This window comes from Bidens hawaiensis, unplaced genomic scaffold (assembly GCF_021521415.1).
Source record: "Bidens hawaiensis isolate Kalapana, Puna unplaced genomic scaffold, B.hawaiensis_p1.1 tig00021834_1, whole genome shotgun sequence".
Classification (NCBI taxonomy): domain Eukaryota; kingdom Viridiplantae; phylum Streptophyta; class Magnoliopsida; order Asterales; family Asteraceae; genus Bidens; species Bidens hawaiensis.
Window position 1 is genome coordinate 79,167 of NW_027493389.1, and position 125,632 is coordinate 204,798.

General features: G+C 37.0%; 11 protein-coding genes and 2 pseudogenes across 17 annotated transcripts; 6 read left to right on the forward strand and 7 right to left on the reverse strand.

Moving 5' to 3' along the window:
• The first annotated feature begins 8,406 nt into the window (after positions 1–8,406).
• Positions 8,407–14,391, forward strand: LOC143564219 (ATP-dependent RNA helicase DEAH13-like; annotated as a pseudogene). The gene is made up of 10 exons (XR_013140815.1): positions 8,407–8,524; positions 8,810–8,911; positions 9,022–9,096; positions 9,161–9,210; positions 9,281–9,730; positions 10,505–10,720; positions 10,802–11,032; positions 11,099–11,212; positions 11,625–12,765; positions 12,874–14,391. The product of XR_013140815.1 is annotated as an ATP-dependent RNA helicase DEAH13-like (transcript).
• An 8,207-nt stretch (positions 14,392–22,598) lies between these two features.
• LOC143564217 (large ribosomal subunit protein eL19x-like) lies at positions 22,599–24,275 on the reverse strand. The gene is made up of 5 exons (XM_077051563.1): positions 24,116–24,275; positions 23,458–23,580; positions 23,050–23,363; positions 22,893–22,957; positions 22,599–22,790 (listed from the first exon to the last, which is right to left on the reverse strand). Exons 1-5 carry the CDS (start codon positions 24,225–24,227, stop codon positions 22,766–22,768), a joined length of 639 nt encoding a protein of 212 aa, XP_076907678.1. The 5' UTR covers positions 24,228–24,275; the 3' UTR covers positions 22,599–22,765.
• A 13,583-nt stretch (positions 24,276–37,858) lies between these two features.
• Positions 37,859–38,383, reverse strand: LOC143564209 (uncharacterized). Its single transcript, XM_077051558.1, has one exon. The coding sequence runs from the start codon at positions 38,381–38,383 to the stop codon at positions 37,859–37,861; it is 525 nt and encodes a 174-aa protein (XP_076907673.1).
• A 1,876-nt stretch (positions 38,384–40,259) lies between these two features.
• LOC143564201 (uncharacterized) lies at positions 40,260–41,433 on the forward strand. The gene is made up of 3 exons (XM_077051552.1): positions 40,260–40,703; positions 40,790–40,838; positions 40,919–41,433. Exons 1-3 carry the CDS (start codon positions 40,288–40,290, stop codon positions 41,210–41,212), a joined length of 759 nt encoding a protein of 252 aa, XP_076907667.1. The 5' UTR covers positions 40,260–40,287; the 3' UTR covers positions 41,213–41,433.
• Positions 41,434–44,853: 3,420 nt separating this feature from the next.
• On the reverse strand, positions 44,854–46,654 carry LOC143564202 (large ribosomal subunit protein eL18y-like). Its single transcript, XM_077051553.1, has 4 exons — positions 46,526–46,654; positions 46,312–46,440; positions 45,266–45,448; positions 44,854–45,165 (listed from the first exon to the last, which is right to left on the reverse strand). Exons 2-4 carry the CDS (start codon positions 46,372–46,374, stop codon positions 45,010–45,012), a joined length of 402 nt encoding a protein of 133 aa, XP_076907668.1. The 5' UTR covers positions 46,375–46,440; positions 46,526–46,654; the 3' UTR covers positions 44,854–45,009.
• A 4,920-nt stretch (positions 46,655–51,574) lies between these two features.
• LOC143564218 (blue-light photoreceptor PHR2-like) lies at positions 51,575–53,923 on the forward strand (annotated as a pseudogene). Its single transcript, XR_013140814.1, has 4 exons — positions 51,575–52,472; positions 53,182–53,402; positions 53,523–53,612; positions 53,705–53,923. The product of XR_013140814.1 is annotated as a blue-light photoreceptor PHR2-like (transcript).
• A 1,018-nt stretch (positions 53,924–54,941) lies between these two features.
• LOC143564210 (uncharacterized) lies at positions 54,942–55,947 on the reverse strand. Its single transcript, XM_077051559.1, has 5 exons — positions 55,943–55,947; positions 55,813–55,840; positions 55,445–55,519; positions 55,199–55,303; positions 54,942–55,123 (listed from the first exon to the last, which is right to left on the reverse strand). Exons 1-5 carry the CDS (start codon positions 55,945–55,947, stop codon positions 54,992–54,994), a joined length of 345 nt encoding a protein of 114 aa, XP_076907674.1. The 3' UTR covers positions 54,942–54,991.
• Positions 55,948–70,047: 14,100 nt separating this feature from the next.
• Positions 70,048–73,494, reverse strand: LOC143564220 (UDP-glucuronic acid decarboxylase 2-like). The gene is made up of 7 exons (XM_077051564.1): positions 72,812–73,494; positions 72,555–72,697; positions 72,391–72,470; positions 72,213–72,296; positions 72,051–72,125; positions 71,311–71,403; positions 70,048–70,544 (listed from the first exon to the last, which is right to left on the reverse strand). Exons 1-7 carry the CDS (start codon positions 73,420–73,422, stop codon positions 70,329–70,331), a joined length of 1,302 nt encoding a protein of 433 aa, XP_076907679.1. The 5' UTR covers positions 73,423–73,494; the 3' UTR covers positions 70,048–70,328.
• A 5,499-nt stretch (positions 73,495–78,993) lies between these two features.
• Positions 78,994–83,114, forward strand: LOC143564221 (serine/arginine-rich splicing factor SR34B-like). Of its 5 annotated transcripts, none has more exons than XR_013140817.1 (15): positions 78,994–79,128; positions 79,362–79,450; positions 79,761–79,826; positions 79,903–79,977; positions 80,074–80,215; positions 80,309–80,355; positions 80,813–80,870; positions 80,974–81,023; positions 81,099–81,155; positions 81,254–81,333; positions 81,423–81,518; positions 82,002–82,245; positions 82,367–82,481; positions 82,628–82,728; positions 82,802–83,114. XR_013140817.1 is itself a non-coding variant. In XM_077051565.1 (14 exons), exons 2-14 carry the CDS (start codon positions 79,367–79,369, stop codon positions 82,803–82,805), a joined length of 894 nt encoding a protein of 297 aa, XP_076907680.1. In that variant the 5' UTR covers positions 79,018–79,128; positions 79,359–79,366; the 3' UTR covers positions 82,806–83,100. The 5 variants fall into 5 exon arrangements, 1 of the variants encoding a protein (XP_076907680.1); XR_013140816.1 differs by having other exon boundaries at positions 79,016–79,128; positions 79,359–79,450; XR_013140818.1 differs by having other exon boundaries at positions 79,019–79,128; positions 79,359–79,450; positions 82,080–82,245; positions 82,802–83,111.
• A 981-nt stretch (positions 83,115–84,095) lies between these two features.
• Positions 84,096–87,782, reverse strand: LOC143564211 (sm-like protein LSM4). The gene is made up of 8 exons (XM_077051560.1): positions 87,716–87,782; positions 86,467–86,498; positions 86,099–86,139; positions 84,746–84,845; positions 84,580–84,657; positions 84,430–84,466; positions 84,245–84,349; positions 84,096–84,118 (listed from the first exon to the last, which is right to left on the reverse strand). Exons 1-8 carry the CDS (start codon positions 87,780–87,782, stop codon positions 84,096–84,098), a joined length of 483 nt encoding a protein of 160 aa, XP_076907675.1.
• Positions 87,783–88,109: 327 nt separating this feature from the next.
• On the forward strand, positions 88,110–92,228 carry LOC143564203 (dol-P-Man:Man(5)GlcNAc(2)-PP-Dol alpha-1,3-mannosyltransferase-like). The gene is made up of 13 exons (XM_077051554.1): positions 88,110–88,295; positions 88,386–88,420; positions 88,512–88,649; positions 89,321–89,389; positions 89,497–89,654; positions 89,737–89,803; positions 89,894–89,947; positions 90,778–90,866; positions 90,963–91,079; positions 91,159–91,250; positions 91,334–91,412; positions 91,777–91,833; positions 91,931–92,228. Exons 1-13 carry the CDS (start codon positions 88,139–88,141, stop codon positions 92,100–92,102), a joined length of 1,284 nt encoding a protein of 427 aa, XP_076907669.1. The 5' UTR covers positions 88,110–88,138; the 3' UTR covers positions 92,103–92,228.
• A 753-nt stretch (positions 92,229–92,981) lies between these two features.
• Positions 92,982–95,523, reverse strand: LOC143564205 (uncharacterized). The gene is made up of 2 exons (XM_077051555.1): positions 95,192–95,523; positions 92,982–94,450 (listed from the first exon to the last, which is right to left on the reverse strand). Exons 1-2 carry the CDS (start codon positions 95,513–95,515, stop codon positions 93,290–93,292), a joined length of 1,485 nt encoding a protein of 494 aa, XP_076907670.1. The 5' UTR covers positions 95,516–95,523; the 3' UTR covers positions 92,982–93,289.
• A 22,612-nt stretch (positions 95,524–118,135) lies between these two features.
• Positions 118,136–119,426, forward strand: LOC143564212 (uncharacterized). The gene is made up of 4 exons (XM_077051561.1): positions 118,136–118,143; positions 118,281–118,323; positions 118,432–118,473; positions 119,088–119,426. Exons 1-4 carry the CDS (start codon positions 118,136–118,138, stop codon positions 119,415–119,417), a joined length of 423 nt encoding a protein of 140 aa, XP_076907676.1. The 3' UTR covers positions 119,418–119,426.
• Positions 119,427–125,632: the final 6,206 nt, after the last annotated feature.

Sequence of the window (125,632 nt, forward strand, 5' to 3'; positions counted from 1 at the left end):
CAGTGACGCTTTTGGTGAGTGGCGTCCATCTGGAGTTTCGGTGCGGCTGTACATTATCCCTTCCGCCCACTCGATGTTGCAAGCCGGATGAGGTGTCAAAGTTTACCCTTGACTGCCAAATGCCTAGCTTTCGCTTTTTATTTAGTCTGGCGGTGAGGACGTTGTCTTCTCTCGTCTTCTGAGTGTAGAGGTTTGTGCTCTGTGGGAGATCTCTACCCAGTTGCTTCTCCGTTTCCGCATAGCGTTTTGCTGCTGTCATGATGCCATCCCATGTGGATGGCATGCCATCTTTACCCGTTAGGGTGCGGATGAGCTCTGGGTCATGTGCGCCCTGGATGAAGGCAACGCGAACAAGATCTTCGCTGATATTGCCCAAACTTAGCTTCTTTGAGTTGAAGCGAGTGATGAAGTTTGGCAGAGATTCATCTTCCTCTCGTATGCATTTGAGGATTGTCCATTGCTCCTCGGTATACTTCCGTTGCTGGCTGAAGTGTTGGCTAAACTTCTGTTGGAAGTCTGCCCAGTCGTAGATGTGGTTGACCGGTAGACGATCAAACCAAGCTCTAGCAGCCCCCACCAGCGTCATTTGGAACATGTAACACCACGTGGGTTCCGTCCAATTGCTGACGGTTGCCCCCGCTATGAACCTGTTCAAATGATCGTCTGGATCAGATATACCGTCATATGTGCCTATGTTGGGCATTTGTTTGGCACTCTTTGGGGCGATTGCCTCAGCAATGTCCCTTGCAAATTTGGACGTTCCTGCATTTGCAACGTTTGGTCTGAACGTTTTAGAGAAGTCTCGTGGACTTACACCTGTGCTTTTTGGTTTGAAGGCTTGTCCAAAATGCCTTTTCGGTTGGGATTCCGTTTCCTTACGCTTCCCTTTTGCCCTATGGCGAGGGTTCGCGTCGGAGTCGGATTCCTCCGAGTCATCCTCCCAGTACTCGAATTCGTCGGCCTGTTGCACGGAACGCAAGCGTTCGTCCAACTCAGCCTGGAATTCCTTTTGTCGTGCCTCCGCCCATGCCTTAACTTCATCGAGAGTCTGGCGGGGGAGTCTTCGTTTCTCAAACTGGGTATCGGTGGTTCCCAGTAGGCGATCATTTACTGCACTTGCCCCAGCTTTGGTAAGTGGGGTAGTGTTCGTAAAATTTACTTCACTTGCCCCTGCTTGGGTAACCGGGGTAGTGTTTGTAAAAACTGTGTTGCCGGTATTCCCCGCAGTAGCTGGGGTTGTGGTTACCGGCATCTCTCTAACCATCTTTGTAGAAGTTTGAAAAAACTGGAGAAAAATAAAGTTCTAGCTTTATGCACGGATGGCGCCAATGAAGAAACACTAACCGGACCCCGGACAGATTACTGGTAACCTGGGGGTTGGATAGCTGTTTCCCACGAGGGGTTAGACCCTTGGAAGATGGTTCTTCTGATAACCTGCAAAACAGACACCGTGAGCTCGTCACTGAGAAGGGGGGGGGGGGTTCCTCCTTGTGACCACCCTCCGGCGTGAGAATCAGACTAGATTGCTCTTTAAATATAAACGTATATTAAGAGATTGCTAGAGCAGATATCAGGTATAATATGATGATAATGTAGTAAGATGATCATACAAGGTAAGATGAGATGGTCATACCATTTGTGGTATTTATAGCCGAAGGTAGGTTTCCAAAGAGGTATGGCCGGCTGCAACAGTGTTCCTGTTCCACCAACAGTAGCCTACGCACGTGCCCTGCTGGTAGTTGGTGGGTAGGTAGCGGCTGATAGTGACCAGGCCTGCTGTATACTATTCCTGTTCCACCAACTGACGGCTACGCACGTGGTATGGCAGTAGTTGGTGAGTAGGCAGCGGCTAATAGTGATACAGTACAGGAGCATGCTGCTCGCCATACTGTATCAGTGAGCTGTCGTATCTCTGATCAGATCTTTCGCCCATACCTCGTCAGGTACAGTAAAAGATCCTTCAGTATACGGACTGGCTTATTTGGGCGGGAGTATTCCCCCTCCCGCCTCTGTGCGGGATTGCTCCCGGCTTGGCTCATTCCTTCAGGTGACACTGAATGATCGAGAGCTAAGTGCCTTGTGCGTGTAGCCATGCTGCGCGGGTGGCCTTCCCTAATGGCTTGTATCCGAGGCTGCGGGGACAGGCGGAGTCCTTCACCATTGGGAGGCATTTCCTGCGGGACCAGCTTGCGTACTGCGTGTAAGGACGTCACGTCTCTGAGCATGGTTGGTCCTGCGGATCCAGTTGGTCTCTGCGCAGACGTCCCTGTTTAAGGTGTCTTGCGGGTCCAACTGGGCTCTGCTGGGACCTACCTCTTCAACAATGGACATTGAAGCTTGGGAATTTGTGGGAGTAAACTCTTTTTACTTGATGTTGGATGAATATCATGTGTGTTTTAAGTTGTTTTACATATCTAGCTTGATGTGTTATATAAATTAAAAGTGTGTACATTACTTGTTACACACACTTGAATTTTGAAACTATTTACTTCTTATGAACCTAATATCTCAACAAAAACAAGATCATGTGTTTTAACCCAAATAGAATCTGGTTGGGCGTCAACCCGACACAATGGAGATCGTATGATCCAAGATCAAGCGAAGAAACAAAAGGTAAATTATACTACTAGAAAACAGTTATATTTCCCACAAAAGTTTCCGACAAATTACCGGCAAACGAAGATTTCCACAATCTAACCACAAGTTTATGACAAAAATAAAAACAAAAAAAAACCATAAATTCTCCTTCAAATTTCCAACAAAATTTTGACAAAATTTTATTTGTAGCTATTTTGTGGCTAACTTTAAGCAACTTCCAAAAATCTACCTACAAGTTTCCCACAAATGTAAATTTTTGTTTTATAATTCGATTAATATAAAAACCATAATTCAATGCAGGACAATGAAGCAGCCGCCCAACAAAGGTCTGTATATAAAAAATGAAACACAAATCATTAAATATTAACCTAGACTCAAAGTTTGACCAATAATAATAACTACAAATCAATAGCAGTAGAAATAAGTTCATGTAAAACCAATTTTCTTTTCGAAAGAAATATTGGAAAATTAATTAAACAAACAAAACTATAGCAAGGTTAGGATATTACTAGTGCCCGCCTGGTGCTTGATAGGTGTGATCGTATTACCGCATTTCTCCCTCCAGTTTAGATAGCTGGGTAGTGAGGACATAGCTGGCACAGAAAGCATTATCACATCAAAATATTGATAGATTCAATATTTATTCTTATATTACTTGTATACACGTACAGTTTCCTTTTTTTGTACCAATATGGTTAGTTATTATATATAGTTCAAAAATAACTTAATGTTACTCCTTATCACCCCCAAAAATAGCTAGGTTAATAATTAAAATTCTAACTTAATGGCTGCAACTGCAACTTTGAGTTGCAATTCAAAAAGACAGAATATCAAAGGACAAGAAGTGAAGAAAGAACATCAATCAAGCTTCTTTCTTTCTTTCTTTCTTTCTTATTTTGATGTAAAACCCTAATAGCAGCATTTAATAAAACTTACCTAGTTGAATCTTCGGGTTCCAGGAGGAGAACGGAATAGCAGGAATCGTGTAGTCATCCAATGGTGTGCAACAGTCACAGGAGGTACTGCTATTAATGTAATTATTATTTTTATTATTGTTTAGGAATTAAAGTATACTATTTTGGTCATATTTTAGGCTTAGTTACTGGGTTTGGAGGACCAGTTTTGAGTATTATCGTTTTCATGTTTCATTACATAGTTTGTTTAGGTATTGTTGTTGAGTTAGGACCGGTTTTGGAAATCATGTTAATATGTTTCAATGCATATATGTGTATGTAAATATGTGTTATTTGGAGTGTTGATCGGGCATGTTAAGTAGGTTTTAAACTATTTGATTTTTTTGAATATGGGTGACATCGGGTCGGTTGGATAAATTACTATGTTATTATATTAGGTTGTTAGTTGATTTAATAGGTTTTTAGACACTAGCATTTTGTTAGAATTTCATATATTTGCTTATTTGCTATATTGTAGATGGACTCGTTTCGATCACAACGCGTGTTGACCTGTATCTACTTTAAGCACATATCATTTTGACTAAACCTTTTTTTGAGCATATGCATGCTTGTTTTTTTATATGTATTATGTAATTGATTATATATGCTTCAACAATTTTATAGGTTCAAGAAGTTCGAGCCGAACTAGAAAAAGAACGTGACACCCGACAAGATTTGGACAACCGTTTGGAACAAATAGAACATGATCGTGAAAGAGAGCGGGTTCAACGAGAGGAAAGAGAGCAACAATTACAAAAACAATTTGAAGAAATCATGAAAAAGTTGGCCGATAAGTAATCTTAGTAGGTTATATTTTATACCATGTATTATCTAGAACATGTGTTGTCCAGAATTAGTTTGTGACCCGTATCGCATGTGTTACATGTTTTTTTGTGTGAAGGGCATGCGTTAAATATTGTGGTCATTTTGTAACCGAACATATGTTTGTAATTTATGGTTTAATGGGTTTGTATGTATTTGTTTGGTAGACACAATGGGCTTTTTCAAATTCTGTATTTTTGTAGGTGAAAAAAAAATTAATAATTTATTTTAGTGTTTGTCGGAATATTGTATGTAAAGGCTAATTTGTTTTTGTCGAAAAATCGTCGGTAGAAACAAAATTTTGTTGTAGGAAAGTTGTCAGAAATATAAAATTTAATTAGTTGTATTTTGGATTAATGAAATATTAACAATGTTATTATTATTTTTATTAACGAATATAAAATAATAGTGAAACACAATTTTGTGGGAAAATTGTAGATAATGCAAAGAAAAACAAAAAATAATATTTGTGGGAACTTTGTCGGAAGGTAGCGACGATTTATTTGTGTGGCTTATTTGTTGGAAGTTTTGTAGGAATGTTGTCTGGATAAGGTTTTTCTACAAGGGTTTTTTCGACAACACCTTTTTGTCTGAAATTTGTCGCTATAGGCTGTTTCTGATCAATTTTCCTACGAAAAACGCTGTCGGAAAATTGCCAGTTTTTTGGTAGTAGTCTCATCGGTGTAGCCAGGTCATAACTTGTCAAACATTTAATGCCAAAATATTTTGAGAGGAACCAATACAAAACAATAGCCAATGGATAATAGCTTTATACAATGAACATCCTTTGCGTCTAGGCGGGCTTAAGACAATGATGACAAAGTTTCATGAGCTTTTAATGCTCTTATATTGACTTTTCGAGATATAAAAACCTATCATAGATATAGGGCATTAAGTATACCTTCACTACTTCTCTCTTGCATTTTTGATTCACGATCCCCGACACTCTAAGTTGTAACTTTGTGTTCATATTGGAAGAGGGGGTCACTTGTCTTGGTGTTATTGATCACAATCATAATTGGTAGCGTCGTACGTTAGCGTCATTTGTGGTTAGTTGTGTTGGTTTTTATCTCAATCATACCATAAGATGGTGTTTGGTATGTATAAATGAGATGCGATTATTGCGAAGAAATGAAAAAAAAAATGTTTTGTTGATTAATGGGATAGAATCACTTATTACCATGTCCATTGCAATCATTCTAAAACACCCCAAACTTATTTCATTCACCCCATTAGTTTTTTCTTTTTCATTTCATTCCCTCTTTCACCTTGCATTACCTTCACCACACTCACATCACCGACCACCGCAACCAGCCAGCATCTGTTGCCACCACCATGAACGACACCACCATCCACCACCATGACTTCTACCACCACCCACCACAACTATCCCCACCACCACCAACCACCATCCCCCCCCCACCCAAAACCCACTCATCAGCACCATCACTGCCCGCCACTCGCTACCATTTTTATTTTGTTCTTATCTATTTTTTTATATCTACCAAACAACACAAAGTAATTATTACATTTATTTCTACGTGATAATTAAACATCTCCATAGAATGATGTGATCCATTTCAATTATTTGTTCATTTTATTACTTCGTGCATCTCATTCCCTTGCCATTTATTACCTTACATCAAACAAAGCCTATGTGTTACATGAATTGATTCTTCACATAAATAACTGGCTTAAAAGGAATATGACAAAATTAAGTTCGACCACATGTAATATATATATATTTTCATTTGAAGAAGATGACAGTAATTATATATGTTTAAATGTTTAATAATGTACTCTTAAATTAGTCACTTACCCGACCCCCCTCGGCCCTCCCCTCTTTATCCTTTCTTTATGTAATTTTTTGCTTAATCGCCTGCAAATTCGCATTTAAATGGCTGTTTAACAAGTCGTATCTTTTTGCTACAATAGTTTAACAAAGTATTCAAGTAATAACAATTATATAATTTCTTAATGTGTAATGTAAATGCTCCGAAACAATTTGTGCCTATTTACGTGTTTTAAAACATTCTATACTATAAGGAAAAATGTCTTAAAATATATCACTACGTCTATTTGAATTCGTAAAGATATGATATTAATGTTAAATCCTATACACGTATTTTATTAGAAAGTTTATGTTAAATATATGACGAGTTTAGGGAATTTTAAAGGTTGTTATGCGTTAAGAATATAGACAAACATATAAACTGAAGTTCAGAATTTAAATAATAAACCGTTAATAATATGTACATGATTATTAGCATTTGATAACCCAGTTTAAATAACAACATGATAATGATGGTTTAAAAATTCAAGAATTCTAAATATTTGGATTATTTCAGTTGTACTGTTCATTTGTTGTAGCGTGTTTGTACCTTCTATTGGCCCATTTATTATAAAATGGTGTGGATAATAACATCTTAAATATAATTATAAGTTTAATGGGCAACATGATACATTAGCATGTGATGTAAGTAAATAGGACTTATACTCAACTTTGTAAGATTATTTATTAGTTATGGATCTTGATTTGTTATTGTCTAGTCAATTGTATGTCACATTGTGCATCTAACGACTTCCTCGTCTCCCTTGAGACCACTAACATATGTATAATGTATTATAGATTTATTTCACGCCAATTTTCAAGTACTATCAATATAAATCAAGTTGTCGAGATTATTAAGAGATTCGGTACTTACAAATGCACACAAAATTGTTTATTGGTGTAGTCCCCATGTATGGTGTATATATACTACGCAGTTTATCACATAGCAATAAGTGTAGATCCTGAATTATGATAAGTTGATAACTACTATAAGTAAGACTTTCAATTCGTCTATATTTTATATAAATCATTATTGTATCATCAAAATTTATATGAACATATTCAAACCTTTAATGTACATTGTAAAAATAACTTGTGATCGAATTATTTGTTAAAATACGTAAAAATGGCAATATGATTAACCTGTGTACTAAGTTATAACGCGAATGCTATCAATGATCAACTTTACCCTTCAGCCTCATTTATTATACTTTGGCGTAAGGTTTTGTATTTAGATAGTACTTCAACATAAGAAGTGAAACTTGTAACTCTATACGATTGCACTAAATCTTTAGAAACTCACTTGGAACTTTTTTCTATGCTAGTTGACAAATAATTAATCACTAACAAATGGCAGTCCATAGGTAAATAGATGTTAAAAATAATGTTTTACATCTATTCTAGTACAATACTAACTTTGTTGTGTTTTATATTTTGAGTTATGGATTAAGGATAGTTGGATACCCCGGATGCTTTGGGCTGTCATTTGGATGGGCTTGGAGTTGGACCCGATGCTTGGGCTTTAGAGTTTCAAAATAAAGAAAAGAAAAAAGAATGCCACACTCGACATAGTTTTCGGTTACAAACTTTAGACCACACGTACATGTTTTCGGAGGAAAATGAGCACCACAATGAGCTGCACACCGGGCCCCTCGTTTTCGTGCTTGTTTTTTTAGGGCTTGTTGTATACACAACGAGGTTGTGTGGGTTGACTGTCCAATTATATGGTTACTTAACACTACACCACTTAATTTGAGCTTTGTAACGATGCATTTTATCACTACATTTTTTACAAAACTAGTCATTGCTTATTAGGATGAAACGTGTCAGAAAATGTCCAGTTGTGCTTAGTTACCTCTACGCGTAGTACTGTTCAAGAGTCAAGCCAGGGTGGTTTCAAGCTCGAGCTCGAAATTAAATAAGGCAGCTCAGTTAGGCTTGAGCTCAATTTTGAAGATAAACGAGCCATGACCCGAGCCGAGCTTGGGTTGATTTTGACTCGATTATAAAAATAAGCAACTCAGCTCAGATTGTTTAAAATCATGTTTTTTAGCTAATTTTATTTAAATTTTTATCGAACTAACAAGTCAAAGCTTTAAACCATGAGCTTTTTAACAGGTCTTATAACAAATTAAGTTAATTATTAATTAAATTTAGTTAAATTCGTAGTATAAAACGAAATAAAAAAAAGGTATAAAAGGAAGAAAAGGGCATAAATTGGCAGTCTCCAGCTCCGCCACCACCGAAGGCGGCGACACACATCGGTTATAATCTTATTCCGGCGATAACCCCAGAGGACTTTTAACCTAACTGAGAATCTGTGAGCTCTTGTTTCTTTATGATAATAATTTTTGGAAGCTGTTTAATTCGATTCGATTATTGTTGTTTGTGCTTAATTTGCTGCAACAGTTTTCCTGCTTTTTTTCTTTCACTGTTTGCTACGTTATTGTATTATTATTATTATTATTAATCCTTGCTTAATACATTTGTTTTCGTGATTCCTGCTTTGATGATTTAAAGCTTCTTGATTTCTTATCCAACATCAGTTCTTAAATAAACCCTGCAAAAGTAAATCATTCCATTAATGAATATATTCTAATTCTAGCAGGATTCAATGGAGGAGGGTTTAGACAATGGAGATGATAGCAACATATTGATTATGGCACCAAAGAAAAAGAATAAATCCAAAGACAAAACTTCAAAACAGGTATCAGTATGTATGTATGTATGTATGTCCCGACATTTTTTACATAGGTTTTGATTTTGAATTATTTACATCTTTATATACAATGTGTTTATGTTTTTATTTTTGTTAAGGGACCTCTAAAGTCAAAAAAGAAAGGAAAACTTAAACAAAGCAACTCCCAGAAGAGAAAGCTAAAGAAACTTGAGGTTTGTACATCATTTATTGTGTTCAATATTAGTTCAAGTGCGACTGATTTTTTATTGTATGCAGGAGGACAAGGAGAAATCACTTCTTTTATCTAAAAGCCTCGTAACATTAGAGTATGTGATGCTTTTCTTAACAGGATTTATTATGATTTTTTAATTTTTAACATTTTTTTAAACTTTTTAGGAAATACAAAATTCAAGATGATGCGTATTCACTCATGTGGTCTTCACGCAATTTGGGCCAGGTTGAAACAGCCCGTGAGAAACGAAAAGGGAAGTGCAATTTGCTAAAACGGGTCTTGTATTGCAACATAGTGACCGACCTTTAAAGAGAAGAAACAATACAAGTGAGTCAACTGAAGTCGACTCTGATCTAGTCAACACAGAGGACGTTTCAGGTCAACCCATGAACGAAGAGATTGAAGTCACAAATGTTGAAGTTTCTCCTTTAAGATCTTCTCCTGAACCACCATGTAACAATGGAGCTGATGCTGATGCTGATGTCGCTGGTGCATTGGACCCACCTTCATTTGCTAAGAAACTTGAAAACGAGCATAACGATACTTCTGTTCTAGAAGATTCTAAACCTCCGTTTACGAAATCTAGCGGTTCTGAAAGCATGGCAAAATCAGTGGTACGCTTTATCGAATGTTTAGCTTTATTTTTAAATATTTCATTAATAACAGGTGTGTCAATCAACAATTGTGCGAACATGACCCATATTTATATTAGTGTCAAAAGCATCAACCCTAACCCACACACACTTCAAATTGTGTAACCCAAACATGACCTGTTTAACCCGTTTTAGGGTTAGCATGTAATAATCAAGTTGTAAACTTTTTAATCGGGTTTCATAGGTTGTATAAAATGTGTAAATGGGGTGGTAGGTTGATCTGTTATCCTGTTTAACCAAACAGGTTGGTGTGTCGACCTGTTTACTAAACGAGTTAAACAGGTCAACCCGAACGTGACTCTTTTAAATTAAATAGGTTAACCTGAAACACGGCCCATTTATCTAAACGTGTCGAGCAGGTTGGCGGGTTGTAAAAAAATTAAGTTGTAAACTTGTTAATCGGGTTGGTGACTTGTATTAAAAGATGGGTTAAACAGGTCATAAGCAGGTTAGTAGGTCTAACTGTTTAACTAAACAAGCTGGCAGATCAGCCTATTTAACTAAAATGGTTAAACAGGCCAACCTGTAAACTGAACATGATCTGTCTAACCCATTCATCTAAATGCGTCGAGCGGGAAGGTGGGTAATAATCAAGTTGTAAATTTGGTAATCAGGTTTCATGGGCTGTGAGAAAGTGGGTTAAACATGTCGACATGGCTAACCCAAAACCTGTTTATTTTTATGTCATGTCGGGAATTGCCACTCCTAATTATTACCCGGCTTGATATGTTACAGAAGGTAGTTGCTTCCACAAACCGTACCGTTTCTTCACCGAAACGTGTGGCTACCCCCATAGTGATTCAAGTATCAAGACCAAAAGAAGTTGAATCCAAGCGGATGGATCTTCCAATAGTCATGATGGAACAAGAAATTATGGAAGCAATATATGATAACATTAGTGTCATCATATGTGGAGAAACCGGGTGCGGTAAAACAACACAAGTTCCTCAGGTAAACTTATGTTATCGCATTTGAGTTTATCATTATTATTATTATTGTTATAACTGTTGCGTGACATGTGGCATTATGCAGTTTCTGTACGAGGCTGGATTCGGTTCAAAAAACCATAATACTCGAAGTGGGATTATCGGTGTGACCCAACCGCGCCGTGTGGCGGTTATTGCAACTGCAAGGCGGGTGGCTTTTGAGCTTGGTGTTGGTCTTGGGAAAGAGGTCAGTTTTCAAGTTAGGCACGATAAGAGGATTGGTGACAGCTGTTCAATTAAGTTTATGACCGATGGAATATTGCTTCGAGAATTACAGGTTTTTTGTTTTATTGTGTTTTAGTTGTAACTATTATTGTGTGTTGATCTCGTGTTTATGTTGCAGAATGATTTTTTGTTGAAGCGATACTCAGTTCTAATATTGGATGAAGCTCATGAAAGGAGTTTGAATACGGATATACTTACCGGGATGCTATCTCGCGTTATAGTAGAGCGCCATGTAAGCGGGATTTATTATTTTTTAATAAAATTAATTAATAATATACTAATAATAATTAATAATTAGGGTGTGCATGGGTCAGTTTTGGTCTCAAGCCCGTACCAGAAACTGAAATTTCGGCTTTTAAGTTTTTGAAAACCGTTCAGCTTCGGTTTTTCTGGTTATCATATGGGCTTGAAATTATTGGGACTAAAGAACATTGGCCCAAAATAATGAATTTGGGTCTAAATCTTTTTGTTGATTAATAACTAATTTATTCTTACACATTTGAGCCAACATACACTATTTATAAAATTCTTATAAATTGCTAAAATTTAAAATGAAAATCCACAAATTCGTTTTGGCCAGTTCGATTATTTTGGTTTTGGATTGGTTTTCATGCATATTAATTGATCTTGTGTTTTAATGGCAGAAAATACACGAGCAGCAAAAAGCATACGAGGTTTCAACCGGAAAAACGATTACAAGCGACAAGAAAATATTTCCGCTAAGATTAATATTAATGAGTGCTACCATGCGTGTTGAAGACTTTGTGTCAGGTGGTAAAATCTTTTCGAACCCGCCACCTGTCATTGAAGTGCCAACTCGACAATATCCCGTGACAACACATTTTTCAAAACGTACCGATATTGTGGACTACATCGGTCAAGCCTATAAAAAAATATTATCAATTCATAAACGACTTCCACCTGGCGGAATACTTGTGTTTGTGACGGGTCAACGGGAAGTAGAATACTTGTGAGCTTCGCAAAGCATCTAGTGAGCTGACCAAGAGAAAGTCAAACGTAGGTACGGTTGTCACGAACGAGAACACGTGTAAAGATTTTGATATTAAAGAGATCGATGAGGCGTTTAAGATCGAAAACCGTGAGCAAACCGACCGATTTGGAGGTGAAGGTGAAGATGAAGATGATCGTGACATGTCGGATGATGATGATGTGTCATTTGATTCGATTGAATCTGATGAAGAAAGTGATTTGGAAGAAGTTGTTAAAGATTCGGTTACTCAAGAAAATGAATTTGATAATGTTTTAACGGGAAACGATAACTTTAACGCGTTAAAAGCTGCTTTTGATGCTTTATCTGGAAAAACAACCATAAAATCTGATGACAATTCAACCCAACAACCTACTGCTGACGTGTCACCTGGTGCGTTGTCTGTTTTACCCTTGTATGCCATGCTTCCTGCATCCGCACAACTTCGTGTGTTTGAGGAAATTAAGGAAGGGGAGCGGTTAGTGGTGGTTGCTATTAACGTTGCTGAAACGTCTTTAACGATACCAGGCATAAAATATGTGGTTGATACGGGTCGAGAAAAGGTTAAATATTATAATTCTTCAAATGGGATGGAGACGTATGAAGTGCAGTGGATAAGTAAAGCTTCTGCAGCCCAACGGGCTGGAAGAGCGGGCCGAACTGGGCCGGGCCATTGTTATCGTCTTTATTCTTCTGCTGTGTTTAACAACATATTTGAAGAGTTTTCGACTGCTGAAATATTGAAAACGCCGGTTGATGGTGTTGTGCTTCTCATGAAATCCATGGGTATCAAAGAGGTTTTATTTCTAAATTTTAATCTCATATTTCCTTGGTCAAAATGGCAGTTTGGTGATTTTACATCTCATATTTGTGATTTTTTTTCTTTTTGTATTAATTTGATTCAGATTACAAAATTCCTGTTCCCGACACCGCCGGAAGCCAAATCCTTGCATGAAGCTGAACTTTGTTTAAAATCTTTAGAAGCACTCGATTTTGACGGGAACTTAACGCCTTTAGGCAAATCCATGTCACACTATCCAATGAGTCCACGCCATTCGCGTATGCTAATTACCGTTATTCAATTCCTGAAAACCGGTAACGGGCCCACAAGAAGAAACTTGATTTTAGCATACGCGGTTGCATCCGCTGCAGCTTTAAGCTTGTCAAACCCGTTCGTAATGCAGTTCGAAGGCGGTCAAACCGAAAACGATGATGACAACAAGGATGATAAACCTAAAAGAAGAAAACTAAAAGAAAATTCCAAGAACGCCCTAGCAAAGTTTTCAAACCCGACAAGTGATGCGTTAACCGTAGCTTACGCATTACAATGCTTTGAATTATCGGAAAACCGCGTCCAATTTTGCGACGAGAATTCGTTACATTTAAAAACCATGGAGGAAATGTCAAAATTAAGAAAACAGCTTTTGCATTTAGTGTTTAACTAGAAGGGGTGTATTTGGAATGATGGAAATGTGGATGATGTCGAACGGGCTTGGATGGTTTATAATAATAAGCACCCATTAATGTTGACCGAAGAGGAGCTTTTGGGCCAAGCCATATGCGCTGGCTGGGCCGATCGGGTCGCTAAACGGGTCAGAGGCGTTTCCGGGTTATCGGAACAAGACAGGAAGGTAAACGCAGCTCGTTATCAGGCTCACAAGGTAAACGAAACCGTGTTCCTTCACCGATGGTCGTCGGTTTCTCGAACGGCACCTGAGTTTATGGTTTTCAGTGAACTCGTTGAGCGGAAACGACCGTATATTCACGGAGCCACGAGGATAAAACCCGAGTGGCTCGCGAGATACTCGAGCTATCTGTGCAGCTTCTCGGCCCCGCTTGTGGACCCGAAACCTTATTACGAACCTCGGACCGACATTGTTTATAATTGGGTGAGTGTAACGTTTGGTGACCGGTTATGGGAGCTTCCGTTGCATGGTCAACCGGTCAAAGATGAGAAGGTTAAGGTTAATGTGTTTTGTTACTCTTTGCTTGATGGGCTTGTGTTGCCTTGTGTGAAACGGGCTCGAGAGTTTATGGCGGCCCAGCCCATTAGTGTTTTGAGGCCCGATGCGGAGGGCCATAAGAGATTTGGGAAGCTTGTTTTTGAGATGAGGAAAAGGGGTATTGATAGTTGTGAGATTTTAAGGAAGGTGTGGGAAGAGAATGAGAGAGTTTTGTATCACGAGTTTTTCGATTGGTTTGAAAAGGGATCTGATAATGAGTTTAAGAAATTATTATGGAAAAGTATGCAGCGGGAGGCGCGGTTAGATCCTCAGGAACGGTTTGTTAAAGCGGTTAAGAAAGAGAAGAGTAGAAAGACTAAGAGTTAATTAGTGGTGGTTTGGATTATATTTGTTGTGTTCTTTTATATGTTTGTTAAAGTTGCATTTTTTTGGTATCTGGCACTGCAACATGTTTGTCTGCAGTGTGTAGTTAAAAACCATAATTTAAACAAACTTTTAAGGTATAACCCATTCATTTCTCAATCATAAGTTATAATTTTGGCACAAAATTTTGCACTTTATTTTCCTTGATCACTTCGTAGTCTAGCTCCATTCACTAAATCTTATTCTTATTTACTTCATTTTTTATGTGAAGAAACGTGGATCGACTCACTGGTAGACGATCAACTTTTCTCGGGTATGAGTATGCTATTTCACCGATGGTTCTCCGGAGTATGAATTCTTCCACCTACAAAACGAGCAGCACCGTGAACTTACCCCTCAGAAAGGGACAGAGGGGTCCTCATTGGGGTAACCCTCCGGTGTGAGAATAAGAGATTGTAGGAGAAGATAATAATAATCTGAGAGTGAGTAAGGAATTGTAATGTATTTTCTTGCTTACCTCCCCTTGTGGAGGTGGTGTGGTATTTATAGTGTCAGGGTTTCCAATGATTGGGCTCAGATCCCATTAGGGCCTTTTTGGCCTCCTCCTATTGCTTTGCGCCACGTGTCCTTAGGACACATGGTGCTTTTTCATTGATTATTCTCTGACCCAGGTATTTCACCTGACCCATGTGCAATCACGTGGTAGCACATGGGTTTTGCTGAGTTGTCCACCTTTCATTGGCAGCTGTCAACATCAGCATATTCTTATTCCTTAAAGGATACCTTCTGGAAGGTTGTCTGACGAGCACAATCAAGGTTGTCCTTATCCTGATTTGGATAAGGACGAGGTTGATTATGTGCATATGTGATATGCGCCTATCCTGAGGATGCGCGAGGTCTTCTCTTTATTCTCACGCGCAGATGTTTCATGCGCAGATGTGATATGCGCAAGCATATGTAATATGCGCCACGCGCAGATGCGCCACGCGCAGATGTGATATGCGCAAGCATATATGATGCGTGAGCATGTGATATGCGCCACGCGCAGATGCGCCACGCGCAGATGTGATATGCGTGAGCATATATGGTGCGTGAGCATGTGATACGCGTGAGCATATGTGATGCGTGAGCATATGTGGTATGCGCCATGCGCATAGGTTTTGGCTTTGTGCCTTCATGATATCTTGATTTCAAGCCTCTTGTATATATCTTGTGGGTTGACCCGCCCCGCTCGATGTTAAGGCGGGTACATACCTCTTCAAGCCCCCCAGTCTAATGTGTGTCTTGTCTCGCGCGAGCGAGGTAAGATAGATATTAGACTTAATAGTTTTCTCTTTTAATAGGGTTTGTCTTTTCCTTTTTTATTTCTTATCGTTGCGCGAAATTCTATCCTTTTGGTTGAAATGAATCGTCTATGTACGTGGTTGGTTGGTGCTGACATGCGTCAGAGATGGAGACATGTGTCAGACTTTTCGTGTGCTCGAGGTGCTACAGTTGCCTTTCATGTCCCCTCACACAGTGTCAGGAACACGTGTCGCGCTCGTGTTGGCCTGCACATGCGAGTGGGGGCGCGTGAACTTTGATCAGTACCTGTTTCGTTCCCTTTCATGTCCCCTCACACAGTGTCAGGAACACGTGTCGCGCTCGCGTTGGACTGCACCTGCGAGTGGGGGCGCGTGAACTCTGATCAGTACCTGTTTCTCTCTCTCCTGGGCCTATAAAAGCAAGCCTTTTAAGTTGTTATTCTTCATCTTCATTATTATTTCAGAGCTTTTTCTTTCCTTCCATTTTTATTCCGATTAAGGGCCTGTATTTTGCTTCCAGATTTCCGTTCTTGAAGTAACCTCTGTTTGATTCACAGTTGTATGTCTGATAACCCAGACACCATAATCTCCCCCAGCAAACGCCGTGTAAAATCATTAGTCATGTCCACTTTGAAGAAGACCGGCAAGGGAAAACGGGCTGCCGAGGCCTCGTCGGAGGAGGTGGGGAAGGGCAAGACAGTGAAGAGGTGGGATGAGATTCCCTGCAAATTGAGACAGTCTGATTTCGACAGTCTCATCGCCTCTCAGGGTTTTCTCCCTGAGTACGGCTGTCTGCTCCCGGCGGCCGGGCAAACGGCGGCAGATCCGCCCACTGGCTATATCTCCTTATACTGCCATTTTTTCACTCACTGCAACCTTCGTCTCCCGATGACAAGGTTTATGGGTGCGCTGCTTCAATTTCATGGGATTCACATATCCCAAGTCCATCCTTTTGGACTTGTGCGCATGACTCATTTTGAGTTCATGTGCAAAGCTCAGCGCGAGGAGCCCACCCCTCGGCGTTTTCAATATTTTTATAAGCCAAAAATCCAAAATTCTTGGTTCTCGTTCATTCCTCGCAGTCAGAAGGTCAAGTGCTGCACTGTTTCCTTCCAAAGCCTTCATGACTGGTCTGAGAAATTTTTTTATATTAAGGCTGGTGTGGTTCCCATCCGCATGACCATGCGCGCGATCACTTCTGCGCCCGCGGATGAGAATGTTCTTAAAAACCCAACTGGCGCATGGGTTAATAAGTTGACTGCTGAACCATCCCCCGCCAAGAATATTTGCGAGGAGGCGCTGGTGGGGGTTGGTATGAGCAGGAGGTGGACCGACAGCGCGACTGAGCCTGTTATCCAAGTTGATGGCTTATGTGAGTTATTAGCTCATTGCATTATTTCTGCGCGAATATAATTCGTTTTGCTGATATCATTTGTTTTGTTTTATGCAGTAAGCAAGGAGTACGTCCACGCCGCCTATGATGAGCATATGGAGGGTGGCTCTGTCGCGCTGGGCGCTGGGGAAGTTGGTTTCCCCGATCGCTTCGATGATATGTTCATCCCTGTTGATTTGGGATTTTGCTTTGACAGCGATGCGCCTGGTAGGCCTTTGTACTTATGCTTATGCCTTTAGAATACCAAATTTGGTTAACATTTCTGTTGCACGTATTGTAGATGCGCTCGAGAATTATGAGCTGGAGCTTGCGGAAGAGGAGGTGGAGGAGGAAGCTGAGGTGCCACAACTCAAGCGTAAAGCTAAAGGGAAAACTGGCGCAGGGGCCAATAAAAAACAGAAGAAAAATGATGCCCCTGTTGCTCAGGATCCTCCTACCCAAGCGAAGGGACTTGAGAAAACCAAGGGGTTTACCTTCAAGTTTTCCTCGTCTTCCTTGCCTCTGGGTGTGGGCAGTCCTCCTGTCCACACGAGGTATGGTGCCGCCACCTCCTCTCTTCGCGCGGCGGAAAAGGGAAGCGGCGCTGCGCCTGCTGTTTCCTCTTCTCCAACAGGTATACTTTGTTTATACTTTGTGGTTTTATGAGCGTGATTCCGATAGAGTTATTAATGAATCTTTGCTCACTCAAATGTTTGTAGAGCCGGCGACCTTGGTGGATCAACCTCAGGCGCAGCAAGGTACCGAGGCTGCGCCGAAGGTTGCTTTGAAGTCCCCTGTTTTACCCTCGAAAAGGGGGAAAATGGACTTCATGGCGATGTTTAACTCGCGAACGGCGGTGCGCCAAGGTATATATTGCGCTTTTATTTTCTGACTTTTTTCTTTTAGATCAAGTCATGAATCATTTCTCTTTGTTGGTTTTTTCATAGGAATTATAGCTGGCACACAAGCTGCTGGCGGCACTGCTGGCGCCGGCGCCAGCGCCGTTGGTTCTGCTCCTGCTCCTACAAGCACTGAATCTCCCCTCATTGGGATTACTAAGGAGCAGGAGACTGTTTTACGCGCTGATCTAGCGGCGTCGAGACCTCCCTCACCTCCTCCTGCGCGCAGCCCTCCTCGCGAGACTGGTTTTGATTTTTCCTAGTCGCAGGAGAAAAGACCTGTTACAGAGGATGATGAGGAGGTCAATTTTGAAGACTCCGATGGTGGCCGCGCAAGCCCTGTAGCGCCACGAGATTTCGTGGCGCAGCCTTCTCGTGGGGCTGGCGCTGACTTTTCTGCTTGCTCTTCGCAGGTATAAGTTCGTTTTGCTCCGCTGCGCGGACTTCCATATTAGTGTTTAGATGACTAGAACGTTGCTTTGTGTTTGCAGGAAGCCGATCACATATACCGCCCTGATGGAATATTACTGAGGATAGCTCATTTCAGTCCATGGGTGTGTGTGAAGACTTCTGGGCTCACTCTGTGCCTCAAGCTAAAAGGAGGTTTCAGGAGGACCGCGCTCGCGTGGACTTGCTCAATGACCATCTTTTTGCTGGGTCTGCGTTCTTTGCTGCCTCCCAAGAGCTTCGCTATGATTATGTAAAGGTGCGTGATGCTCTTGCGGAGGCCAAGCAAGAGGCTAAGGTATCTGCTTGGAATCTTTCTGACGCTCGAGAGAGAGCTGAGAAACTCCAAGCAGAACTCAGCGAGAACCGAGCAAGTGCCAACGCTGCCTTCGTGAAGCGCGGGCATAAGCTGCAGGCTGCGCGGGAGAAGCTGCAGGCAGCAGAGGCGGATGCGGCCAAGTACGCGCGGCGAGTGCGCGATTTGGAGCTAGATGCAGAGGCGCGTGATCAAACTCTTGTGCAGGCTATCACTGACAAATCTTTATTAGAGAGTGAGGTTGCGCGCCTGAAGAAAGAGCTTGAGGCCGCGCGGGCAGAGAAGGATGAAGCCCTGGCGACGGCAGCGTCTGGCCAAGAAGAGCTCGATGCTGCGCGAGCGGAAAGGAATGAGGCCTTGGCGGCAGCAGCGTCCGACAGAGAAGAGCTAAAACAGACCAAGGAAACTGTTGAGTTGTTAAACTCTCAGATTCCTGCTCTTGAGACGTCTGTTTCTTCCCTCGCGCAGGATCGCCAATGGCTAGTCTCACAGGGTATGACTCGTTGCGCTTATGCGATGAAATACTCAGACGAGTTTCAGACCCTTGTGAAACTAGCCATTGGCAAGAGATTCCTGATTGAAACGGGTTATGTAGTCTTCAATGGTTTCATCATTCCTGCGCACGCAGTGCATGATGTCATCGGGGTCGCGCGTGTGTCTGCGCTGCTGTACGAAGTGAGCCTGGAACTTCTCCAATAGCTCTTCGAACCCATCGATTTGTCCAGTCGGCAAGCTTTCGAACCAGACACGCGCTGCGCCCGTGAGGCAGCGAGCAAACATGTGACACCATGTTGGCATCGTCCAGCTTTCTAGGTTTCCAGTGTTGTAAAAACCTTGTAAGAAATCGTCTGGATCAGTTGTGCCGTCGTACTTGCCCTAACCACTTGGCATCTTGGTTTTGTGCTGAATGGGAGCCTTCGCGATGCGCTCAGTGAATTTTGAATGCTTCACCAAGATGGCTGGCCTGTATGGTGTGGTTACGTCCACTTGCCCTCTCGCTGGTGGGTTGTACGGTGTGTACAGATCCATATCGGCTTTGGCTCCAGGCGCTATGTTCATGTGCGCGCGGAGCTGTGAGCCTCCTGCATGAGTATCTCGCGTCTTTCTCATGCTGTGCACTTCTTCATCACTAAAATCAGCGTGTTCAGTGTGAACAGAGTGACCATCTTCCGGCGCGCGCGCGCGCCCTTTTTGTTGTTCCTTGAATGGTTTGGTTATTAAATGCGAGCCTTTGTGTTAAGTCGGCTAACTTTTTGTGTTTGACCAGCTCATTGTATTTGTCCATTAAACGTCGTTGTTCGTTTATGAGCCATTCTTTAGGGTCATTGGTTTCAACTTCTGGACCCATTGGTCCTTTTTGTTTCGCGCCTGTCAGATTTTGGAACGTGAAATCGTCTGGAGGAGTTTCAGTCTGGCTATGAGGAGTTGTGATGAAGGGATGGTTACTGGTGGTGCGCGCAGAATCACGTGGCACCCTCAGAAACTGCTGTCCCTCATTAACATCCTCAAGCTCAATATCCTCCAGAACTTGATCGCTGTTTCGAACACCAGAAACCATGGTGAAGTTTTTCAGAGAGAACTGATGAGATGGTGATTTTGTTGCCGTTGTAACAGGTGATGGCGCCAATGAAGAAACGTGGATCGACTCACTGGTAAACGATCAACTTTTCTCGGGTATGAGTATGCTATTTCACCGATGGTTCTCCGGAGTATGAATTCTTCCACCTACAAAACGAGCAGCACCGTGAACTTACCCCTCAGAAAGGGACAGAGGGGTCCTCTTTGGGGTAACCCTCAGGTGTGAGAATAAGAGATTGTAGGAGAAGATAATAATAATCTGAGAGTGAGTAAGGAATTGGAATGTATTTTCTTGCTTACCTCCCCTTGTGGAGGTGGTGTGGTATTTATAGTGTTAGGGTTTCCAATGATTGGGCTCAGATCCCATTAGGGCCTTTTTGGCCTCCTCCTATTGCTTTGCGCCACGTGTCCTTAGGACACCTGGTGCTTTTTCATTGATTATTCTCTGACCCAGGTATTTCACCTGACCCATGTGCAATCACGTGGTAGCACATGGGTTTTGCTGAGTTGTCCACCTTTCATTGGCAGCTGTCAACATCAGCATATTCTTATTCCTTAAAGGATACCTTCTGGAAGGTTGTCTGACGAGCACAATCAAGGTTGTCCTTATCCTGATTTGGATAAGGACGAGGTTGATTATGTGCATGTGTGATATGCGCCTATCCTGAGGATGCGCGAGGTCTTCTCTTTATTCTCACGCGCAGATGTTTCATGCGCAGATGTGATATGCGCAAGCATATGTAATATGCGCCACGCGCAGATGCGCCACGCGCAGATGTGATATGCGCAAGCATATATGATGCGTGAGCATGTGAGATGCGTCACGCGCAGATGTGATATGCGTGAGCATATATGGTGCGTGAGCATGTGATACGCGTGAGCATATATGGTACGTGAGCATGTGATACGCGTGAGCATATGTGGTATGCGCCATGCGCATAGGTTTTGGCTTTGTGCCTTCATGATATCTTGATTTCAAGCCTCTTGTCTATATCTTGTGGGTTGACCCGCCTCGCTCGATGTTAAGGCGGGTATATACCTCTTCAATATGCTAATATGAACAGAGTGAGATAATAGAACTGGATAACAGCTTGTGCTAAAAATGAGGTTAAATTGTTGTGGTTATGACTTATGAGTGAGTTATTGAAGCAATGTATTAGATTAGAAATCTCATATAATAAATAGACTAAATAGAGTACTGGTAAGAAAATATAATAAATGTAATATAAAATAAGAAAAATTACCAAAGTAACAAACATAGTACTTCTATGTGGCGTACCTTCCTCTACTAAACTAGTCACACCGTCCTTTTACTCACTAGTAATACACTTAAGAGAATATATATAAAGTGAGGGGATTTTATAGGCAAGAAAAAGCTAACTAACTTTATAAAACAAAATACATGACATAAGGCCCATACATACGGATTAATCCTAACTAACCCCTTTAAGAGTGATTAAACTCAAACAACACACTTAAAACACTATTTATAAAATAATACTCAACACACATTGAGAGATTCTTCCACAATTCCATTTGTATAGTTTGTGCAAGGTCCTGGTAAGAGATTTTGTGCCTTCAATTCTTTCCATAGTAGCTTTTGGAGGTGTCCAAAAGCTCACCGAGACTTGAGGGGATTTATCTTGTAATTGATTTTCATTTGGATTTTTTGAGATTTTTTGGATTTCGTTTGAGATTTCCTTCTTTTTTATTTGTGATACTCCTAAAAACATTGGCTTCAAAGTAGTCGTTGGTGGCTACTTTCATTCTTTTACACAGGGGTGATTTGCCGACCATAAGTTCTCTCTTCTCAAGTTCTCAGGACAACAGTATCCAACTTGGTGGGGTCTGCATTGTTTGTTAACGCTCTCTCTCTTTTGATTTACAACCAGGCTTCGTAAAAGTTAGCTTTGAAAAACCAACTTGTTGGATTCACATTAGACCAAGACTGGATAAATGTGGCAAGGGTTCTGTAAACTCTTATTTGGCCTGTATGTGAGTATACCCTGTGTTTCAAGTATTTCAATACTTGAAAACTGAGATACCCCCATTACTAGATATCAGCACAACATACAGGTAGTGAATCAGAACACAAATGAACTGATGAGATAGATGAGAAAGTGAGATGAAAGAAAATATTCTTTGCATGCTATGATCTTTACAAGTTTGTAGCCTTCTTGTCTACCATAGTTAAAACCACGCCTTGTTTCATAGCCTTACCAATTACCATATCAAAAACACAAAAACAATTGGTTACGATAAGCTTATGTAGTTATGTTTTAAGCACATTCAGATTTAAGTTTGACTGTACAACCAACTTTAGGTTGTAAACAAGTTTGGCCTTATGCTCAACAGACAAAAGTGATAATGAAACAAATCAGAAAACAAAAATTACTGCAAGTGCCACAAGTATAGCCAACATTAAACAAAAGTACTACAAGTAGGCAGCCACGTCTAAATAAAAGTGTTTTATAAGATAACAAAAACAGCAACAAGCATGTCAAAAAAGTAAACCAAACAACTAACAAAAACATCAACATATTCTTCACCTGCCTCACTTCTTGGATTTCTTTGGTGCCCTGCCAAAAAAAACAAACAAACATAAACATGTTACTAAACCACAAATTCTTAATCCAATATTCCAACCTTGGCATGGGAAAATAATTAACATTAAAACTTACTGTGCAGCCGGCTGTGATGCTGGAGCAGCCGCTGGTGCAGCTGCCGGTGCTCTCTCTTGTGGGCCCTACATAAAACCAAAAAAACAAAATAAATCAAAATGCAAGTATAAAGATTAGTCATTGAGAAATCAAACAACTAATGTTAAAAGCAACAAACCTGAGCCAAACGTTCCTCTCTACGTGCCAACTTCCTTTCCCTGCTAGCCTTGTTCTTTGCACGCTTGGCCTCAAACTGGTCTGATAGTGTCTTCTCACGGGCCTTCTCAGCCTTAGACTTGTGAATACTTTCCATGAGCACACGCTTGTTCTTGAACACATTACCCTTCACCTTCATGTACATGTCATGGTACATATGCTTGTCGATCTTCTTTGCCTCACGGTACTTGCGAAGTAACCGCCTCAACACTCTCATCCTCCTCATCCACAATATCTTAGTTGGTAATCTAGCCTCACGAGTACCCTTACGTTTACCTAAAGTATGTTACAAAATTATACTTAAGAGTTAGAAAAGTGATTAGACTTCCAAGATAGTTTCTTTTATATCAACCAGGCCGAAACTTTTTACCATATCCTGAGTGACGCCCCTTTCTTTTCGCTTCCTTCATGCGGCGAGCCCGAGATCGCGAGTGAATCTTGGTTGGCTTCCTGATGATAAACCCATCCTTAACCAGCTTTCGGATGTTCTGACCTGTGTTTATAGTTAAAAAAAGCAAAAAAGTTAATATGACATTAGGTAAAAAGAGGCAAATACAAGAAATCTAGAGTCTACAAAACTGAGTTAATATCCTACACATCAAACAAAAGTATAAACTTCTAACCATAAACAAAAAAGCTAATCATTTTTCAACATAAAAACACTGAATACAATAACTTTAGCCAGCAATTTCTAGCCACAGGCTCCAAAGTAACATTTAAAATACATATCATACAACTTCCAATTACAAGATTAAACTTATGATTAAGCTACAGATTTAAACTAAAGTATTAAACAATATGTATTATAATTGTTAATAGATTCCAGGTTTAATTATCACACTGTGACATATAAACAGTGCATTAGATCCAAACAAGCTAAAAAACAGCTTCAAACAGCTAAAGGGATCGATTCAATCAACTAATAATATGAATTCAATCTGAGATACAAAATCATACTAGTAACAATCACCGAAGACTGTAATTAATTAAAAATCAAAACGAATACATAATCGGAAAGTAGTGTTTACGTGAATTGGCCATGGAGATTTCATTTCCTTCATTTGGATCCAACCAAACCTTGCCTCTGCCGCACTTGAGCACACTGGCGGCAAGCCTCTTCTGCAGCTTCAGTGACACCATATCTTCGTCTCGTTCCGAGCCTCCTAGGGTTTGTGGTACCACTGATTGTTAACCTCCTACCCACCCACCCTGAATCTATTAGGGTTTACATTATTATTATGGGCTTTTCTAAATTCTATGTTTGGGCCTTAAAACACAAGACCATATAAAAGCCCAAAACATATTAGAGCCCATATAAGAGTATCCAAGTCAATTTGTTATTTTAGCATCGTGCTAACCAATAATCATCCACTATGTTTGCACCTACCAAATACATGGGAATTAATAATGCTAAATGTTTGTTAAATAATGATTTAATTGTATAGATCACTTTAGATAGCATATCTATTGGCTATAAATAGGATACTAAGGTAAGGCATTTATAACACACTATAAACATTGTTCTTGTTTTGAAGTCTCCAAACATAACCAACAAGATGGAAGCGAATACCACATGGTTTGGTTTGGTTGTGCTTTTGTTGGCGGTGTTTGCAATGCTTGTGTCTGTTTCGGCTGATACTAGTTATGGAAAGTCACAGCCCGAGGGATATGTGTAACGCCCTGGAATTTGACTGGTAGACAAAAATCAAGGAATCATCGGAAACTATACACCTTGGGGTTCTGGACGATAAGTTCGGAACCCATATCATTGGAGAAATCTGCTTTTATCATTTGAAATGTTTATTTTATAAAACGACATTTACGCCTGGAAAATATTAATTTTTATGCTTTTGAAAAATAAAATGTTCTTATTTAAAAAAAAAAAAAAAAAAAAAAAAAAAAAAAGATTTTAAATAATTATTCGGAAAATGGTTTATAAAAGTTTTGCTGAAAAAGTTTTAGTTTGTTTAAAAACTTATGAACTCGACTAGTCTTGACCCGTCGGTAGCCTAAACCCGAACCCGAGTCACCCGAGTATTTAAGCGGAAAATCAAGTATTCTTACACCATCTCTTTCATTTCCACCAACACTTCCCACCCAAACACTCCCACTTCTAGAGAGAGAGTAGTGAGAGAAAGTCATCCAATCTAAGATTCGAGTCCACCAATCTGTTTATCGTTGTTGTCGGTAAGATCTTCTTGAAAATCATACGTTTTTACAACCAAAACCCGCCCCGAATCGAGCAAAAACTCCGACTTTTGTGTCAAGTGTGTTCTTGGTCAAAAACCGTCATTTTTGGTGTCAAAATGCAAGCTTTTGTGTTTAAAAGTACTAGGAATCGATACCCCTTTCAATCCCGAGCATTTCCATGTCAAAAACTTCGATTTTGGGTCAAAAATCTGGAAAATCTGGAAAACCCGTGGGTATCTCCGTCGCCCAGCTTGAAGGAGTCGAATCAGACTCATTCGATCGAACCAGTCGATCGAATCAGTCCAGTCGATCGAACCAGTCGATCGAATCAGTTCATTCGATCGAATGTGTCGATCGAACCAGTCCAGTCGACCGAATAGGAAAGCAACCGAATGGTCTCCAACTCATTCGACCGAACGAGCTTCGTATTCGATCGAACGTCTGTCTATTCGATCGAATGAGTGTCTATTCGATCGAATGTGTTTCTATTCGATCGAATGTGTGTCTATTCGATCGAATGTGTTTCTATTCGATCGAATGTGTGTCTATTCGATCGAATGTGTGTCTATTCGATCGAATGTGTTTCGATTCGATCGAATGTGTTCCTATTCGATCGAATCAGGTCAGAACCAAGCTGTTTCGTCTTTAAAACCTAGTTTTTGCTCGAGATCGTGTAAGGCTTACACTCTTAGACTTAAACTGCGTTGTTAACTTATTATGTCCTTGTCTAGACTTAGAGGATCGACGTTTGACAGCACCCGACCGCCCTAGCAACCACACCTAGTCAACAAGGTGAGTTCATAGCCCCCATTTTTCTTTTAAAGCCTTTCAAATCATTGGGGGTGAAAACATGGTAAATGTACACGTTTTGACAAAACCCATTTATTCAAACATTACTTATCATAAACACTTGACAAATCTTTTGCAAACAATGAACATTGGGAAAACAAGTAATCATGGCAGGTTACGCGTACCTTAACTTTCTCGGAAGTTGTGTATGCATAATCAAATATTCAGGAGTAAATATGGGAATCACTCAGCGTTTAGGGAACATTAGACGTTTGGAAATCAAAGTCATGTACCCGTTATACTTTATCATGAAAACACATTATTCATTGGTCAGTCTTGTGATCGTGTGAACAGTGGCAATATAGGTCACAATAGTGCATAGGTTTGATCTCCAAGTGGTCGATTGGTAGACAGGCCGTCACTAGATGTGGGATTCTAAAGTGATCGATTTAGAATACACGTGACCTATGGGGTTCTTAAGTGTTCGATTAAGAATCCGAAGGATCTTTTAAGTGTTCGATTAAGGATCCGAAGGATCTCCTAAGTGATCGATTAGGAAATCCAAGAGATACTAAAGTACGCTTTAGAATTCTCTCATGGTACCCAAAGTGATCGATTTGGGTTACCATCAAGGAAATCAAGTAGCATAGTGTGGTCTTGTGTGGGGTCGATGTCAGGTCTTGTGTGATCATTATGCATCATTATCATTTTTCATCATGGCATGGTTACATATGATTCTTGGGTATCTTATACATATATCCTTGATACCGTTCCTCCTGCATGCATGGAAACAATAATTGGAATCTTTATACGAAACTCTTGCAGATTCAGTTGAGATGATAAGCATACCAAGCATAGTAGGATAAGTTGTAGGAGTGGTGGGTTAGCCGATGGTACACCCTATATATAAACCCCTACAACTTAGCCTAGTATGCTTGTGTAGGGCTTATCACTACAGTATTAGTTAACCTATGAATTCACTCATCTACTTTTTGTAGTTGACGTTTTATTACATGTTTTCAGGAAATGAAGCAGGAAGTAGCTAATAGCTGATAGAGGCCTTAGAGAGATGAAGGCTAGGCTAGGAGTTGTTTGGAAACTTGATATTTTGTATTAAAACAATTTGTTTCATGTTACCTGGATGATGTAATATTTGACAGTTTGGTTATGTTTATGCATTTAGACTTTTATACTATTGTGCTCAATCAATCACGACCTAGTCGCCACGCCTCGGTTTTCCGCCATTACGACCGGGGTGTGACAGATTGGTATCAGAGCCAATGGTTATAGGGAATTAGGAAACCGACCTAGACTATAACCTAGGACCCTTAACTCTAGATAATTCATGCATCACTATCACACGCCCACACTTATGTGCTTGCTATGTGCTTATGTGCTGCATCTTTAATTGTGTCTATCGTAGCGATGTATTCTTTGGCTATTCCTTATCCTGTTATTCTTATTCCCGGTATCATTCTTGCGCGTTCTTTTTCTTTTTCAGAATGCCTCCTCGTCGCTCGTCCGTTAATGCTGACCCTGCTGACCTCGCTGCCATCATAGCGCAGCAAATTGCAGCAGTTCTTCCGGGTCTGGTTAACAACCTAAGGCAAGAAGGAACCTCGGGTGCGCCACAAGCCCCAGAACCGAATCCTACTCTTCAGGCCGACAGGCTCTATAAGGCTTTTACTAACACTGGGCCTACGAGCTTTAATGGATCCGAGGGAGCTGCTGGTCTTCTCCAGTGGTTCGAGAAAGTCGAAGCTTCATTCAACATGTGCTCTTGCCCGGATGAACTCAGGGTCAAATTCGCGGCGAGTATGTTCCACAAACGGGCTCTCACGTGGTGGAATATCGAGATTAGAACCAGGGGGCGAGACGCGGTCTTAGCCTTGCCCTGGGCCGAGTTTGTTGAGCTAGTCACGCAGGAGTTCGTTCCGAGAACCGAACTCCAGAAATTGGAGGCTGAGTTTAGGGCGCACACGATGAAGGGCGCCGATCACATGAAGTACACGGAGAGATTTCATGAACTCTCCCTATTGGTGCCCCACATGGTTACCCCAGCTTCACGCGCTGTCGAGCAATACATCAGCGGTCTTCCGGACTCTATGAGGGGCATTGCGGTTGCAGTTGACCCCACTACACTTAAGGCAGTGATCGATCTCACTGCCCGTTTGACCAGGGAACAGCTCAGGTCCGGTGTTTTGCATCAGGATAAGGGCAAATTTTCCGATGGGAAAGCGAAAAAGGGGAACAATAGGAAGCGGAAAGCGACCTACTTAACTGCGATCACTGGTGCTACGCCTATCAACTCCATGGCCCCCGTTTCAGCCGCAACAGTTCAGGGAAGACCGAGAAAGGAATATACTGGGCCGCATCCCAAGTGCAACTTATGTTCTTATCATCACCCAACAAGTGAGTTGTGCCGCAAGTGCACAAATTGTGGACGATTCGGACACCTGGTGGAGCGCTGCAGGAGTCCTGGCAACCAATTGGCTGTGGGGAATGCTAACCCTCAGCCTAACCCTGCTCGAGGCTGCTTCGAGTGTGGCGCGATGGACCATTACAGAAATCGATGCCCTCGCGTCACCAACGTTCCTCCGGCTCGCGGGAGGGCCTTCACCATTGGAGCTGCCGAAGCACGCCAAAACCCCGATGTTATTACTGGTACGTTTACTCTTAACAACAATTGGGTGTCTGTCCTATTTGATACAGGAGCTGATAGGAGTTTTGTCTCTTGCGAATTGGTTCCTTTGCTGAAATTAAAAATTTCCGAGTTGGAACCTGCCTTGGTTGTTGAACTTGCTAGTGGAGAGTCCACACAAGTGAGGTCTGTCATTCGATATTGCACCCTTACTCTTGTCACCACATCGTTCAGTATTGACCTTATACCTTTTCGTCTTGGAAGCTTCGATCTAGTTGTGGGAATGGACTGGCTGTCTAGCAATCGCGCGGAAGTAATCTGCGCCGAGAAACTTATTCGTATCCCTCTGTCTTCTGGTGAAATTCTAACCATTCAAGGGGATAGGTCGGGTGGATGCCTAAGAATCGTTTCTTGCTTAAAAGCCAGTCGGTACCTTCAAAAGAAGTATCCCGCATTTCTAGCCCGTGTTACTCTCAAGGAATCCAAAGTCAAGAGACTGCAGGACTTCCCTGTCGTGCGTGAATTTTCTGATGTTTTTCCCGATGAGCTGCCTGGACTTCCTCCTAGCAGGCAGGTGGAATTTCGTATCGATCTTATTCCTGGTGCTCTCCCTGTTGCTAAGTCTCCTTATCGTCTAGCTCCGCTGGAACTTCAAGAATTATCGAATCAGCTTCAAGAACTTCTTGGCAAGGGATTCATTCGCCCTAGCTCGTCTCCATGGGGAGCCCCAGTACTCTTCGTCAAAAAGAAGGATGGGACTTTCCGTATGTGCATTGACTATCGGGAGCTTAATAAACTGACCATCAAAAACCGGTACCCGTTACCGAGAATTGATGATCTCTTTGATCAGCTTCAGGGTGCTACGTTTTTCTCTAAGATCGATCTGCGTTCTGGTTACCATCAATTGCGTGTTCTGGAAGAGGATATCCCGAAAACTGCGTTCCGAACTCGTTACGGTCATTACGAGTTCATGGTTATGCCTTTTGGAATGACCAATGCCCCCGCCATTTTCATGGATCTGATGAATCGCGTTTGCCGTCCATATCTCGACCAGTTTGTCATTGTTTTCATAGACGATATTCTCATTTATTCTCGTTCGAGGACCGATCATGAGCTTCATCTCAGGCTTATTTTGGAGCTTCTCAGGAAGGAACAACTATATGCCAAGCTCTCCAAGTGCGAATTTTGGCTAAAGGAAGTTCAATTCTTGGGACATGTTATCAATGTCGACGGCATACACGTCGACCCTGCCAAGGTAGAAGCCATCAGAAATTGGGTAGCGCCTAAAACACCTACCGAAATCCGTTCATTTCTTGGATTGGCTGGTTACTACCGCCGATTTATCTCAAACTTCTCCAGGATTGCCTTGCCTTTGACCACTCTGACTCAGAAGGGAGAACCCTTCGTGTGGGGACGAGATCAAGAGGAAGCCTTCCAAACTCTGAAGAATAAACTTTGCCGTGCACCGATTCTATCGCTTCCGGAAGGTGACGATGACTTTACCGTTTATTGCGATGCTTCAAATCAAGGCCTCGGTTGCGTTTTAATGCAACGAGGGAAGGTCATCGCTTACGCTTCTCGACAACTCAAGGTGCACGAAAAGAACTACGCCACGCATGACCTCGAGTTGGGTGCTGTGGTGTTTGCCTTAAAAATCTGGAGACACTACCTGTACGGCACGAAGTGTGTCATCTATACCGACCACAAGAGCTTACAGCACATCCTCCATCAGAAAGAGTTGAACATGAGGCAGCGACGCTGGGTCGAACTTCTCAGCGATTACGATTGTGAAATCCGCTACCACCCGGGAAAGGCTAATGTGGTGGCTGACGCATTGAGTCGTAAAGAAAGGACCCAGCTGCACTCTATTCGAATTCAATCCAATCTTCCCTCCTTAATTCGCGAAGCTCAGAATCAGGCGCTTGTGAATGGAGATCTCAAGGGCGTTTTGTCGTGTGGAGCCGAACAGAAATTCGAAACCAAGTTGGACGGCATCCTCTATTTTCTTGATCGAGCATGGATCCCAAACTCTGAGCCTCTTCGAACGCTTATTCTAAGTGAAGCCCACAAGTCCAGATACTCGATTCATCCCGGCAGCAGCAAAATGTATCAAGATCTTAAACCTCATTATTGGTGGCCCGGGATGAAGAAAGACATCGCTTTATACGTGATGAGATGTTTGACTTGTTCGCGAGTCAAGACAGAGCATCGAAGGCCGTCTGGGCTGCTTCAGCAACCTATTATTCCTCAGTGGAAGTGGGAAGAGTTAGCTATGGATTTCATCACCAAGCTACCGCGGACGCCTAGCGGTCATGACTCAATTTGGGTTATTGTGGACATTCTAACTAAATCCGCTCACTTTATCCCGGTTCGTGAGGACTACACTACGGAAAAGTTGGCGCGGATATACATTCGTGAGATCGTTTCCCGTCATGGTGTGCCTAAGGGCATTACGTCTGATCGCGACAGCAGTTTTTCTTCCAGGTTCTGGAAATCTTTGCAAAAGGCCTTTGGGACAAGTGTGAAGCTTAGCTCTTCCTATCATCCAGAAACTGATGGGCAGAGCGAGAGGACCATAAAAACCCTAGAGGACATGTTGAGAGCTTGTATCCTTGAATTCGGTAATAGTTGGGAAGCTCATCTGCCGCTGGCAGAATTTTCTTACAACAATAGTTACCACTCTTCTATTAAATGCGCGCCGTTTGAAGCTCTTTACGGTCGCAAGTGTCGCTCACCCTTGTGTTGGTCCGAGACCGGGGATTCACAGATCATCGGCCCGGAACTAATACAGGAAACAACCGATCAAATCGCTATCATTCAACAGCGACTCAAAGACGCCCGTTGTCGGCATAAGTACTACGCAGACAAACGACGCAAGCCACTCGAGTTTCAAGTTGGTGACCGTGTTCTGCTGAAAGTTTCCCCCTGGAAGGGCGTAGTCCGTTTCGGGAAGAAGGGAAAGTTCGCTCCTAGGTATGTTGGACCATTCAAAATCCTTGAAAGGATCGGACCAGTTGCCTATCGTCTTGAGCTGCCGCCGGAACTCGGTAGAGTTCACAATGTTTTTCATGTTTCGCAGTTAAAGAAGTGTCTTGTTGACGAGGCCCTTCTCATTCCCGTCGACGAGGTTCGAATTAACGACAATCTGCTTTTTGTTGAAGAACCCGTCGAAATCTTGGATCGCGAGGTCAAGAAGACCAAGCGTAGCCGCATACCGCTTGTGAATGTTCGATGGAATAACAAACGCGGACCCGAGTTTACATGGGAACGCGAAGATCAAATGAAGGAGAAATACCCTCATCTGTTCTCTTAGTCTCTATTCTTGTAATCTATTGTCTAGAAGTCAATATAACATTTGCAGCATGTATCAAATAATTGTGTTATTCAATGAATATCGTGTTGCCTTATTATGCTTATAAGTATTCTTTTATTTGCATCCACAAATTTGGCTACTCAGGGCTCATGCTGGGAGCACAAGTCATATCTACTCAATCATATGAATTTTGGGGAAATTTATACATTATTTAAGCCAAAAATTTGTCATTCATTCTTGCATTCATGGAGCATGGTTGTGTGTATGTGTGTGGTGTCGTGTCAAATTTTCTAGCCGCACACAATAGAGCTTATACATTGATACAAGGTGAGCTCGTAATTATAGTCCGGAATATAATTACATCAAGGTCACAGGTGTATACGTGTATAAGCAATATGCTATTGTGTAACTAGAAGTCGTGAACTCAAGGTTCGTGTAGAGAAATATTCGACAAAGGTTGAAGAAGTGGTGGGTTAGCCGCTGGTACACCCTATATATAAACCTCTTCGGCACGAGTTGAATATGTCTGAAGCGAAACCTGGAATTAGGGACTTATAGTTAGCGTGGCAGCTGTGAGACATTGAATTCAAGAATTACCGAGGGTAATATTCGCGGAAGATTGAAGGAGTGGTGGGTTAGCCGCTGGTACACCCTATATATAAACCCCTTCAATCCGAAATGAGTATGTCTGATGTAAAGCTTGAGGATGATGCCTTGTAGTGGAAAATAGTGTGTCGTCCTGTGTGTCATTGATCTAATAGGAGTCGAAGGAAACACCCAAGTAAGGTTGAAGGAGTGGTGGGTTAGCCGCTGGTACACCCTATATATAAGCCCCTTCGGCTTGATTTGGGTGGTGCCTGAGACGAATATTAGAAGTGGTGGCGCATAGTGGTCATCATGGGATCATGTAATCTTAATCATCGATGCATCAAGTATACTAAAAAGCTAAATTTCGGGACGAAATTCCCCTAAGTTGGGGAGGATGTAACGCCCTGGAATTTGACTGGTAGACAAAAATCAAGGAATCATCGGAAACTATACACCTTGGGGTTCTGGACGATAAGTTCGGAACCCATATCATTGGAGAAATCTGCTTTTATCATTTGAAATGTTTATTTTATAAAACGACATTTACGCCTGGAAAATATTAATTTTTATGCTTTTGAAAAATAAAATGTTCTTATTTAAAAAAAAAAAAAAAAAAAAAAAAAAAAAAAAGATTTTAAATAATTATTCGGAAAATGGTTTATAAAAGTTTTGCTGAAAAAGTTTTAGTTTGTTTAAAAACTTATGAACTCGACTAGTCTTGACCCGTCGGTAGCCTAAACCCGAACCCGAGTCACCCGAGTATTTAAGCGGAAAATCAAGTATTCTTACACCATCTCTTTCATTTCCACCAACACTTCCCACCCAAACACTCCCACTTCTAGAGAGAGAGTAGTGAGAGAAAGTCATCCAATCTAAGATTCGAGTCCACCAATCTGTTTATCGTTGTTGTCGGTAAGATCTTCTTGAAAATCATACGTTTTTACAACCAAAACCCGCCCCGAATCGAGCAAAAACTCCGACTTTTGTGTCAAGTGTGTTCTTGGTCAAAAACCGTCATTTTTGGTGTCAAAATGCAAGCTTTTGTGTTTAAAAGTACTAGGAATCGATACCCCTTTCAATCCCGAGCATTTCCATGTCAAAAACTTCGATTTTGGGTCAAAAATCTGGAAAATCTGGAAAACCCGTGGGTATCTCCGTCGCCCAGCTTGAAGGAGTCGAATCAGACTCATTCGATCGAACCAGTCGATCGAATCAGTCCAGTCGATCGAACCAGTCGATCGAATCAGTTCATTCGATCGAATGTGTCGATCGAACCAGTCCAGTCGACCGAATAGGAAAGCAACCGAATGGTCTCCAACTCATTCGACCGAACGAGCTTCGTATTCGATCGAACGTCTGTCTATTCGATCGAATGAGTGTCTATTCGATCGAATGTGTTTCTATTCGATCGAATGTGTGTCTATTCGATCGAATGTGTTTCTATTCGATCGAATGTGTGTCTATTCGATCGAATGTGTGTCTATTCGATCGAATGTGTTTCGATTCGATCGAATGTGTTCCTATTCGATCGAATCAGGTCAGAACCAAGCTGTTTCGTCTTTAAAACCTAGTTTTTGCTCGAGATCGTGTAAGGCTTACACTCTTAGACTTAAACTGCGTTGTTAACTTATTATGTCCTTGTCTAGACTTAGAGGATCGACGTTTGACAGCACCCGACCGCCCTAGCAACCACACCTAGTCAACAAGGTGAGTTCATAGCCCCCATTTTTCTTTTAAAGCCTTTCAAATCATTGGGGGTGAAAACATGGTAAATGTACACGTTTTGACAAAACCCATTTATTCAAACATTACTTATCATAAACACTTGACAAATCTTTTGCAAACAATGAACATTGGGAAAACAAGTAATCATGGCAGGTTACGCGTACCTTAACTTTCTCGGAAGTTGTGTATGCATAATCAAATATTCAGGAGTAAATATGGGAATCACTCAGCGTTTAGGGAACATTAGACGTTTGGAAATCAAAGTCATGTACCCGTTATACTTTATCATGAAAACACATTATTCATTGGTCAGTCTTGTGATCGTGTGAACAGTGGCAATATAGGTCACAATAGTGCATAGGTTTGATCTCCAAGTGGTCGATTGGTAGACAGGCCGTCACTAGATGTGGGATTCTAAAGTGATCGATTTAGAATACACGTGACCTATGGGGTTCTTAAGTGTTCGATTAAGAATCCGAAGGATCTTTTAAGTGTTCGATTAAGGATCCGAAGGATCTCCTAAGTGATCGATTAGGAAATCCAAGAGATACTAAAGTACGCTTTAGAATTCTCTCATGGTACCCAAAGTGATCGATTTGGGTTACCATCAAGGAAATCAAGTAGCATAGTGTGGTCTTGTGTGGGGTCGATGTCAGGTCTTGTGTGATCATTATGCATCATTATCATTTTTCATCATGGCATGGTTACATATGATTCTTGGGTATCTTATACATATATCCTTGATACCGTTCCTCCTGCATGCATGGAAACAATAATTGGAATCTTTATACGAAACTCTTGCAGATTCAGTTGAGATGATAAGCATACCAAGCATAGTAGGATAAGTTGTAGGAGTGGTGGGTTAGCCGATGGTACACCCTATATATAAACCCCTACAACTTAGCCTAGTATGCTTGTGTAGGGCTTATCACTACAGTATTAGTTAACCTATGAATTCACTCATCTACTTTTTGTAGTTGACGTTTTATTACATGTTTTCAGGAAATGAAGCAGGAAGTAGCTAATAGCTGATAGAGGCCTTAGAGAGATGAAGGCTAGGCTAGGAGTTGTTTGGAAACTTGATATTTTGTATTAAAACAATTTGTTTCATGTTACCTGGATGATGTAATATTTGACAGTTTGGTTATGTTTATGCATTTAGACTTTTATACTATTGTGCTCAATCAATCACGACCTAGTCGCCACGCCTCGGTTTTCCGCCATTACGACCGGGGTGTGACAATATGTGCCACTGAAGACTGATACACCAGCAGAGCACGACGCCTATAAAAAACCAGGTCCTAAGATACCAACAAAACCGTTGATCCCAAAAGGGGAGCGTGTAAGCTACGAGAAGGTTGATCCTAAGATACCAACTAAACCCATGATGCCAAAAGATGAACATGTGTCTTATGAGAAGAGCGATGCTAAGTTTCCGACAAAACCCGTGATACCAAAAGAAGATCATGACACCTATGAGAAGAACACTCCTAAGTTACCAGCAAAGCCCGTACTACCAAAAGAAGAACATGGTGTCTATGAAAAGAGTTATCCTAAGCTACCAACAAAACCTACACTGCCAACAGAGAAACACGACGCCTACGAAAAGAGCAATCCTAAATTACCTACAATGCCAATGATACCAAAGCCCGAAAAGCCATTGCTACCCGAGGTGCTTAAGCACCCAAAGAACATAGCCGTCCAAGGCCTTATTTATTGTAAATGTGGTTCCAAGCTCATCCCACTCCAAGGTATGTTCAGGAAATTAATAAAATAGGAGTAATGTAAACAAACTATAGTTGTAGAATCAATTTGGTTCGGTTTTAAACCCTAACCGAACCAAAACCGAAATTTTCAGTTGCCATTTTTTCTAATATTTACGCCATATACTTAATATTTGCTTAAAGATCACCAGGAACATTTTTGTCATGAGACTTTCATTAAGGTTTTATTTATATTTTAATTTAAATGGAAACCTAAAAATTAAGCTTGATGGTTTGCATGTGTGGTTTGTTTTTAATTACTTTTAATTAATGGGTATTACATGTTTAAATTATTATTTATCAATATAAACAGGAGCTACAATGAAAGTTACTTGCTTGACCGTGCCTAAGAACGGATACGGATCAACATCATATTCGTTCTCGAGTTGTCCAGCTGACGAAAAGGGTTACTTCTTAGCCAAGATGCCACTATTGGAGCTACTAAAAGACGCTACATGGGAAATAACCGAGTGCAAGGCTTTCCTTGAAAACTCACCATGGACTAGTTGCAAGGTTCCGGAAAATACCAATGGAGGACTTACTGGTGCTCGTCTTACATTTTCTCGTCACCTCAACCGCGATGGATATTGTTTGTCGTCAGTAGGCCCATTTATATACAACCCCGGTCAAGAGTCTTTACCTAAGGAAGGTTATTAGAATCATCAATCCAATCATCATGTTGTTATTTTACCAATGCAATTCATTGTTTGTTTAGTATTGATTTTATTGTTTGTTTGTTTTATAAGTACACGTTTATGTTTCTTTGTTCAGTGTGACATCCCAGAATATCTTTTATTTCAAGTATACTATTAATAAAATTTATTTTTTTATGACATGTTTTGAGAAAATCGTTAAATTAAGGTTTGATGTGTGGAGGTGGAACCCATGATGTTTTAAAGCGTTCCATGTGTCCCAAGTATAGAAAAAGAAATGTGAATAAATCAGAGACGTTCACGTATTACCAAGAACCAAATCCTCCGCATAACCTACCTACTCGAAAAATGTAAATATATTGTTGATGATGCTATCCACGTTAGTAACTCATAACTCACTGATATATTTGTACTATATTACTATTTTTATATATATAGAATGATTTTTATTTTAATATTTATATAAAAATGGTCATTTAGTTGGTCAGTCGGTCGCGACGGACCATGTTAAATTCATTACATGTTCAAAAGTTACCTCGATCACAGCCACCACTTGACCATCAAACATTCGTCAAAGGTCGCCTACAGTCTCTCATCATCGTTGCCATTGATGCCTTTACCCGCCTCTATGTCATCAGTCGTTTCTCCCTTTCTCTCGAATGTGGTTTCTAAACAAGTGATAAGAGAGGTTCACTATACAACTTTTCATAAAGAGTTGCATTTTTCCATTGACTCACATAACTTCAAACTCAATTTTCTTACTTTTTATAAGATATTTTTTTATACAAATACACCAAATTAACCTACTAGAACCACGTTACAAAAGTCATTTTCTTTCTTGGAAATAATCATGATAAATCTATCAAGTAACAACCATAGGAAATATTTAAAAACAGATTGTCAAATTATATTATATCTACAAGAAACACAGTACATGTTAATTAGATATAAATAAAAATCTATAAATGTGTACATTAAATTGCAATCTTTTTACGATGCATTTCAAACCAAAATCATATTACACTTAAATACACTATGGATCAATAACCCCTATATAAGTTACAATTACAATATTCACAAATTATGCTTAATAAAATACATAACAAAAGTCACTTTCCTGGTGCATAGACATTATAAACACTCAAAGCATTTGAGCATAACTTCCTAACATTTTCATTCTTTTTAGCCACTTCCTCCACCATGGGACTCTTCCTCCCACCAGCAATACTCTTCTCACACGTCTCCGCCGTCGTCATTGCCGCCTTTACATTAGCCAACACCTCGGTTTCCGGCCCAGCCGACAAAGCACGAGCAGCCTTCCCCATAATTTCCACTAGGCTAATGTAACTCATGTTACAATCCGCCAATGTCTCCTCTTCTATCCCATCTTCCACCACTTCTTTATTCTCCTCTCTCTTTCGCGCCGCCTTTATCAATTCTGACGTGGCGGTTGCCTCATTTGTGGCGCTCTGGATTGCCACCAATGCCGCTTGTTTCAATTCGTTCACGTCGCTAATGGTTTGGACCTTGAGTGTTGAAACACATAAATCTTTCTCGGGAGCTTGTGCACATGCCTTATCCACCACTTCAGGATTTGAAAGCAAGATTCGTGGATGGTGTAACGCCGGGTGCATCGAAGGGTGAATTCGGGCCGCGGATGTGACATATAGAGACAAGAGGATGAAAAAACATGTTAAGAGAGTCATGATTTGTTGTGGAATGTAACGTGGTTGATTATGTTGTTTTTGGTTTCTTGTGGATTATGAAAAAGTATTGGAATTGGAATGGGGTGTGGAGTTATAAAGATGGAGATAAAATATGAGGCCGGATTTATAAATTACTAAAGATAAGAGACTGGTTAGGAGAAGTTTACGCCTCTTAATCTCTTACTATCGCTAGAAACACACGGTTCCTATGTGTTTTCTTTCTAGAAGTTTTAATATGTTTCATATAAATTTTAATTTTTTGTTTCGATATGTCTATTTTTATCTATGTCTAGGTATAAGATTTATACCAAAGTAAGTCTCATGTGATATCATGTATATCAAAACATAAATAAAAATACGTATACGGCTCGGGTGTATAAAAGTCATATCGATAAATATAAAAATAAATATGTTGTAATTAATGGTGTATTCGGATTTATATAAAATCTTATATTGTCAAGTTTTTATCATGCCTAATAAACTTGGTTTTTTCTCGCACCTTTTATAAAAATTCGAAAATTTACCTAAAATCTATAAATATTTTTTTGGATTTTTTTAGTGACATAGTTATACTTTTCCAAATACCAAAAATGCTCTCCTTGTATTTCGTTGTTTGAATATACATCAAAGCCGTAGTTAACGAATATAAGATGACATTTTTAATATTTTTGGTATGAGTAATTTTATTAAATGTCTTAATTAAATTATTTTTCTAATAAAAAGAAATAAGTAGTTAAATCAAACCATACGAAAAAAAAATCAGTAACTTCTGAAAGGCAGAATAAAAAGGCAAATACAGCTTAAATTTTGAGGAGACTTAGACTATCATATAATAGAGATGGAAAACGATAGGCAATAGGAAAAAAGAAAAAGAAAGAAACAACCGGCCAGTCGGCCACCCTTTAGTTTTAATACTGTAATCAACTTCCATGCTTTTGTCATTTCTAATAAATTTTTATTATTTTCCAATCCAACTACTTTGACTTCTCAAATACTTCGTTTTCTTCAAATGTGACATCTTATATAACATACAGGTATGTAGATACCCGCATAACTGCATAAGTGTTTGTGTATTTAGTTATTTACTTAAATCCCAAGCCATCATATATATTATTGAATTCTATTAAGGCACCCCAAAATATGTAAATACTCATAAAAACTTGGTAATTTATTTTTTATTAAAAGAATAAAATAAATACATCAAAATACGTAAATACTCATAAAAACTATCACTAGTTCTTCTAATAATATATAGCACGTATGTTTTTTTTTAAATAGATGGTTAGTAGAAAACCAAGTTTTTTCTTAATGGACTACAATCCATGAGTCCGCAATATCGAATACCGGACTAGCAATTCACTTAGACCGGGCGTAGTCGAGAAGTTGTGAGCGGCGTTTTGAGCCAAAACGTCGGGACCCCCCCCCCCCCCCCGACGGTGTTTTGGTTGTGAACATTGTGTAAACAAGGTTGGAGGGGGAGTGTTTAGTCGATTAAAGTTTTTTATTTATATTAAAGAATAAAAATTTTTACAATATCGTTGTAGAGTTTTGAGAAAAGTTTTGACTATGTAAATTTTTTGCAAAACTCTATAAAACTGATTGGACGTCACGTGAAGTAAAACGTTCAATAATAAAAAGTTTTGACTACGCGTGATTTTATGCTGATAGCACTCGTTCTAAGTTACCTATTAACAAATTTGTTAATACATTGTATTATTTCTGTTTTCATATTTATTATTTGAGGTGGGTGGGTGAGTGAGCTGAGGTGATGAATATAAATATTGTTTCAACTAGTAGAGTAATTTTGTCTTTAAACAAGAGCCAAGATATACATGACACACTTGTCGTGTCTTCTAAAAGCATTTATCCTCTTCCTCCATAGCATCTCTCGAACCATATATCTAATCCAACAAACACCTCCATCCCAACAACAACAAAAACACCACTTTCTAAGTCTCAACAACTCAACAAGATTCACCCACAGTTCTTGGAATAATATGGAAGAGATTCCTCGTAAACATGAAGACGACGACAACAAGAAAAACAACAACAAGAAAACCCTGCCAGTAGCGTTTAATATCGGGGCCGGTGGGCTTGGGATAGGAGGTATTGTGTTGGTCGGTGGAGCTTTGATCACTGCAACTATTGTATCAGCTTTAGCTTTCAAAAATAGACGTCAAAGTCGAAGATCATCATCGGATAATATGAAGAAGAAGAAGAACAGGTCACCGTCCCTAGATGCTCCAAGGTTGTTGTTGTTATGAATGAATATTAATTATGTCTTAAATTCTTTTAAATATAAAACTGGTTTGATAGTTTGTATTGAAACTGAAGCAGTGATGAGGTTACAAACAAGACTGAAAACATTCAAAGTTTGACTCTGGTATGGTTAATTATATGTAACATTATATATGTATGGCTATCTCAATTTGGATTATGGACTATTAATTTGTTTAATATTAGGACAAAAAACATGAAATGGATATCAAAGATCAAGAAAACACATGTTTAGAGAGAGATGATGGTGGTGGTAATGAAAATGATGAACAAGTTGATGCAAATTTATCGGTTTCGGATGAAGCTGTCATGTCGGTTGAGGAATATGAAGCAATTGAAGATGGTGAAGATCATCAAGAAACAGTGTTCATGGAGGAAACATCAGCAGCAGTAATGGAAGATGGTTGTGTGAATCAGGTTAAAGTAGAAGACAGCCTTCATGATGAAATTGTTCTGGATAATTGTGAAGGACTTGAATGATGAAACAGGTTATGCAGATCAGATTGTCCATGAAGTTGTAACGGAAGAAGATGAAGAAAGTCGATCGGTAAATAAAGAAGGGGACGATGAAGAAAGAGCGCAAGAAGTCGAAGAACAAGTGATTATAGAAGATGAAGCAGTTAAAGTTGAAGAGACGGATAACGCATCAAGGAAAGTGATGAAGAAAGATGAAAAGGATGAAATCCCGCATGTTAAATATGGTAATGAAGAACAAGACAACGAAGAAGATGTTATAGTAAAAGTTGAGGTTACTTCTGGTGACGCTTCCTCCTGTCCAGAATCAAAGATCACTATCCAAAAGATAGAAGAAACAACTATGCAAGACAACGTAGATACGATTATAGACCATGAGTTGGTCAAGAAAGATGAAATCCCACATGTTGAAACTGTTAATGAAGACGGTATAGTTGAAGTTGATGTACGTTATGGTGTTAGTTCCTTCCCTATACAGGAGGAACTGACACCAGAAGAGAAGGAACTGACACCAGAAGCAAATATTGGTAATCACGAAACTGAAGAAACAATTGAGCAAGTCAAAGTTGAGATAATTACCGATCATGAATTGGTTAAGAAAGATGAGATTCCACCTATTGAATTTGTTAAAGAAAATGAAAACGGTGTGGAAGATGTTGAAGTAAAAACTGAGCTAGAATCTAGTGTCAGTTCCTCCTTTATGCGGGAGGAACTGACGGGAGGAACTGACACCAGAAGCAGAGATCAGTAACAAGATTGAAAAACCGATGTGCAAGTCAAAGAAGAGATTATTATTGACCATGAGTTGGTCAAGAAAGATGGAACCCCATATGTTGAATATGTTAAAGAGAATGAAGACAATGAGGATATTACAGTAAATGATGGTCTAGGCTCGGGTGTCGGTTTCTCCTCTGCATTAGAGGAACCGACACCAGAGGCAAAGATCAGTAACCACAAGATTGAAGAAAACATGAAGGAAGACCAGACAATTTTGGATAAAAATCATAAAGACAACTATGATCACAGAGTTACAAAAGAAAAGGCATTTACAAATGAGCCATTGAATTCTAAACTAATGGCATTGTTTGTATTGATATTAGTATGTTGTCTTGTTGCTAGCTTGCTGTTCATTTTGATCTTGTTAGCCTCTCGTAATCGCACTACAAACTTGGTTAAATTTAGCGTAGAAAACTAGAAATAGAACCCTAGAAGCCCCCAATAACTAGTTTTCTTGTATTGTCACTAAAAGTGGCATTCGAAGACTCATGTCACATGTAATATAATCATCCGTAATAAGTTATATAAAAGTTAATATTATCAATAATTAGTCGTTATTCTATCCTTAGTTTGAATCTTAAGATAGCGTTGACGTTTTATCATTACCTCGTTATCTTGTAATTTTGTTACATCTTATACCTCAAACGAGTTGTATCATGGTCTATCAATATATAAAAATAATCCCTGAATATTTCGTAGTTTTATAATCCTGATGACCAAATTACTCTATTTTTCTATTGGAAGGCTTTCTCTTTCTATAAATCAGACACCAATCCTGACTTTTCAAAAATAACAAATATCAATGTCGTGTTGCATAGACGTTATAAACGCTCAACGCGTTCGAACAAAACTTCCTAACATTTTCATTCTTTTTAGCCACTTCCTCTACCATGGGACTCTTCCTCCCACCAGCAATGCTCCTTTCACACGTCTCCGTCGTCGTCAACGCCGCATTCATCTCAACCTTCACATCACCCTCTGGCCCCGTCATCAACGCACTCGCAGCATCCGCCAGAATCTCCACTATGCTAATGTAGTTCATAGCACAATCCGCCAACGTCTCCTCTTCTATTCCATCCTCCACCACATCTTTATTCTCTTCCTTCCTTCGCGCCGCCTTTATCATTTCTGACGTGGTCACCGCCTCCCCTTCTGCCGTCCGGATGGCCACATAAGCCGCCTGTTTTAAATCTTTCACATCACCAATGGCTTGTGACTTGAGGACAGAAACTCATAAAGCCTTCTCTTGAGATGGTTCACATGCCTTTGCAACCACGTCGGGACTCACTAGCCCCGTTCGTGGTTTGGTTTGTGCCGGGTGTATTAAAGGGTTAATCCTAGCGTAGGCTGTGACATAGAGTGACAACAATATTAACAAACATGTTGAGGGGGTCATGATATGTTGTCCTAAGTAATGTGCATGATTATGTTCCTTTTGGTTTATTATGAATTATAAAGACGAAACAGAAATTTCGGGCAGGATTTATATATTACTAAAGATAAGGGACTGGTTTGAAGAAACATACGCCTCTAATTACGAGAAACATATGCCTGGCCTTGAATTTTGAATACGTACATTATAGACCCTACAGTTTTAATTGCAAATCAGTCCTTTATGAATATGATACATAAATGATAAAACATTTATGACAAACATGTGCCTGGCCTAAATTTCTTAACCACACTACTTCGAAGAAAGAAAGAAAAAAAAAGGAAATTCTTAACACGTATAGGAGCTGAATTTGAGCTCGCCTAAGTTTAAGCTCGGTTCATTTAACTTAAGAGAATTTGAGGTCAAGCTTAGCTCGTTTCAAGATGTATTAGAAAAGCTCGAGTTCGGCTTATTTATATTTCTTGACTAGTTTTATATATGTAATTGTAATTTTACATATATAACGTATTGGTTATTACTATCATAGTTGTATGTATATAACAATAGTTATATATTGTATAAAAATATATTGCATGTAAATTAAAACTCTGCAAAATTGTAAATGTTATGTATGCTTAGACTTGAAGGCTTGCAGGTTTCAAGTAGCATGGTCCGCATCCAATATAATGGTTCTAGTGAAATTTATAGTGGAGCATTTAGATCTCAAACTCTCAATAGTACATAAATTGGTGGTGGGTTGGAGAAAACGATGGCCGGTCTTGAAGAATTGGTTTGGGGGGGGGGGGGGGGGGGATGATGAAGTTGTGAACATCTTTATCAACAAAAAGAAGCCAAAAGAGAAACAACCACGTATGCGACTTATTAACAAGTTCTGGTTAGTTGTACTTAACCCGATAAGCATTGCAATAGCCAATAAGTCTGTTTAGTAAATGGATACACTACTAAAAGATGAGGTTTTTCATCAACTTGAAAACTAAAGGCCCAACCTATATCCTAGCATTAATGTTGTACTAACATCTATAGACTATAACAACATATGGAGATGCCTAACTAAACGACCAAAAACTGACCTAGGCTTTAAACAATGTTAGGCAGCCCTATGAGGCATTTAGGTTCAGAAAATGGAAGCTTGAGGCTACATACATAAGGTTTTGATATATTAGGGCTACAGCCAAATAAGCTTTGGCAACTTATACGTCGTCCTATCTTACATACAAGTCTTCTAAAAGTTTATAACCTCAAGATGTGCATTAAGTAACATCTTGAGCCTGTAAGACTTATTATGATATTCCATTCTAGAACCAAAAAGCAAATTAGTTAAGCAAATGGATTACACAATTGCATAAACAATTTTGTTCATTCAACTATTCAATTCTAAACTTCAAATTTTTTTTGTATTGAAGACTTTACATGAACAAAATAGCAATAACATTAAGATATTTAATCATTCCAATATTTTTATAAAATAATAGCAGCCTAAACCAAAAGTCCAAATCTCCAAATTCATTGCCAAAAGAAAAATGGATGTCAATTGTCAACAACAAAACTTTCATAAGTATGCAAACAACTAAAAGTCTCATGATCAAAACCAAAATAATTGAAATCTGGGAAATAAAACTTAAGAAACAATAACTTAGTTTCTAAATCCCCTGCTGTTCCTTCTACCTCTGGCCTTCTCAAACTTCCTTCCCTTTGACCTCACATAGGGCTTGGTGTGACTGTGTGGTACACCAGGAGCGTCACCCATATGCTTAAGTGCTTCGCGGCTCTTTGGACCTCTTAAAAGAACCTGCATCACACAACCAATTTGCCAATACAATTTTTCATATTACAAAAACCCAATTTGCCATTATAATTTTAAAATAATATAAATGGAAAAAAACACATACTGTGTTCTGGCCAAGAGGGGCTCGAAGAGCCAGCTGGTCAAAGGTCAAACACTCGCCGCCAGCCTTCTCGATCCTCGCCCTTGCAGTCTCGGTGAACCTCAGTGCGGCAACCTTGAGGCATGGGATTTCATGCACCCTAACATCATCGGTAACGGTTCCCACAACCACAGCAATCTTGTCATCCTAATTAAGCAAAAACAAAATCATCAAAATCAGAATCATGCTACAGGAAGATGCAAACAGTTCAGATGACAAATTACATTCACAGCATTACTATTGATGAAACTTCAAAGTAAGTGTTGCAACAATAATTTAAATGACAGTAACACTAAATCATAGAAACCGAAAACCTTAAAATTCAGTGTTTTGAAATCACAAGGCAGACAGACATTCACTGTATTCAATCTGTTCCAACAACAATGTAGCATACTTTGCAGATCAAACAGTTACTTTTCAACTATTATTAACAAGCAAAAATTAATTCCAATTATAAAATTAAACTCTTGACAAAAAAAAATCACATTCACGTCATTTTGATTGAAAAAACTAAAACGTTGGTGTGCATTAAACTTGAAAAGAAGAGTTCCAACTTATGCAATCAATACCAATGGTATCTCAGTAGCGGTTTTCATGTGAAATACCAGTCAAAGTATCAGTCAAAATATACACTGATATTATGGACATCAATGTTTAAGTCTTAGTTAGTGTTTTGAGTCTCAATCAGTTCCTACTTGATAATATTGTTAGCGTTTTGCAAGTTGCAAGAGTCTAATTTGATAATAGTATGAAAGTATATTGAATTGTTAGTGTTAAAGTGCTATTTAAACATATTCTGAACATTATTTAAATTACAGATATCGGTCGATATCCAAACTTTTGAGCTTTTCACACCACATTATAAACAGTGTTTCATATTTAAAAATTTAATAAACATAATTTAATCAAACTGTTACAATAACTATTTTGCATAACTGCCAGAGATAATAATCATAATAATAATAATAATAATAATATCCAGGTTATATGAAAAAAATTAAAACAAAAACCTTGGCAGACATGTAACGAATGAGGCGAGAAAGTGAAATCGGAGGCTTATTGACTTTGCTCATGAAGAGCCTCTTCAATATGACAGCATTGAAGTTGCTTCCAGTTCTCCTCACCAAAAACCGATAAAGCTGATTACAATTAAACACGATATTTGAAACTACTGTTACTTGCATTTATGAATTAATTGATGATAATTGAGATGTGCATTGGTACCTTGACGAGAAGCTTGAGGTAGATATCATCGGATCTAGGGGCGGTTCTTTTGGTTCGCTTGCTCTTACCTCCGGCAATGAGATCGACACCCTATCATCATCAAACAAAAAGCGGATTAGCAGTGAAGGAATTAATATGGAAACTAGGGTTCCTGTGAATGAACGATACCATGACGACTACGGCTGCGGAGGCTAGTAAGAGGAAAGAAATGAAAACCTAAGGTTTATGAAATAAGGAGAGAAGAGAAGAGGTGTGTATATTGACAAATGATGGGCTGGCTAGAGGGCCAATTGGGTTGTTGGATGGCCCAACTTATTAAGCGACTGTATTGCAGAAACCCGGCTCTAGAGATAGACGTGCACAAAAAAACCGGTTCCGGAACCTAACTGGTGGAACCGAACCGGAACCGGTTCCAGTTCCAACCCGGTTGGTACAATACCCGGTTTGGGTATTTTTGTACCCGAAAATCGTACCCGGTTCTCCTATTTGTATGTCAGTATCAATTCCAACCCGGTTCCTACCCGGTTCTTAATTGGAACCGGTTCGGTTCGTACCTGGAAAAACCGGTTCCGACGGGTTTTTTTTGAAGGGTCAAACAAAAGTCAAACTAGCCGTTGGAACCGGTTTTTGATGCCCAAACCTATATATAACTTGTTTCCACCACTTGTTTCACCACCAAACTCAAAAACAAACTAAAATACTACTCCTTTAGCAAACCCGTTCCTTTACCCGACCATCCAACTAAATATTATTATGGCACCCATCAAAAAAACTAACAAGAAGGCTAAGAAGAGTGCTTTTGTTGCCCCCGTTCCTGTTACGGAGGACCCAAGGGTTGTTACGGTAGTCAACCATAACCGCAACCAAGACATATGGAAGAATTGGGATTTGATGTGGATGACGAAGGTTATCAAAAGGCTCGTTGCAAACTATGTGGTTCAATATTAAAGCACGATTCCAACTCTACTTTGAGAAAGCACGTCGAGAAGCCATATTGCAAGGCGTTGAAAGGGATTGGCACGACCGATCAAATTGACTTGGGTAAAGATGGTACACTATTTCGTTACAATACGACTCAAGTTCAAGATAGAATGACAAAGTTCGTTATTCAACGAGGTTTGCCGTTTAACCACTTTGATGACCCGGAGTTGACGTCGTTGATTCGTGAAACTCTACAACCAAGATACACACATGTAAGTCGTGCTACCTTAAGACGTCATTGTATCAGGTTGTGGGAGTGTGCTAAAAAAGAGTTAATCGAGTCTTTTCATTCTTTAGAAGCCATGGTTAGTTTAACTACCGATGTTTGGTCGGCACCACACGGGTTGCCCGAATCATACATATGTGTCACCGCTCATTGGGTTGATCCGGTGACATGGCAATTGATGAAACGCACCATCGCTTTTGAAAACTTCCCGTTCCCACGTACCGCCGAAAAATTGTTTGAATTACTTGATGAAGTTATAACGACTTACAACTTGAGAAATAAAATATTTTCGATTTCGTTTAACAACGCTTCAAACAATACTAAGGCGGCTGAAAAATTTATCATTAAATATTCACCACCTTGTTTCGGGGATTTTTTTCATGTCCGATGTGTTGCACATATCATCAACTTGGTTGTTCAAATAGGTATTGACAATGAAAACATTTGTGATGATTTAAAATACTTTAGACTTATGTTACAAAATGTCTTCAAAAGTGGTAAAAGAAGGCATCTTGAATATAAGAACTATTGCAAGTCGGTTGAAAGAAAGTATTTGGGGCCGAATTGGGACGTTCCAACCTGTTGGAACTCAACTTGTCATATGTTAAAGTGTGCTTTTGCCCAACGCCAAACTTTACAAGCTTTTCATAACAATCTTGTTGAAGAACGCGAGGCCGATATGTTTCCGGAAAGTGTTTGGGTCAAAGTCGGTTATTTGTTGGAGTATCTTGACGTGTTCAAAAAGTCAACAACAAAATTATCGGGAGTCTATTACCCTACTAGTTGTTGGGTTTTGCAAGAATTGTACTATATGTCTTGTGTTTTTAAAAGCTTTGCGGAGAAGAACAAACTCTTCGAAAATATTGTTGCGGTGATGAAAGAAAAGTTCGTAAAATATTTTGAAAACATACCGCCGGTCTTTACTTGTGTCGCCGCATTAAACCCCTATTGGAATGTTAACGGGGTTGAAACAACGATTGAGGAAATATTCGACAACTTAGGTATGCACGAGATTGACCCGAAGTTGTCGACGGAAGCGAATGACAAGTTCAACAAAAACCTTCAAGACCTTTATGACCATTATTTTCAAATGTATGGTCCAAGCACGAGATCGTCTTTTGTGAAAAAAACAACAACTAGTAGGCCGTGCAATGACCCACTTTTAAACTTGATGAATGGGATTCGTGAATCGGCATCTAAGAGGTAAAGAGGAAACACACCAAGTAGCGAACTTGGTCGATATAGTGGAGCAAACTATGTTGAGGGCGCAACGGTCGACGAAATTCGCAATATTGATTTGTTGGCTTGGTAGAAAGGTAAACAAAACGAATTTCCCATTCTATCCGCCATGGCTCGTGATTTGCTTGCCGTACAAGCCTCAACGGTTGCTTCTGAATCGGTTTTTTCTCTTAGTGGGAGGGTGTTATCTATGCGTAGAACAAAACTAACTCCCGAGTCTCTAGAGGTTTGCATTTGCCTAAAGGACCATTTGGATGCGGTGGATCGTGTACAACACAAGGCGAACTTTGAAGACGAAATACCAATAGAGCGTCATATTCATGATGAGGAGGCGGATGACGGGGTTTCTTCCGATAACGAAGACGAGGGTGAAGACGAGAATGAAGACGAAGAAGAGTTGTAATTATTTGTTTTGGTAAAATTATTTGTAACTTGTTCAACTAATATTTAGTTTTGATTTGTTTTATTATAATTACTTTTGTTACTCATGATTAATTTTTGTTACTTTTTAATAACAACGAACATTTTATTTATTTAAAAAGTAACTATTACAAACATTATTAAAACATAAACGATACTAAACATAACAACTAAAACATAAAAAACAAAGTCCGTCGTTTTAATCCGGGAATACTTATTTTTGGGTTGTAGAGCCGGACGACTCTCCCACTTCCGTTTTTTTAGCTTCCAACCTTCTTTTCTCTCGACAATACTTATTCGTATGTTTTCGTAATGTCGAGTTGGACCCTGCTTTAAGAAACTTCGAGCAATATTTGCAACGTGCCAACTCATATGAGTCGGTCATGAGACACAAATCGTAATAAACCCAAACATCGGGGCATCTTGTTGTTTCGATCACCATAACAACGTCATCATTAGTTGCCATTTGTTGTCGGTTTAAAGTTAATTGTGGTTTGGAGTGTGTTTTATAGTTTTGGAATTGGTTTAACAAGTACACAAACAAACCTTGCTATTTATAGTAAGAAAATAACCTATTTGTAGTTAAAAAACCGGTTCCAACGGTCAAAAACGGCTATATAGCCGTTGGAACCGGTTCCTAACGGCTATAATATTTAAATTTCAAAAAAAAACCGGCGGAACCGGTTTTTACGTAAAAACCGGTTCCGGTTCATACCCTACCCGGTTCTTAAAAGTTAGCATATCTGGGCATCGGTTCGGGTCGGGAACCGAACCGGTTCTTGATTGGAGCCGGTTCCATTTTACAACCCGGTGTGAAAAAACCGGTTTCGAACCGGTTCGGGTTTTCCAGTTGAACCCGATTTGTGCACGTCTATCTAGAGGTGAAAAAAACCAAGCCCGAAACCGAACTTGAAAAAAATACTTGAAACCACGTTTTCAATGCCCGAAACCGTATCCGACCCTACCCGTAGGGTACAAATAGGGTATTTATTTCACTACCATAACCCGTAGCCGTAACCGGACCCAACTTATACCCGGTACCCCGAAAACCAGAACTGGAATTTTTCAATACATGAAGCCGATTTTTTAAATACCCGATCTATACCTGAAACTACCCGAAAAATATTTCAAAAATTGCAACCCCTTAAAAAACCCAAATTATTCTCGAAAAATACCAGGAAAAAATCTTGAACAAAACCCGAAAATAGGATTTTTTCTAACACTCAGAAATATGATATTCAAATAAAAACATGAAAATATCCTATTCAAATAAAACTTGAAAATATGGGTTTTTTTCAACACTAATAAATATTGTATTCAAATATCCGGTTTTATACCCAGCCCGAGTCCGATGCATAGGATATGGTTTTAGATACAACGGACCTGAACCCGGCACTGATATTGCCAATACTGATTTTCAAATACCCGGTCATACCCAAACCCGATTTAATACCAGGAACCATGTATTTAGAAAACCCAATTTATACACCTCTAACTGGCTCATGAGAACGTTTTATGAAAACATTAAATTTAAATAAAGTATAGTTGAGCTTGAAATACTCTAGTAGGGTACTTCACCAAGTTTTGATTCAACGTAGTTGACTTGCTTATTATGATTGTGCCTTTATTGTACTTTCCATATGATCTTACAGGTTTAAAAGTTACCTGTTGAAATGTCCGTTAAACCCGATCATGAACTCACCCTATTTATTCAATTTCGTGATTTATTATCTACAAGTTTTAACTAATTTAAGAGAAGAGAAAAAAATGTATTCCATACAAGCAAGCAGTAGCCATATAGGGCTTCACAACTCATACGAAGCTATACAAGACACAGAAACACAAATTGACAAATACTTAACACAAGCTAACATAGTTATGAGATATATAGTCGTATAGCTCTATACAAACTGTATTTAACGTCTGTATAACCAACCTAGTGTTCGTATAACTAATGCGAATTATCTAATTTCATCCAAAAAGCTTATACTTAACCTATATTGAAAAACACCCGTCTCAATATTCACGTTTATTTTCTCACTTTTGGTTGTCACCATACCATCGTTATCCTCACCACTGAACCCCATTCACTCACATCAAGCCACATAAAGACTATCACACCACTCCCAAACCAGCTTAACTTCTTCTTCTTCTTCTTCTTCTTCTTCTTCTTCTTCCCAACAATGGATACCAAACCACAAGACACCCCCAACCCAGAAGACCAATCCCAACCCACACTCCCATTCACCTCCCTCACACTCTCACTCCCAACCCACTTCATCACACCCACCAAAACCCCTCATTTCCCACCCAAAACACTCAAAATCCCAAACCAATTAACCTCACTCATTAACCTAACCCTCTCTTCAACCACCACCACCAAACCCTTATCCAAATCCACCGTCTCAAAACCCATTATCCCTCAACCCACGCCGCCCTTCCGACCCCTCCAACGCCGCCGCCGCCCGCCGCACCACCGTCGCATGGTTCCGCAACGACCTCCGTGTCCACGACAATGAATCCTTATCCTCCGCCAACAACGACTCAATGTCGGTCCTACCCGTGTACTGCTTCGACCCGAGGGATTACGGGAAGTCGTCCTCCGGGTTCGATAAAACCGGTCCTTACCGCGCGTCGTTTTTAATCGAGTCGGTTGCGAATTTACGGAAGAATTTGCAATCTTGAGGGTCGGATTTGGTTGTGAGAATTGGGAGGCCGGAAACGGTGATAACGGAATTGGTTAAGTCGGTTGGGGCGGAGGCGGTGTATACGCATAGGGAGGTGTCGTATGATGAGGTGAAGGGTGAGGAGAAGATTGAAATGATGTTGAAAGATGAAGGTGTGGATGTGAAGTACTTTTGGGGGAGTACATTGTATCATGTTGATGATTTGCCGTTTAAGTTGGAAGATATGCCGACTAATTATGGCGGGTTTAGGGAAAAGGTTAAGGGGTTGAAGATTAGGAAGACGATTCAGGCGCTTGATCAGTTGAGAGGGTTGCCGGCTGCGGGTAATGTGGAGGCTGGTGAAATTCCGTCGCTGGTTGATTTGGGGTTGAATCCTACGGCTACGATGAGTCAGGTTGGGGTGTTAATCGTGTCGGGTTGATGGGTTGGGAAGTTGAGTTGTTCAACCCGAGCACGAGCCATATCTTTATTCATTTACAAAAAATGACTTGTTTAACTGAACGAGTCAAATGGGGTGTGATAACTAAGTTGTAAGTGTGTTAATCGAGTTGGTGGGTTAACTTGTTTAACTAAACGGGTTGTCGGGTTTAACTAAACAGGTTATAAACAAGTCGATAACTTGTTTAACCAAACAGGTTAAACAGGTCGACAACTTGTTTAACCAAGCAGGTTAAACAAGTCAACCCGAAAATGACATGTTTTTTAGCGGGTTAGATCATATGTCGACCCAAAACCTTATTATTTTCATGTCGTGTTTTGGTCATGCCGGAAACTGCCACCACTAGAACCGTGCATGATAGAAGGTTTTAACAAGTTATAGCTGGTGACTTTTGAATTTGAATGCCATTTGCAGTGATTATTTTTACTAGGAGTGTGCATGGGCCGTTTTGGTCAGTTTTGGGCTCAAACCTATACAAAAACCAAAAATTTGGTTTCTTAAAAGCGTTCAGTTTCTGTTTTTTGGGGTTTCAAAATGGGTTTGGTTCGTTTTATTTTTTTGGTTTTGCCATTGGGCTTTAAATTCTCTGGCTGACAAAGAAAAAAAATGCCCTGAAATTGAATTTCGGTTATTTTGGCTTCATGAATGATTGCTGTTGTTTTAGGCGAAAGCAAGTGAGAATGGCTCGCTTGTTGGAGGAGAGACCGAGGCATTGGAAAGGCTTAAAAGATTTGCATCTGAATGCAAGTCACAACCTACAAAAGATGGAAGCAATGACAGCAGCATGTATGGTGCTAAGTTTTCGTGCAAGATCTCGCCTTGGCTTGCAATGGGATGCCTTTCTCCCCGTTCCATGTTCGATGAGTTGAAGAAGTCTGCATCTAGGTACGTTTGTTTGTTCAAATCTTTGTCATGGTTGTTAAGATCCTGATCATCTTAATCATAAACACTCCTTAACGTGTTCAAATTCATGAGAGTTGTATTGATGACAAGAGTGAAATGTAGGACGATTTCTGCTTCCTCAAACGGAAAAGACGGTGGAGACACTGGGATGAACTGGTTGATGTATGAGCTCTTATGGAGGGATTTCTTTAGGTAAGTACACGTGGGTTCTTGTTTACGTTTATTACTGCCATGATTTATATGTTTTAACTTTGAAGCTGTTTATTTGTTTCTAAATGTTGCAGATTCATTACCAAGAAGTATAGTTCTGCAAAACAGAATAATGCGGCTCCAGTCACCGCTTGTACGGGAGCAGCCGCGTGAGGAGTTTATGTTTTAAGAGCACGAAATGTGAGTTGGATTCTAAAAGAAAATATATATTCTGTGTAGCTCATGTAAACATTTATTTGGATGAAGTTTGAACTCCAAACTATTGAATGAGCCATCTGACATTTCACCTCCAATGACCCACTCATTCTTTAGTCTGTCTTAACCTATCATTTCCTATAGAGATCTTAATTACCTCCTTGCAATCAGTCTTGTGTAAGTGGTTCAATATGTTCATACTGCACTGGTGAAGAGTCCAGTTTAATAAGCCTGACCAGTCAGACTGGTCTCTGAAATGATATGCTTTTCAAAACCATGGTAAAATCTGACTGTTGGTTAACTTCGGCTTGTTTTCTGTGTGTATGTGACTATGTCGACTTCGACAAAAGTTGCCTTGAAGTTTTGGATCAACTTAACTTTTTATCCCAAGTATCAATAGGGTTATGAAAGAAAGTAAGTAAAGTTATGGACATAAAACCGATTTGATTATTAACAAACAAATATTATAACTAAAATTACTTAGGGGGTGTTCGGGATTCCTTATTTTGCCTCCTTATAACTTTTCATTAAATTAATAAGTTACAAAAGTGTAATTTATGAAACTTTTTCTCTCATAATATAAGCAATCCAAACACCTTTTAACTTTTCAAAAAGTTTGTGAAAATAAGCAATCCCAAACACCCCTTTATACATGTATAATACGATTGGATTAATAACAAACAGATATTTTAACTAAAAGTACTTATACATGATTAATAACAAACAGATAGTTTAACCCAATTAAGTCATAACTGGGCAGTTCAACCCAACTGATGAATTGATTTAATATATGCAAACCACACTGCTTAAGGAGTCAGTATAACTGGCCAGTCAGGATGATCCGAGTTTCAAACTAATGGTAAAAACCGAATGTTTGTTGGTTAACTTTGGCTTGTTTACCAAGTCAAGTCTAAACTTCACACTTTGTCAACTTTGCCAAAAGTTGGTCTTGTACGGATAAGCTTAAGCATGTTAATAAGGCCGTGCAAAAACATAATATATCAGCTTTGGTAAAATCGCAATCCATGCTTAACAAATTCCATTTTTAAAAGTTTAAAGACAAGTAATAAAACCATATAAAACAGACTCAATAATACGCAGACATCATAGTCAAACTTAGCTTAAAGTGCAATAAGTCAATAACATAGGCGTTCTGATGATGACCCTTATGTTTCTTTCTTATCCCTAGGGTTTCTAAGTACAATGATGACAGAATCCCCTCGAAGAAACATCTTGCTGATAAACCTGTCTTTGTTAACCGGAAGCGCTTTCTTCTTACCTTCACCTGTTTTGGGCACCTGATAAAACACTCAGCATATAAATAAACAAGGTTTTTTATATAGATAAACATAAAGCTGTTGAAATTAACTAACCTCTGTCCACATCTCCCTAACGTTTTCCAACACCATGTTGCAGTGCCGGTCAAACGCCCTAACACGCCCGAATAGCTTTTTATTATTCCTGCTGTTGATGAGTACCTGCACACACAAATATTCATAATTAACAGATCAATATCAATAACAGACCAATTCAAGCCTGATTATAAGCAATAACAATGATGTGACTCAAGATGGTAACTAAAAACCGAATAAACCGAATTTATGTATATAATATCTTACCTGAGTGTTATTTTTTACACTCATCATCAGCACAGACAGGGGTCCGGTATTGAACTCATCTTCCTCGTTTATGGTCTGTAATATATCAAGAGCAAATTTGATTAAGAAAAGCAAATTTGTTACGTAATAAAACCGTGCTAAAACATACATAGTTATTAGGGGCAAAAATCCCAGCTGATATCATTGTTTAGAGCTATGATAATTCATAGCAACATCCAATTCTCGGCATCTTATTAGGGTTTGTGAGAGACTGGTATGCAAATAAAGCTTATTTAGTTGCACATTACAACGGTAAACTAATCTATATGCAGTTTATATTAAGTTATTGTAAACAGGAACCGACGATAAATCAAGCAAAAGCGACTTACCAGTGCGTCTTCCTCCAGCGGTCGTTTGCTGCATATACGAAACAAATAATTAGCTTGCTAGATTCATAAATCGAATGGTAATCAAATCATGCGGAATTATCAGCTTAAGGCGTGTTAATAAACGAATTACCTCATGATGAATGTTCAAGAGAAGCTGAGCTGAGTTGGTACGATCTAACAGTATAGATAACCTGGTAACACGAAGAAAGAAAACTAGGGTTTGGATGCAATGGAAGATTAGGGGGTTTATGAGTTTATAAATCCTCCGGTAGCTTTTGGTTTCGGATCGGGCCCCAAAGGAATTCGGGTTTAAAGAAAAGATAACGAAGATTTGTTACGGGGTGTTTGGCCTGGCTTTTTTAATAGCTTATAGCTTTTTTAGCTTTTTTTTTTTTTGCAAAATAAGCTTAATTTGGTGTTTGGTTTAGCTTTTTATGCTTATGCTTATAAGCTTATTTGAAAAAGTTTATTTGAAGATGGTTTTTTAGCTTATTTGATAGAAGCTTATTTGTTTAAGGGTGTAAATTACTCATTTGTCCTCAAATGGTGGTGGATTAGTAATTATTACTCTAACAAATTAAAGAATGTTGGATTTAATAACTTATAAAGACACATAATTAACTTGTAGAATATAAGCTAATCCAAACACTTAAAAAGAGCTTGTCAAATAATAGAAAAAAAAGCTATAAGCTAATTTTATATATAAGCATAAGCTTAAATATAAAAGCTAGGCCAAACACCCCCTTAGTTTTTAGAGAGTGTTTGGGATTCTTTGTTTTTTTACATCCTCACTTATGTGATAAGTTATACGGCACAAATTTATGACTTGTTAACTTTACACTCATATAATAAGTTATCTTAAAAAGTTTATTAGTTGATTAAAATAAGTAATCTCAAACACCTTTGTGTCACGGTTAATTTCAATTAGAGTTAACTGCAAAAGAGGCGGTCCCTCAAAATACACCAATACTCACCAATCCTACAATGTCCATTTACACAATATGTTATTCTAAAATCACTTAAATAATCAACAACACCTCTCTCAGCCACCACAACTCTCGATGTTGGGGTCGGTCCATGGATTTTCCTTCCTTTTGCCATATTTCGCTCAAAGGGTTGAAGGGAGATGGTGCATCAAGCTCTATCTAATCTCTCCACACACACACACACAATCCATCGGGTACTAGTCGTTATCTCCTATTTCTAACTACCCTTAAAATAAGTTTTGTGTCACAGTTAATTTCAATCAGAGTTAATGGCAAGAGTGGCGGTTCCTCAAAATACCCTAATATCCACCATATGTTATTTTAAAATCATTTAAATAATCAGTAACACCCATCTTAACTACCATAACTCTCTCTCCTCTCCACATACACACATGCTCTCACTCTTCATCGGATACTAGTCACTCATCCCATCCTCTCCCTCTCTAACTCCCTTAAACAATATGGGGTGGTGTACCCTTAGTGGGATACCCACCCGATTCATGGTAGCCGAGGCCGCCCATAAGGGGGTGTTTGGGACTGCTTATCTATGTCCCTTATAAGTTATTTACTTTTTAAAATAGCTAATAATATATTTGACAAATTTATAAGGGCTTTTGTGTTTTTTAACTTATAAATATTGTAAATAAGGAGTTTTGATAAGTTATGAGACTATAAATTTTAGAAAAAGTTAATAAGGCCTTTTTATCAAAAGTACTTTTCTTTTAGTAAATGTCTTTGAAGGTTTATGATTAGGGAGTAAATTTTAGATGAATCTCAAATTAAAGATTGCTTTATGTCTTTAGTTTGTCTTCTTTATTCATTCTTCTTCAATACATGTAAAAAATAAATGTCTTCATAAATTCAATCTTTTCTTCATTCTAACTATTTCTGATTGTTTTTGGTGTTATCTTTGGTTTCCAAGGTTCTATTACCGTAAGATTCGGCTCACAACTAGCGAGAATGATCGAACTGGATCTTAGCATTTAATGCCATTGATCGTTGTGAAATGGGCCTTTGTGATGACTATGACCTCTTCTCTTGCATGTCTTACCATGGTTCCTCCTATTTTTCATCTTCCAAAAACCACTAATGGTTTCCAATTTCTTAGTTAGTATAAAAATTGAGTTAGAGCTCTTAGACAACTTGCATGTTAGGGAATTTCTGAATAAAACGGGTATCTTGAAATAATGCTCTGGTTCCTCCTATTTTTCATCTTCCGAAAACCACTAATGGTTTCCGATTTCTTAGTCAGTATAAGGATTGGGTTAGAGCTCTTAGACAACTTGCATGTTTGGGAGTTTCTAAATAAAACGAGTATCTTGGAAATTTGAGAGTCATGAATCCCTTTTAGATCAAAACTATTTGTGGTTCCCAAATTCTTTGATGGATAAAACTCAAATTGATTGAGCAAGAAATTGAGTATGAATTTGAGAGAGTTTTATTGAACCAGGAAGTTTCATTGTATGATTAAGCGTTGGTTATTAAGGTTAGGGCCATATAAAACTGTTTTACAGCTATCATGTTTTGAATTTCAAAATTACAAAACACGCTCCTATTTTGGCATTAAAATTACCTATGAAATTTAATAAAATTAAATTTATAACGCATGTTCTATAATGTAATATATGTCATAACAACTCAACCCCAGCCAGGGGCTTTGCCCCTCGAACCCTGCCAGGGACTGTTGCCCTTTGGACCTTGCTACCAGAGGTGTTGTCCCTGGACCCCCCCCCCCCCCCCCCCGAACCCCCATTACTTAGGGGCTTCACGTCTAAGTACCATTAGGGTATTAATCATAATAAGATCAAACAAGTGTCCACCCCGCACCCCTTATTTCGATTCTACAATAAACTTGATTTACAAGTTAATTCCCAATTATACTAAAATCACTAGCATTGCATTGGGCCCATCTATGCGAACTGGGATTATTCCTGGTTTCGGGCTTAGCTACGAATGGGTTACCTCGTTGGTTAGGGTTTGAAAATTTTGATAACTATTTCACAAACGCTTATATATATGAATCTAGTGGACGATCAAAATAAAAGCAAAGAGATTTCACAAATCTGCATGATGTTTCAAGTTAACCAATGCCAAAGAGATAGACTTAGTCACATGCTTAAGGAGTTAAGGTGCAAAAGTGTTGTAGCACACATGCTTAAAGGACTAAAGGTATCAGTTGAAAGGTCTACACCCGTAATTTAAAAGGTTTACCTGTTTTTATTATCATCTTTGACTAAACTGCACAAGAGACAACACTCTGATGAGCTACCACTCGAAGAGTTATATCAACAACGACGCTGAATATAACTGAAGCTACCGAATATCATATTAATCTTTCACACATATTATAATAACCCAAACTTTTGTATTAGATAACAAATGAATAAATATATATATGTATAATATATAAGATAATAATAATAATAATAATAACGGAACAAACTCATAAAAGATAAGACAGAACGTTTAAAAATCAATTTAATATTATCACACATGTATTTTTGAATTTCCAAAACCTCAGCTCGTTATCTTCTAACTTTAACTTTGCCATTTTTTTTGGAAAACTCCGAAGCTTCCGTACCCATTCTTGTTATTAAAATCCCATGTACCTAAGCAAACTCCTCACAACCATACTACCTATTCACTCTTCTCGCCTACCTCTCTGTGTGTTCCGACTCTACTTCTGCTATAAGTGGCCGCTGGCGACTCCTTTGCCGACGAACCGTCACGAACCAACCACTTAGCAATCCGAGTTGTTCCTGTTTCGCCATATTAGGTAAATAATCAAACCATATTCTATTTTAACTGGGTTATACATCTTAGTTTTGATGTAAGTTCTTACTATACTCAGTTTCAAAACTCGGACGACGTACGTCACCACCGCCGCGCGTAGTAACTGTTATCGCATCTCAACCTCCGGTTTCTTTCCTATTCAAATCCGTGTGAACCCCTACTGTTTGAGTTTCCGCCTTCGATTTGTAAAGTTTGAAGAACCGCCTTGTTTCCGTGCATCGCAACTTTGTTCTACCAGAGAGGTAAACTTCGACTTCCTCTCTTTTTAGTTCGCATGCCCGATTAAGTTGTTCGAATACGGCGTCTATGATTGTTGATTTGTTCTGACGTCGGATTACGTTGTAATATAAACTATATTTGAAATTTTTTTCTCATGCATGGATAATATAAGGGAAAGGAAATCAAGAGCCTTATGTTAACTGTTTTATTTCGTGGGCTGTTAAAAGAAAAGTTATATATACTATTGTAGTAGTATGCATGTTGTGTTCAAGATGTTTTTTGAACCCATGCAACAGAAGATGCTTTATGATTGGCAAAAGTTACTAAGACTCTTATCACCATCATTTAAAATTTTTGGATATTTTAATAAAATAATTTTAAAAAAAAAAATAAAATAAAAGTGTTGATAAATAAATGAACAATTCAAGTTCATATTAGTTATTTCACATTATTATTTTATAGTTGAGTAGAGATAGAGATTTTAAGTTTATAAATTTTATAACTAGCTATATTTTGAAAGCGTAAAGGTGTTGGAGTAATTACTAAAAACAAATATCACCATACATTATTTCAATATGAATCATGAATTTTAAAGGTGTCCGTCCCCGGAGAATCAACGAATCCGCTATAGTAGTTATGTTAATACATCTATTTTCAAATTGTAATCAATCGATAGGTTATTGTACGACGTGCGCACACTTAGATTCTATTGCCCGTGCTTTGCTTGTTGATTAAGGTACGGAATCTGTTTTCGTGTACTCTTAGTATTATATATTCCGTTACTTTGTAGTGCGGATTTTGTTTTCGCTTACTCATGGTATTGACTCTAGTCCATTACTTTGTAGTACGGATTTTCGTATGCCTCAGTTACTTTTGAGTTCAGTTAGTTTATATAATATATTTTTGTCGCATGCAATAATTATATATTTTGTACTCTTTGTTGCATGTTCCTATTTGAATATGTTTAGTTATCTGGTTTTAGCTTAGTACTCTGTTACCCGAGCATTTCTGACTTGCCATTTGGGGCGTCAATGACATGGCACTTGTCGTGACAGTGCGTAATCAAAGTTCACGGCGTCTCTGACTGTACTTATGTAGTACCTTGGCCACTTAGAGGCGTATAGATCGATCTTAGCTCCGACTCCTGACTCCTGACTTCTGTTTGAGATGGAACAATGTGTGCACGCCACCCACACCGTCTCCTTGGTGCATGGACTAGCTAGCTGTGTACCCCTCTGTTTAGGCTCTGGGTGCTTCCGTATTACACGACCTATTTATTTTAACATCATCGTCGTGTATTTTAGTAATTATATTTTGTTTCGCTATATTTCTGGTCCGTTTTGATATGTGTATACGCATTTGGTTAAATTTGAGTATATTCAGATTACGTCCCGATCGTGTATCGGATTATGTTTCGCATCTAATTATAGTTCGGTCTAAAACGTGGTTTTATATCCGCAATAGTTTCAGTTTTATTTCAGTATGTGTGTTGTCTTATGTATGCCTTTACCTGTACTATTGTTCTCTCCGTTACTGGGCAATTTTTGGCTCAGCCGTATTTTCTTGTTTGTGTCTGTCTTATTTGCTAATAGGTAATTCGGGAAATCGGGGAGATCAGTGATAAGAGTAAAATGAAGCTCAAGAATAAGGACTTGATTTAATTTTCTTTAAGCATTTAATAAATTTGACTTAGAATTTCTTTCAGTGTTTTTAACTCTTTTGGTTGCCATGGGATTCTTTTCATTTCATTTAAATGGTTTTTGTTTGGTCTATGATATCTGTAATAGTGACACGTCAGCCTGCTCCGGGTTGGGGTGTTACACACATACTTTGAGTGAACTTATCGTGCATCAAATAAATTGTACAGTTGATAGACAAGTACAAAAGCATAGTGTGTGCCCTCTCTTCATTTCTCATTAAATGTTTTTGTTTATGTCTGCAAAATGAATGACAATTCATTGAATTAAATTTTGAAGAGTAATAATGTAAAAATATCATTTATATATCTAAGTTTCATTTCCTGCCATCCTTTCTACTCAAATTAGTGTACTTGTCTTATTACAATAACAAATAAATAAGTATAATTCATACTGAAGATCCTAAAATTGTTCTAAACCTTCAACTTCCTCAATGCACTGGCCGGAGCCATTGAACTCGTCTGTACCAATCGTTTTGACTTGACCCAAGATTGTAGTGGTGGACCAGGATATTTTTTCATGGAGGAGTGATCGGGGGCTTAACACTAATTTTAAGGAGGTGATCGAGATTTTTACATGTACAGTAAAAAATTTTCTTTTAAGATGGGCATGACCCCCCCCCCCTCCTTTTATGGATCGAACTTAAAAACTTCCATTGTTTCATCAATTCCCTTGGTTTAGAGATTTTTTCGGTTGTAAATTACCATGAACACTTCTAAAACTTTCCCGTCTCTTTTCTGTGATGTTATAGATTTGCACCCGTCTCTTTTATTTGGAGTTCCTCAAAGTCTGCAGTTTCTCTTATCGTTTGGTAATTAAACATAATTGTTACTGAAGAAACGTGGATCTACACACTGGTAGCAGATCAACTTTCCTCGGGTGTGATTATACTATTTCACCGATGGTTCTTCTGGATCAGTGTTCTTCCACCTACAAAATGAACAGCGCCGTTACTTACCCCTCAGAAAGGGACAGAGGGGTCCTCTTTGGGGTAACCCTCCGGCGTGAGAATCAGTATCTTTGTGGAGAAGATAATAGTGTGTGTAAAAGAATCTCCAGGGTATTGCTGAATAGCTGAATACCCTTTTGATTGTGAGACTGTCTGTTTGTATGTAACTGACTGTGAGTGAATGTGATTCAATATGATTGAATGTGTTATCACTGCTTGTAACTGTCAATGATTGAGTATGAATGTGTCATCAAAGTGGAGTTGATGTTGTATTTATAGTGCTAGGGTTACCACCGGTTGGGCTCAACCTCGTTGGCTTCCTCCAATCGCACTGCGCCACGTGTCCTCTGGGACACCTGGCGCTTTCTCGTTGGTTGTAATCACGTGGTAACACATGTGTCATGCTGAGTTGTCGACCTTTCATTCGGCAGCTATCAACATCAGCATATTCTTTCTCCTTAAAAAGATACCTTCTGGAAGGTTGTCTGATGTGCACAATCAAGGTTGCCCTAATCCTGATTTGGATAAGGACGAGGTTGATTATGTGCACGTATGATATGCGCTCACCCTGAGGATGCGCGGGGTCTTCTCTTTATTCTCACGCGCAGATATTTCATGCGCAGATGTGATATGCACGAGCATGTGATATGCGCCGCGCGCTGATGCGCTGCGCGCATATGTGATGCGCGAGCATATGTGTGCCTGGGCATATGATGCCTGAGCATGTTTTGTATGCGCCATGCGCATAGGTTTTGGCTTTGTGCCTTCATAATGTCTTTATCTTGTGGGTTGACCCGCCTTGCTTGGTGTTGAGGGGGGTACATACCTCTTCAAGCCCCCCCAGTCTAATGTGTGTCTTATCTCGCGCGAGCGCGGTAAGATGGATATTAGACTTACTGATTTTTGTCTTTTAATGGGGTTTTGTCGTTTTCCTGGTTGCTTCCATCGTTGCGCGAAGTTCTATCCATTTGGTTGAAAACGAAGGGTCCAAACACGTGGTTAGTTGGTGGTGACGTGCGCCGTAAACATGTCAGACGTTTCGTGTGCTCGAGGTGCTACAGTTGCCTTTCACGTCCCCTCACACAGCTGTCTTGAACACGTGTCGCGCTCGCATTGGTTAGCACCTGCGAGTGGGGGCGCGTCTCTGCTCCGTGGCAGGTCGGTTACAATTTTATGTGTGACATCTGCCCCGAATCCGACCCGACCCAGGTACCCGTTTCTCTGACCCGATCTCTTTCTTTTATTATGTAATATTTATACTTATATTTTACTTTTAATAATAATATATATTTTCCTTCCCGCCTCTTTCTCTCTCTTTCTTTCCGCCGTTCCGTCCCTCTCCTTCTCTCTTTCCGCCTTCTTTTCCCTCTTGTCGCCGTCCCGCCCTTAAGCCTTGTTTCCCTCTTTTTCTTCTAACTCTTTTGTTCCTTCCCGCCTAAGGTTGTCTGCGCAGACCCCTTGCAAGGAAGCCTGCGTGAAGACCCCCCTGTTTCAGCGATACGCGAGACGAACTCTTCTCGCAGCGCGCTAAGAATTTTAATTCTTCTCGCAGCGCGCTAAGAACGGTAGTTCTTCCCGCGACGCGCTAAGGATTTGTAGTTCTCGCAGCGCGCTAAGAATCGTAGTTCACCCCTCGACGCGCGAAGAATTATAGTTCTTCCCGCGGCGCGCTAGGAATTCTAGTTCCTCCCGCGGCGCGCTAAGAAATGTGATTCTTCCCGCGACGCGCTTAGTAATGTAGTTCTTTCCGCGACGCGTTAAGGTTGGTTCTGTCTGCCTTCGCGCTCGCGCTCTCTTGACCTTCCGTGTCTGCCTTCGCGCCTTAGCCTTCTCGCGCTGAACCCTTTGAGTTTTCTTCTGTTGAATCTAGCCGTTGCTTTTGTGTTGACTTATCTTTTGAGCTGTTGACCTAATCTGCTTTATGTCTGAAAAGCCACTTTTGGCGCAGCATGCGCACCAACCCCATTGGTTGACAGAAAAAGTGACTGACATTATCTTTTGAGATCTGCTTTTGCCATGCTTGACCAGTACCTTTATCTGACCCGCCCATGCTTTTTACTGTTCCCTGACAGCTTTATCTTGCCCCCTGCAGCTGCCATATCTTTTGATATCTTTTACTTGCTTTTGATATCTTTTGTTATCTTTTGTTTTGTCTTGTTCTGTTTGTCTTGAGATCCTTTCCCCTTTTCTAGGGATTATGTCTCCTAGGGTTTTCCTATAAATAATAGTATTATTTTTCCTAACACTACACACACAAAACACTTAATCTCTCCTGTTCTCTTGCCCCTTGCTCTCTCTGCCGTCTTCCTCTCTGCCTCCGTCTTCCTCCCTGTTCTGTCCTGCTTTTCCGGTAATATATATATATATATAATAATTTACTTATGCAAACTTATAATCAAGACTTAAAACAAATCATTAAAACAATAATCTTATTTATAGGTTAACTTGTGCTTGTTTAAAGTTGGTTCTTGCTTTATCTTACACCGCATCGTTTATCAAGTGAGTAATCTCGTACCTAATCCCTTTTTGCTTTTAATGTTTTGGGATGTTCATGTGTTCATACAAACTTAGAGTCTTAAACTTGTTTATGAACTTTAGTCGCGCAGTATCCCATGTGTTGAGGACGTAGACTTGGCTGTTTATTTGTATGTGTGGATCATTAACCGTCTTGTCGGTCTATTCCGCAGTTTTCATGGTACCATTAGATGAACACGGGAGAACTATCGTTTATGATTTTCTCTTTTGTATACACATGCACAGTTTGTCTTGTTTGTGAGCTCAATTGTGAGCACTGGCAGTCTTATGAATCTTAGAGTTGGTCCCGATCAGATTACACCCTTGTTGAAAACCAGACATACACATGTTGCGCGCAGATTTATTGTTATCTATGTATTGTATTAAACTTGATTTCTCACCAACACGCAAGTGTTTGACGTTTATTTTAACACATGTTCAGGTTTGCTGTAGCTACTTTTGGAGCTTGTGGACACGTAGGACGTTTTTACTTTTGGACCTAGATTAAAATGTATCAAGACAAGTTATTGCTGTTCGAATATTATGATTTATAATATATTAATTTATGTTGGTTTATTTATATCTTATGTTTACCCTGCGCCTGCGCGAATGAATGTATTTATTAAATATTGACACCCAATAGTGTCACGAGTAATGAAACAATATGTGGCGCCCCGATGTATAATCCGCCTTTGGTCGGGGTGTTACATTATGTCCCCTCAACAGTGTTAGGGACACGTGTCGCGCCCTCGTTGGCTTGGACCCGCGAGTGGGGGCGCGTGAAATCCGATCAGCTGCCACATTTCTCTCTCCTGGGCCTATAAAAGGAGGCCCTTAGGAAATTTTTATCTTCATCTTCATTGTTGATAATTTTCTTGTTTCTGCCTTTCATATTCTGAATTGAGTGTTTTCATCTTTTCGATTTCTTGATTATCTGCTGCTGCAGTTGTATGTCTGATAGTTCAGACTCGTCTAGCCCCTCAATCACCTCTGTTGCCTCTCGAAGACGCCGTGTGAAATCTGTGGTGATGTCGACATTGAAGCAAAAGGGGAAGGGGAAGAAGGTTGTTGAGACCACATCGGAGGAAGTAGGGAGGACCAAGGCCACCAAAAGGTGGAATGAAATCCCCTGCAAATTGAAGCAGGCAGATCTCGACAACCTCATCACCTCTCAGGGCTTTCCCACCCTGTTTGGCTGCATGTTGCCTAGGTCCGGGCAAACGGCGGCGGACCCGCCTGCCGGCTATATATCCCTATATAGCCACTTTTTCACCCACTGCAACCTTCGTCTCCCGATGACAAGGTTTGTGGGTGCACTGCTGAAGTTCTATGTGATTCATATATCCCAAGTCCATCCGTTTGGACTCGTGCGCGTGACTCACTTTGAGTTCATGTGCAAATCCCAGCGCGAGGAACCCACTCCTCGGCGCTTTCAGTATTTTTATAAGGCCAAGATCCAAGACAATTGGATCTCTTTTATTCCTCGCAGTCAGAAGGTGAAGTGCTCCACTGTTTCATTCAAGAGCCTTCATGACTGGTCTGAGAGGTTTTTTTACATTAGGGCCGGTGTGATCCCCATCCGTATGACCATGCGCTCTATCACTTCTGCGCCTGCGGATGAGGGTGTCCTCAAGAACCCAACCGGCGCCTGGGTTAAGAAACTGACCGCCGAACCATCCCCCGCGAAGAAAATTTGCGAGGAGGCGCTGGTTGGGGTCGGCATGAGTAAGCTTTGGGCCGATAGCGCGCTTGAGCCCGTTATCCAAGTCGACGGGTTGTGTAAGTTAATTTCATTGGTTTATTTATTTTTTCTGCGCGAACATAATTCTTTTGCTGATATCACTTGATTTGTTTTTGCGCAGTCACCAAGGATTATGTCCTTGCCGCTTATGATGAACAAGTGGAGGGTGGCTCCGTCGCGCTTGGCGCTGGGGAAGTTGGTTTCCCAGATCGCTTCGATGACATGTTCATCCCAGTGGATCTGGAATTTGAGTTTGACAGTGACGCGCCTGGTAAGCCTTCGCACTTATGCTCATTCCTTTAGAATATCCAAGTTTATTAACAGTTCTGTTGGTTGTTTTTGTAGATGCGCTTGAAAACTACGAGCTAGAGCTCGCGGAAGAGGAGGAGGAGGAAGAGGAGGCGCCCCTACTAAAGCGCAAAGCTAAGGGGAAAACTGGCGCAGGGGCCAGTAAGAAACAGAAGAAAGATGACACCCCTGTCGCTCATCCCCATGCTCAAACGAAGGGACCTAAGGAAACCCAGGTGTTTACCACAAAGGTTTCTTTAGCTTCTCTGCCTATGAGAGTGGGCAGACCTCCTGTCCACTTGAGGTATGGTGGCGTCGCCTCCTCCTTTCGCGCGGCTGAAGAGAGAAGCAGTGCCGCGCCTGCAACAGGTATACTTTATTTATCTTCATCTGGCTGAATTGTTATTAAACCTTTCCTCCTTTGAATGTTTGCAGAACCGGCGACGGTAGGAGATGAGCCACAGGCGCCACAAGGTGCTGAGGCTGCGCCGGGGGCTGCTTCGGAGTCCCCTGTTCTACCCTCTGAAAAGGGTAGAATGAATTTTATGGCGATGTTCGCCGCGCGTACAGAATTGCGCCAAGGTATGTTTTGCACACATGTCTTCTTTATTTTTCTTTTGGATTCAGTCATAAACCATTTTTCCTTGTTGATTTGTTCATAGGAGTTGTAGCTGGCGTACAAGTTGCTGGCGACACTCCTGGCGCCGTTGGCGGCGCCGCTGGTTCTGGTCCTGCTCCTGCTAGTGCTGATTCTCCCCTTATTGGGGTTACAAAAGAGCAGGAAGCCGTACTGCGCGCCGAACTGGCGGCGTCGAGACCTCCCTCGCCTCCTCCTACGCGCAGCCCTCTCCGCGATGCTGGTTTGGAGCCTGCGCGATGCGCGCAGTAAACTTTGAGTGTTTTACCAGGATGGCTGGTCTGTAGGGCGTGGTTACGTCCACTTGCCCTCTGACCGGTGGGCTGTACGGCATGTGCAGATCCAGATCTGCTCTGGCTCCAGGCGCCATGTTCACAGGCGCGCGGAGCTGTGAGCCTCCTGCATGAGTATCCCGTGTCTTCCTCATGCTATGCACTTCTTCATCACTGAACTCAGTGTGTGCAGTGTGAACAGAATGTCCTTCTTCCGGCGCGCGGCCTCTTTGTAGTCTGCTTATCAAAAGCTTGCCTTTGTGTTTGGTCGGCTAGCTTCTTCTGCTTGACCATTTCGTTGTACTTTTCAATCAGACGCCGCTGCTCGTTTATGAGCCATTCATTCGGATCATTTGCTTCATCTTCTGGACCCATTGGTCCTTTCAGCTTCGCGCCGGCCATATTTTGTAACGTGAGATCGTCTGGAGGAGTTTCAGTCTGGCCGTGAGGGGTTGTGACGAAGGGACGGTTGCTGGTGGTACGCGTAGAATCACGCGGAACCCTCAGAACCTGCTGTCCGTCGTTAACACCCTCACGTTCAATATCCTCCAGAGCTTGATCAACGTTACGAACTCCAGAAACCATGGTGAGTGATTTTTTTTTATAGATCTGATGAGATCTGATTGCCGATTGTAACAGTGGATGGCGCCAATGAAGAAACGTGGATCTACACACTGGTAGCAGATCAACTTTCCTCGGGTGTGATTATACTATTTCACCGATGGTTCTTCTGGATCAGTGTTCTTCCACCTACAAAATGAACAGCGCCGTTACTTACCCCTCAGAAAGGGACAGAGGGGTCCTCTCTGGGGTAACCCTCCGGCGTGAGAATCAGTATCTTTGTGGAGAAGATAATAGTGTGTGTAAAAGAATCTCCAGGGTATTGCTGAATAGCTGAATACCCTTTTGATTGTGAGACTGTCTGTTTGTATGTAACTGACTGTGAGTGAATGTGATTCAATATGATTGAATGTGTTATCACTGCTTGTAACTGTCAATGATTGAGTATGAATGTGTCATCAAAGTGGAGTTGATGCTGTATTTATAGTGCTAGGGTTACCACCGGTTGGGCTCAACCTCGTTGGCTTCCTCCAATCGCACTGCGCCACGTGTCCTCTGGGACACCTGGCGCTTTCTCGTTGGTTGTAATCACGTGGTAACACATGTGTCATGCTGAGTTGTCGACCTTTCATTCGGCAGCTATCAACATCAGCATATTCTTTCTCCTTAAAAAGATACCTTCTGGAAGGTTGTCTGATGTGCACAATCAAGGTTGCCCTAATCCTGATTTGGATAAGGACGAGGTTGATTATGTGCACGTATGATATGCGCTCACCCTGAGGATGCGCGGGGTCTTCTCTTTATTCTCACGCGCAGATATTTCATGCGCAGATGTGATATGCACGAGCATGTGATATGCGCCGCGCGCTGATGCGCTGCGCGCATATGTGATGCGCGAGCATATGTGTGCCTGGGCATATGATGCCTGAGCATGTTTTGTATGCGCCATGCGCATAGGTTTTGGCTTTGTGCCTTCATAATGTCTTTATCTTGTGGGTTGACCCGCCTTGCTTGGTGTTGAGGCGGGTACATACCTCTTCAGTTACCGGACCTGGTAGGATCAAACATGTGACGCCATATCGGTACAAGTCCCTAATAGCTTTAGCCAGTCTACTTAAACAAACCGTGTGTTCTTTTTCACTGTACATCCGCATGTTACTAAGCATCTATAACTTATTGCGTATTTAAATTGAGTTACACGTTCGTGAACTTGGTTGCCACAAACTATCGATGCGGATGAGACAACTTCGCATCTTCGGGTGATTTCGTTTCTAATGATGGTGCTTGAGTAAGGACGTCACGTGAGCTTAAATATGTAACATTCTAGTGATCAATTTTTGAAATTGATCTGTCTTGTGACCAAACGTGAAATTTCAAATTGCGTGCTCAAAGTGAACTGAACTCATTTGTGTTGTTTTAATTGATTTCACTGATACAGAGACATCATGAATAGACATTTTAAACGTGACAAATACATTTCACAATTTCAATCAAATCCGTAATTTCTTAAACTTGTTACCATATCCATAATTTCTCAAACATTAAACCACGTGTAAGTTGATGGTTGGAGGAAGCAACTAATACCAATTGGATTAACATTAATTAATAACAAAAGAAAGATGGTAAGCTACAATGTAAAACTTATCTCTGTAAAATGCCAATAAAGTTCCCAAATCACGTTTAACATAATAACAACAATAACAATAATATAATAATAATAAAACCAAAATACAAGCCCGAAAAACTAATATAGCCAACTCAAACCCGAACAACGGTAGAGAGGGCGGGCATAAACTCTGCTACGCTAGTTGTTCTGGGAACCTCCGTATAAGCCTTACTGGTATAAAAAGTGATGCAGTTTAAGCCGAGGTGGCACCACTGTCCTTGTGATCCCCAAAGATCCTCTGCCTAAAGTCAGACACCATCATAGGCAGACCTTTGCGTAGAGGCACCTTGGGTTCCCAGCCCAAAAGATCTTTGGCCTTGGTAATATCAGGCTTCCTTTTGTGCGGGTCATCTTCTGTGTTTGGCCTGAACTCTATCCTTGCATTCGGGTCTATTGTCTCCTGGACCACCTGTAAACAAAACAGCATTCAGGTCAACTCTCTCTTGCATTTGGGTCAATTTAGATGATCACATCTTCACCTTTAGAGCGTGGTGTAAACAAGCCAAGCTGTTTGTTAGCTAGTCTAGATTGGCATGCTAAAAACTTGAAATGAGCCAAGCTTAACCAAGCTCGGGTCTAAAAACAAGCTCATTTGATAAATGAGGCAATGAGCATGAGCCCGGGCTTCACTTATCAAGCTCCAGCTAACCTTTTGAGTCTATTATTTATATAATTTATTAAATTCATATTTTTATAATAATTATTATACATATAATTATAAATTTTGATATGAATAAGTAAATAATTTATAATATGTTAAAATGAGCCGAGCTCAAGCTCTTGTAATTTAAATATATAATATGTTATATATATAACTTATAATTAAAATATATATGAAGCAACTATACATGTATATAAAAGAATTCATAATTAATTAGCGAGCCGAGCTCAAGCTTGAAAAACTACCACGAGCTGAGCTCGAGCTCGAATGAGTTAAATACGATATACAATAAGTTATATATAAAAATCATCATTAAAAAATATACAATAATAACTATAAATGTATATAAAATAGTTAATAAATGATAAACGATCCGGGCTCAAGCTTGAAAATCTACTCACAACTCACAAGCCAAGCTCGAGCAATAGAAATAGAGCTTGAAGCTAACAAAGCTCAAGCTCTCTTAAGTTAAACGAGCCGAATACATTTGGAAAAGTGGATAGGTGGCCTATACCTGAGCAAGTTCAAGCATGGTGAATTCACCCGGGTTTCCAAGATTGAAAGGTCCAACATGTTCGCCTTCCATCAATCGCATCAAACCTTCCACCTTCATATTCAAAGCAGAGTTAGTTAAAAGCCAATATGCATTTCTATATTTGAATAATAATAGCCAGTTGATTTTGACATGTACACTAAAGAAAGTGTTTGTTTCTTTGTTTTTACAATACAAACAAATAAATATGATTGTAAAACTAATAATTGAGAAATAGGTAATCCATATTAAGAGTTTCAAAATATTAAAATTCTATAAAGGTTGGAACTAGTTGGAAGGAATATATGTCGGTGTCGTGTTAAACTACTTTAACCAAAGTGAACCACCCAAAGGAAATATCCCAGATTAATCATGTAACATCCTAATTCCTAATTTTGTAACCGATACGTTTGTTTTGCCATACACACAAGTAAAGACCCTGTTTATGCATGTTACCCAAACAATAAAGATGATCAGCACTAAATACATTCACATTCACATTCTTTAGGTAGAAAACTAAACCACCCAAAAATAACATTTACCAAATTTAGGATAGCCATTAGCCAATTAGCATCATGACATCATCTCATGATTCATATAATTCCAAACAAGAGGAATCAAACAAACATACAAAATTAGAAAATTAAAAAACAATTAAAAACCTTAAAATTGCAGGCGGCTATTTCGTTTAAACCTTAAAGAACAGAGAAAGACATACTAACCAAATCTGAAACAAACTGGAAGCTTCTTGTTTGTTTGCCATCACCATAAACAGTCAAAGGCTCCTTTCTCAGTGCCTAAATTGTTGTTAATAACCGAATTTAATTATATGTTAACCAAACCGATTCTTAAATACCGAAATTCGATAATTAACAACTAAATACCTGAGCAACAAAGTTGCTAACCACCCGCCCGTCATCAATGCACATTCTAGGACCATACGTGTTGAATATCCTCGCAATCCTCACCTACATTATTCAAACAAACCAATTACTCAATTTCCCACAAATCTCCCACAAATCAAATAACATTTGTTAATTCACAGAAAACCAAGTAACCGACCTCGACACCGGCACCACGATGGTAATCCATGGCTAACGTCTCGGCCGTTCGCTTCCCCTCATCATAACAACTTCTAACACCTGCCCGATATCACAAATACAGTCAGATCTTCATCTCCAACCACCAGATCTAATTATCTAAATTCTAATTAACCACATACTCACCAATCGGATTAACATTTCCCCAATAAGTTTCGACCTGCGGATGCTGCAGTGGATCACCGTACACCTCGCTGGTGCTCGTTAGTAAAAACCGCGCACCGACTCTCTTCGCTAACCCTAACATGTTCAATGTCCCCACCACATTTGTCTTGTACGATACAGATCACAGTTAAGAATTCACAATAATTAACAACAAATAGCAATTAATAAATAAATGAAAATTAATAATGTTATCAATAATAATAATAATAATAATTAAGGATATGATGGTTTTAACAGGATTGTGTTTGTAATGAACAGGTGAAGCAGGGCAAGCGAGGTGATAGATCTGATCTACTTCTAATAATAACGGCTCAACGACGTCGTGTCGAATAAGTTCAAATCTAGGGTTACGAAAATGATGCATGACGTTATCTTTATTCCCAGTGAAAAAATTATCAACGACAATTACACTATCGCCTCTAGCAATCAAGCGGTCAACGAGATGACTACCAACAAAGCCAGCACCACCAGTAACAACAATCCGTAACCCCTTGCGTTTGAGCCCTAACGGAATCTTACCGCCGGAGTTCAACGATCCGAATCCGGGGCGGTAGACGGGTCGCCTAGGGTTTATGAGATCGGTGGTGGTTTGGAATGCGTCGTGGTGGGTGATGTGGCGGGTGGTGGTGGTGGTGGTGGTGGTGGATGGGATGACGGCGATGACGGCGGCGCCGATGAGAATGCCGATGAAGACGAAGAGGAGGCGTTGCTCACGGAGCATGTAGCGGATGGGGCGAATGACGGAGAGCCAGGGTTTGTTGGGTTTTGGTGAGTATGAATCCGACGTCGTTTGGGCTTCGTGCCCTCGGAATATTAATTCAGATCCCATCTCTGATCTCTGTTTTCAGTTGAAACTGAATGTATAGATATTTTTTATTATGTGTTACGTATATGTATATGTATATGTGTGTTTGTTGTTTATAAAATAAAGAGTGTGTGTGAGAGAGAGAGGGGTTGAGGTGAAGTATATGTAGGGCTAAAAGTGTCAGGTGACAGGTGGCGGTGGCTTAAACACTCTCCGGCACGTGAGGATGGTCGGCGCGTGAGGTGGGGTTAAGAAGGGATGACCATCGGCTTGGTGGATGTGAATTGACGAAAAGGGGCTTGTTGAAAATTAAACGGTAGGTACTGATAATGGTCCAACACGAGTGACACTAGATTAAATTCTTAGTACATTCTTTTTGGGGTTTGTAGATATTTCGTTGCTAGAAAATATAAACTTTGTTAAAAAACATAGTAATAAACTATTACTTGGAATAGATAGAACAAATATTTTTGTCATTATGGTTTATTCAATTATGTTATTTTAGTCCAAAAGTTTAAAGTTTGTTACTTTAGGTCGTCTTCGTTGCAATTTGTCTCCATATGGTTTGTTAATATCTACTATTTCAATCAAAATATATGTTAACAAAAAGAACGAAAATTGCAACAAAATTAAAACTTTACGAACATATATAGCAAATTTTAAACTTTTAGACTGAAATAACAAATTTAAACAAAATCACATGAACAAAAGCTACAATTATCTGTTTGGGATACTTCTTATCATACCTAGCTGAGTTCTAAACAAATATAGAAATTTTAGTATAACATAATTGAGTTAAAAGATTTGTATTTCATTCATTTTTTTATTGGCGTGTTTAAAGTGCTTAATATATAAATTGAACTAATTTACTTTTTGTGACAAATAAGAAAGTATTTTAGGTTTTTTTTTTAATAATGACATTAACCATTTCGTATGCTTTATTTTATAATAAAGTAAATCATCATATTTTATTTTGTTTAAAAGGTTGTGATTTCTGATAAAGCATAACAAACTTTAACCTAGATTGCTTTTTCGATTGTGTGAGTAACGTTTTGTGTCATGATTCATGACCTTGTTGAAAAGTGGTTTTTGACGGAGAGGGTATGCAACTTTTTTTTTTATTGTTAAAACTTAAAAAGTATTAGTAACACATTTTCCCACCAAAAGCTACGGTTAACACTTTTCCTACTTATATGTGCTTTTCTATTAGAAAATGAAAAACATGTATTCGCTCTAATGACTTTTGCAAGGACTTGTCAAGTTGTTGAATAATATACTGCACGAGAATAAGTATATTATAAAAGCTGGATAAAACATATGGGAATTAAAAAGCAAAAACATACAGAGCTAGTGACCTAATAACATTTTATTTCCATTTAAACCTTTATTTTTTAATAATCATAATAGAATAAAGTCTGGTTATTCACTTACTCATGGTAATTAAATAGCAAAAGACGACTTCACACACTCATGATCAACATTTGAACTTAGAGCAATGCTTATTTAGTAGATATATCTTATAAGGGTTGGGTTATAATAAGAAGATTAGTTTTCCTAAGAATTATATGAAATAATCTTGTCCATTCATTTTAAAATTGAATGGTTGAGATTAGATTAGAGAGATCATCAAGTGTAAAACAAGAGTAAGGGCATAATAGGGATAACACATTTGTTGACTTTCTCTCTCCACATGCAAGGCACATGTCAAATCCCCCCATCATTTTAAAAAGTCCGTAACTTTTTTATACAACATTTTTTTTCAAAACAATTTCACCGTAAAAGCAAGTGTTTTTTTATCTTTTATATGAGTACCATATTGCTTTATAAAAATAAAAAAAATCGTGGGTTTTTACAAAGTGTTTTTTTACCATAATTGTATTTTACAAAATTGTGTTATACAATTGTGTTTTATTTTTTCATAGTGTTTTTTGCATTGTGTTATTTAATTGTGTTTTTGTCATTGTGTTTTTATTTTTATAGTGTTTTTTCCATTGTGTTTTTCATTGTGTTTTTCATAGTGTTTTATTTTCCGGCGAAATTTCAGAAGACTTTTCTGGCAAGGTGGTGGCGGTGGGTGGCGGTGGGTGGTGGTGGTTGTAGGAGATAAGTGAAAATTTAAGTGGGTTTTTAAAATTAAATTGAGTTTTCAATATTAAGGTATTAGACAAAAATACCCTCCTTCCTAGTTTTTTTAGAAAAATCAAACTTCTTATTTGATTTTTTCTCTATCTTATAATTGTAATTACTTTAAACGCCAATATCAGCATAACTACAAAAGGTTATAATTTTATTAAAAGTAAACACGTCATTTAGTTATCTAGTTGCAATTACTTTGGTTTTAGAAAAAGTTTTTAATTAATATACGACATACTTATCGGTAAGAAACATTACAGAATACTAAATTATTGCATGAAGATGTATAATAAATCTAAAGCGTTTATTTAATCAATAATTCACATTTTTAAACATATATTTTAAACTAAGTTTTTAATATATGTTTTAAATGTGTATTGTATACTACACATAATATACGTTGATGATGATCTACAAACAAACAACTAAACTAAATTATTCATACTGTTTTTCTAATATTTCAGAATTTTAGAAGACACGAGTCAGAAACAATAGCCATTACATTTATATAATTTTTATGGCTGAAAAAGAAATAAAAAAAACATTTTATTCTTACAACAATTTGTGTTAAGTGTACACATCTCTAATAAATGTAAAAGAAATTAATAAACCGTTCTAATTACTTTCTTTAAGACTTTTTAATTAACACCCCCCCTAAGTTTAAAGATTCAACTTTATGCTAATAGTCAATAAACGCATCAAACTGTATTGTTTGAATTAGGTATTGGGGTATACTTTAATATCCTAAATGTTAAAACTGATATGACAAAAGTTAACAAGTGGATGGCACCTCCTTCATAAGTTAAGGGGCCTTATAACTTATAAGGCATGCTAGGTTAAAGTGTTAACATGTTTTTAAATCATCTACACTCATCCACAGTAATTTAAAGTTAAACTAAAGGGATTAAGTACTTTCCTGTAAACAAGATGAAGTAAAATTGGTCAATGAATAATTTGGTGTCTATATAGAATTAAGGGACATTAATATATCCCATGACCTTACCTTTTCGTTTCTAAGAAATGTTGACATTATTTAATTATATCATTTATCAATTGACATCTAAAATACATAACAGCCTTTCGTTTAAGATAGCTTTGATAATGATCAAATCGGCTCAAGTTGTCAATCTCACTCAAAGGTGAAGGTTTGACTTTGAGTAATTTTGACTCCCTTGATTTTAATAGACGTAATAATACCAAATACATATTCAAATACCACCTGCCTGGTTGTCACCACCTATTGCCAATAATTTAGTTACCTAATTGTTCATTTAAAAACCGTTTACTATTTTTTTTTAGTCTAGAAAAAAGATATAATTTACTATAAAACGATTACAATAAAGTGGCAGGCAAACGGGCAACAAGCTGCGCCGCAACCCCCTTTTGAACAGCAAAGCCAATCCTGCTAAAAACGAAGCTTTGGGACCTATAAGCTGTAGAGGTTCCGTGTACGACGCGCTGAACCCTACTCAAAAATTTCACAGCCTCTGGAGCCAGAAAACCAAATGCATCAAAGGCAAATGGTAGAAAGACATGTTGATTATCTAAACAAGCTTTCTCGTGTTTAACAACTTTGCCCGATTCAGCCTTCAACGCAGCCTGACCCACAACAAACCCACGGTCCCTGGGCCCAACAAGAGGAGACACTCCTGTAAGATCCACACAGGCGTGTTTCCCCCCTGCCCACCCGAACACAAGAATATCAGCTGGTCGTAAAGTAGACCTCCCTTCAATAGGATCCGTGAGAAAGTTAACAGGGGCCTCCTTTTTAGCAGAAATCCCTGCCCGTTTAAGAACATCACACAGAACATCCCTAACCAGATCATGTCTGTATTTAAAGCCAGACAATTCTTTGCAATGCACCGCATGGTCACCAAAAGAATCCAAACAGACCTTGCGACAAATTGGGCAAGGCTCATCCGTCGGGAACATAGGGATCATTAATCGGTACTTAAGGATAGCCCGATACTCCAAACCCGACATACGTTGGCCTAATCCTTCAATGGGGATAGCCGTTAGAAAATCCTGAGCCCGAGGAGCCCGAAGGCATTCAAACACCGCCTTTTGGCGAGGGTATAGATCAAACTTCACTTCTAAACTCTTGACGATTCCACTAAATAAGGCACTCGCCACAACATGTTGGGCTTTAGGGGGGGCGGTGTCCTTATTAGAGAACCCGCTAAGATCAAAATCTGGAAGTGCAGTACGTAAACGATCCATCGCACACCCATAATCAGAGTCCAACCCATAAATATCACAACCCCGAAGAATATGGTCTTGCAAACACCACGACTGTGCTCTCGAAGCCACAAAAGCATATGTAGATACATCCTCGGCCGAACAGAGACCCAACCCCCCATAAAATAAATATCACAAAATATCAGTACACAACTAAACGTATTTGATATTTTATTAGAAAATTTGCAATACTATGTACATGTAACAATAATGATTGGGAAATATATTGCTTATAACTCAGAAAACATGCACACACATTTTGTAATTAAATCATTGTATTTTGTATTAATGCTTATAACTCAGAAAACATGCACACACATTTTGTAATTAAATCATTGTATTTTGTATTAAACCAAACACATTTGTGTTTAAATCCCTATGTATATAGTAATATTTAAAAAAAATGTTTTTCGCTACATAACATAACTCTAATGTACTTACAAAACCGATACAAACTGTTAGTTATACGCTCAAACTCCCAAGACCGGACGTGACCTCATATGTTTAACCAACCCATAATATGTGTTTAATGTTCATCTAACTCTAACTATACTAACAAAAGAAAATAATAAGGATAATATGACAATTTCACATTCATTCTTAGCCTAATTTCCTTCTAATTCATCCTACCAATTTATGGGTTATGAAACAAAACCATATTGGCAAATAGGTTATAAACTTATAATTTCCTTTATAATTCTCTAATCTTTCATCATAACTATCCATGGGTCAAAATAATTTTGACAAATGGTTTATAATTTTATTTATAATTCTCCAATTCTCGTCTTATTTATCATACCAATCAATGGGTCATGAGATAAAACTATTTTAAAAAATGGTTTATAATTTCCCTTATAAATCTCTAATATCCCATCTCATTCATCATAAATTATCTATGGATAATTGGTCAAAACAATTTATGTAAATGTTGTATATAAAAAAAATTTGAATTTGTAAATTTGAGATTCTAAACTATTTATTGTTTGTACTATACATTTTATTTGTATTTTTAACTTTAATTTTGTTTATTTGTTTTAAATAATGAATTTTTTTTATTTTTATTATTTGACAAATCCCGTTTAATACACGGGTTTAAAAAACTATTTGTAAGAATTAAGAATACAATAAAGCAATGGGCCGCCACAAAATATAAATAGTTATAGCCCAAAAATATGGGCCAATGAAAACATGATGAGTTGATCACCAGTTTAGTATCTGAAGCTGAAAGCTGAGCCGTTAGATTTAGCTTCCAGGTAACCATCGCACTTGCGTTACATCCTAACAAGTAACAACTCCATCATCGTGTTCTCTGAAACCCTAGCGACGCTGGCGGCAGCCGGATCTATCACAATTTGAAAGGTAAGTCATCGATCGTACAGCACACAGTTAGAATTAACGAATTCCGTACGAACACAGTATGTTAGGTTAAAATTTGAATTCCAAATGCTTGTTTTACATCAAATCGATTGAATTGTTACCACTTATTATGTACTGTTACTATTTGATTTTGAATTTGTAACTTTAGCTGTTTTGTTAATTCTGTTACATGTTCTCATTAGTGCTGGTTTTGTTTGTAAATGTGTTGTTAGCAGAAACAATGAGTCGCTCCAGCCGAACGCTATATGTCGGTAATCTTCCCGGCGATATTCGCGAGCGCGAAGTGGAAGATTTGTTTTACAAGGTATCTGCCTCTGGTTTCACATTAGATTATGATTGTTATTATTAAATTTGCTTGACTCTTAGTTTATATAGTTTTACCCTTTTTGGCTGCTTTTTTTTATTAATGTGTGTAAATTTTAACAATGTAACGATAAACTAGGGTAAAAATGTAAGAATTCAGGGCATTGTTATTATAATATCATATTTTCAGTGTTAACTATTTCGTATTGGAGAATCAGATTAGACTTTTGTTTCTTGGTAGGAAATAATTTCAGTGTTGATTGATTTGAAGATTGAAGTTTTTATTTATTTATATTGTTTATTAATTGCAGTATGGTCCAATAGCTCGCATTGATTTGAAAGTCCCACCAAGACCTCCAGGTTATGCTTTTGTTGAGGTGAGTTTCATCTTGTTTAGTGATTATTCTTTTTGTATTTCTTCTTTTTGATTTTGTTTGTTATCTTTTCTTATAGTTTGAAGAGTCTCGTGATGCTGAAGATGCTATTAGGGGTCGTGATGGCTATGATTTTGACGGGCAAAGATTAAGGGTAGGTCATACATACAAGGCGGATAATCACATATTAGTGATGAGTTGTTAGGTTGGTAATGTTTGTGGTTGTTTATAAAATAATGCTTTTATATAGGTGGAACTTGCTCATGGTGGACGCGGTAACTCGTCTTCTACAGACCGTCATGGCAGTTATGGCAGTGGTCGTGGCCGTGGTGACCGTGGTGGTGGTGGTGGTGGTGGTGCTTATGGTGTTTCTAGAAGATCCGATTACAGAGGTGCGAGTTACAGTGTGGAAAATTTTGTTTTACCATGCTTTTGTTAGAATACACTGTTTTCAATTATGTTTTTTAATGTACTTTATAATGCAGTTTTGATCACTGGGTTACCTTCTTCTGCTTCATGGCAAGACCTTAAGGTTAGTATGGTTTAATCTGAATTGTACTCTTGATTTAATTGTTTATCTACCTTAACTTTTTACAGAATTGAAATTAGTGTCATTAAGCATTAATTATCATCATCATCATCATCAAGGAACCATGTATCGAGTTTATTATCATCATATTTGAGTTTTGATTCATAGATCGATAAGCTGTTATTTTTTTATAAAGATTGTAGATGCCACAAATCAGTTATTATTTGCTGCAACAAACATTTTTATCACTGTTGTGGCTAATTTATTTACGTTTTACTTTGTCATATATTCCTTTTTAGTTTTTATAGCATAATAGTTAATAAACTGGTAATGCTTAAAGTGATTACTGTTTGGTTTGTCTAAATGGTTGTAGGTTTCATAATGTCATCTCTCTTTTATTTTATAAAGCCCACACGTTTTCTTATTCTTAGAATTATTTTTAATGGTCACATCTTTACAGGATCACATGCGTAAAGCTGGAGATGTTTGTTTCTCCCAAGTTTTCAAGGAGGGTGGCGGTAAGAGTTTTAAGTAACTCTATTTTTTAAAAAAATCATCTGGATATTTCTACTTGAGAAGCAATTCTGAATTTTTGATAAGGCGATGCTAATTTTTTTTCAGGCACTACAGGAATCGTGGACTACACAAACTATGATGACATGAAATATGCTGTAATTTTTTTCTATTGTTTTGTCATTTTTTTAAAGTGTTAGTGAAACATAATTTTCATTATTTTTTGCTAACAGATTCGGAAATTGGATGACTCAGAGTTTCGTAATGCTTTCTCTCGTGGATTTATTCGTGTATGACATAAACTATTATGATTATGGTTTTATATGTTTTAAACATTTATATTTTGGGACCTGTGGTTTACTCTTCACTTAAAAAAATCTATCTACAGGTAAAAGAGTATGATTCAAGCCGCTCTAGGAGCCGTAGTCGCAGCCGCAGTTATAGCCGTAGTCGCAGCAGGAGCCGAAGGTGGGATCCTGCTTTCTCATTGATCATCTCTTTTGTTTTACTTTTCATGTTGTTTAAACTTGATTTTGTTTATTATCATCTTTGTTCAGCAAGTCCCCAAAAGCAAAGTCTTCCCGTCGCTCGAAATCTCGTTCTAGGTCCGCGTCTCGTTCTCGTTCTGGATCTGAACCTCGCCCATCAGCAAGGTAACATATACTGAGTTAATGTTTCCTGTTTTCAGTAACTGTTTATGCATTAGTTCATACACTTGTTCTCTTCTTTTGTTCTATATGAGTTGATTATTGCAAATGCCATATGAACTTCAATTCAGCAAGGTAACATATACTGAGTTAATGTTTCCTGTTTTCAGTAACTGTTTATGCATTAGTTCATACACTTGTTCTCTTCTTTTGTTCTATATGAGTTGATTATTGCAAATGCCATATGAACTTCAATGTTTTTATTGTTACAGTTTTGTAGTTTATGCATGTTCTTTTATTACATTTTTATACCCTGTTATTGATATAGATGAATGCCGAAGTCAGTAGGAATAAGTGCTGAATGAGTGAATGTGGGATTCAAAATAAGCACATATTCTCTTAGGGTCCTGACTTAATAGAGAGTAAATACATGGCTTCTGATATTGTTTACTCTACTAGTTTTACAATGTTTTAGATACGGGATATTAGCTTTCAGGGGATTGCAATTTGCATGTTAGGATTTTGGTGGGATTGTTACAAATATTTTAAAACACTTCCACTTGCTAGATTGGATCAAGAGGGATCGTGTTCATGGATATGGACAGCAATCAAAAAGCTGGATTGTGGATACGCAATCACATATTTAACAGCTGGATCACCGATCATGTGATACTGTGATTGCTTCTCCAAATACCACGTAGGAAATAAAGCATGCTGTTTGCCGGCTTTATTGGTATTTTGTTTACTTGTGTCTTGTTTTTACACATGTGACTATTGGTTTCTGTTTGGCTGCTAAACGTGTGTGGATTTTCGGTTCATTGTGTTGATTATGGTTACTGATTCTGACACGGAAGTGGAATCGAGGCTCTTGGATCAGAGCAATTAAGAGGAACTTTTGGATATTAAACTCTCGCTTGTTTCTGGAACTTTTGCAGATCACTTTCAAGATCCAGATCTCCTCCACCATCTGTAAGTCAAACCATAAAGGCATAACCTCATTATATAACCTTACATTTTGGTATTGCCAACTGCTAAGTCTATCTAGCATTGTTATTCATGGTTAGTAGTTAATACTCTTGATATTGCTGTTATGATGTGTTTGCTACCAAATTCAGCGTCCAAAACTTGTTAGCAAAAGCCCCAAGAAACGCAGCCCTAGCAGGAGCAGGAGCCCAAGCAAAAGCAGGAGTCGTAGCAGGAGCAAGAGTTTATCGCGGTATGATAAAAAAAAGTCTTGTTATCTGACATACATGCAGATGCCGATTATAGTATTATGATGTAATGTGCAGGTGATGGGTCGGTGACTGTGGAATGATGGAGCGGGAAAGGTTACTTAGATGCATGTTTTGTGTCTAAGAGCAGGTCATCCTAGAAAGTTAAATTTAATATGGAACATTTATTGTGTTTAATTATACCTGGAGTCGGCTTGAAGAATGTCATTGTCTATTTATGTTTTCTAGACCAAGTTGGATAAATTTGTTGAATTGGAATCTATTGTTGTCTTGTTGACTAGATTAATGTGTTTTTCTGAGTTTTGGCATTAGATATGTGTCGATAACTGTTACATCATTAGTAGGCGATATAAAGAGTCATGGGGCTAAATTTTTCTCAAACCAGATATTAGTATTGGTGTTATTAACTTTTTCTAGATACGAAACATATATGATCAATCACAAAGGCTAATCAAGAACCATCAAACAAGCGTTGCCATTTTGGATGCCGATTTAGCTTTGTTCGCAGTAGTATGCGAGGGTTGGAGGGTGAATATATCAGAATTACTGAACCGACTGAGAAGGATGTTATCATACGTCGTTAGCTCAAAATGACATTCTGACTGAGGTGACATTGCGGGTCATCAGCATCTGGCTCCCAGAACGCCACACAAAATACCTCGTTTGGAAATTGGATACAACCAGAAATGCAGACGGTATAATATTTTGAGGGAACTAAAAGAACTAACCAATATTTTCATTGAAAACCTTTTGTAAAAATTTGTTTATTTGAATTGATGTTGGGGATGTGGCACCGGGTTCGTGGACATGCCGGCAATGACATTCATGACAATAACAATGTATGCACCAGCTAAACTAAAGGGCAATGAAACTCAAGAAGTAGACTACTGATTAACAACATTACCATCTCCTTGATATATATTACGCTTTAGCACTAGACCGAGCGAGATGCAACGTTTGACACTTAGAAGACCAAACTACTAAGTTATTTTCCAAAAAAAACCCATTACCCGAAAGATGATTGGATGTATACAAGTAGAGTTTTCGTATACATCCTCACACATCAGGGTGTGTCAATGGGCATTTGGTGCATAATTTTAGTCCAACTAAAAGAATGATATATTTCAAGTTTCAACCATATTTAGATCAGTTTCACAAAAGCTATAATAAGCAACGCTTGCTGTCAAGTCGAAAAACAGGAATCCAAAAAACAAGCATCTCAAACAAGATTTAAAAAGGTTACAGATCACTAAAAATGACTTCTGAATTCAACTGCATACCATATTCGATTAGTTGCGTTAGCTACACGCCTTCTAAAATTGGCAAAAACACCCATGCCGGCTTTGAAACTTTACCACCGCCCACGCCCTCCACCTGTAACAAGAACAAAAACATTCTCAGTGCAAGCAGTAAGGTAAATACTATAGAAATGATACATCATCAAACGATCAAACCGAATCATTAAACAAAAAACAACAAAGTAAATATTTAATCAACTACCTCTGTATCCACCGGTCCTGCCACCTGGCACGCCCCTGCCCCGCCCTCTACCACCTCCGTCGTGGCATCTTCCTCTTCCACGTCCTATCACAGGTGGTTTCCTGTCTGAAACGCAATGAACATAAATAACAGGAGTCATAATTACATTAACTTTGCGTCGAAATTAAAGAAAGATTTGATTATACCTGCACGACTCTTTTCGTCTTGAACCTTATCAATAACCTGGTTATTAAAATAACACACATAAAAAGAGATTACATATTTGTGCATAAATGTATGCAAAATACCATGTACATGATTAACATTTACATGATAGCATAATCCAACCGACTTACCTCATCCGGAACTCTAAGATACTTGATTGTATTACCACGAATGTAACATTCAGGCATTCGCCAAAACTTCAAGCCGTCCTACACAAATAATCATTATAAAACTGAGACTGAAACTGAAATCAAGGTTTAAATTTCAAAAACAAGATTATATATTGCTAATACTAACCATTGAGGTGCATATAACTTCACGGAGATGAATGTTCATCAATGTGTCACAGTTAACCAAATGGCCATTGTATGTCTCCCCATTTTTCAATTCAACTAGCTGTCAAACTCACAAGTAAACTAACATAAACTTCAACTCATACCAAAGTAGATATAGAATTCAAACAACTGATATTTGCCTGCAAAGTTACATCATGAGTCAACTCATACAGTGGTTATTCATGGTCCAGTTCAGCCAGTTTTGACATAATTTTGGGCTGAACCGGAGATTTTAAAGAAAACGAGACGTTTTATCTTTTGAATGTTAAAAGTGAAAAAATAAATTAATAGAATGAAATCGGTAAGGTGGAAAATATATACATTTTTTATATATTATAATTAAAAATACTAATACATACGTATAATAATTCGTTATATTCCTATATATGAAAAAAAGAAGTATTTTGTTTTTATAAAAAACATATAGATTGAAAAAAATATTGCTTTTTTATTTTATAATATTTCAACAGGTTTGGTATACCCGTCCGTTTAGAGCATGCGGAGTGGACCCGTGAAGAAGTCAGGGAAATGTGATAAAACAGAGCCGGCGGGGAATACCATCCCCGGGTTTCTCTTAAAATCGGGGATTAATCCACGGTTTTCCCTGGATGTGTTTGTGTGACGATGGACTCACTACGACGGTCATTTGAGCGTTAACTTTTTTTTTATAAAAGAATCAACCTTATATATCACTAAAATTTTTCAATTTTTTCACTTGTTTATACTTTCTCAAGTCTCAACTCTCAACTCTCTACCATTATAAATCAAAAACTTATTCACAACCTTCGAACGAATCTCATCGAGCATTTGGAGATTTATAGCAGTTGAACCGTTATATTTTTATTGTAGCTTTATTTTTATTTTTTATTTTAATTTCTAAATTATTGATCATTTATTTTTTATTTTACATATTGTTTTGATATTAATTTGATTAAAAAATAATATACATATATATATATATATATATGTGTGTGTTTTAAACATAATCAAAACTGAGAAAATAGAAACAAAATAGGACGACGCTATGCAGTTTCCGTTTAGGATAAAATGGAAAGAAGCTAGGAGAAAGTAAAAAAAACTGATGTGACGCTGACATGACATGTAGAAAAATAGGTTGACTCATTGTGCTCTTACAAATCTTGGAACCCGATTTTCTAAACCGTAAGCCGAACATTGAAGCCCCGTTTTCCAAGTTCAGTGGGTTTCAACGGTTTTTGATCATCCATGAATAACATAACGCATAATCATAAATTCAGAATTTGGTGGGATCAAACATATATAAATCGAATTAATCAGTGAGTGAGAAGATCATATCATAGGATGGCCCATTGTTGTCCTTAGTAGAGATAGAGGAAGCTGAAAATATTAATCAACCACAATAATTAATTATTAAAAGTTTACATGCAATTTAAGAATAAAACTCGATTCAAACGTACCATTCTCTTGATCAGGGTTTACAGTATAATAACAATAACCTGCGACCAATGCGGATTCTTTATGTAAGTCTTGAAGTTCGAGCGTATGATCCAAGTATAAATGGGTCCACCGTCCACCGACCTTGGTTAAAAATATTTCAATATTAGTAAATTCAAAAAATAAAAAAGTAGTTATGAAAAAAGAATAAAACAAAAAGATCTTTTAATAGTCCTAGGATAATACCAAGATTAGTTGCCGACCACTTACGTGTCCTGGAGTCTCAATCTCAATTGTATTATCTACACAACTATTTCCAATATAATAGTAGTTTTTTAAAGGAGTTAATAATAAAATATTTAACTTAAATAGCTAGAAAATATGACATGGAGAATGAAGCCAAGAGTTTGGTTTGAGGTTATAGGTTTGATCCTGACTTTGGAGGGTGTTATCAAAAGTTATGTGGGTTTCCTTCGAAACTATGTGTTGTGCGGGCGGTTCATGCATTAATGTAAAAGCTTTTCGTAGGAGGGTTGAAAGTTAATTTTACGAATACTTATTAAGTTTTGTTTTAGTCTTGTGGTTTGGCTTAAACGGTCATTTTAATTTAATTTTTTCACCTACAACGCATATGTAGTTTGCAATTTTTATTTTTTGAAATTTTAGTCTATAATAATAATAATAAATGCATAGCTAGTATTAAATAAAAATAATTAAAGAATTAATATGCACCATCTATCTATACTCTATAGTTTAAAACCGATAGGCATATAAAATGTTTTTATTAATTAATATAATAGAGCAAGCATTTTCTTTATTTGTTATGGTTATGTTTAATTTTTCTGTTTATTATATTTATAAACACTTGTACCGGAAAAGTTTTGTACATAAAACGAAATAACTAAAATACCTTTCATGTGAACATAAATAATGAATAACGTTTCCATGATCAATGTCTCATAGAATTTTTTTTGGATTAACGTGGGAATTTAGGCCGAACAACATAGACTTAAATAGAATTTAACTCAAATGTTTCTATAGCATTGTTTATTTTAGTTTTATCACTTGCTATTTTCTTAGGGGGTTGGGGTGGTTCCACACCCATCACTTGTAACACCCAATGGGGATGTGCCACCTCACATCATCACTTTCCATTACTATTGATGGAATTTTAGTGGGTGGTGGTAGTGTGATGGTGTGATGGGTCAAAAATTTCGGAAATGGAGCATGCACGCAAGGCCGACGGTGAAAAATCTCGGGGCTCACCACGTGATGGTCATCACGGCCGGACCACCATCATGCGTGATGGGGGGACTGGCGACGGTGTTCCTTTGCCTATAACGCGTGATGGGGTGGCCATCACGGATCACTTGTCCCCCCTTAAAGTAGACAACTTTTCGATTCTACATATCATCCATGGCATTAAGTATGATATTTGATTATTTAATCATCGAGTTAATTACATAACATGCAAATAACCTTAGTTAATGTCATGATTGACCATGAATCGTCAACCAACCTTCTACACACATGAAGCTAGCAAAAACAAGGTCACAATCAATGCCAAGATAGAACCGTACATCCATCGTAGATGTCTATGTACTCATTTAAAGCCAATATCCGTAAAAGAAAAAATGTTTATTTACACATTTTTAAAACTAAAAATGACACACAGTTATAATCCACTAACCTCACATATTTTAAAAAGTCACATGTATAATTCGTTTGGTTAGGTTAATTTGGTTACGCCAAAACATCAAAATCGCTCATGACTTGACCAAACACGTTTGATAACTTGATTTAATTAAGTAGGTTAACTCGGTTATGCTTCGGTTAACCGGTTATTTGCTAATCCTTACAAACATATAGATGAAAAAAGTGAAGGACTATTATTGTAATTCCCACACCAACTTTCACCAAACCTTCCACCCACCGCCGTCCGATGGCGATCGCCGCCGCCGCACGCAGCCGTAAACCACCAAACAGAAGATCGGAAACCACCATCCAAAAGATTTACAAAAACCCAAAAACCCATTTCGCATTTGCTCTGCTTATCGCCGATGCCGTACTTACAACACTCATCATCGCCTATGTTCCATGTAAGCAATTTATCTCATCACAAACTTATTCAATTTAAGCAATTAAATACTTATAAGTTGTTCCAATGCTTCAATTTGGATTGATTGTAGATACAAAGATTGATTGGGATGCTTACATGTCACAGGTAAAAGATCAATTTAAACTAATTTAAAATTTTTAAAAAATTACCAATTTTTTTAAAGTAATTAATTTATTCAGTATTAAAAATTGAACAGGTTGATGGGTTTATTGAAGGAGAAAGAGATTACAGCAATCTTAAAGGTGATACAGGACCGTTGGTTTATCCAGCAGGGTTTCTGTATATATACTCTGCAATACAATATGTTACCGGAGGCAATGTCTATCCTGCCCAGGTCTATTTTTTCACATTTTACGGTTGATTGCTTACCCGTAAACATATGATGAACTTGTCCTCAAAACAATATGTACCATGATATGTCAACTGTCAAGTATTTATATGCTCGAGCCAAGGTTGGGTCGGCTCGTTAGACTTGTTTAGCTGACTCGTATGGATTAAAGCCCAAATTTTGATATATATAAATTATTACTCAAAAAGTATAAGCAACATTATAATAAATGTAAATTATAAATTATGTGTATGTTAAAAAAATATTCTTTTCTTTTTTATATACATCAATATGTGTAAAGTTATAAAATTATTTTTTGTTAAATTAAACGGGCTGGCTCGAGCTTTTTACGAGTTGAGCCCGAACTCAACATGTCAGCACGTTAAGATAAACGATCCTTGCTGGGAGCGTGAGCCCAACTTGGCTTAGCTTGTTTACACCTCTAGGTGTAGCATGTTGAATTAAATTGAGGGTACACATGATAATTTTCTAAATCTTTTAAGAAAATGTAAATCGGTTCTGGGATGACTGTCTATTTACTGGTATTTTAGAACTGCAAGTGTACTTGATTTTTTGTGATTATAAAGCTATATAGATCTTTTAAACATTTTCTTATGAACTCTTGCTGTTCTATTTGACAATTTGATACTCGCTGATTGTATTTCTTGTTATTTCAGATCCTCTTTGGCTTTCTATACATTGTGAATCTTGGAATAGTGCTATTCATCTACGTGAAGACTGATGTGGTATGAACATTTTCTGTTTATTGACAAATTGTGCATATGATAAGAATAAAAACAAATCAATGTGCATTTAATAGTTACTCTAGAATTTTAATTTTAATATGTAGCAGCTACCTTGGTGGGCCCTTACCTTGCTTTCTTTATCCAAAAGATTGCATTCAATCTTTGTTCTTCGCCTCTTCAACGACTGTTTTGCTATGACTCTTCTTCACGCCTCATTGGTTCCACTTCTTTATCACAAATGGCATCTAAGCTTAATTATTTTCAGGTTTTTGTATTTTATTATCCATTCAAAAATATTTTTAAATGCTACTTTTTCGAATTAATACGCATTCAACTCGGTTTTGCAGTGCAGCCGTTTCGGTCAAGATGAATGTGTTACTTTATTCTCCGCCGTTGCTCCTTCTTATGGTTAAGGTACACGAAACGATTATGTATACATTTTATTTCTTTATTTATTTACTCAAGCTATCGTTAATTTGTTTTAGTTTATTATTTTTAATGCAGGCCATGAATTTTATCGGGGTGATATCGGCTTTAACTGGTGCAGCATTAGTTCAGGTGCTTATTTTTTACTCATTTTTTCATGTTAAATGTTTTTTTTTGTTTTTCATTTGAATACTTTATTTCATGTAACGGGTCAAAATGTGTCCAACATATTTTTTTTTCTTTTATAAATAGTTAGTGTGTGTGTGTGTCAAATATGATTACAAAAACTAAATTTTCACAACATTGATCTAGTATTTTGCATAGATTATTTTGGTAGAGTGTATGCAACTATGCCTTTTAAATTACATTTGGTCAAATTTGATCCATTTGACTTATCTCCCTTATAATAGTCTTTTAGTTTGACCCATTTGACCTCTTTGAGATAAATTTTAACCCAAATCAAACTATGAGTGTGCATGGGTCAGTTTTCGGATTTCTAAAAATCATTCAGTTTTGGTTTTGCATTTGGGTTTGAAGTTTTTGGTCCCCAAAAGCTCTAAAATTATGCATTTGGGGCTGAAACTTTGGGTGTTTAAAGTATTTGTGATTATTGATTATTACACATTTGGGTTTAAAATATTTGGGTTACACCATTTAGTATTTCCTATAAATTACTTAATATTCAAAAATAAAAATGATTATCTATAAAAGTAATAAAAAAAGTCGGTTTTTTCGGGTTCGGTTAAGTTTTTTCGGTTATTGGTACATGCAAAACAAACCAGAATTTGGTTTTGAGAATACATAAAACCAGACCGTCGGTTTCAGGTTGGGTTCGGTTATGTCTGTTTTTGGTTACGAGCCGGTTATGTCGGTGTCATAACCTCTAAATCAAACCTTTTATAAAATAATGCGCCAAAATCGCCAACTCTAATTTTACGTGATAATATTCTGGAATTATGTAGATTCTGGTGGGTTTACCATTTTTGCTTTCATATCCAATTGAATATATATCTAAAGCCTTCAATCTTGGGCGAGTATTCATCCACTTCTGGTATCCTTCTAACCCCATAAATTTGCAATATTATGAAACCCAAACTGGATTTTCTTAATTTATTTACTAAATTTTATTATTGTTCCGTTTTATCAGGTCTGTTAACTTCAAATTTGTCCCGGAGCCTGTTTTTGTGTCTAAGGCGTTTGCTATTATCTTACTAGTTCTTCATCTAGGGCTTCTTATGATTTTTGCGCATTATAGATGGTGCAAGTAAGTATTAGATTTTATGCAATTAATGAGTACTAAAACATCATATGAATGCGCGTTTTAAATTAATAAAATTTTGTAGGCATGAGGGAGGATTAGTGTCTTTCTTGCATTCTAGATTTGTTCAGTTGCAGCTCAAAACCAGCACCGGAGTAAAGATTATTAAAAAAGAGCGTAAGTATACCGTATTTTGATTTCGTGTCATGTTTTATTGGTTGTGGAAATTTGCTAATAACAATTGTTGGTTGATTATATAGATATTGTTACAACCATGTTTACTGGCAATTTTATTGGCATCGTGTGTTCTCGGTCTTTGCATTACCAATTTTACTCTTGGTAAGTGTGTTCTTTTCTTTTTTTTTCTGCTTCAATGTAGTACATTTAATTTTGTTTGTACAAATTATACGGTTTCTTATTATATGATTTATTAAATGAGGCGATTTTGAGTTATGCTATATCTCTAACGGGTTAGTGGGTTAAGCTAAAAGATCTAATTTTTTTTTGAAATGAGTCACATGGGTCGAGATGGTCAAATAGGTTGAAAGTCAACCGATGCGTGCTCAAATGCATAAAGACCTCTTAAAGTTATTTATGTAATAATATAGTTTCCATAAATATAGACTAGTTAGTTATTTACCACATTATATGTTTGTATTGTAAACTTTTTAAAAATAGATAAAAGTGAATTTGTTTTATGCAGGTATTTCTATAGCTTACCGTATCTTTTATGGAGAACACCTTTCCCGACGGCTGTCAGGTATGTTATTGTCAGCCAACCATCAAAGTTCCATCACTTACCCATAAATTCTCATTTAAGACTCAAACGGGACTTGTTTTATATTATGGTTTTGCAGGCTGCTGTTGTTCGCAGGGGTGGAGTTCTGTTGGAATGTTTTTCCATCTACTGTCTACTCATCCATTTTGCTTCTTTGTGTACATGTAATCATCTTGTGGGGCCTGTGGAGGGCCCCTCCTGAGTATCCGTACGAAAATGATCAATCGCAAGCGGAAGTGAAAGCCAAATGACCGCTAAATCTTGTTTTTGTTTGCTATTATGTTGTTTGGATTATTAAATTTTGACTTGTAACAGTTGAAACATGATTGCATAACCAAAAAACATGTGATACACCAAATATACAACAGTTAGCATATGGCCTCTATTATGTCCTTTGACATCATGTTCCAATAATATATTATACATGGCTATGTGAATAATCATATAGCCATCTTATAAGATATATTGAAACCCAAGATGGAAGAGATTACACATGGCTATATGTTTGTATTTTGCATAGTAGTGTAACTTTCTATACGTAAAAAAGTATGCTTTTGAAGTAAATCACAAAGAAATACTTCAAAAGCTTCCATTGTGTACCAATTGTCCTTGTAGCACTCATTAGTTTGCTCAGGTATCATCTTCATATGTAGAGTTGACTAACAATCTACACATACGTTGCATCGTTGTATCTTAGGGGACTTCATCATGCACGCAAATCACGCAAGTTAGAAACACCAAAGTGGGTAAAATTGCGTTATGAAATGAGATTACTTGCCTTTAAGCACAAGTTGTAGTAATGTGGCTTTGACACATGCAAAAAACAATCTTAAAAGAAATTTAGTAAACAAAATGGCATCCAAGAGTCTGCAACAAATATACTGAGACATGGTTAAACTGGAATACGTCCGATGGTGGGATCTTCAAACATTGACAAAAGAAATGCAAATTCCATTGGCAACACTTAGCGTGTGTTACGTCCTCACTAACTTGTATACCAGGAAAATGTAAATGAAAATGAAAATGAAACAACTGCACAAGATCATGATCATCTCAAATTCGAGAACAACGACTTCATATGGTGAGATCACATCTTAAATGTTTTGTTTGATCCATTTTACGACGTTTGTCAAAAGATTGAACTGAAAGAGATCTTTGAAAACCATTTAGATATAATAACATGTTAAACTTTAAAAGTTGACTAAACAGCAGTTAACTTTTAAGGTAGCATTGAGTTCATTGAAACCATTAAACTGAAACTCTGCATTGCACTTTAATATAATCCACAATATATTGGATTAATACGAAACATTATCCAGAACAAACTCACATGTTCATTAGTTCATATAAAACTCAACCACAGTCTACAACTATGAAAGTATCATTTTAAAAGCAAGTTGTAAAAAAAAAAAATCAAAACTTCACAACCTCATCTTATTTATGAGTCACTGACCATATGTGAAGATCCACTAAACACTCCATCTCCTAAGTTGTTTATGCAAGGCACACCACAACTCGAGACAAGAGCGGTTTTACCACGAACACGCCTTCGGGTCCCATCTTCCAACCCGCCCCTCCGTTTTTTTGGGGTCAGAAATCCATTGGCAAGAGCTTCCACTGCTTTGGTGGTCAACACACGGCTTCTTCTACTCTGCCTTTGACCATTGGTTCCAGCACTCAACAACTCAGTCTGGTTATTCGTGGTTGTTTCGGTTAAATCAGATTGTTTATCACCATCCGTATCTGGGCCCGCTCGAGGGTTGTTCGAGTCCATCACTATCCTTGTACGCTTCTTCTCATCGTCATCACTCGCGCTGTTAATCGTTATACTATTAACCTGTTGACGTTTTGTTTTGTGCTTGAAAACCAACTTCAGTTTCCTTACTGGTTCAGGATTGTTCATTTCACAGACAGTTGAATCTTTATCTTCCGCATCTTCATTTTGAGATTCTTCTGTTGTGTCATGTTCGGTTTCTTCAGAAACACTAGTCGATGCTTGCATATCAGCAGGTTCAGAAACAACTGTAACGGGCCTGACCAAACTGGTATCCACGATTGTGTACTTCATCAAATCTTGTTCATCATCTGGTCGTTGTTTCACACGCGGATCCACCAACTGGTCCGGGAGAGGTTGGTCTTCAAGAAGGTGCGGTTCAGCAGCCACTTTATTCAACACATCAGTCATCGAGTCAAAATATTGACTTCCTTTCTCCAAACTCCTAGAAAACTTAGTTACACCAGGTGCAAGAAACACTAAAGGATTTTTTGAGTTATGAAAAATGTAGCTTTTAGGCTGCTCAGAGTGCCATCCTCGTTCTAAAAGACGAGGCCACACGACTTCCCAAAAGAGGTGGTGTAATCGGGCTTTGCTTAGCCCGATTATGTCCTTCAAACTATCAACAATTTGTTCGGTTTTAAGAGACGCTTGTGTGGATTGAAGTTTTTTGTTTCTTAATGTCCTTCTGGTTTTGCTAATAAGATCATGTTTTCCTTTGCCCATGGCTATGGACTCTATTAAAAGATTCATGCCCACAGTATCACGTAAAGCGAATACATATTTCTCAAATGAAAGTTTTCCCTCATCAAAAGCTCTAACAACCTGAAAAATTTTTTATTTCAATTTAAAAAATCAGATTTTTGTAAACCGTCGGGGGTGGCGCAGTGGCAAGCGTTTGGTTCATTCCTCTAGTAGAGGCCTGATTAGTAGGGTAGGGCCGCAGGGGTGGGCTCGGGAGTTTTCGAGTGATAGATTCTCATGGTTGAAAGATTTAAAAAACACATTCAAGACAAGTGATCATGCTTAGGGGGTGTTAAATGAGTCGTGTTCTTGGCTTGGCGGGTTGACAAGAATACAACACGAACATGAAAATCGTGTCAGACATATGAACCCGAACATCAGTCCACGACATGGATACTCGCAGGTTGACATGAACACGACCCATTTAACCTGATTTTTTTATGTTTTATTTTTTTCACATATTTAATACTATAAAATTACAACTTAACAACTTAAACAAATATATACAAATGTATATAAAACAATTACTTTTAAGCTATAAAATCTTATGCCAATTTCTCTTTCATTTTTTAACTTTTGGCATAAAATACCCAACCAATTTGATTATTACACAAAACACGTTTTAAATATACAAAAAAAAACTTCAAAGAGTCAACCTGCAAACCAGCCAGGTTAACACAAACATGACCCGTTACCTAACAGGTTCACCGTTCAACCCACCCGTTTATACTAAACCCAAACCCGCGAATCTGTAAAGTAATAACAAAACAAACTAGCCTCTGCAATCTGTTATGCAGAGTGTGTATTAAAAATTATAAGTACCTGTGTCAAACTATTTTTGCATTCATCTGTGACTTTAGGAAGCAACCGAGATAAAAGCTCGTGTCGTCTCCACCCACAGAAAATCCGTTTTCCAGGTATGGGCTTACGCCCTCGTTTCTTTTTATACACCGACCATTTTTGGTGCTCGCTGCTTCTATAAAACTTCCCATAATAATACGACATCACATTTGGCATTCCTTTGTTCCCCACAAACTTGTTTACAACGCGAAAGTTCTTGCCAAATACATATAAACCAAGAACAAAACCATCGTGTTCAATCGCGCTCCAAGGTTTTTCATTTAACGAACAAGGAACCGGTGCCATGTTTACAGGAATTGAAACGTCATTTTTTGTTATTAAAGATGGGATTTGTGCCTGATATTCATCCCCAATCCGGGTCGTCTTTTTGGCTCGCCAAAAATGTTACTATCCGCAGCATACGGTTCAGAATGGAGCCACTCGACACGTTTATCGTCGTCTTCCTTATGTTTATCCATCTGTCCACAACTAAACATAAAAAGAAAGGATGTTGTGACTTGTGAGCTACAAGTTTCAATCAGTAATATACGAGATGCTGTACTTAAAAAATAAACCAACAGAAACAATATAGTTTCTTGATCATATAAACACCCGATTACCGAATACTTTCTATCTTGAAAAGGGTATCTTTGTTCGTAACAATCCCAAATTGAACAGAAACTAAAATCAATGAATGCTACATCATAAACTATTAGATCAAACCTATATATGTATATATATCTATATCTATATGATCAGAAAGAACCCAATTTATGAACACAACCCAAAAGCTAGTGATTAAACTTGAATGTAACGAATCCCACGTGCAGACACAAAGTAAAACAAAATTCAAACGATATGATAACTGTTTAAAGATTAATAATAATAATAATAATAATAATAATAATAATAATAATAATAATAATTCATTTGGTAATCAAAGTATCAAACACATATAGAAAGGAAAAAGGCAAGGATATACCTTTGGAGACTGAGCGAAGACGAAGAAAGAAAATGAAAATAAAATGTTGGGTGCTTATACTGCTTATTACTGCTTTGGTTGCTTATAATACGCGAACTTATATTCGACTCGATGTTACGATTTGGTCAGTGTTAATGTTATTATATATATGTGGCACTCATAGGATCAACCACACGTCTCGCCAAGACTTTATATAATTGGATTAGGATTAAGATGTTATTTCTTGACTATCTTCGCTTTCTTTTCATAATGCTAAGACGTGGTTTAACGTGCAAGAGTTAGTTATCGCGGTATTATAATTTGTGATTGGTAGTTAGTGTGGTAGGCCCATTAATAATCTGTGTTCATGACGTTATGCACGTGGCTCTTGGTCTCCACATCGTGTAGTTTGTGTGAGGTGGTGTAGTATTTATAGCGCTAGCCTAATGAACAATATATTAAATACAAAATAAATTTTAAATAAAGAGTATTTAGATAGTGTTTTGTATGCATGAATAGTATACAAAATGAAATAAATCATTGAGAGAGAATAAGAAAAAAAAGAGTGTTTCGTTCGTCAATAATATAGAATAAATCTATATACAAGAAATCACATTCTTTATTAAAAGTATTTATATCCACCATTTTTTTTCATCTTGCTTTCTCTCTACCATCGTCACCATCCCGCCACAACCACTAAACAACAGTCATCATCACAATTATCGTCGTTACCATCACCACCGTCATGATTAGGTATAAATCTTTCATAAAACTAAATCACTAATAAAAAATCGTTCAGAAACAAACATAATATATTATTCTTAAATATGTTACAATTTTTTTATTCTTTAAAAGTAAGCTTGGATTAAGAAGGTAAAATGGTATTTTAGGAAAAAATTCTATTTATTATTATTTTGGCTTACCCTTTCTTTTCTTTTCTTTTTTTTCATTTATATTTATTATCATATGGGAACGGATGGCTTTCTTCATTTTGATGATTATGTCTTTATTTTGTTTTAGGTGGCATACTTATTTGAATTTTCAAATTGCAAAAATGAGGCGTTATTATATATGCAAACAATTATTTTAAAATAACGATAGTTGTTATTGATAGACCATGATCGTCGTGACGGCTAAAAAGTAAAGTTCAATACCGTAGTTTAATTCCTTTTTCCTATTTGTGAACTTGCTGATTTATATTTTTCACATTTAATATTGCAAAGACATGGTGGTGATATTGATAAATAGTGTCGGCATTGCGAAGGCAAGGTCGTGCTTTCTTTAAAATCATATCGGCCGAATTGCGTTCTTGGTTTGCCCGGTGGTGCTCTTTGCAATCTTGTCAGTCCTACCATGCTCTTGTATTCTCACGGTCACGCCGATTTGTGTGGTTTATGTTTGTTGTGGCACTGTTTGATGGATTTCTGACCATACTTGATGGATTTCTTGAAGTAGCATGAGTGTGTCTTACCATACTTGATGGATTTCTTCAATTTTCATTTGGGTTTGCTTCTTCTTCTTTTTTTTTTTTTGCAATAAATGTCATTCTCCTCCTGCAATTTTTGAAAGAATTATAGTGAACGTTATGTCATAAAAATACGTATAATTTGGAGCATGTTAATTGACACCACCAAATTTGCACACTATAAAATTCAAGCGTTCATCATTTTGGTGAGGGGAATACATGTTTGTGCCACAAAACCGTTTCCAGCTCAACCACAATCCCCGCTGTCTTTTGATAGTTCCTAAGGACACACATGTTTTCCACTGGTTAATCATGGTGATGGCTTGTTTTATCCATGATGCCCGTACGTGATGCCCATTTAGATTTTTGAGTGGTTGAGATAGCTGGAAATGTGTTAGTGACTAAAAATTGAGTTTCTAATTCGTTTGGTTGGGAGATTTATGGATTTTGAGATTCAGGGAGCATGTAATTTGGGAATTGAAAAGTTAAGACTAAAAATTTGCAAGAAAAAAAGATTGTTAACCAATCATGGGTTCATGTATTCTTGGAATAGCGGAAACACAAAGTTTTTGTACATGTTAAGGTTTTCATCGGAGTGCTTATCTTTATCAAATTTAAAAACAATTTTGATTTGGATTCATGATATCATAAATAGAGAGGATAAGCTTTGAAAACTTAGAGAAATAAGCGTTTGAATGTCACACCCCCATCTTAGGCCTAGGAGCGTGACCCAATAGTTGGTATCAATATTGTAAATAAATCAGAGTTGCAGGTTTTATTTTAGCGGAAGTCTTTAATAAAATCATATTGAAAACTTATTATTAAAAACTCGGGTTTAAATACCCGTTTGATATTTCAAGTACGATTCTTTATAAAACATAACTCTTTGTAATACTTTGAAATAAAATATCTGAGCCATCAGATAGCATCTAATGACTATAACTCCAATCTTCTATTCCTTCTTGCTTGACGGTTCTAACATTTCTTGTTTCCCTGTAACATGGGTGGAAAATACGTCAGCACAAAGCTGGTGAATAACGCTGACTCTAAAAATATCTTTTCAATACCTTTGTGAAACCAACAATAATACCTTTGTGACTACTCATTAGGCACCCAACTGATTTGGGATCAAATTACCCTAAGTACCATGTACATCTAATTATATACACAATATCATTTCTCTGAACAGTCCCGTAGACCTTCAGAGGCATGTTGATGATATGCATGGCCTCGGGGAGCTCCGAGTCACCATGTATGTTTGGATCCAGACACATGTATACTCTTAATCAGAGTGTCCGTTTCTTATTATTGTAACACAAAGTTTTAAGGATTCGTAAATCCTATGCAAACATTCTAACTCTATATAAGGTTTAGGGCATATTCACCTTTTCTGTTTATAATCAGTTTCTGATACTGATTCCTGTTTTCTGATTCTGTCTCTTGATTGGTTACCTCGGACCTATAGTACGAGAATAACATTTGTATAAATAACTAGATCAGTGATCTAGCTTCAGACCTTTAGTCCGTTTTTGTATAGCGTTAACCTTGATAAAAACATATGTTTATTCAAAACATTTGGACCTTTAGTCCCTTTCTTTATTTACCAATTATAGGCTACGTTTATTCTTCAGGAAGAAACGTCTATACTGAGTTTCTTCTTCAAGAAGAAACATTAATCAAACTATATTATTTGAATATTATATTTCTTAACAATAAAGAAATATTATTTTAGCTATAACCTTTGCTTAAGAAAGTTATATTCTTCTTAATCATAAATCAAGGTTCGGCTATAACTCCGACTATGGTCTAAGCCATTAATAATAATAAAATAATAACTTAGGCATAACCCCTTACCTCGCACGGGTATTCGGAGTTAGATATTCCTAAGTTTATACGGGCAGCACTTCTACTCTATGCACATTTATCGAGACGTTCTTAATTAACTCTTCTTGGCACGCAAATCGAGACAACGTTCGGATGTCGCTGGGTAGTGCACGTACTTTGAGATGAAAATGTCGGGTTTCTTGAGTGGCACATACTTCAAGAAAAATGTCGTGTATTTGGCACGGATTACGAGGTAATGTTTGTTAAGTCGGTGGCACGCAAAACGATGTTCGGCACGCAAACCGAGGTAGAGAGAGTAATTTCTAGAGAGAGTGGATGTGGTGTGTGAGAAATGAGCTCGTGGCCTCCCCTTTTATAGCTGAAATCTTGTCCCATCGCGGTACGCGATGGGATCCTTTCTCATGGTCATCGCGTATCGCGATGACACATGTCATCAGGCGTGCCACGTGTCCTGGCCTGCAGCTACGTGTCACCAGAGGGTGACACGTGTCCATGAGTCATCACGGCCCATCGCGGTACGCGATGGTCGTCCTCTTGGACTCATCGCGTAGCGCGATGGGTCCCTGGATATTATTTTTCAGTTTTAGTCCCTTGTCTTTGATAGCTTGTCATTTCAAATTCTCGTTGTCCAAAAATACTAAGGCGGCTCTTAAAGCGGCGATGCGAGCGTGCAAAGTGCGCCACATTGCGCCCAACGCCCGTCGCCATCGCCATCGCCATCGTCCTCGTCCGAGCGCGTGCGCGTCGGGTGCTACGCACCCTCTGCTAGTACCACTTGGTGCATGATATTCATAAAAAGTATTACTATAGAAAATCTCTTCTTTGTAAAGAGCTTCCATTTCATTACCACTTTCCATGTGGGATGGATTCCATCTTCCTTATTTATACCTTGGTGGAATGCTTTAGAATAATGTATTTGGGGTGAGTTTATTTGGGGTGACGCATACGTGCATCAATATAAATAAAATAGTATTGATTAACAACCAACACAATCGATAAAATGTGATACATAAATGAAACAGTTTAAAGTTTTAGAATATAAACCAATACGAAAATAACAATTCGACTAAAATAAGTAAGGACGATCAATTTAGATAAGAAAAATTTAGGGTAAACAATATGAAATAAGATTCGAAGTCAAAAGTCATCAAGATAGTTAACAAAGTCTATAAATCGAGGTACTAAATAAAATTGATAAGATGAAACCCGATAAATAGAAATGAAAAGTCCATTAAGTGATCACATAAAGTTGGGATAAACGATTATACAACTTGCAATAATGTCGTACGATGAGTTTCACACGTGAACAAACTTGAGGTTATAAGTAATTGAGAATACGATTTCGTGAAATCACGAGGATGAGGTGAGTTTATTTGGGGTGACGCATACGTGCATCAATATAAATAAAATAGTATTGATTAACAACCAACACAATCGATAAAATGTGATAAAACGTGAATACGGCCACTATTGTGAAACCATTTATATAATCGTCATTATAATAACGGTTTCTAATAGCGCCAAAAACTTGTAGACAGCCACACATAGGCCGTTAATAGATTAGATGAAATGATTTAGAATAATGTATAGAATCGTGTTTACATAAATGCTCAAATATAACAACATAGTCATGAAAATATCGTTTAAAAGATAAACGATATTTTTGGCGAAGTTAAAATTTTGAAAGTATTACACAAATTGTTATTGAATAGCTTGGATTCGGTTAAATCAAACACCAAAATGAAATCTCATGTGCATAAAGTTACCATTGAAACATCTCATCAATGGGAAAGAAAATCGCAATAATAGTGAGACTCGATTAAATGACGAAATAGGTAAATCGCGTTTTCTATGTTCATTGGAAATATAAGAATAACATCGAAATGAAATCTCAAGTAAAGTCGTTTTATTGTTTTCAAGAAAATGAATATAATAATATCAATATATCGCGGTATCGCTGGCTAAAGAAAGGTTTTGATCATTATCAAAAGTAAATCTTGTAAGTCCAATTTGTTAAAGGAGTTTGTATACATAGAGTTATTGTGATGAAAATAAAATATATAAAGTGATGATGCTTGCGATAATAAGAGGTAATAGTCGCGTAAGTTGTTATTGAGTAAAAATTTGTGTTACAATATAAAATATTCATAGGCGCGTCTCAAAAGATTTGCAAAGCCATGATCATTGAGTTTATGCAATATGGTGAAAGTTGTAAATTTTAATTTTTTTTACTGAATAAACCCCGCATTCATCATTCCGAATGAAACCTCGTATTTATAATGTTATTAAGAGGTTCATCACCTTATGTGACAATATTTAAAATCTTGAAATTATACATATAATCGTTTAAGAATCTTTGAAAGCAATTCCTCATAATCAAATTTTGTTGTCATGACAATATTACATTTTACAAAGATAATTTATAAGATATGGACATAACATGTAAACCGTTAATCTTGAAAGAGTTTATAATCTATAAGTGATTATTTGAACACATGAGGTTGTTATACGTACACTAGTTGTATGTAGGTATACACATATATATATATATATATATATATATATATATATATATATATATACTAGGTTATTAACCCGTGTACAACACGGGTGGAAATATTGATATTTTTGAACAAACACATGTCATTTGAAAGGACAACATAAGTTGTTATATGTTATTCGGGACGGCAACATACTTAAAGTTGTAAATGATATTGGTACGAAAATAAATGATTGTGAAACACAAAGATAAACCCAAATAACATTCAAATTACAATCTTTGAAAACATAATCAAAGGTTAAAAATGTAAAATTTATAAGCTACAAAAATTACATCCTTATAAACCATATTTATTCTCTATTTGTAACTTTGTCTTCCTTGTTTAATATAAGAATTTTAGCACCACTCTTCGCTCTTGATAAATCTACATAGAGTTGTCTATATGTAAATATCAGGTCTTTGAGATATATGTCAACTCTTGCTAGACATTGACCTTGACTTTTGTTAATGTTCATTGCAAAACAGACTACAACTGGAAAAAAACTACCTTCTCTTCAATTTAAACAAAAGTTTCTTATCTGAAGGTGTTAGACCACAACGAATTATATAAGTGTGATAACCAGTATTAGTACCTGAAATAACTTTTAATTCAACAAAACGCCAACCCAAATTAATTACTCGCAATTTAGTTTCATTACACAAACCATTATTCTGATCCATATTGCTTAGTCGTATTATTGGCACACCGACTTTTAGAACCAATCTATGAGTCAAAATAGTTTCGGTCTTTTTGAATTTATTTAGCATAATGTGTTTATGAAAGTTTTAGTTCAAATTAAAATATAAAAAAATAATTGGTATGATCTTACTAAAAAACCAAAAAACTGTTTTTTTTATATAGACCACAACTAAATTTGTGAATTTTGTTGCTAAATATGGAAACAATATAAATCGAGTAAACCAAATATAAGTAAAAAATAAAGGAGAAATATCTTTGCGCCTCTAATTAACATAAACTGATTCGTATACACATCTTAATTAAAACACATATTTTAATTGGTTTTTAAGAAAATAAAATAGTATTAGATAACTTAAAATTATGTTTCGTATCATTTCTAAAAAAATAGAAAAAAGAAAAGTGTAAGCATACATTCAATGTTATTAAAACTTTGTTTATCAAAAAGGTATAATGTAGTTAATAATAAATATATTAAAAATCGTTTATAATTTTCTGTTACAAGTGTCTAATTTTTAGTTAATAACATATTAATTTTTATTTACTATATTTTAGTTAACAAAAAAAATATACTAATATATAGTGTATTAACACGTTTAAAATAAAGCGTTACCGTTCAAAATGCTAATAAGAAGTTCTCTTTGCGTTAAAGTTGCACGTTTAAAAAAATGCATTTTTAAAAAACATTTGAAGGGTAACTAAAAAATATTAAAATAACTAACCGTTTAAATAACTCCTCTTATTGAAAGACGTTGATTGACCCCAAAAATTTTGTTTCCTTTAATTTTGAGCAAATCTATAATATAAAATAATATGGTTAGCATATGAAAACGATGAACAACATAAATATAAAAACAGAATTTTATAGAGCATGATGTTTCAATTTTGCTGACTTAATGAATGATTTTAATACATAAAACAGAAAACTTGGAAACCAAATACTATTAACTTTAGTGACAATTGTAGGTTATTTATATTTGGTGTTCATAAAGATATTAAAGACATGGAAATAAAAAATATACATAGGAAACAACAATAACACAACTTATCCTACTGTATATGTAGACTATCAGCTAACTTGAATCGACATAAATGATTAGAAATGCATTTATGTAAAACTATCTAACCCACCAATGTATTTCTAGAATAGTAGCCCATGTTAGACATGGGTTGAAAACATATAAACAACCATAAAATTTCATAACTAACATTTTAAACCAACACAAATAGTTAACTTAAGTTTGTAACCAAAATATTAAGCATTTAACTTGTGCACATAAGAAGTTAATACTTACACAAACTTAGTATACACCTAAATTAAAATATCAAACGAAGACATGAACATGTTATAATCATATTAGCCCACCATCAACTTCTTCGACATTTCACAAAAAAAATCATTTTGCTTCACAATCTAAAAAACAAAATAAACCATAGCAGACTGATTAAATATACAATTAAAGTCTTAAGGTATTATGAGTTTCATTTCAACATTAATAAATAAATTAAGGTATATTTTATTATAAATTATTTTGTAATTAAACTTTTTTTATTTCGATTCAAAGACTTTTTAGTTAAATATATTAAGTTAAATCAAAGCAATTAAAAGTTTATTCTACTAATTTCACTAATTAAGTATAATTAGAATAATATATAGATAATTAAAATTAAGCCGGTTAATTTTAATTTTATTACATAGAGGTCATTCCCTAATTAAAATTTAATTAAAGTGATTGCAATCTGCAGTAAATTATGTTCCAAACTCTTTAACATCATTACTTTATTTAAAATCAATTTCATTATATAATTCTTTTTTCAATTGTATACATTAATCTTGACATTTATGCGTAATTAAAAATTTGTTAAATATAAAAGATGAAAAATTTGATGACATTTAATACTATTAAGAACTACAAAAGATTGTTGCAAAAGTCATCAATTTTGGTTTTGTAAAAAATAAATAAATAAATGTAAATATTATTATAACAAACTTTCCATTTTTCTTGAAAATTCAATACTAAACAATATACTATTAATTTTTTTAATTATCACGAAATTAGTGTTAACACTTTAGCATCATTACCTTATTTAACTATAAATTCATTAGATAATTTTTTTAAAATTTTATACATTAATCTTAACATTTACGCCTAATTAAAAATTGTTCAAATATAAAAGATGGAAATTTTTTATTTTCTATTTAGTGTATTAGTTTTTTTTAATTTGGCCGGAATAATTTATACGAATCGGTAATTCTTGACATTTGCCTAATTAAAAATTGGTTAAATATAAAATATGTAAAGTTTATTGAGATCGAAAAATATTAAAACTAAAAAAGAGTGATCAAATTCGGTTCTTAAAAACAAAAATAAATTAATGTATAAATGATTGGAATGTATCAGTAAAATTAAAAGATAATGAATATTTTAAAATAAATAAGTAATTATAGTAAATATCTAAGATTTTTTAAATGTAAATTTGAAATAAGTAATACAACACATATCAAATTAGTTAAATAAATTAATGAGTTTTTAATACAAAACTTATTAACTTTCGAGTATAATCAAAAGCAAATTATTTAAAATTTCCAGCTACATTAAATTTGTCATTTATGCTAATTAAAATTTGGTCAAATATAAAAGATGGAAAGTTTGTTGAGGTTGAATACTACTAAAAACTACAAAAGATTGTTGCAATAGTAGTCAACTTTGAATTTTTAAAACAGAAATAAACAATTGTAAATATTATTATAAAAAAACGTTTTATTTTTTTGGAAGTTCAATAACTAATTGTTAAAACTTTCAAGATAAGATTCAAATATTTTAACACAGAAAATAAATATTGTTGTTCATATAAAAATGAATTAATTCACATGAATTGTCTAAGCTACATAAAATAAAAAATGATAGCAAATTAACAACTAAAATACATTCGTAATGACTAAAACAAACATAATCAACCTAATCTCTATCAAATACTTTTTCCATGCAACTAGCCAGTCTACCAAGTTGGACGACCATAAATTGAAATTACTAAAAATAAATTAATGTTAGATACACTAAACTATTAAAAAAAAATTAGTAAGAATTATCAATGAATGTAATCGAAATAATTATCATAATAATTTCGTTAAGGAAATAAATCAACAATATTTTCGCATATCTCAAAACCTTCAACATGTCTATTGAATCTTGGAAGGAGCAGGTGGAACTTTGGTGACCTAGTCCTACCATGGCTAGAGTTTGTCTCCAAATGGTCCTTATACTGTAAATATGTATAGAGGGAACTCTCAACATATAAAAATAAAACTGTAAATATGAATTTCAAGAAATCTTACATCAATCAGGACACCCATTTGGTGACCAGGTCATACCATGGCTCGAGCTAGTCTTTGAATGGTCGCCAAACTTTATGATCTGACCTACTTAAGTAGCAGCAAGATGTGTGCAACATATAAGATGAACTGCAAATGATACCAACAATTCAAATAATTAAGTTTCATTCAAGGTACACCAACAATAAGAACAAAAGAAATATATTTAAGTAGAACTGACAATACAGAAATTTTAAAATGAATCATTCACCTAACCAGTTTGCATACATCTAATTCCCAAGCTAACATGCCTGCATAACAACCAAAAGACCAAATAAGGACAACATAATTAAATTAACATATGAATTTCACTTACAAACAATAACAAACGATAGAAATTTGAATACAAAGTCGTAGTTATAAGTTATAACAGCTTCAGAAGAGTGAAAATGATGATATAAACAAATGAATATTGAATACCAAATTTATAGAAATGATTGTTGAAATGGTTTTCGAAGTATAAGATGAGGTCAAGTAAGTAGTGGAAATTTGAAATTTTAAAAATTGGACATCTAATACTTGAGGGTTTGACAATAGTTATTACACTGTTTTTATTTTTAGATGATTTAGATTTAAAGTAAATTCATTTAGTAAGGATATGAATTAATTATGTTGTTAGTTTTGATCTAAATTTGAATATTAAAATTTAACATTCATTGTGTTAGCTTCGGTTTAAGTTTGAAATTTAAATTTGAATATTAAAATTGTCGGTTTTAGCTAAAAATTAGTTTATAGATGATTTAAATATCTTAGTATGTGAATTAATTGTGGGTTATTGATTAATTTAATTAATTTTTGAATTATTTAATTTTTAAGAAAATCATATAAGTGATTGTTATATATGGAAACAATAGAGTTTGTTCAATAAAACTCAATTGTTTTAATATATATATATAGATATATATATATATATATATGAATTGAGGGTAAAACGAAACTTGCGTGTGTATGGATAGGTTTTAGGCTTTGAATAGTGAATCGTTTGGGAATTTGGTGAGGAGTGAGTGTGTTTAGGTCTTTTGAGTGGGTTAGGCTTGGATGATTTGTGTGAGTAGTGGTTGGGCTAATAGGTGAGGTTTGGCTTATTTGAGCTCGCGTTAAGTTGATGGGTTGGATAATTCAGGTTAAGTTGATGGGTTGGATAATTTTTTATCTTGGTTAGTTTGGGTTGAGGTTTGGTCTATACATGTATTTCGTAAGGAGTGTTTGGGTTACTATTTTGACATCAACACTATGGTTGGATGGAAGCGGTGTGGCGATATGGTTTAGATTTAACATAGTATGGGTCAAAGGGTTTTGAGTCTTAGTTGGGTAAACTTTGGTTTGTATATGTTCAAGGAATTTGGGGTGTGTTTGTCGGTGTCTTTGAAGTATTAGGATAGTGAGTTTGATAGGTTTTCATGGCGTAGAAGTGTCGGTAGTTAGGGCCTTTTGTGGGGTTGATTTTTGTATATCTTGGACTTGCATGGGGTTTGAGTAGGTGTGGATATACTTTTGGATGTTTAGGTTTCGTTCATATTGAGGAAAGATTTGAGTGCGCGGGAAATTTTTAAAGTTGAGGATGGTTTGATTTAAGGCAGTAGTTTGGGATGGGATACAGGTGTTTGGGAACTTGTGGTTGTGTATAGGGAGGTTTTTTTTTACTAGTAATAAATATTAATGTGAAAATATCATAATTTTATAACTAATGTATGAAGCATCCATGAAAATTTTAATAATTAAAGTTACGAGTTAATATATGTATAAATATATATGTTATATAAATAGAATTTTTTGAGATCCGAGCGTGTGAATCGCACAAATTTTTTTTATAAAGGTTAAAATAAATTTATTTATTTATTGCTTATGGGAAAATTTAAAATACGTAATTTGAATGTTAAAATTTGTTATGAGGTTTCAATATTAAATGATGAATGTCGTCTTGGAAATATAAATTTGCGAACTGAAATCTTTTTTTTTACCAAGTTCGTTATTTAATATCGTGTAATGAAGAATATCATTGTGAGTTAAAATGAACGGCATTGTAAATCGAGAAATCACAAGTAAACGATTTTTTTTAAATAAAATCTCTATGAGTTTTGCGTGAGGATTTCAAGATAGTTAAAAACTATAAGTTTGCGAATTTTTTTGAAAAATCAAAGCGAAACTACCATAAGAAATTTAAAACGAGTTGTATCATAAGATGCAAGTTTTATTGGTGAAAATTTATAATGAAGCAAAAATGCATAATGAAAGTTGTAGTAAAATAGATTTTAGGCAATGAGAATCCTACCATGGGTATTTTGTAATATAATTAAAACGTCGTGAAAAGTTTAAATAGTTAATATTGTGAAAGGATCCTTCAAAATAAACGGAATAATTATAAAAATGAAATTTTATACAATTTTTTTTTTGTTGTAAAAGGACTTTAAAAATTTAAAGTTTATATAATAGAATATTTACTTGAAAAGTTGAGGTGAAATTTATCATAAAACTTTCTTAATGTGATGAACTCTATAAAATAAGATTTTCGTTTGTAACTCGTCTTAATGAAAATAAATGACATATTAAAAATTATTATGTATCGATCAAACTCTATATATACATATATTTATTTATTTATTTTCCTTTTTATAACGAAGAGATTTTTAATGAACGAAATTGCAATAAAAAAAAGTTCTTGTGAAATCATAATGAGAAAATTGGTGTAAAACTCTACCATATAAAATCGAAATATAAAAGAATTATTAACAACGTAAAATTACCTTTATAAATGAAAACTTGTGATAAGGATTTATAATAATATAAAGTGAAAAATGGTTTAGATTTTTGAAACGTAATAATAATGTTTTAAGATTTAAAGGTGGAAAAATCGCGCAAGAACCACCATGAATTGATATTCCGACACTAAAACCTTTTTACAAAACTACCACGTTGGGGTCTAAACATGTGCACAAAATCACTGCGACTTTTTCATGTTTTAGACTCAAATAACAATGATAACACAATAAATCGAGATACAACGTCATGCCAAAACACCACCGTAGTCCTATTGTTTTAACACCAAAAATTAGGATAGCGAACGGAACGCTCGCATTCGACTACTTAAAGTGGTCATCTCATATGAGACAATCTTTAAGGAGATTTGAAACAACGGGATCCAAGTTAAGCTCGTGATCCATAAAACACAATAAAAATCTAATGTTTTTGCGTTTTAAGGTAAGGATACCTTGGAGTACTATGAAAGTGCGTGTATGTGTATATTTATGATTGATGAAATAAATAAGTATATAATAGACAAGTGTATTGAAAATCAAGTAGGGTAAACACGTATAGGCAACACGTATAAGGACCCTAAAGTAAAGACTATACTAGGTCATTACGTCTAACCACCTATCTTATAGTCTTGTGGCTCTGATACCAATCTGTCACACCCCGACCAAAGGTGGAACATGCCGGGGTGCAACGTGATTGGACAAATACACAAGACACTATTTAAAGTGACAATATTCATTTAACTCATTTTATTTCAACAAATCGATAAACAACACTTCTCGTTTACACAAACAAACTGAATACAAGTAATAATTATTTTGTTTGTTTTGCTAATATCCTAAAGGTCTTGGTAACGTTTTCCGTCAAGCACTCGAGTCAACAAAAGTCAAACCTGTAACATTTCATAAAATAAAGTTTGTCAACACAAAGGTTCAATTCATAAGTTTGAGCATATATAAGTATAGTATGAAAATCCACAAAACTTGTATACAAAACAATAAATAAGAGCTATAAACTGGAATAAATAGTTATCGCTAAACAAGTTAGCGACACCCAACTATAAGAGGATGCCAAATAGTTTAGGATTTTATAGTTATCGTTAATTGCATTACGTTAACGACACCTTGCCATGAGGGGTTGCCAAATGGTATAGGATTTATAGTTCCACCATCCAAAAGCTGTAAACATAGTTATCGCTAAACAAGTTAGCGACATCCAACTATAAGGGGATGCCAAATAGTTTAGGATTTAATAGTTATCGTTAATTGCATTACGTTAATGACACCTTGCCAAGAGGGGTTGCCAAATGGTCTAGGATTTATAGTTCCACCATCCAAAAGCGATAAACACATAAGCACATAATCATGTAAGCATAGAACACCAAATCAAGCATTTATTCAAGTAAAGTATACAATCATGTTTGTGGGTTTAAGGTTCAAGTAATAAAGCATTTAGTTTGATAAGTATGAAATGTCACCCCAAAACGGAAGATGGAAAAAGGGGTATGAAAGTACTCACCTCGATTGATGAACCGAGAAATAAATAGATAAATAAATGAAGCTCGAATGGTAAACGAACAGATCCAACTTGAAACGATAAACACCGTAGCTAAAATAAATAATGTAATATATATTAATGAACTTGAAACCATAATGAAACTATATTAGTTTGTAAATGATTAGGGACTCGTACATAATTAATAATTAGAATAAAAATAATATTATTTTATTGGGCTTTTAAATAGCTAAACCAATATTAAAGGAGACAAGACGGGTTTTAAATCAAGGGTTCGGTTTTATAAAAAGAAAGAATTGATAATAAAGTTTATAATAATATTATTAATGATAATAATAATTTTAAAAAAATATGATATATATATATATATAAGATAAAGATGTTAATAATAATAACAATAATTATTTTTAATAATACTAATATAGTATAATAATTATAACAATAATTATTATTAGTAATACTAATATTGATAGTTATAAAATAAAATCTTGGTATTAAATTTTAAGGTGTTGTTGATAAAAAAAATAGTAATAATAGTAACTAATATTGATAATAAATAATGATATCATACCCGATGTTGGTTCGAGTTCTAAACGAGTTCACAAAATAAATTTAATAATATTATTGCTAATAATAAATGATAAAAATATAATATTAATAAATAACAATATTATGATCTTTTTATAATAGTAATAACCACTTTAATATTTATAATAATGATAATAATAATAATAACATTAATAATGAATATATATATATATATATATATATTAGTAAGTTTAATATAATAATACTAATAACAATTTTTATGTAATAATATTAGTACTAATTGTCACACCCTCAAAATCCACTAACGGAGTTTTACCGTCAGAGGGTGTGAACTAACAAGATCGGAATCATTAGTTATAATCAAACCATAAAACAAGGTTTCAAAACCATGAAAACGTTTACGAGTAATTAAATGCGGAAGCGTAAAACCATAGAAAACAATGTTACGTCACGCAGAACGACTTAAAACCCAATGATAACAGTTTAAAAATAAGTTTGCATAATTAAAATGTTTCAAGCAATGCATGTTCCTAAACCGCGCGCCCGCCTCGGCTACCTGAGAATAACATACTAAAAGTGTCAACACAAGGTTGGCGAGTTCACAAGTTACATAAAAATAAAGCGTTTAGCGTTTGCGTTCAGCGTTTTGCGTTAAGCGTTTTGCGTTACAGCGTTTTGCGTTACCAGATAGTGTTATGTCAATTATATATCTATAGGTAGCTAGCCTATAAAACAAGTATCACTAAGTGTTCGACACCGAAGCTGACTGTTTATCATTTGCCTTGCCACCAGGTCATCCAGACCATGGTATGTGTTTAGCCAAGATTACACCCACTCGACCTCCAGTCGAGTTTAGCGTTGGGTGGGGTTTGTCAAACCCAGTAGTACTACTCAACAATGACTCGCTATTATCCAATATTAAACGGTTCGATGTGAATGAAGGACTTTAGTTAACGCGTTTGCCACTTAGTCTTTACAAGTGATATATAATCTATATTAACAAAATCCTAAATGCGTTTTCGGAGTATGTTATCTCCCCCAAGAGAAAAGCGTTTAAAAAGTTTAAAAGGGGAAAGTGAAACTCACTGTTTGCGAAGAAATTCCCAAATTAAATCACCAAGATGCGCGTCACAGAAAAAAAACTCTCTCTAGCGTTCTAAAACAACAAAGAGATTTTTCTAAGTGTCGGAATATTATCGAGTCTCTAGACCCGGCACATAATACCTATGCACATAACATGTTTCGTGTTTCGTTTGTGAATCGTGTGTGACTTTAACAAGGTATTTGTGACACATTACATGTGTAAGCAATCATTTACGTGTCATGTATTCATAAAGTACATCACTAGCAATTTCTCCCCGTAAGGGCAATTTGGTCAACACATAACAATTAACTAGCCATTATTCCCCACGAGGGCAATTTGGTCAAATCGTGACAATCAATTAGCAATTATTCCCCGCAAGGGCATTTTGGTCAAAACATAACAATTATATAGCAAGTATCATATTTCATGCATTTTCACACAATTCAGCAGCTAGTTTCACCGAGACAGAAATTCTACTTGAAAGATTGTACTATTCTACCGATCATAGCATCTCAATTAATTTACCAAAAATCATCATAGAATCACATATGTCTTAGGTTTCCAGAACATATTTTATTATATTTTTATTCCACATAGGTTTCACACAATCATCAAATCATTACAGCAAACTCATAACAGTCAAATTCATGCGCAACAGAATGTTATTTGAAATTCCCGTTAAACGAAAAATACAATAAATGAAAGACCACTTGGGTTAGGTTCCTAACTCAATAAGTCAACTTCCAGAAGTGGAACCAACCCAATTGGTCTCGTAGTTCATGAGATATAACATTTACAAAACAACCTAACAGCAGGTCTAACAGCTCAGCTTTGCACAACGTTTTTGTAAAATCATAAAAGTTAACTTCTACACTTCCAAAAATTGCAAATTTATATTCTTTAGAAACTAGACTCAACCTAGTTTACTGTAGTATCAATAATCTCAACCAATTTTCACATTTACACTTCGTTACAGTCAATTAACATCAATAACACAATCTGTCCAGAAACTGTTTGCATCCAAACTCAACATATTAACTATCTATGAACCATCATGCATTCATATAACACTCTAGACTCCATAATCACTATCCATGCACATCAATTACGCATTACATACATGATTAGGGTTTTTGTTTGAACTCAAATCAAAGACACAACAATTAACATGTAACAATATTCATTCTAGTTATCAAATCATTATCACATCAACAACAATCATATTAGTTACATACACACATGAAATCGGCCATCTAGGGTTTTCAATTAACCCATTAAACATCAAAATCAAGTATAAAGGATGCATAGGATAGTCGTTTATACCTTCCTAGCACCTTAATCTTCGATCAAAAGTTGAAATTGATGGTTGTATGTGTGTGTATAGGTGACGGCAGCCAAGGAGCCAAGGGGAGAGGGGTTTCCGATCGGGATGTGTGTGGGGAATAATAATAATAGTTAGGGTTTATTATTATTATTATTATTATTATTATTATTATTATTATTTATAGAATACTATGTTACACTTTGGCCCCTCCACTTCTAAGTATTACTTATCTAGCTTAACTAACTTGTTTACATCTTGAGTTAGTGTTTATAACGATGTTATCACACAACACATAAGTCTAACACATAATTATCACATAATTACTGTTTTGACGTTTTTCGTTTATTCACCAATTGTTTGCGTCAACTCGTTTGCGTTTCGGTGCAATTCCCGAAAGACTACACATGTAGTAAGTGTTAAGCGTCATTTAAACCCTAGTTTAAATGTAATGAGGTGTGCGTTATAGATTCAATGATCTTAAGTTTGAATTGACGGAGTTGAGTTAACAGAGTTAACCTGAAATTGACGATTGTCACATCATTCCTATGTTAAAGAATTTTCGTCCCGAAAATTTGAGTCAAGTCGTGATGAGTGTCTGAAAAAGTAAGAAAAATTTTCAGTTTGTCATACTAATAATAACCGAAATTTGTTAAGTATAAAAACAACACCAAAACCGGTTTAGGATGAGACTCGAACCCGAGACCTCTCGTTTATCCACTTATGTACAAACCAATCGAACCAAAATAATTAAACCCATAAGAACTTAATATATCCATTACCCGCTCGTTTATCTTTTCCCCAAATTTCAAAACAATCTATACACACCGAATTCGTTTCAAAGTATTTAACCAAAAATATAACCGGTACTACCAAAACAATTATTAACAGTTTAAATCTGGAAATCAAAAGATGAAAACTAATAATACCAAAACCCCAAATCAATTTACCTATTAACTGTTCCCGAGTCGTGGATCTATACCGGGAAGTAAACGAACCGAACCCGCTGGAGACGAAGCAATAGCAGCAGTCGGAAAACGAAGGCTGAGAGAGACGAGAGAGAGAGATGAGAGAGCCGAGAGAGGTGAGAGAGAGACGAAGAGAGATATAGATAGAGAGGGAGCCGAGAGAGAGAGGTACGGCGAGAGAGAATGAGCAGAGAGAGATGGTGAGGCACGACGGTTTACCGGCGGCGGCTTCTCGCTGGAATTCCGAGCTCGCCGGAAAAACGAGCCGAGGGGAAAGGGAAAAGGGTGGCTGCGGGTTCCAGTGATGTTAGGGGCTGCGGTGGAGGTGGTGGTTTAGTGGTGGTGCGTCGGGAGGTGGTCTTGCCGGAAAATCGGGCTCGCCGGAGCCGATTCCGGTCGCCGGAATTACGAGAGAGAAAGGAAGTGGCGGCTAGTGCTAATATGTTTAGGTTTAGGTTATTTTTTCTTTTTTATATGCAATACATATTTTCAAAACTAGCCCCTCAAGTTTCAATCATTGTTTAATATGAGTTTAAGGTTCTAAAAGCTTATAACAACTTAACGAAAATTATTTTGAACCCTCTTATGTTTTTCTTAACGACATTATAATATGACCAATATCGATTTATTGCTGATCGAGGTATATAATAATATTATATGATAAATAAATAAAGAAACAAAAGATGTTGAGTCGGGTTTGTATAATAAAGGTTTGCAACACGAATACAAATCGATATCCGAATTTGACGAATGTCACATAGATATTCTTGAATGAGCTCCTTTCGATAATTTACTATCCTTGCATATATATATTTAACGTTTTGGTATATCATCCTCCTAGATGATAATTTTCTCAACGTTTTCTTTGTTAAAAGTTCGGATGAACTTTTCAATGTGTGAACCTCTTGATTGTTCTTTAGAGGTAACGAATATAAGCATTCTTGTGTATTAACACGATCTATATGCTAATATTTTATTTATAACTTCGGGAATTAAATACCCTTCTTTGATTACAAAACTTCTCGTTTAAGAACGAGTTACAATTAATATACAAAAGTTAGCTAATCTATCTTGACATTTCCTTGATGTGATCTTGTCATTAATCTTGACTAGCTTTTCTTTTCGGGCATTCAGTCTTGAAGTGACCCGTTTCTCCACATGTAAAACATACTCCTAGCTTATTACGACATTCTTCTATTGTGTGTCCTGCTCTCTTGCAGTATGCACAATTGTTTGAATTTTCTAGTCGACACTTTCCAGTATGTTTTTTCCCACAAGTCTTACAAGCTGACTTGGGAGTACTTTCTTCTTTTCCTATCTTTCCGGAATTTTTTGGTTTCTTTGTTTCTTTATCATTCTTCTTTTCTTCTTCTTGATTCCTTATCATACTGTTGATTAAGTATCCGGCCAATTCCATAGCCGAATCAACTGTTTCTGGCATATTGGATCGTACCATATCTCTTATTTCTCTTGGTAGTCCATATATGTAACGAGTTACTTTATTATATTCCGGAGTTACTAGATGTGGAAGCAGTCGGCAGTATTCTAGGAATTTAGTGTTATATTCCCTAAGATTTGTGCCAACAACCTTGTGATTCCATAACTCGGTTTGAATTCGATCCACCTCATGAGTTGGACAAAATTTATTTAATATAAGACCTTTGAATGTTTCCTAACTTAAGTTATACATTGTTTCTCTACCCTTGGTTTGAATCAGGGTGTTCCACCATTCAAGAGCTTCTCCCTTGAACATTTGTGAAGAATACTGGATAGCTTCTTCACCGGTGCATTTGCTTATGGTGACGATTGATTCTTGTTCTTCTAGCCATCTCATAGCAGCTATACCATCCGAATCTCCATGAAATTCCTTAGGATCGTAAACTTTAAAGTTCTTAAAGTTACATCCCTTTTGGATCTTTCGTTTCTTTCGTTTCTTGTTCCTTGAATCATTAACAGATGTGGAACTATCATGAGGTTCTTCCTTTCTTGAATGAACAGATTTACTTCGACTTCTCTTGTTAGATTTTGGTTGACTTTGACTTGTAGATAAGTCATTGATAGCTTCCTTAATCATCTTTTGAATTCCCTTTATATATTGAGCGGGAATTTCATTATCTTTATTATTAACGTTATCTTCGTTTTGAATTTTCTTTGGAGGACTGTTGTGAGAGTTTGCACTTTCTTCTCTTGACATACTACAATAAAATTTTAAAAGATAAGTCCAATATTCGAAGAATTCAAAACATATATTTTATTTTATTATAGTTACAATAGTGCATATTATTTGTTACAATTATACTCTCTACAGTTACTAATGTTCTATTTCTTCCAACGAATGACTAATTTCTTAGTCTTGTTATCTTTCTTGATAGTCTCCTTTTCCTTTTCTTCCACTTCCATCTCTTTCGTTGTTTCTTCAATTTGAGTGTGAACAACGTTAGAGTCTTGAGTTGCCGGAATATTAAAATATTCTTGTTCACAAGGATATTCTTCCGGATAAGTCATTACTTCTTCCTTTGACGTTATTGGTTTCTTGGATCTACTTGATCCTGCTCCATATTTGTTATGATTGGGAATTATTTGAGCTAGCGGAATGTCAGAATCATATGAATCCGAATCTTCCTCTATTTTTGTTTGGCATGTACTTTCATCGCTAGATATAGGAATTGGGAGAAAAGACGTTCCCATAAATCCTTTTCCTTTACCAGATCGAGGTTTAATGGATTCTTCGCTAGATTGACGATCGGACATCTGCGCGAGGTTAAATTTAGGGATAGGTAGACGCTCCTATCTTATTTGCTATATCTTATCCGTATTTAGTTTGAATGATTTCTAGATAATTTTTAACTAAGTATCTTATGTTGCTTGAATCAATATAATAAGTTTTCAAAACTTATCCTTAATCAAATCCTAGGTATAATCAAATACCTAATTCGCTAAGATTGATGGCTCTGATACCAACCTGTCACACCCCCCATCTTAGGCCTAGGAGCGTGACCCAATAGTTGGTACCAATATTGTAAATAAATCAGAGTTGCGGGTTTTATTTTAGCGGAAGTCTTTAATAAAATCATATTGAAAACTTATTATTAAAAACTCGGGTTTAAATACCCGTTCAATGTTTTTCAAAGAAAGGTTTTTAAAACATTGAACGGGTATTTAAACCCGAGTTTTTAATAATAAGTTTTCAATATGATTTTATTAAACACTTCCGCTAAAATAAAACCCGCAACTCTGATTTATTTACAATATTGGTACCTACTATTGCGTCACGCTCCTAGGCCTAAAATGGGGGTGTGATATTGAACGTGTAAGAAAAACAAACGCGGGTTGCATATAATAATTTCGGTATAAAGAAATTTGAAATTTTATTAATATACCAAAACCGTTGACCCACCCTTCCCGTTCTACTCATACATTCACAAGAACGCCCCTAAAGTCGCGTCAATAGCTACGGATGCTATTGGACGGTCACACTAACCAATAACGCCCCAAATTCGAGACGTAATCGAATAACCTAATCGAATAACAACATGGGTGTGAAGTGTCAAATTCTGAAACCCAAAGGACTCTACCAACCATAACAAACAGCTGACGCTATAAATTGTATCGGAAAGCCCTCTTTCGTCATCTTCCTGACGCGCGAGCTAGGGTTTTACCGTACCATCTCTGATCTGCAATCCAGCTTCCATTCTCGTAAGTTCATGTATTCCGATTCAATTAACTGTAGTAGATGATATCCTTTGTCTCAATTTGACTAATTTAGCTGATGAATTAGTGATTGTTTGCTAATTAATAATTATGTGATGTTTTTTTTATAGAATCACAGATCATACACGCTGATTGGACACAAAAATGCCGCGGTGAGATTTTATTATTATTATTATTATTGTTATTATTATTATTATTATTATTTTGTTTTATAATGTTTGAATTTGATATGGTATGGCCTTCATAAGTCTCCTGAACTAAAATTCTCAAATTTTGTTGTGTTTTGCAGGTATTATTGTGATTATTGTGACACTTACTTGACGCATGATTCGGTAATCCATCCGACATTCACTTTCTATCTATTTATTTAAATACTGCAATTTGTGTACCTGGATTTATATGGTATTTATTATGAAAAACTATTGTTTTATTTTTTCCAGCCTTCTGTAAAGAAGCAGCACAATGCAGGGTACAAACACAAGGTAATGTGACTGTCACATGTAATTTATTTAGTTATACAAGTTATAATTTGTTTGTGTTTAAATATTTGGAAACTAGACATAATTGTCATTGCATTACATACTAGAATAAAATGCTCACAGAGGTTAAAAGGGATGAGATTTAGTACCAACTCTAGACTTGTAAACGAACCGGATGTTCGATGGGAACATAAATGAACACGGTCGTCGACTCGTCGTTTAGTTGCTCATGTTCCATCGCTTGTTTGCTTAAAGTTAGATGAATGAACACGGACATGCTCCGTTCATGTTCCTTCAGTTCGTTTACAAGCCTAACTGGGTCAAAACAGGTTGGATTGACCTAACAATATTTTGTCCATTGTTTTAACGTTTCATAAATAATTTTATCAAATATGATTACAAAGACTGTTATTAAAATAACGGTCCATGTTTTTATTAATAAAGTTAAAGAATTTGTAAGCAATTGAGTATACTTTAGGTGACTTGAAATCGTCCAACCTGTTTGAATGTTTCCTTTTTAGCTAATTATTTTAGTTTTACCCATTTGACTCGTTAATAAATATGATTCAAACTGACCCATATTCACTTTTTCACATTAATATCATGGCTCTTGTTAAACTGCTTACAATCATGTTTTTTCGTTTGTTCCACAAGGATATCCTGGGATGCCTCCAATGCTCGCACCACCCGGTGCACCTACCATGCCTGGTCAGGTTGCTCAGGTCAACCCATCCATACCTGGTCAGGTCAACAATGGTGTCCTGAGGCCCATAACCCTTAGTGCACCAATGATGGCTCCAGGGATCTCAGGAAACCCTACTTCAGGTGCACCACCTCCAATGTTTGCGCCAACCATGTATCAACCCAACCCGACATCATCAGCACCCGCACCCGGTGGTTTTGAAAGTCCAAATGCTAGTGCCCACTCTCAGGAAACTAACCATTAATCTATGAATACACTGGTTATTGTCTCTTTGAATTTACAGTTTCTATTTTTCTGTATTCTGGTCAAAACAGTTTTTTGGTCAAATGGATGAGTCAAAATCGGCTGGGTCAATTTGTTCAAGTTGCAACGCTCTCTTGTAGTGTAATCGTTGGTGATTTTATTTAGATAGAACATAATCTTTACTCGGTTTGTTTTGATAATCTGAGCAAACTTATATGATCTGTTGTGTAATGTGATGGTTATATTTAGATGGAATGTAACTTGTCGCTTTGATGATTAAAGTCCCATTATGATAATGTGATCAAACTTGTAGCTTTGATGATTAAACTTATCATTGATGAAATTTGTGATCAACGCTTTCTGATTTTTAGTTCATCACACCAAAAAAATTACTTGAAAAAACGAAAGATGTTACAGTTGGAAAAAGGACAGATCAGATGGACAAAATGATATAAAAATTTTAAAGTAATTGGTATTTGAAGAAAGTTTGGCCAGTTTTTTTGATGCAGATCACCTTAAATCCAAACTTTGCAGGCTATGGGTAATGGGAGTTTAGTTAAATTTTGTACAAGTCAAGTGGTTTTTTTTAGCCCAAAAATGTTAGTTATCTATATAGATTTTGGACCAAATTTGGATACTTTTTAGGTTTACAATTTACATGTCTGATGATGTTCAGAACATTAGGTATGTAATTTCAACAAAGTCGGGTTTCATTTTAACCTGTTATCCAACCCATCTGATCCGTCTATTTTACCATCTCTATTTAATGGAATGGCTCTAATGTTACGGTCACTATGCAACAATGTATTGTTGCAGCTAAACATATTGGTTTGGTTCTAGGTTTTGGCACTGATAAAAAAACATGAATGGGTATATTTGTTAGAGAGAATGATCTCTATTTATATACAAAAATTGGAGTAAGCAAGGTAAAGATCCGTATTCTGTCCAAGACCATATACCACTCATGATAGAACCGGTGATCGACACTTCTATTCTAAAAGTAGAATATAAACATTACTATTTGTTATTTTTATACTTAAATTTTTTTTTTTGGGTTATAATCCTTTTATATATAATACAAACCGAGCTACATCTGGATAACGGGTAAGCGAGCAACAAGCTGCGCCGTTATCCCCTTTTGAATCGCAAAGCCTATTCTACTAAATATAAATCCTTGGATCCTCGGGCTCTGCGAGTCACTGTGGATCACCTTCTGCACCCGCTCCAAGAAGCGAACCGTCTCGGGAGATAGGGATCCAAAAGTGTCGAAGGCAAATGGAATGAACACGTGCTGATTCTCCAAACATACTGTCTCATGCTTAGCAACCTTCCTAGATTCCGCTCTCAAAACCGTCTGTCCCGGTACGAAGCCACTGTCTCTCAGCCCCACCAACGGGGAACACCCCAGTGAGGTCAACACATGCATACTTACCCCCTGCCCAACCAAACACAAGAACATCTGCAGGACGCAGGGTGGATTTTCCCTCTCACGATTCAGTCAAAAAGTTAACAGGTGCCTTTTTCTTGGCTGAGATCCCGACACGTCTAAGCACATCCCATAAAACATCTCTAACCCAGTCATGACGATACTTGAATCCCGGCAATTCCTTACAGTGGAGGGCATGCTCACCAAATCTATCCAAACAAGCTTTTTTACAAATGGGGCATGATTCATCTGGTGGGAAAAGAGGAATCATAAGCCGGTATTTAAGGATGACTCTGTATTCAACTGCCAACATCCGTTGCCCAAGACCTTCAATGGGCACAACAGCCAAAAAATCCTGGGCATTAGCCCCCTTGAGACAAGCTAAAACTGCCTTTTGTCTCGGGGTCATATCGAATCGCTCCTCCAAATCATGTACGTGTTTACCATAAAGAGCACTCGCCAAGGTTTGTTGAGGTTTCTTGGGGGGCGGTCTACTTATCAGTAAAACCGCCTATATCAAGGTCCGGGAGAGTTGTTCCAATATTACCAAGTGCAAAAGAGTAGTCAGGATCTACCCCCATAACACCAGCGTTTCGCAAGATGTGGTCCTGCAAATTCCACGATTGGGACTTGGAAGCCACAAAGGCATATGCGGAGACATCCTCAGCCGAGAACATTCCTATGCCTCCGCAACGCATAAGGAAGGAAGCCAACCTCAACTGGGGGTCCCCAAAATGCGGTCCTCCACACACAACAATATTTTCAATTGCCTCCCGCAGGCCCGCATCAAATATGGACACAGCCTCTTTGACATGTTCAAGTTGACAGGTCCGGAGCCCAAACACTAACTTAGCAACCCCCATGCACAAGCGCAACAAAAGAAACTCACTTTGGGGATCCTTGAGGTCCGACATGCGTTTATCCAAAGTACTAAACTAATTACTAGTTGCAATTCGAATGTAATGGGTCAAGCGTTTCATATACAAATTGGTATATTAGACTTTTGGTACATGTTTTAATTTTTGGCTTTGAATATATAATAGTTGTACTCTACTAAATCTGGATATCAGACACCACCATAATTGGCGGAGGCAAAATCAAAGTAGAAAGTAAGCAGAAAAGTTGATAAAGCTACATGTTAAAACAATGAATGGTTTGAAACTTTGAATAATTAAATTTATTAACATATACGCGTTAAGAGTGATTATGTTATGAGTTTAATGAGTTACAATTATACAATTTAATACATTTTATACAAAATAGTATTATTTTTTTTAAAGTAAAAAAATAATATTTTTGTAAAATAATATTATTGTAAAAGTAATTTTGTTACATTTGATGATTTCTTTATAATTATTTGTAACAAAATTCTTTTTGAGAGTAAGAAGACAAAAGAGTCAATAGCATATGTACAATCTTGTCCCTTTCCTAAACCACTAGACACCCTGTTTTCACACAACCCCACCTCACCAAAATCTACTAATAAATAAATAAATCCGTTAAAATCTTTTTTTGCCATAAAGAAGCAATTAACACAAGCCTCTATATATTTTTGGCCGGTTATAAATCAATAAATGTTACTATTTTAGTTTCATGTTATTGCTTTTTCTAGATTTATTTATGAAAGTGTATAAAAAACTTATTTTGTTTACTAGAAATTTGCTTTTAAACGAAATAACATTTATGTACAAAGTCCCACAATATGCATTTAGTGTCCTGTAATACAGAGTTGTCAAATTGTCATTTCCCTACACGACACGAGGCTATGAAAATCATTCCTCTAATCCTTTTAAAATTTAACACGCATGTCACTTTTGGGTTGCATTAGGTACATCCTTTAAGAAACACCACCTTTGTCATGATGGTTTGATGTATGTGATATTTACTAATGTTAATATGTGTACGGTGTACCCTTTACTTTTATCATTTCAAAGATAATAATTGTAAAATTTCTTAAATCTTCATTTAAAGTTGAATTTTTTCTTTACATATACAAATTATTTAACCTGGATTTCCAGTTGCATGAAAAGTCTTCGCCAGTTGTTTAACTGGATGGGGGTCCCTTGCTCTTTTTCTTTACATATACAAATAATTTAACCTGGATTTCCTTTTACCAAACGATAAGCTATAAATGACAAGGGTTGGGCATAAATGATGATTTTTCTTTTTTCTTTTTTTAAAAGGTTAGAATGTGGTAATAAACACATACTACACATGAATTCATAAAACTATAAGTGTTTTTGTGTGATTAAAAGTGTAATGATATTGAAAAGATTAACTACTAATTCTAATTGTAAGACCACACGTAATGATAACTAAACACATAGAAATATAGAAGGGTTGTGCTATATGTGGCGTCCCAGTTAGTAATGAGGAGTTTTGCAAAAAGTGATGTAGTGGTAAAAGGACACAAACCCCCATGCAGTCATGACCTAATCAAACCTTCTATCTCACAACCTCTCTTTGTGTACACTACGAGCACGAAAATGAGGGGTGGGGGATGTGCAGCTCGTTGTGGACCACGTTTGGGAGGAAAACGTGACCACTATGTGTGGTCTAACACTCTAGGCAAATTTCATATCGTTTATGGACAACAGAGATTATTGGTTCACAAGGAATGTCATACCTCTTAAATCATCGTGTGTTGGACTTAATTAGCTATGGAGCGTATGAAATTCAACAGTTGAGCGTGCTAAGGTAGAAATAACACCAAGATGAGTGACCTTTAGAAAGTCTTTACCGGGACAACAAAAAACTAATCTGTAAGTTTTTGGATGAGTCATCCATCAAGGAAAAAATATTCGATATTAATGATACGGTGAACCAGATGTTAAAAAAGTGTGGCACTTTAACGGTAAGTATGATTTTTACTTCATTGTTATTTGACAATGATAAACTAAGAATATAGAGATTGGTGGATATTTTTTATTTTTAATTTGTCATCATTTTTTAAAAAAAATGTACTTTTAACAATAAATATGGATATTCAGGCAACACAAGTATCACCAAATAAAAACAAACAGCCATATATAATAGTTAAAATGCATGGTAGCTAACCCGTAAATTTAACCTTTTTAGATTTTTTTCCACAGCTATATATATATCTATATCAGTAAAAACCAATTGTTTTACAAACATTCTCCTTGTGGATCAACAATATTTTCATAATAATAATAATAATAATAATAATAATAATAATAATAATAATAATAATCGGATATTTTTTTTATGGAAGAATATTTTGTGTAGCTATTTCTCGTTCGAAACATTTTCTTACAATATACGAATTTCACTAACTTGAGATATGAAAGACTCCAAAACACTATTCAGAAATTTAGAAGTACTCCTTCAAGTTGTTGCATTCAGCTTATAGTTTTTTTCTTTACAAACAAACAAACACAAGCCTGGTATTATATCACACTCGTGAATTTATATTCAAAAATACAACTCTTGCTCCGACTTCTATTTCTTACACGTATGTTATTCTAATTTCATTTTATATCAACCAAAACATTTTGAATGACGAATACATTTCTAATTTGTTCTGTAAATACAAAAATATCCCAAAGTGATAAACTTCTAAGTACATATCCAACAAGTTTGTTGTCGTATAAATGAAACCCCACACACTAGCTACTTATTGGCATGTAAAGTTTTTTTCTAATGATAACGTTGTTACTTGTTAAATTGAATATTTACGCAAACATAACATCTCGCTTTTAAATGCCCATAAAAATAAGGATTGATATTAAAAAATTTACTATGCTTCAAGACAAGTAAAATATTATTATTATTACCATTATATATTATTATTATTGCTTTATTATTATTATTATTATTATTATATATTGACTTTGAGAAAGAAAAAAGGTACAGAAAACATGTTACTTTGTTGAACATGCCACCACTCCAATATTCCAATCCCATATGATTCATGAATCAATCATTCTAACATTCATTACATAGCCACTCTCTCATCATCCTTCACTCTCCACACTCTTTCTTCCTCTCCAATCCCAAAACACATTCATTACAAACATCCTTAATATATGGCACTACCAACACTTATTTCACTTATGGCTTTATACCTTTTATGTTTTCCTTCATCCCAATTATCACTTGCTGCAAAAACAATATCTTCATTACCATTACCATTACCACCACTATCTTCTCCTACTCCTGCTTCAGCTCCTGACATAACTCCTTTGTTCCCTACACCTAGTAAAGGTGATATTTCACCTAGTGAAGCATCACTACCCATTATTCCTTCTAGTCCTAGCCCACCTAACCCTGATGACATGCCGAATTTTGGACCCAACACCATGACCAATATCTCACCATCTGGCTCACTTCCTGCTTCTAGTTCATGGACCTTTGGTGCTTCAATGATGGTGGCTGTCTCTTCTATTATGGTGGTCATGGTCATGTTAACTAGTGTTAAAGTGTGAGTAATAGTGGTCTTTGAGGGCAATTTGGACATTTTGAAGATGATATGAGGGGCATTTATGATTTATGATTTATGATTTAAGGTATCTTTTTGTTTGGGTCTGAGTCAGCAACAAAATGATTGTCTTTTTTTTATATTTAATTTTTTGTGTAATTATTTTAGTGTAATATTTTGTTAGATTCTTGTGGTTCATGTGATAAGATCTGTCTTTTTTTTTTTTTTAAATAAACATATCAATTTTCTTTATTTAGATGGGTTAAAAATTGGGTTCCAATATGTAGAAACATAGATATTACATCAATATAGCAGGTAGGCGGGCAACAAGCTGCGCCGCCACCCATTT

Bases quoted from the DNA above. Each gene is read 5' to 3' on its own strand.
- LOC143564221 (XM_077051565.1), top strand. From the start codon at position 79,367: ATGAGTCGCTCCAGCCGAACGCTATATGTCGGTAATCTTCCCGGCGAT. The intron at 80,871-80,973 runs GTAAGAGTTTTA...ATTTTTTTTCAG, and splicing joins AGTTTTCAAGGAGGGTGGCG to GCACTACAGGAATCGTGGAC. The intron at 81,024-81,098 runs GTAATTTTTTTC...TTTTGCTAACAG, and splicing joins ATGATGACATGAAATATGCT to ATTCGGAAATTGGATGACTC.
- LOC143564220 (XM_077051564.1), bottom strand. From the start codon at position 73,422: ATGGGATCTGAATTAATATTCCGAGGGCACGAAGCCCAAACGACGTCG. The intron at 72,297-72,390 runs GTCGGTTACTTG...TGAATAATGTAG, and splicing joins ATCGTGGTGCCGGTGTCGAG to GTGAGGATTGCGAGGATATT. The intron at 72,126-72,212 runs GTATTTAGTTGT...ACAACAATTTAG, and splicing joins TTAGCAACTTTGTTGCTCAG to GCACTGAGAAAGGAGCCTTT.
- LOC143564201 (XM_077051552.1), top strand. From the start codon at position 40,288: ATGACACACTTGTCGTGTCTTCTAAAAGCATTTATCCTCTTCCTCCAT. The intron at 40,704-40,789 runs GTTGTTGTTGTT...TTGAAACTGAAG, and splicing joins CCGTCCCTAGATGCTCCAAG to CAGTGATGAGGTTACAAACA. The intron at 40,839-40,918 runs GTATGGTTAATT...GTTTAATATTAG, and splicing joins ACATTCAAAGTTTGACTCTG to GACAAAAAACATGAAATGGA.
- LOC143564212 (XM_077051561.1), top strand. The intron at 118,324-118,431 runs GTAATCCATCCG...TATTTTTTCCAG, and splicing joins CTTACTTGACGCATGATTCG to CCTTCTGTAAAGAAGCAGCA. The intron at 118,474-119,087 runs GTAATGTGACTG...GGCTCTTGTTAA, and splicing joins ATGCAGGGTACAAACACAAG to ACTGCTTACAATCATGTTTT.
- LOC143564205 (XM_077051555.1), bottom strand. From the start codon at position 95,515: ATGGCACCGGTTCCTTGTTCGTTAAATGAAAAACCTTGGAGCGCGATT. The intron at 94,451-95,191 runs GTACTTATAATT...AAAATTTTTCAG, and splicing joins GCAAAAATAGTTTGACACAG to GTTGTTAGAGCTTTTGATGA.
- LOC143564209 (XM_077051558.1), bottom strand. From the start codon at position 38,383: ATGCACCCGGCGTTACACCATCCACGAATCTTGCTTTCAAATCCTGAA.
- LOC143564211 (XM_077051560.1), bottom strand. From the start codon at position 87,782: ATGGATGTACGGTTCTATCTTGGCATTGATTGTGACCTTGTTTTTGCT. The intron at 86,140-86,466 runs GTAAGTGGTCGG...TAATATTTTCAG, and splicing joins AGATTGAGACTCCAGGACAC to CTTCCTCTATCTCTACTAAG. The intron at 84,846-86,098 runs GATATGATCTTC...GTGAGTTTGACA, and splicing joins ACAACAATGGGCCATCCTAT to GCTAGTTGAATTGAAAAATG.
- LOC143564202 (XM_077051553.1), bottom strand. From the start codon at position 46,374: ATGAGCAAAGTCAATAAGCCTCCGATTTCACTTTCTCGCCTCATTCGT. The intron at 45,449-46,311 runs GTTTTTGTTTTA...TTGCTTAATTAG, and splicing joins TTCGTTACATGTCTGCCAAG to GATGACAAGATTGCTGTGGT. The intron at 45,166-45,265 runs GTATGTGTTTTT...TGTGTGATGCAG, and splicing joins CCCCTCTTGGCCAGAACACA to GTTCTTTTAAGAGGTCCAAA.
- LOC143564210 (XM_077051559.1), bottom strand. The intron at 55,520-55,812 runs GTAAGTCGCTTT...GATATATTACAG, and splicing joins CGCTGGAGGAAGACGCACTG to ACCATAAACGAGGAAGATGA. The intron at 55,304-55,444 runs GTAAGATATTAT...TTGTGTGTGCAG, and splicing joins GTGTAAAAAATAACACTCAG to GTACTCATCAACAGCAGGAA.
- LOC143564217 (XM_077051563.1), bottom strand. From the start codon at position 24,227: ATGGTGTCACTGAAGCTGCAGAAGAGGCTTGCCGCCAGTGTGCTCAAG. The intron at 23,581-24,115 runs GTAAACACTACT...CTATAAACACAG, and splicing joins AATCTCCATGGCCAATTCAC to GTCAGAACATCCGAAAGCTG. The intron at 22,958-23,049 runs GTTTGTTGCTTT...GGTTTTATGTAG, and splicing joins GAGAGGAACGTTTGGCTCAG to GGCCCACAAGAGAGAGCACC.
- LOC143564203 (XM_077051554.1), top strand. From the start codon at position 88,139: ATGGCGATCGCCGCCGCCGCACGCAGCCGTAAACCACCAAACAGAAGA. The intron at 88,296-88,385 runs GTAAGCAATTTA...GATTGATTGTAG, and splicing joins CATCATCGCCTATGTTCCAT to ATACAAAGATTGATTGGGAT. The intron at 89,804-89,893 runs GTACACGAAACG...TTTTTAATGCAG, and splicing joins TGCTCCTTCTTATGGTTAAG to GCCATGAATTTTATCGGGGT.